General features: G+C 40.2%; 2 protein-coding genes across 6 annotated transcripts; one reads left to right on the top strand and one right to left on the bottom strand.

The window, feature by feature from the left end:
* Positions 1-25891: 25891 nt before the first annotated feature.
* dhcr7 (7-dehydrocholesterol reductase) lies at positions 25892-33018 on the bottom strand. The gene is made up of 8 exons (XM_018697493.2): positions 32899-33018; positions 31998-32106; positions 30884-31106; positions 30618-30708; positions 30167-30380; positions 29820-30024; positions 28923-29054; positions 25892-27775 (listed from the first exon to the last, which is right to left on the bottom strand). Exons 2-8 carry the CDS (start codon positions 32102-32104, stop codon positions 27311-27313), a joined length of 1437 nt encoding a protein of 478 aa, XP_018553009.1. The 5' UTR covers positions 32105-32106; positions 32899-33018; the 3' UTR covers positions 25892-27310.
* Positions 33019-47113: 14095 nt separating this feature from the next.
* mtss1lb (MTSS I-BAR domain containing 2b) lies at positions 47114-118813 on the top strand. 5 transcript variants are annotated; one of them, XM_051076290.1, is made up of 15 exons: positions 47114-47852; positions 66744-66805; positions 67042-67115; positions 93127-93211; positions 94542-94633; positions 94998-95072; positions 100102-100259; positions 100559-100666; positions 100749-100846; positions 102771-102918; positions 103368-103442; positions 105679-105834; positions 106336-106518; positions 107210-107375; positions 108637-118813. In XM_051076290.1, the coding sequence occupies exons 1-15, from the start codon at positions 47766-47768 to the stop codon at positions 109521-109523; spliced, it is 2454 nt and encodes an 817-aa protein (XP_050932247.1). In that variant the 5' UTR covers positions 47114-47765; the 3' UTR covers positions 109524-118813. The 5 variants fall into 5 exon arrangements, with proteins under 5 accessions (XP_050932247.1, XP_050932244.1, XP_018552928.1 ...); XM_051076287.1 differs by having other exon boundaries at positions 102639-102918; XM_018697412.2 differs by having other exon boundaries at positions 102636-102918.
* Positions 118814-119014: the final 201 nt, after the last annotated feature.

Genomic DNA, 119014 nt, shown 5'->3' with positions numbered 1-119014 from the left:
TCCTGTAATTACTGCCTCCTACTCTATCACATACTCATACACACACAAGTTCACAAACACGCACAAATCAGACAATAAATACAAGGCCTTTTACATTTCATTTTATTCTTTCATGTCTCGTATCTCCATTTATGTAAATTACAGGGCTTCATCAGATTGCGTCTGCCTACCCTGCTTGACTGCGGCGATTCTCTTGTGTATCAGAGGATTTCCATATGAGTCGGGTAATTATGTCTAGCTATTCGGCCTACGCACAGGGACACTGCGCCATGGGTGGTAGACCAACCACAGTTCACTGAAAGGTCAATAAGTAAACAGGCGTATTGTCTTTCATACAGTTCTGCTGCCTGTTCTGCTTATGGGTGTGTCTGTTACTGTATCGTGTGTATGTGTATGTGTGTGTGTGTGTGTGTGTGTGTAGCCATGAAATGTTGATATTAATCCACGCTGAGCCACTTTTAAGAGGATTGATCAATTCCCAGGAGTCGACTTAAGAGTGAAAGTTCCCCATCACTGTTAGTGACCTTACAGTTTAATTCAATGGCTATTTCCTCTGAAGAGATCAATGCCATGACTCAGTGGCTTTTTTTTTTTCCTCTCTTATGAGTTGTCTTGAGACCCCTTGGGGGATCCTGAAGTTGGGACTGGAAACCACTGGCCTGCAATAAATATTTCCATTTGCCAACACTGTTTTAGAGAAGAGTTACCTACAGACAAATATGTATTGGTACACTGTCTAAATTTGACAGAAGTAAGAATTATTGATAATAATTGAATTATTATCATTGTAGTGTGTATCTAAAAATGTGTATCTAATAAATACCTAACTCAGTGTGCAACAGTGTTTTCACCTTTATTCAGTTTTATATTAGGAAATCTCTTGGTGTGACTTTTATGTTTGAGACAGAAGCACAAGGCAGTGTTAGCTGCCATGGATAAAAAGATTAGCAGAAAATTTGAGTGAAAACATGTGATGTACATCATGCTGTCATTGTTTGAACAACCACTATGATTAGGAGGTAGAAAGCAAAATATCGTTCCTACACCCCACCCCGAACAACGTTAGCAGTGACGATGATGGCAGAACAAAGACAGACATGTTTTCCAAATCGAGAGAAACTTGGGTCTAAAATCCAGAAAGAGATCAAACGAGCAACAGCAGCTGTGAGGAGCGATTGACAGGTAGTTTCTCAGAGGTGCAATTCATAATCTAGGTGGATTTACTCTTCCTCACATCCCTGGCTGTAAATTTCCTCTTCCTTTTTACTCACCCGTGACAGTGTTCATGAACATCCCTCTCGCAGGGGTTAGATGCATTTGTCTCCTTGGGAAGAATAATGCTATCAATCACAGGATGTCTTGGATTCATGACAACATAGATCCTAGAGGAAGTGCAAAATGTAGCCTATTGAACTCCAGGGATCTGAGGATGTATAAATCACAAGCTTCATTGATTTACTTATTGACTGCTTTCACTTTGATGCTCATCACCTTTAACACTTAAGTAGGATTAATAACCAGCCTCGCTTTACAGTTTTTATTGCTATGTTTTTATTGCTGTCATTGCTAATGGGTATTGTAATTGGCATATTTGGATTGGTCTTTATGTGTATGTGAAGCATGGTCCACGCACCACCATGACCATTTTTCCCCTCCGACATTCACAAAGGCAAAGAGCAAAACCATGATGGCCTTGAGGAGAAAAGGAGGTTTAAAACAGTTGCTTATTATCTGACCAACATGGTTCCAGACCAGTAGCTCTCAAAGCAAAATGAGGAATTGTTTCAGTTCAGTATAACATCCCTGCTAGACAATGTGCTCTGACAGTGAGTGTCATTGCAACACTTTACTGTAATTCAGTGCAAATAACAACAGTTGTGTTTCTGTTTGCAGCCCCCACATCAGTCAGATCTGGATCTGTGTTTCTAACTGAGTCCATGACATGGAAATATTTGGGGTCAACGCATGTTCAGAAATAGATGAGATTAATTTAACTGCACTGCATGAAAATACAAACATGGTGTGACACATATCAGTGTACCAGTGTACACACTGTGTCTCCAATCACCATAATTGAGCTGTTTTTGTTTTTTTTACTGCATGAAAAGGACACACCATCCATTTTACACAAAGATCATTTTATTCATCTTAAGGAGCACCATTCAGCCTCTGAATACAGCTGCATAATGTCTGCTGTGGCTGTGGAGGAGCGTTTTTCAAGTCTGATAAAAATTACCCTGATGATCATCATTCGTCATTAGGGTCATCTTGGATTGGGCTTCAGACTTAGGCCTGCTGTATGAACTGTTAGCATGGAGTTTGAAACATGTAGTTCAAGGGGAACTGCTGGAATATCCCTTTACGTTCACATAATGCTGAGTAGTCTTGTGACTTACCAGATTGTTACCATGATAATGATGCATGTACACAAAGGCCTGTACATGTTTATGTTTTCGTGTGAAGCCTGTAGCTGTATTTTGCATTCTGATACATATTTCTGTCTCACTTGTATCAGTATGCATCAGCTACTGTTCAAAGCACAAAACTCTATGCTGAGTCAAATCCCTAAAAGCTTCCCCTTTTTTATAGCACTGTGTAATAAGGCCTTTTCTATGATGTTTTACCAGCAGTCACTCCAGCTAAATGATTTAGTTGGCAGAGATACCCACAGGCATTCACCATCAGCTATTCTGATGGAGGGGTCACAGGTCATACCAATTCATCATAGCCAGGTGGAGTGGCGTAAAGTGGAGTAAATGATGGAGCTACACACATATGCAAAACACACACCAATCTGCACACACACACAGAGGCAGCTTTTTAATGTCAGGCTTGCTCGCTCACTAAGGAAACTGAATAGGAAATGCTAACTCATAATAACGTGTGACCCATGAGTTCACCCTGAGGTAGATGCTGTTACATCTTATATAATAGCTGAACCTGCTTCTCATGTTATCACAGTTAGTTTTCTTCTTTTCATACTTGTTGCTCATTCAACATAGATTTAATTCCTTCCTTCCTTTCTCCCTTCCTTCCCTTTTCCTTTGTCAAGACACAAGAGAAGTCGCTGTCTTATCTGGTTTACCGCTGTTAAGTGAAGTTCTGGGTGGAGTATTTTTAAGTCCTTTTCCTTTACGCAACCACAGACGTTTAGGTCAGAAGATGGAGAGAAGTGGTGGAAGTGTGGAGGGGTGGAGTGCAGGAGAGGAGGAAGAGATTCAGGTGACATCAGCCCCCTTCCTCTTGCAGCTACGTTTATGACTACGTGCTGCTACTGGAGGAAGTTGTGCTTGCGTAGCTTCTTTGTGTGTGTGTGTGTGTGTCTGTACGTGTATGCCATGGACTTGAAAGAAACTCTAACACTTTATACTTTAGGATTTGTCATATATCCTAGTGGATTTGCATATGGGATATTTTAGGGAGGTTCTTTTGTGAAATGATAAAAATATCAATATCAATATCAAATGATAAAAATATCAATATAATAGTCAAACACATAAATAAAGAAAAGCTGTCCCCTAGAAGCGGTCTTTTAGGTAAAAGGTAAAGGTTTTGAGCATGTACAATATGTAACTACATTTGTTTGTACATGTGAGTGCATGTGTCTTGAGGATGGGCTGTGGTGAGACAGGATGATCTGTAACAATGTTAGTCACCACCCTGCCCATCATTTCTCACACGTTTATGATGTAAAATACTGGGAAATAATCAAACCTTACCACAACATCCAGTAAAGATTTCCTCCCAAAAGCCAAGTTTACAGGGAATATCTGACTCATTATATTGCATCTGGAGGAAACCTGTTTTGCTGAAGTGTTCAGTCTTTGCTGATTTAAACAAACTTGTTTGGAATCAATCAGAAAAGAAAAGATTAGAGCTTTTTGAGGTGTTAGTAAATTGTTTTTTTTTTCTCTTCCCATTGACAAAACTAGTCTAGCTGTTTCCTCTTGCTTCCAGTCCTTTAAGCTAACATCTCCTGGCTGTAGTAAGTGCAGTTCCGAAAACCGTTCCTCTAAAGTGCTGAACATTTCGTCAGAAGTCTCACTGCTGGCAGACATTTCTTGTATAACAGAAAACATGCTCATGATTCAAGATTACAAAACTCCTCCAGATGGAAATCAGTCTATCAACTGAACGAGATCCTCACAACACACGAAATGAATATAAACACGAAATGCATTAAAAAAAATACTTTCAGCAATACTTTTTGCAAATATTGTATGAACCACTGGGACACATGCTAGAAACCATCTGTGTACTTTATCAAACTGCACACTGGAGATAGTGACTTCCAATTTAATTGTTTTGTTTGGATGCACTTGAAGCTCATACTCACACAATTTAAGTGTTTGTATCAAGTTTAGGAATCTGCTAAATGGGTATTTTCAATTAAGCTCATCATTAGTGCACAACCCTGTCTTCTAGAAATTACTATTCTATAGAAATGGTAAATGGACTGCACTTATACAGAGCTTTCCTAGGCTTAAGAACCACTCAAAGAACTTTACACTATATGTCTCAGTCACCCATTTACAACCATATTCATTGGAATAATTTGTATGGGGTTCCATTTTTCCCAAAATATGTTGACGTATTAATATTCATGTCTATGTATATGGTTGTCTTTGCCTCTTTATATGTATGTGTGTATGTTTTTGTTTTTGTATATCTATATGTTTATGTTTATGTTGGTGTGCATACTGTCTATGTTTAGTTCAAATTTAAACTGTACTAGCTATTACTAGCCAGTGGGTGCTAACATTAGTCAGCTAACCTAGCTAACGGTAGCACCTATTAGCACCCAGTGGTTAAAAGCAGGATGTTTCTTGCTATGAAAAAGCGTCAACTTAAATACAAAGATATGCGCTCATAGTATGAAACATTCTATAAATCCTATAGCTTATATCAGAGGTACCCGCTTTTAACAACCTGATGCTAACCGGTGCTGATGTTAGCTAGGTTAGCTGGCTAACATTAGCACCGGTTAAGACTTTGTTTTTCATCACTCTGTTCTATATTTTCACCATTTTTGTATGCTCATAGCAAGAAACATCCTGTAAAGCCCAAAGCTTATATCAGGGGTACCCGTTGCTGATGTTAGCTAGGTTTGCTGGCTAATGTTAGCACCCACTGGCTAGTAAATAGCTAGTACAGTTTAAAGTTGAACACTGACATTTCATATACATAGACATGTACATATATATAGACAAGGACAAAACATAGACATAGACATAGACATAAATCACAAAAACCTATTTTTGGCACAAATAGAACCCCATAATTTGGGATCCAGTGTCTTGCCCTTGCCCTTGTCTAGCTTGACACTTCAACATTCAGACTAAGCCACAGCCACCCCAAAACTACTAACCCAACTAAATATTTTTATCCAGTAAATATGTTTTGTACACACTGCAACTGCAATGGGATTACGTTTTCTATTGATGTAATAAGGATATGTTGTTAATTTACGTGTTTGGCACTGAAACATATCGGCTAAATGTTCACAGATATTTATGGTAGTTGTTCAGTGTTCACAGTAGGATTTGTAGAGAAAATGTCATTTTTCAGAGACAGGTGGAGGCATGTCGTTTTTCCAGTTTTTCTCCTGTGTCATCTCATTTTTACTGCACTATTGCTGCCTCTGTGTTCCTGTCATTTTCGCTTGCTCAGCTAATCCGGATGGTATAGATATATTTAATGCTGTTTTGACGTGTTTGGGGACATGAGGAAAGGCAGAGAGTGAGCAGCTACTTTTATGTTAAGTAGATATCTATGGCCTGTGCCAAAGACTGCAATGAAGAGGCATCCATCAGACAGACAGTTTGTCAGTCAAACACATCAGATTCACAGACCCTGCAGCGATAAACTCATCATACACACTTGCTGGTCGTTGACCTTTAACCCCAGTGGATGGAAACACTAGCAAATAGTTGTAAACAGAGTCACAGACAGATGTTGTTTTTATCTCCAGTATTCAGGAATCAGTAAGAGACATATACTATATTTAATGCTTAAACAAGTTCAAAGCAAGTTCAACATGAGACTGTTTATCTCACCTCCTGAAAATCTCTACAGGTTTCTATCCTGCAGCTGTAGGTCAGGGCAAACATGCATCCAGACACGTGACACAGACCGTTGTACAAAAGACAGACACAAGTCTCGTGTGTTTTCAAAGACTGATAGAAATCTCTCAGAAGACCATAGTGTGTCTTTGAAGAGCAGATAACAAACAGCAGGCTGCTCAAACTCCATTAGTTGAGGACATGGACATGACATTGATGACCTGGAGCCTACTTTTATTAGTCTGTATGTGTATGTGTGTGTGGCCATTGCATGTTAAAATCCATTTTTGGAATAAGGAGCCAGTAACACAAGTCTCTGTCAGTCTGTCTGCTACACCCTGAAGCCTGCTTTGGTTAGCATATAGACTGGAAACAGGGAGGAAAAGCCAGGTAGTTACATGGTAACAAAATCCACTACGGGCAGATAAATATATTTCCCAAAACAATGATTTCTTCCTTTAAATGTTTAATAACTCCTCCTGTTTCATGCATTAATTCACTGTTGTGAGTGCCTCAACAAGACCATAGCAAACTTATATCATGCTTTAGTTGCAAGAGCAAAAAAGTTTCCTCATTATGTTGATAAAAATGTGCCTGGGGCAGAAAAATATTTTTTTCTCTTGATATGTTTGCTGTTGCAAATTAGTTATCTGTAAGTGTAATTTCCAAGAGACACAAACACTGTGTCTCTGTCAATCATTGACAATAATGAATGATTATTTTTAAAATGTTATGAAAGTGCACAATATTAGTAGGCAACAAAAACTGATGAATATAAAAAATGGTCAGTCTGATATTTAGTATCAGTCAGCCTGAAGCTAATACACAGGTGAATACATAGGAATAAATTGCAGCAGCATCCTGTGCTTTTTGTCTCACAGTTGGTAAAGTTGCCTTTTGTTTCTGAGTTTGCCTTTTTCAGACACATCTTTAAAACAGTCCTCATTGAAGATCTTTGTTATACACCCCATACAACTTTTTTTTCCTGCCCCAATTACACTGTGAAACCTCTCTCAGCAGGACTGACCATGACCAAATAAAACCTATATATCCGTCCTCCCACATGACCCCAGCTGTGTTTACTGTCTGCTACTGTGTTTGATTCCCAGGACCTAGAGACAGGAGATCCTGGGAGAAACAACGCATACACATACACACACACACGCAGTCTGAATGAATAGATCGATCAGCACAGTGGTAATGATAATAAAGTCCCTGGAACCGCACAATGGATTATTTTTGCAGCCTGAGGCCAGTACCTTTACTGAAAACAAAAATCAGTTCCAGTTTTAAAATCTGCTTGAGGAAGTGTCTCTGTACAAATAAAAACAGAGTGTTAAGATCCTGGGAGAGATAAATGGTGTTTTATCTTAATCAACATACTTTTCTAAAGCTGCCATCTCCCAAAGTAGTCATGTTTTTCTCCTCAGGATGAATTCCACATACTCCTTTGGCTAAAAAGTATCTTACAGTCCAGTACAATACAGTACAAACATTGCAGGTAAGATTAGATTTGTTATTCATAATCCTCCTCTGAAAGTTAGATCAGTCACAGGATGCTCAGCAGGAATTTAAAACAAAATACAAACACATAAACAGGATGGAAAAAATAATAATTACAGGATGAAATAGGGCATGAGTGGACAATTTGGTGCCACAGAAAACAGAGTGAAATGACTGAACTGCTATAGGACATACATAACTTTCATCCACTAATAAGCCAGGGGAAAATCAGAGGACATAAAGTTATACTATTACTGCATAGTGATGTAAAACAGACAGAGTGGGAAACCAGTAGTGAGTGTAATGGGAGGGAGAAAAAGGCAGTGGTCAGTTTGTCACAATTGAATCCTCTAACTAAATAACGTCCATTACAATGAAGAGATTTTCAGGGTTTTCTGTAAGCACAGGCTGCAGGCCATGTAGCTGGACACTGAAACATTTTCAGCCTGCTACTTTCTACTTTTTAAAGTAACATTTAAACTATAATCTCAAACCGAATGAAGCATTTTTGTCATCGGGGCATCTGATTTTAAATAATTAGAGAAACAACCTGAGCAAAAAGCTGCTCTCACAGCCCCTCTCAACATCCTGTCTGCCCAACAACATCACAAAGAAACACAGATTTGTTAAACTGTTTTATTCAGTGTTATTTTAACAGATTTTAATCACTTGGTCCATCTGTTTTGGAGAGGAGACCATAGTGGATAATGTTAGCAATCACCCAGCTGAGCATTCGTGGAAAACCCTGGCTCTTGCTGCAAAATCAAGCTAATATCGCTACTACTGTATAACATACTGAATGAAATGTGCTCTACTGAGCTTGCTGTCAGGTCAGTGTTTAACAGATTATCTGCTGTGTAAGAGATGGCATTTCAAGGTAATAACAGGGAAAACAATCAAAAACAGCTGACAAGAAGAGAGGCTGAAGAAGACGAATGGTCTTAAACAACAAAGAAATTACTTTAAGAAAGGAGAGAACAAAGAGGCCAGGTTAATTATTAAGATTGTACACAATGGCACACATTAACCATTAACCAGTCACAGAGGTTTAATGAGTGAGGTAAGCGGTGAGGTCACCACCTGTAAGCTTTGGCTGTAATCTGTAGTCGGGTGATTTAAAGGTGAGGGGCTGTTCCCTGAAACCACGTGCGTAATTGCCAGCAAGTTAGTGTGCACAGCTTATATATGAAGCCATGTGTTTGCAAGGAGGCATTACTTTAATGAGGAGCCATTTATCAGAAATATAAAAAGTTCTTCTTTGAAAGTCTAACATTACAACATATAATCATAAGAAAATTGCCCTGCAGAGGTTTTGAAATGAGCATTTGTTGTGAGTGATGCTGTTGGAGTTGGATGTGCGTGTAATGCCTGACATACAGAGTTCTCAGCAGGACAGGAGAAACCGTATCGCTGCCAGAAGTGCATTATAAGGGATGTCTGCACATAGAGACCAAGTGTCACCTTGGACAATTTAAGAGGTATGTTTCCTTACTCAGCTATATGCACACACACACACACACACAATAGGACATAGCAGACGCCACCGGTACATTAGTTTGTCTGTGACCAAGCTGGTCATTATTAGAATAGTTGCTGTTGATGCAGACCTTCATTTAAACTTGGCTAATGGCTCACTGTCGCCTGCACACACCCACATACACACACACTGACACACTGATAATTATACATTCCAGGGGCACATTGTCTCAGTATGGCGGGGTCTTCATGCGTCTGTTTCTTTTCTCTCGTCTCACTTCATCTCTTGTTGAGTTTCCACAAAGTTATTACTTCTATAATCTGGGCTTGACTCGAATGACAGACCCTGATTACATCCATGTCCTCAACCCTCACCCTATCCTTACACTGACCTTTATGTGACCTACAGAATAAATCAGGGTTTCAAGAGATTGCTTTGCTGCTCGCTGATGAACAATGAAAATGAAGTGTTTTTAGTGGTTGTGATGGCCTGTGGAAGTTGTTTATCAAAAGTGACTATTATAGAGATAAAGAATATTGCATAGTAGGGATGTAAACTTCACAATATCGTGATGACAAAAGTGTCTCGATGATAAAAGATAGGTCTTCTGGGCAAAACTAGTTTTGTTACAGCCGTGGTGGAGTAGAGCTGAAGGGAAACGAGAACTACGGAGACCATCACCCTTTGTGTTCCGCTCGCTTCCCTCTCCAGAGTTAGATGAGAAAATTGATACCACTCTTATCTTAGTCTTATAAAACTGGAGCCATGGGGTAGTTCGCTTAGTTTATCACAGAGACTGGAGGCACAGTAAAACAAGCTACAATAGACACTCTATCCAAAGGATTAAAAAAAAAATAAAAATTTCAACGCCCAACACCTCTAAAGCTCACCAATTAACATGTTATATCTTGTTTGTCTGATTACACAAACCAAAAATAATTTGTGGTTTTACCATGCGGTATGCGCTGCAGCTATTTCTTGCCAAACAACAAACCATGGGCAGTGACTTCCTGTCATCACCCTGGGTTGCCACACCACCGGCAGACACCGCACAGTTGATCTGGGCGGACAGGTCAGCTGCTGTTCATGGAGAAATAGTTACAGCAAACAAACTCCCTCTAAAACCACAAATTGTTGTTTTTACATTTCAGTTTGTGTACAGATTAAACAAGTGAGATGTGATGTTTTAATTAGGGGTCTGTGTTTACCCCTGCTTCCAGTCTTTTCCACTAAGCTAGGCCAACCACCTCTTGGCTCTTGCTTATAATCACAGAGCAGAGTGATACTGATTTTCTCATATAACTTGGCAAGAAAACAAATTATTCCTTGTATCCTTAACCAAAACTATTCTACACTAATCCGATTCTAAACTCAAATATTATAGTAGCCCGCTGTGGGAGTAGGAACCAACAAATTGTCCATATTGTGTGTTTTACTGACATCTCCTCTGTAGAATGACACACACACACACACACACACACACACAGCTGCATTTTGTCATCAGGCTACATTAAAGGGTGCCATGTCAGAGTTGCTGATGGACCATCCCTGACAATTGAAAAATTAAACTCATTGCACAGATGACTCCATTTGTCGCAAACATGTACACATACCATACACACTCTCTCTCTCACACACACATATACACACAGTCACTCCTTGTACTCTCATGCGCATACGTAGATACACATCAGCTGCCCGCCCCGCTTCTCTATATTTACGAGGGCTTGTCCTTTTTCCCCGTCCGCTTCCAGATCATAACTCCACCCCTCCGCTGCCCCCACCCTTCACTGCCTGCAGAGCCTCCACAAATGAGATAAGAGCACTAATGTGATTGGGAGGGAGAGAGAGAGAGAGAGACAGGGAGAGGGAGAGAGAGAGAGAGAGAGAGGGAGAGAGAGAGAGAGAGAGAGAGTTTCTAATTTAATAGAAACTCCATCAGGCTAATGGAACTGTGGACTGACTGCCCAGCCTCCTACCCACACACACACACACACACACACACACAGTCACTTACTCTTCACTATATTGTAGCTTGTGAGTGTGGGAACCTATTAGCATTCACCACAATACGTTGGGCCACAGAGTTAAATGAATACGCAGAAAGAGGGGACATGGGAGGTTGAAAGAGGAGGATAAACCAATGAGTGTGATAGATGGACTGGCGGGGAGGAGAAATGAAATGATACTTTTAGATGGAAGTCCAAAGAAAAACAAAAAAGCCCCCCCCCCGCAAAAAAAAAAAAAAAAGAAAAATTGGAGAAAACAAAGTGAGGCAGACAGACGACTGATGTGATGGTCACCCAGTGCAGACAGTTCACCAATTATGGCTGTGCAGGTTTTTGGTACTTGCTGAAGATGGCACAATGTGAATGGGAGAGTCCAGGGGGGGTGGGTGGGTGGGGGTGGAGTCAGTTCGGTGGGGGGGGGGCAGAGATGATGGATGGTTTTTCGCTCACAATATGTCTGGCACAACGGTAATAAATGAGTGTGTACCCCTCTCTAACTATCTCACACACACACACACACACACACACAAACACTGCTGATTCTCATTCACGTACAGGCTCGTTGGCTGATTTATTTCCACTTATGCTCTCAAGTGTGGAAATTTGGACGAGTTACAAAAAGTACAAACAGGACGTGTCCTTGAGCTGTAGGCCTGTAGTTCTTACTCCTCTGTTTCTCTCTCGCTTTTTTCCTTCTACTTCCTCTCAGTTCCAACGCTTCTTTTTTACCACCAGTCAGGATCAGTCTCGTCAAATGACTTCCTCGGTTGTGGAAATACAGCCGCAGTTTGTTCTGTACATACTTCCCTGTCTTTACTGACAAATGGGATGTCATCGCGTTTCCTCTACCTCGATGAAACAAATGATCAGCGTTTCAGTAGCCATCTACATATCATTTATATGAAAGGAAATAAGCATGAGCAGCAAATAATAACCAAATATGTTCTTTTTTGACACCTATGTTACATAAAAATCCAGATTATTAAGTTAGAAAGTTATACCAAGCAGCTTTAGTTGTGTTCACTCTGACTTTCTGAGACAGAAATAATCTTTATGGATTAGTTCCACATTTGCTTTCTTGCCACGAGCTAGATGAGAAAATCAATACCAACATATCTCCTCACTATATATATATATATATATATATATATATATATATATATACACATATACATATACACAAAGCTTCAGCCAATGGCAGGTTAGAATAACATAGAGTAGAGATTGGAATCAGTAAGAATCAGCTGCTCTCCAGAGTTCAAATCAGGTACCAGCACCTGTAAAGCTCACTAATCAACACATTATAACTAATTTGTTTAATCTGTACACAAACCAGGACTGTTAGAATTCAGAAATGAAATGTGACTATGCCCTTTAAATCGACAGATTAAATACTGCGTAAAAGGTCAGGAGGACATTGATACATCTGTGGATGTATGTCATCATTGCTCATCGATGCTCAGACGTTTGACTTGACAACTTGACCTTTACTTAACAACATTTTTGCATTTCACCAAGGGATAGGTCTCTGCCAGTACCAGTCCTTAAAAATAGAAGAAAAAAAACAGCTTAGAGGCAGAGTAAAAGTATTGTCAAGTGAGCAAGTGACAGTGAGTAAGCAACTGTGCTAAAAGCTAGAGTTGGGAACAACAAGTGTAATTACTGAGGAGAGGAAGTATACTATAATTGAGAGTGACAGCAGAGTGACAGGGGCACTGCGTATGAACTATTACAGTCTAGTTTAACTGAGCATCATCTTTTCCACCTACTGACAGACAAGAACATGAGATCAATAACAATAGAAAGAGTGCACATCAAAGACACTAAACTTCAGTCTTTGTCTAATGAAACCAACAAAAATCAAACGACTAAAATGTGGCTTAAACTGATGCACTGTTTTCATCAAAACACAAAATTCAGTGCCAGAATGACCACTGCACATAGATCTGTTGTTATTGAAGTGTTACAAAAGATATAAATACTCCAGCCTGATTCTGACTAAAACTGACCTGACAATATTAAAATAACTGGCCTTATAAAGGAGCTCATTAAAGGTCAAAATTTTGTATCGGTGTTTCAGAATTTGATTGGCCTAATATGGTTCCTTTATTAAAGGTCACATTTTTGATTTACTCATGCAGAACTATGTGTTTAATATTGGCGTCCTTTAAACAGCACAACCTGTGCTTGAACCAACACTGGGACTAAAACAACTACAAAAACAAATTGCTACCCAAAGCAGTACCAGTACAAATTGACCTAATTAGAGAGGAATGGCATAAGGTGCACAGACATAAAAACACAGATTAAGTTGGTACAGTACATCATCTGAGCAGACAACAGACTCAGACATCCTCAATCCTGCTAAGTAATACAATTAAGCTGCAGTGAGCAAACAAGGAAGGAGGACTGTCTCTGTCTACAGCTGCTCCACTGTCTATCTTCTCATCTCTTTTTCTCTTAGTCACTGTTGTTTTTGGTCTGCAGCGGCACACGAGAGAGATGATGAGGAAGCTGTTGCCCTCAGAGGAAGCAGAGGCAGAGCTTTGATTACCAGACTGATTGCTGTTAACATCATTTGTAATGAGATTACTGTATATTGGATCATAAAGGGACCACCTTGTGTATTAAATTGGTTTTGTGTATGAGAGCGGCAACTCTGGCAACAAGATCCATAACTGTCTCGATGCATTATACGTTCTGTCTCTTCTTAACAGCCGACATTTATAAAAGGATTCACACACCTATGTACGCTGACAAACACACCAGTTCCCACTGGCAACTGCTCATAATATGTCACTCTGGGACCAAGTTTTATTGCTCAGGTTTGTGCGTCTGACATGAAGAATAACATTCAGCATCCAAAAAGATTCCACCGTTAAGTCGTGAAACGTACAGATGATTACCTTGGGATGTATCAGCTGGTGAAAAGAGTTACACAGCAGCGAGGAAATAGGCTTAATAAATACTGTTAATTGCATAACAAACCTTTAGATGGCACAGAATTCAGTGATAGTAGAGAAATGATCAAACTCTGGGTGACATCTTCCTTCATATCATGAAAAGGGCTATTTTCTCTGAATGAATCTGCGTATTTGTGATCATTGTGTTACAATGTCAGAGATTTTTCTTTCAAGAAGATTGAGAGAGTTTCTAATAGGAATTATTATCAGAAATATTCAATTACATGCTGGGGTGATGAGCCCAGGTTCGTAACTTTATCTTATCTTTATGCATCTTTTTTTTTTCTTTAAAACACACACTCACCAACGCATGTACACACCAGGACATCCTGCCACCACACACACAGTCTCCACCCACAGCTAACTTCCAGTAACAGCAGGTTCAGTTAATTGTGTGTGTGATGTACTATGACAGTGTGAATGTGTGAATGGGGAGGTGTGCGGATGGGGCTGTATAGGAACTGGGTGTGGAAATGGGACTATGTGTGCCAAGGGACTGGTCCACAGGAAGACACACACACACACACACACACACACACACACACACACACACAGAGGAAGGCCTGCGGACGAGCTGGGAACATAAATGGCAGAAAAGCCTCAGAATGGACTCAGATGGGCACTATGCCAGTTGGCTGCCAGAAGAAAGTGGTGTGTGTATATGTATGTGTGTGTGTGTGTGTGTGTGTGTGTGTGTGTATGCGCATATTTCAGTGTGTATGTGTGTGAGTAGGAGATAAAAACTGAGAGAGGGAGCGAAGTTTAAGAGTGTAAAGACAATGTGTGCGCCGTCTATATTATAATACTGTATATGTTCACTTTCTATTGTCTTAACCTTCACCTGCAACATTTCCTGAATGACACTGTCTGGATGTGGATATTAACTACGAGGCCTCGTTCAGCTATTCATGGCAGCAGCTGTTTTGGCATTAGCCACATAAATCCAGTGACATTCCCTCCGTCTAAAAACAGCTCGCCCACAAAGCCCAGCCACTAGATCACCGTGGCAGCCGCTGATGGGAATCAGCAGCAAGGTCTGTTAAGCCTGGCAGGACGACAGAGGAGACAGGATTGTGTTCATGCACATATATACATACATACCATACATGCTCATAGTATTCCCCACCTTGGAAGATTTCATGTTTCATTGTTTTACACTATTGAATCAAAGTAGATTCAATATGGCTGTTTGACACTAATCAGCAGAAAAATACCCTTTAATATCAAATTACAAACAGATCCCTACAATTCCATCTACATTAATTATGATTGTAGAACACTTATTTGCTTAAGTTTTCAAGTTTATTATAGTATAAATACATCCTATATCTCCAAACAAATCTGCAGTGATTGAAAAGCATGAGTCAGAGGATGGGATACGAGAACATTTCCAAGTTCCCTGGATGTCTAGTTAAATCAATTATTAAGAAATGAAGAAAAAAAAGAGTATGACACAGCTGTAAATCTGCCTAGAGCAGGCTGTGCTCAGACCCTGAGTGAGCATGCACAAAAGACACTAGTAAGCGAGGCCACCAAGAGACCTACAGTAACTCTGAAGGAGAGAGACTGAAGAGACTGAATACAGGGCCAAAGACAGTGCAAAAGTAAGCTACACCTGTCACAGCTTTACAGGAATGCGGCAAAGAGAAAGCCACACTTTCAAATTATTACATGACATTTCAGCTATAGCTTGAAGCAGCCTGTACTTCTATATATATTCTATTATTTCTGAATCCTGGGGTAAGATTTGTGTTCCATGGAGCCTAAGCATAAAGCTGAAGCTACACACAATTCTAGCTTCAAAACAACATGTTCATGTCCTGGAGTGGTCGAGAGAGTGTCCACTTGTAAAGCCAATCAAGAACTGTGGCTGGACTTGGATAAAGGCTGTTCACTCACGCTCACCACACAATCTGACAGAGCTTGAAAGAGGAATGGGAATAAACTGCAGCAAGTGATATAGGCCTTTGTACAGTACATAAACTCAACTCATTAAATCCTCTTTAATTCTGTGTTTGGCAATGGAACGTGAACACTTCCATCTGTTATCATCCTCTACCTGTGCAAACACACAGAGAAATGTCCTCACACATTATATTCATGTGTTTGTACAACCTTTTTAAGACATGCAGACACAGACACACACTGCACATCCTGCACATGCACACAGGAGTACATGCATGCAGCTGTGCAATCTATATATACAGTCTATGCTGTGTACAAACTGGGTCAGACAACACTTTATGAACCACAAAAGAGGTAAAGAGGGAGGGAAATCAATGGGACTTTTCCTGGAGATCAGAAGTAAATAAACACAAACACACACACACACACACACACACACACAGTTTTTCTTCTCAGCATCTGACGGAGGAATACCCCGGCTTTGGAGTGCCACTGGCCAGACAGGAAGAAGGAAGTGGAGAAAGGAAGTACAGAGTGGCTGATGACAATACCTTCTACATCCTACTGCTCCAGCTAGGTCAGACTGGTGAAAATCCACACATCTACACTCATTGTTGGTATAAAAGATTTAGAGACTAATGTTAAAACCCACTGAAATAATACTCAGGGAAATAAACTTGACAGAAAATTGGCAGATTTTAAATGTGGTGGGGAAAAAAACAGCCTTTAATCAACTGATTTAGTTCATCCAGTGTGAGAAAATGATTTATTCACAGCGTGTGTCTTTCCATCAGGTATTAACATGCAGACAGCAGCTTCACACTGTAATTAGACAGAGGTTAAAAAATATATTAAATTCACTTCTTAATGCACCCAAAATGACCTGAATATTTGATCACCTACACAGCCCCTGGAACCTGTCAGAGATGAACTAGGCCACATTAAACACAGAGTCTATTCCACATCTAACTGCAGAAATGGAAACAATCTATCTATCACGCACCAGACATCTTAGACAGCTTAGATAATGATCGGTGTAACAGGGATTAATGTGGATCAGGGATTGGTTAGATGGTGTTTAATGTAAAGTTTTATAAGAATGGAAATGTTATGAGAGGAAATGTTGCACAGCCAGTTCCTGCATGAGAGATAGAGGTATTGATTTCATCATGTGTGTGTGTAACAGTGCGATACTGGAGGCTGCAAATGGTAATTGACTGTAAACGCCTGAAAATTGTTGCTGTGTCAAAGCTTTGGTCCAGAGCAAGGTTTAATTTATGACCTTTCCTGATGTGTTACCGCCAGGACAAAGTTTTTCATCCCATCACTGCCAAGGTGACAAACACGCCAACCAGGCTACATCTGAAAACATGACTGTCCTCAGCTAAAAAAAAAACAACAAAAAACTATATGTTGCTGTTGCAAGCAGCCGATTACGACCCATAGTTATGTTCTAGTTTAAAGCAATGGGTCATGTGAGACTGCATCAGTCTTTTCAGCAAATGCCCCCAAAATAACACATGTAAGTTGAAGTAACTAAGTTCTCTAGTGGTTGTAGTGATTAAGATGAGCAAAGGAGAAAGTCTGTGAAGGGAGGAGGTCAGGGTGGATGGATGGGTTGATAAATACTGGACTTAAACACAGCAGACAGCTGTTTGTCTTCCATTTCCAACCAAAAGTCAAAATGGTTTCTTTTAAACATGACTCTGATCATTCTATAACCTCCACCACATGTTTAACAAAGTATTCATTTTTACCAGAACAATGATCTTTCCCTAGAGCTATCCGTGTTGTTTTTGTGCCTAAACCTAACCAAACCTTATTGCATTGACACATCATAAAAGGCTTAGTTATTTGTTTCTTAACAGTTGATTTGTGGCAAATCTCCTGCCCCCATAATTCTCCTAATTCAGGAGACAATCCTGTGGATCCTATGTTATCAGACAGACCGGAACAAATGACTTACATGAAGGACTGTATTGAGGGACTTGTTACTGTAAACACATCATCAGTTTGGGCCTTTTATCCCTCTGTTAAGTGGATAAATCTGAAAATGTGAGGTTTAATTTCAAGTGTAGGTAAGGAAAATGCAATTATAATGCATGCTTGGTCAGACCCTGTCGGTGCTGTAACCTTCAGTCTTGTTTACTTAGGCCTAATTACTGATAAAATCCTCTGAAGTGACACCAGTAATCTACACACAGCTTGTTCATTTTTACTGTCATTGCTGGTTTGTGCTGCTTTAAATTTATAGCCAACAATAGGAAAAGGACTAGAGTTGCAAAAAAAAAAAAAAAGTTGATTAGACCTCCTTTCTCTCCACAGCATACTGCTCCCCCACTGTTATGGAGGCGGTTTGGACTTCCTGTTGGTAGTGATTTCCTACCAGTGTAAATACCAACACTGCAGTTTCCTCATCATTGCACTATCTTGCTTTGCTCAGTAGGAACACTAGGTTTTTTTTAGTTCTCGCTAAAAAAATATGCATAGAGCAGCTTTAATATCTAGATAAATCATATGTAGACACATTCTGGATAAAAGAGACATTTTAATTCCAGGAGTAAATAAAGTCAGTGTGACTCAAGATAGCAAAGGGAGTAGCTTTTTCTTCTTTGGTTTCAGGATGTCCAGTCTAATGTCTGTCTTTCTGTCAGTACAGCAACTAACAAATCCACTGATAGGCAGACTGTTAACAACCACTGGTGACCAATTACTCACAGGCTGAGAAGGCTAAGCAGCTGAAAAGAACTCCACTCCTTAAACTGCAAGTTATCAGTGAGGTGGAGGGGGAGTAGAGGTGACCTGATCATGAATGAGTGGGTAGGGTCACAGAGTCAAAGGAGGAATCGTGGGTGTGAGACACAGCCAAACCTGTCTCCTAGAAATTACATTTTTGTACAACTGCAACAGCAAACATGTTTTGTGGAAAACCTAATTGTGACTGAATTATGTTTTCTATGAACATACTGAGATATTTATGATATGCTGTTTATTTTACATGTTTGGCAAGTTGCAAATATGTTGATACTGAAAATATCAGCAAAATGTTCACAGAAAATAAAATAAAAAACAAAAAACAAAATATCCAATATCCGATCCAGTATGATATGATTTTGGAAAGACAGGTACTCTAATTTAATACAGAAAAAGTTCTCAGGGATTTTGGACACAACATGTTTACTCAAATTTAACAAAAACCATGATCTTTCCCTAATCTTTACCAAATTGCTTTTGTTGACTAAACCTGCTATTGTGTCATTGTGTTCATTCATTCAAAAAAAGAAGAAGAAGAAAAAGAAAGAGAGGGGAAAAAAGAAAGAAAAAAAAACAGCCATGGATAGCATTTTCTATAAAATGTATTTGCTGCTGTATGTATTATGTAAACATAATTTCAAAGAGACAGCATTGCTAAAGGTTATAGTCAGTGGACCTGGTATGGTGATGACAGGGTGGGGAGATCCAGGTCAAACTAAGGGTGGGGATGAGAGCATGTGTTTAAAGCTGTCCCACTGGATGAAGGTGAGGAAGGGAATGGGAATGAGAGAGCATTAATGGGATGGGGTGACATATAGACAGACAGAGTTCGGGTTCAGGCCAAGAGAGAGCTGCAGGGTGTGGATGGGAATCTCTGTGTGTGGAGAGCCTAGCATGGTTTTACAGTCCCTGCAGACCTGTATTCATCACTGTATAAGTACGTTCCATGGCTGGACTGTTAATAAAATGCAACATGTGTTAGCCCTTTATTTCTGGCTCAGGTTCTGGCAGACTTTCTCTGGCTTGGTATCAACGCTGGAGCTGACACGCAAAGGTCAAAGCTAATAATGTGGCAAGGCAGAACTGGGCTCAGCATTAAGATGACTGGTAGAGTAGATTGAGAACGCTGAGCAGTGCGGTTAACGTGCGAAACAAAGCTAGAAAACACAGTTCGGCTGCCAACATGAGGAAAGATTGAACAGTTAGGAGGCGCATGTGTGACTACAATGCTGACTTCACACCAGGCGGTGTTGTCCAACCTCTGGTTCTACTTCAGATAATAGAAAGGACGAAGGATTGGATTACTGTCATCATGTATAATCTATACAGTGCAGCATTTTAATGGTGTGTGATTGTGGCAAGTGTGATTGAAGGTAATGGAAGAGTGATTGCCTCTAGTGATTTATTAAAGAGAAAGCTATTAGGCTGTGTGAGGCGCTGCTGCCGCTTCAATTATCGTTAGATCCAGTTCAGACCAGTCAGCTAATTGGTAAAGGAAAAGTGCAAGGCTCATTCAGCATCTCTTTGCAGGTTCATGTACAATATACCATAACGTTTGTAGGCTACTTGTACTCATCTTATTTACTCACATTGGATAACAGTTCAAGTGTGAGGTCAGGGACAGCTGTCGTCCTGGATGGGGATTTTGTACGTTGCTCAACTTTATTTTAAGGGAAGTGTGTCTCAAGTTGCCTACACAACTATCTACATAATTTCGACATCTGTCTTCCATAGAAATGGTTTGTTACTTTTGGTTTTATTCCTCACTTAATCTAGTTGATACTTCTCGTTCAAAACTAATAAGCAATTTAAGAGGCTGAAGTACATTAATGTGCTGCTTCTGCAAGAAAGAAGCACACAAACAGCTAAACTGTCAGTTTCTTCTAGCTGATGTGAAGCCTTTCTGAGTTAAGCTGGAATTGTTTTTTTCTGTAAACACTTAAATATCTCTGCAAATCATCACAGATTTTTGAAACCATGGGTTGTAAGCTAATGCTAGCTGCTCCAGTGTTTTTTCTTGGGTTTTTGGACATTTTGCACTCTCTAAATTTGGAGTTAGCTGTCATCCTAAAAGTACTTTCTTTTGTGACATTAGTACAGTAGTATTTCTGTACCTTCTCTATAGTATGAATCATCAGCTGATACAGACATTGACTTTTTGCCTGGGACATGCAGCTTTAGCCTCTGTCTTTTAGCATGAAATCATGCTGCATATTTAAGACCTCATTTATATAGTTCTTACTTAATACTTAATAAGCTAGAAACATTTAAAAGCCAGCCAGCATTTTCTATCAGTTTCTATCATGTTGGCTCATTAGCTAGCTATAGCTAATCAAATCTGCCAGTGGCGGTCGTCAACCAAGAATGAGAAGCTGCTTTTGTCTGCTTTGTTCAAAGGCCCATTGTTTCAAAAATTACAAAGTGGTAAAGTGGTCACCCTTTATGTTTCAGCGGTTGGCTTCAGTTTCTAAATGTGTTAGTGGAAAAATACATCCAATCCAGCTTTCAACAATGAGTGGACCTGGAAGTCTTGAATAATTGGGACCTGTATCAGAATCTGATCCTCAAATTTCTGTCAGTGGCTATCATTGTCACTGGATGCCATGCCAGTTAATAACCCAGATTCTGGAGTAGGGTGAGGCCTGGTGAGGCTGGGAAAATCTGGTCAGAGGGCGTCCTTGATGTTGAAGCTCTGCCCAGTTTGGCAGCTTCATCCCTGGACTCCAGTGCCAGCTAATATCCCTTTCCCTACTCCCTACCCTCTGGACAACTGGCTGTCACCCGGACAGCTCTGCCACACACGCACACACCCTCACACTCCCGTCTCCAAAGCAACCAAACATGTCAAACAAATCCCCTCCTTCTGGAAACTACCCACCTGTTTCTTGTGAATGTACTATAATGCTCAAGAATGCATTTTGTGAGTGTTATGCTTGCATACAACATGTACTGTGTGTATCTGTGATTTCAATGGAAGTACATTAGTCATTCTGTCCTCTGGTTGTGTTTTCGGGAGTAAACTTAAATGTTGCTGATCTCTCAGCATCATTTATAATCCAGTAAACAGTGAACGTGTAACAGCCACAGAAACTCCCCTGCAGCTCTGTCAAGCCCAATTTGGTTCAGCGTTAGCAGTGCAGGATTCAAGCTGTTCTCAAGTGGAGTCTGACTATCGACACTGGGGAAGTAGGAAGTGGGAAGTCAGGCCCTTGACTCCCTCACTCTAAACATGTAAAATATGGGCAATTTGGTGCCTGAGCTCCTGCTGGTTTGGCTGCTGATGTGTGAAGAGCGTGCCTCCATGCCTCGCAAGCCTTGTTAATATGAGATGTAGCATCTACAACCAATCATTTTTACCACATCAGCTATGGATTTGTGGAGCAGCCTGAGAATCCTTTTTAATCCCTCTAATTCTTTCTCTGCTCCTAATCCTTTTTTAATTCAACTCTCTGAGTGACTTACAAGGAGTCAAGCCTAAAATGTAGGCGCAGGATTCTGTCAGCTTATTCTGGCGGACCTCTTTTCTCAGTTTAAGACCTGTCTCAATATGTCTGGGAGAGCACAATAGAAGACTTTTTTAGAGTTTAGGTGGGACGTGTTGTCTGGCTTCAGGGTAAAGACGGACGCTTTTGGTCTAGAGCCACAAAGTTCAAGTTGCTGATGAACTGAGGAGGAACAGATATCTGACCAGGCTCTGATTTCCAAAGATTTTCCAGCAGTCACATCTGTGAGGTTATCTTTACCCGTTTAAGCCGATCAGTTTTTACACACACGCCCTGCCACTTAACATTAAACTAGTTGGGCTCTTTGTGTTTAGTCTGATGGTCAGTCAGGCTGTCTCACCAGTCCATTAGCTAACAGGACAGACTAGGCTAAAGGTCAGAGGCCAGAGGAGGGAAAAACGAAGGAAGATCAGCAGAAGAATAAGAAAAAAACAAACGACATGAGTGACTCCTTTTGTTGTCAGACAGATACAATGAGAGAAACTAAGATGTTGGGCTGCTGAAGTAGGAAGTAGAATAAAAGACTACGAGTCCACAGCCACAGACCTCTGTGAGGCTTTACTTTTAAATAGCTGTGCTTGGAGCTAAAAGATGCTAACATGCTTACAATGACAAAACAACTATACTGATATTTAGTAGGTATAATGTAAACCATATCAACCATCAGAGTTAGATGTATTAGCTTGCTAATGTTTTGTAATCACTGAATACAATGTAAACCTGATGGTGATGGGGATGTCATTCAATCCTGTGATGGAGCTCAGGGAAAAATCAAGGGAAAACCAAAGTCAGCAGGGTCTGGAAACCATGAATGATTGTTCAAAATTCTATTGTAATCAATCAAATAGAGATATTTCAGTGTGGACCTAAATGGTGGCCTGGCTGACTAGCATACAGACACTGCCATCCCGAGGATCAGTGACACTAAAAACCAAAGGAAAACTTGAGTGACTCCTTTTGTTGCTAGGCCAGTGTAGCAGAGGAAATAAAAGAAAGACCCTCGCAATAAATGTAACCATCAAACTCAAGCACAAGAAATCAACATTATGATAGCTAGAATTGCTCCTTTGCCACCAACCACAAGCAGTTTGCTTGCAGTTTGCTGACAAATCATGTATTTTCCTCCCTCTGAGGTGCCCCTTTTCTTCTGGCTTACGACTCTCACCCAAAGTCTCCTACCCCCCCAAACTTCCAATAAAAACTAATTTGGACTCTCGGGAAATCAAGCCAACTTTAGCTGAGGAATGGCACCAACTCCAACTATCCCATTGTGCTTTCTGTATATCTCATTCTACTACTCCCCCTCTCTGTCTTTTCCTCCCGTTCTCTCTGCCACTCACTCAAAGCCCCCACTTTGCTACAGCCATTTTTTTTCTCCCTGACCCGCACCTGCCCCTCTGAATGTGCAGCTGCAAAAAGGGGGCTTCCACAATGTGGTTATTGTGTACACTGGACATTTAAATGGATGGGTGCACGATCCCCACTTGCAAATTCAATAGTCTAGCTTTTAGTGTCATCCCTTTCTTCAGATTTCCATCTCTTTCACAGAGAGCTATTTGTCAACTTGGTTATGAGTGAACCCTACCATCGCTCAATGGAGCCCCTTCGGTCTCGCGCAGCTCTTCCTCACCTTCAGGGATAATTTGAGAACCAGTTAACCTGAAAAAAGAATGAATGGTAATTTGGTTCCATGTAATGCAATGTGATGAATCAGGTGCATATTGCATTAGCTTTGAACAAAGGCAAGAGGAATCAATGAATCTTCCATTATCTTAACTGATTTACATCCATAACTCGGATCGTTACACCGATAGGAGACCTACTGATGGTGGATTTCAGGGAGCAGGCCAATGCTTACACGGCATAATAGGCCTTCAGGTCTGTGGGATTACTATAACACTTGAGAACAAGCTGTCAAATTAATAAAATGGCAATGTCTCCACCTACTATGGTCCAGGTTAAAAATATATTGTGGATGATGATTCAAGGTAGCTTCTAGTATTTCAGACTAATACCTTTGTTAAAGGAATGCTTGAATGTCCTGACAATGGTGTTGTCTCACCACAAAGCCCATTTGGTTGCTGTTTTGTTGCTTTCGATCATATCACTTGATCTTCATTGGGATATGGAGTTTTCCCAAATGTAATGAAATTTTAATTTTATATGTTTTTTCCTTGAGCACTTTAAGGATCTGTCATTCATGTTGGCTTAAAAACTGAGGTTCATCCATCACCTTGAAGACAGCACTTGAGAAAACAATCTCACCACAAGGTCCATTTAGCAGCTGTACTGGGGGTTTTGATCGGACCACAACATCTTCATTAGCAGAAATATATCTTTTTATTTTCTAGGAGTTAACTGTTTTTAACAACCTTCTGAAAGGTTGTGTATATAGTGGTCTATGTTATATATACAGCTCACTGAGAGTTCATGATTGGGAGGAGGACCAGTAGTTGGTTAATGTGATGTTGTGAATAAAATTAAAAGGAGCAGTGTGTACTCCTTGTATTGCAGTTTAGTTGATTTTTGTATCCAGCCCTTATCCCAGAGGCTTTTGTGGATACACAACTATTCTAACTTAATGATGGTCGTGATATATTTAGTCCTTCTCCTTAAAAGAGTGTATGCATTAAGAGAATAATGCAGTAGTTTCAGTCTGAATTGACTGAATGACAAAAACCTTTTTTGGAAAAAGCTTTGAGTGGACAGTAAGGGGAGTTGCAATTCAATGTTTTAAGCCGTTTCTTGTTTAAAGTTGGCTACAGATACATAGCATGTGTGATTCTGTGGAATTTATACTTTTAAATAAACCCACTCTAAATATGGAAATTTCCTTTTTAAATCATCCCAATGTTACAAATACAACCAAATACAGCTCTTTTTCTGACTGACCACTGAGATTAGCTGACATCTGCTGCCCCCCAGTGTTGAACATGAGAAAGGACATCGACAGATACAATGGCATGAGCTGGTGTTACCTTTCAATGCTTTTATATATACACAGACAGGTGGCAAATTGAAGACAAAACATGAAAAATGAGGAGCAGGAAGAGATTGCCCTATCCATGAGACATGAGGGGGTCAGTCACCTATGGTTGATTTTGATGCCAAAACACCAAATATCTTTTAGATGAACTGTGTTCTATCCCTCCGGTAGATATCCAGAAACTTGTAGAATCAATGCCAAGGTACATAGAAGCTGTTCTGGCAGCTCTTGGTGGCCAAACACCCTGCTAAGAAACTTTATATTGGGTTTTCCTTTGATTTGTTGCCCATCTGTTTTATCTTTACAGCTTCATTGACCCTAACATTCAATTCAATTTTATTTAGATAGCACTGAATCACAACAAGTCATCTCAAGGCACGTTTCATATAGAGCAGGTCTAGACCCTACTCTTTAAAATAGGTATTCACAGAGAGAGACCCAACAGATCCCACCGTGAGCAAGCACTAGACGACAGTGGCAAAGAAAAACTTCCTTTTAAGAGGCAGAAACCTCGAACAGAACCGGACTCAGGGCGGGCAGCCATCTGCCTCGACACAAATGTATATGGTCATATGGACAGATTCAGGATCTCTGTCTGGAATCACTTATACATTGAAAATTCAAGCTTCTGACCACTCGGACTTATCATCAAATCTGGAGAATCTCACTAGAATAGAAAATGCAAGAATGATTGAATGGAAATTTCAAAGAGTAAAGAAGCACTGTGGGTTGATATAGTCATAACAAAATGGAACTTTATTTTGTTACTTTATCACTATAATAAAGGCAGTGCTGGTATGAGGAAATAAAACCAAACACAAAAGAAATGTGATGGTTGGACATAGCAAAAACATTTTTACACAGAACTAAGACATGGTCAACAGAACAAACTGTTTCAGCATGGAGCAAACATAATGATCTAACTAACTTTTAATTGGTACATGTCAGAATGCTTTACAGACAGAGAGTGCTGTCTGTCTAAGTGTTGAATCATCATCCTGTCCTTAACAACCCTGAATTATGTGAACATGTTCTCTCAGCCACAATGAGGGAAATTCTCAAATAATATGATGAGCAAATGACTGAGTCCAAGCACTCAGACAACTGTTATACAAAGATTATGTAACTTTTATGAGGCAGGTCTCGTCAGTGGAGCCAACAATCACATTTGGTCCATTAAGTCAGCAGAGTTAGTTAGTTAATAGTGATTAATGAATACATCAGCTTTCATTGATGGTTAATCGTTTAGTCGACAAAACCCAAAACAATGGATAGCCCCTATCATAGGGTACCTGAGGGCGAGGTGACTGCTTATTTCTCTGAGCAACAGTCAAAATATGTAAAATACACAGATGTTGAATTTACAGTGATATGAAGCAGTTATGTTTTTGATTAATGACTATAAAACTGCCAAAGTTGTCACTGATTTTCTTTCTGTTAATCTGACAGATGAATTAATCAAGGAGCTGGTAACACTGGTAACAAGGATTAATAAGTGCTTTATAATGACTAATAAAGAGCCAATATACATGCTAATAAGGAACAAGTTAATGGTGAATAAGTGCACCCGGATATAAAGTGTTACCAAGTTACCACTAAGCTACATTATGAGAATGTTACAGCTTTGTGTAGAGTAGTTACAGACATCAGTCCACTACAGAAGTGGCTCTGTTTCTGGTCCTGATTTTGGCTTGAGCTGGTTTAAGTTGTGTTTGGTCTTACTAGATCAAAAGATATATTGAATATATTGTACTGATTTCAAGAAATGAGTTTAACTATGTTAAACTGTCACAGCATAAAGAAAGCAGCAGGCTGGCGTATCAAACTGTCCTTACCAAGACAGAGAAATATAGAAATAAACTGTACCTGTATATATACATGTACAGCAGTCTATACATGTATGAGAAATACATACAAATTACAGAATGTATGAAACGCTGTATTAACATGTTATCAGTGTTGTGTATTCTTGATATGTATAAAACACACACAGTCACACACACACACACACACACACACACACACACACACACACACACACACCTAATGTTTATCTTACTACCCCCTTTCCAATCACACCGTTTCTCTATGTTATTCTTATCCCCCACCCATACCTCCCTCCCTCGATCTTCACACCCCTCTTCCTTTCTAAAACACTCCAGGAATCAGCCGACACGGCACAGTATCTGTGTAGCGTTTCCAGTCCTTGCCATATTTGCTGCTGCAGCGGTGCTCGTCACGCACACAGCGGTGGACCAGCAGGATGGTCATGTAAACGATGTAGAAGTACGGCAGAATGTGGCCGAAGCCGCAGGCGGCACAGTAGGCCAGAGAACCCATCAGGTCACCGGTGTAGTTGAAGTGCCGGGCCACGCCCCAGAAGCCCGAGGTCAGGAGCTTGCTGCGGTGGTTGCTACCGTCAGCAGAGCGGTATGAGCACTCAATGTAAGTCGGCTTGCGGCCCCAGATGGAGCAGGCGCCCTCTGTGCGGCGGAACAGGTCCTTCTGATGGTTGGTGGAGCGGAAGATGTAATACCCGACGAGGCCGAGCAACAGGACAGCCAGGGCATGGGCATTAGAAAGCTGGACTGGGTGGTACACCAGGTACAGACCCTGGAGAGCCAAAAACACATTTATTTACACTTACTGTTGCTTAAATTAAGAAATTATCTGAATGTCTAGAAGGGATGCAAATTGTAAGCTCTCTTCTTAACCGATCTTTAGAAACGTTAATGATCAATTATCAGTTTCTCATCAACCAAATGAGGTCTCCCACAGCCCTCAGTTGTTAGGGCAGTCCAGCAATCCGTAGTCAATGCTAGAAGCCTTAGCTAGCTGTGCTAGCATCTCCGACTTAAGATCCTTGTACCTCTTCACAATGCAAAAGGTGAAGGTAGCTGGGGATGGGATACGACAAGTCGGTTCAAGCAGATGCATCATTTCACAGAAGCCTTGACCATCAACCAGACTGACAGGCATCATGTCTTTTTCAATTGCTGCACAGAAAGACTGCTATTTTTATTGCCTGTGGTGCGTTACAGCTCCTGCATCCAAACACTGAGGTGAGCGTCTGTGGTTTCTGCTCAGACGATGATCCAGTCATCACACTCAAATGAACAGTGTTTAGGTGGTACAGCACTGCAGCATTGCTCACAGTGTTTGCAAGTGATATTTTCTTCTTTTTGACTGAAATGGTCTCACACAATACTTGTTTGATTTCCAAAGCTGCCAGCACATATACATACCAGTAGCCCCAGAATAGTTACACTGTGCCTTCTAGTTGCAAAGTAGTATATTTTAAGTCAATGGGTCACATTGACTTAAAATATACTACTCTGATAGCTGAATGTTAAAGGAGACTACACGCAGTTTATCTGTCTGTTAGAAAATAAAATGTGTTTGAGCATGTGCTCAAACAATCACTTACTAGATCCTTGATTCATTGTTAGCATCCCTAACGTCTACGCTATGTGGCGCAAACAAAATACTAAAAACTTATATTTCAAATTTACTTTCTACTTCCATTCAGATGCTTCAATTTCAAAGCTAGACTGGACAGAAAAAAATATAACAATGATGTAGACAGACAAGATTTAATGTCACTACGAGTTAGCACTCAAGTTTTTCATAGTGCTATCACTCAAAGAGGTATTTACACATAATGAAGCTGAGGACCTGTAAATATGTGACTGTAACATTGTGGTTTTACACCATAATCATGACTGGATATATGTTAGCAAGCGTGCAGTGTGTTAGTTACCTGCAGTGTGTAGAGGTATGGCAGCCAGACACAGTCTCCCCAGCCCAGATACCATCCAAAGTGGTCATGGCAGATATCAATGGTTTTCAGGTACCATGCCTCATTCCAGAAGAAATCCAACACATAAATGGCCTACAAGAAAACACAAACAGCCCAGTTACCCAGTTATTATAATGACTCACTGAGCAGCGTCGTCTATCTCTATCTAAACCTTTACCTTCAACATTCAGCATTTAGTGGAAAATGTCAAATGTTAACTCATTTGGGAAGGATGCTTGCACATCCAAAAATACCATGACATGATATTATAAACAACTGGCTAGGGATACATATGATTACGGATGAGCACTTGAGAGTGAGAAATTATAGTCCAACAACAACAACAACAACAACAACAACATCCTTTTAAACAAAGCTTTTAAAGTTGAACTAACAGAGAGTAAAATAATAAAATAATGAAGATAACTTAACAAACCAAAGCTACAGCGCTCATCAGAAATGCAACTGAGAGTCTTTTAAATGCAATTCAAAAAGGTTATCACCAGCATCACAATGTTTACAATGAGCTTCATTATTTCTTAACTCAAAATGGTCCCACATCAAATTATTCAAGACACACTAAACAGCCTCATTGATACAAATGCATCGAATAAATTCCACGTGATAGACAAAACTCTTAGTGACCAGTAATCGATCAGCGATTAATTATGCCCATCCCTACATATTATTTAAGGCCAAAGACTCAAAGTCAAAGTGTGAAGGTAAAGATGAGTTTCATATAACTCAGTTTCTAATGTCTGTTGCTATGTTTCCATTTTCCACAGGAAACAGAAATGAGTTAGACACTTTCATATTAAACTGATATATTGGTTTAATTCCATCCTTACTCCTCCTTACCTGCAGCACATTGACCAGAATCATGGAGTTGGTGACTTGGCCATACAGTTCTTGCTGCTTGGCCATGTAGGAGAGATTGATGAGGGTCCAGGCCACGATGCCGGGCCGGCCATTGAAGAACAGCTTGAAGTCAAACCACTTGCCAATGCGCGGGTTGAACTCAATGCCCATCATGTAGTTGTAGAATATGTTCCCTGTGAACTTGCTGTAGAATCACAAGAAAGGGGGGAAGCACAATAAGCTGATGTGCAAACTAGTTCACCTTTAAGATATCATATGCATTGTGGAGATACAGAAAGCTTGATTTGCTGTAGAAATCATCCTGGCCTGTGAGTATCAGTACTCACCAGTCCTCAGAGTTGGTGGGGAAAAAGTAGGCCTTTATGAAAGCAAAGGTAGAAACAGCATAGCCCAGTATGTTGGCGCACCACATCAGAGGAATCCAGTTGTCGAAGATGATGGTGGGAGAAAACCAATGGAAATAGTGGGCATTGACAAACCACAGGGCATGAGTAATCAGCCAACACTGCAGCCCATTGATCTCATACTTGTTAATCAGGCCTAGGGGATGAGGAAACAACAACAGGAGGTTGGATTTTAAAAAGGTACTATCTCCACAGTGTTTTGATAATGAGTGGCAAGCATGAGTTTTAAATAAGAAAGACATGTTTTGTTACAATATTTGATTATTCTCTCCAAAAACACTGAATCAGATCAGTGTGCTAATCTACCTCTTAATTAAACTCTTAATTAAATTTGGTGGACTGATGAGCATGGGTATGTGTGTGTGTTAATTACCAGCAGGAGTTCGTGCTCCATCCTGCACTCCACCAACATAACCAGGAATAAACTTGTGGGTAAAATCAGGAACACACATATACAGGAACACCTAAGGGACGAACAGAACTTGTTTTAACTTGCTTGCATTTGCCACAGTTCTTTCCTGTTTGGCTACAGCTGAAGACAATGGGCTGTTTCTGCAAGGTGCACTCTTTTCACTGCTTTGTCTTGTCTATTTATTCTATCCCACTTCCTGTTCTCTACTCTTCTCTCCTATCTCTTACCTGGAAGGCCACCCAGATGGCATATATCTTGGCAGCTGTCCAGGTGAAGGAGGGAGCCCTGGCCCAGATGGAGAGCAGTGTGGTCTCTCCTTGGTACAGTTCGAACAGAGGCTGGCTGACAGAGCACTGGTACTGATCACATGCCATTACAAAGTAGAAGACAATGAAGGGGGCAAAGCAAAGGAGGCCAATCACGCCAATCAGAGAAAACCAATCCACCTCCCTGAGAATGAATCAGATACAGATACAGTATGAGAACAGTGTACTGTACTTGTCCTGTCAGACAATTTAGTTAAATATTTCAGTTAGAATATATCACACAAAAATCCATCTTTATGTGTTAAGTAGGGCACTGTGTGTTACGCAGTATAAACCTTTGTTACAGCAGACATTTTGATGCCATAGCAGGAAAAGCACCGTTACAAACACCTTTCATTTGAATGATTGAGTGATGTGTAGCAGAATGTGTTTTGTGAGGTCACAGTGACGTTGACCTTTGGCCACCAAAATCTTATCAGCTCACCTTTGAGTCCATGTGAACATTTGTATCAAATTTTAATACATTTTCTCAAGGAGTTACTGAGATATTGTGTTTATGAGAATGGGATGAACATAAGGACAACCTAAAACACATCATTCCTCTGGCCACAGCTTACCTGAACCCACCTGCCCTGTATGACTTATAGGTTACGGGTCAAACCCACATAAGTACAAGGCAGACATTTCGCCTTGTCATGACGAGAAAGTCGACTAGTAACTAATTTAGTTTAATTAGCTCCATCAGGTGTCACTGTAAGCCATGACAGTAAGCCACCAGGTAACATACCAGATCACCTAAATGGAATGTAGTCATTTTGTTATCAGTTTCACCTGTGCTTTTCCTGCTATGACAATCCAAAACGTCTGTTCTGAAAAAAGGTCTACTGATTAACAAGGGAATAATATGGTTTGGTGCAACAAAAAAAGGAGTAATAGTTACATAACTTATTAATATACATTTTTCACAAAATCTTATACAGATGTTAATGGTCCCCCAAAAATGAATCCTATTAAATTTGTGGTGAGACCAGTGATGGTGTAACAGCCCACAGCAGCCTGTGATATAACAACTCACCATGCTCTCCCCCACTGTGCTGGCTGCTCGCTCTGTTCAGATGTTTTCCCATTGGTACTGGCCTGGGTTCGTCTCCTGGTTGCCTCCATGGCCACTGCACCATTCATCTCTGGTGAGGTTATCAGGTTGAGATCAGTTATGCACTGGCATGCTGCACTTTGTACGCTACCACAGTAATTTAAAAACAGCGCAACACACAGCACCGCTCACTACAAGTAAAGTAAAAGCGACAGGTAAGGGCAAAGTTAAAAAGTAAAGCAGATGTTTTCTTCCTGTTTTCTCACAGATTCAGTGTGGTCTCGTTTGAAACAGGTCGAAACATGCAGCTCCACAAACTCAACACTTTTACAAATGAGGTAACTGGAGTAATTAAAGTGCATGTCCTTGGAAGTATAAGATAAACAGGGTCTTGGCTGCATGTCAGCTGCATAAAGCAAGTATGTTTTCTAATTCAAACTCTCTGTCTCTCTCTCTCTCTCACACACACACACACACACACACACATCTGGAGCAAAGGTAATGCCAGGTCAGCTGGAATTATTAGCTCTATATGTACATGGACAACACACCTACAATGCCAGTTGGATGAAAAGATACGAATGCCTCTGTATTGTCCAACATGTCCATGTCCTTTTTGTCAACAGCTTGTCCCACAGACATACGAGATACATGAAGAGAGACGCTCACAAAAGCTCTTTTCGAAATATATGTTCATTTACCTTAATTTTAGCGCTTGTTTCTTGCATGTGCCTTTTTAATTCTGATGCTATACAACCGTGAACTAGCTACCTGGAATAACTGTGACGACCGCTATCCTTTTGTATCCTGGTTAGTGCCGTTAAACGTTAAACACACATTATATCGGATCGTAACGACGTTACAGATGCAGTATTACACTCACCAGAAGATTAGAGTAAAGTCACACAGAGTAGAGGACAGGCTGCTTGTCTCCTCTTCCCTCCCGGGCCTGGCACAGGTTATCATGTAACATCTCGACAAAATTCACCGTGGTGCCACAGACTCCGCCCATAACGCCATTACGTATTAAAATTCAACCAATAGGATCAGAGCGAAGGCGGGCCTTGGTGTTGTCTCTAGCCTCTGATTGGGTAGAACTAACTGGAGCCACCAGCACCTGATAAGTTTGCAGCGGTTGAATGGTTTAGCCAGAATAAACAACGAACTGGCAACATTATGAAATAGAGTCATTATTATCTTCTTTGTGTCTTCAAACAGCGGCCATTGGCAGCTTAGCTATTTATAACAGGTTGTGTTACCTTAATACCAATGATAAGTGCATAAAGGAATGAACAGCCAACTTTTGTTTAAATTATGTTTTTTAAAATGTTGTTTATCCATAAATCAGCAGATAGACCTTTGAAACAAAAACTGAATTCTAATAATTTAAAATGGACATAATTGAAAAGTATTTACCAAACATGTAATTTAATACTTGAACAGAAGTGTTTCTGTCCAGGTTCGTCTCTGGGGGAACAAGAAATATACATTCATGTAAATACATAATTCTATTTTGTTTCAGTCAGTCCAAAACTATACAATGCTAGAAATGTTTTGAGGGAATTTCAGGCTATGCTCAGATTTGGAACATACAATCTCAACAAGTACAGTCACGATCCAGGGCACAGGAGTACTTTTAAGCCAATCAGAAAGCACAAGAAAAGGTCAGTGTAGGCCCAAGCTGTGGCAGTATCCCTCTAACACTGAGGGAGCTCTCGTGGAGGATTAGAACAGTCTCCTGTGTGACCTGAATGAAATGAACGTCACATTTTATTTTCCATAATTGTATAGTTTGTCATAGGTGGACACAGAGGTGGGTACTGCAAGTATCCTTCCTTGACAGTTCATTTAACATTTATTTTTTGTTCTCATTATTTTTATCCACTATGCCTAACTCAGTGCAATAATGATTCATAAATGCTGTGTGGGGGGAAAAGGTCCTTGGATCCACAGTTATATCTGTGGCAACTATCAGTCCTGTGCTTTCAGGTGCATTTACAAAAACTAACCACTAGAGGGTAGTACTCAGCTGTGACAAGAACAAGTACTTGCACAAAATGAAAGCAATGTTGCTGTACAAGTGGTCAAAGGTCATCACATACCTCCACCTGCCCATATGGGAAAGAATTTGCATCTTGTGTTTGTTTACAGCAATCCCTGATCTCTGTTCATTCTAATGGCAAAATCTAGGCATAGAGTTAGTCCTCTCTACTGATATAGATTTTTTTTGAAAGCCCTTCAGAGGAGCAGAACATTTTCTGCCAGCTTCCACCCACAGTAACTATCGAGAGGCTATGTCCCAGTGTGTGATCTTTACTTTTTTCTTCTTCTTTTTTTTTAAAACTGATCTCTCTCCAGCCAGTGTATCTACCATAAAACATTCAAAGTCAGGGAGAACCAGTCAGAGTACATTCTCAAACTGGCCAAAAACAACAAGCAGAAGTAAACCATGAGTAAGAAAATAAAATGAACCATTGCCTACGTTTAAATTTTATTTTATATCTTTGTCTTACACATAACTGAGGGAAATAGATTTTGAGAAAACCTGCTTACTATTAACTCTTGTTAGAACACCTGCACTGACAAGTTTTGGCACTGTGATGCAGTGCTCCTTGATTTTCTCATCAGGATAGAGCATTTTCTAAAACCGCATCCCCCCAAAAAATGTATAGGTGACAGAATCCTGTGTATTTTTACATCCACTTTTGGAATGTGTTGAAATGTGAACAGTTGATTGGGGGTATTTTCTTTGCACTACTGGCTCTAGTATTGGGAATGGGGATAAATTCCTGTCTCATTACTTGTGTGCTTTTTTGTGCCAAGATAGACATTCCATTGAATTATCCCCTTCATGTAATCAACCCCAAACACACTCCTTCTGAAGATATTCACAACACTGGACTGATGATCTAAAAGGTTTATGTCTACAGTATGATAAATTGTTAAAATTAAATAAAAGAAGTTATTCTCCAGATCCACTGGTTGTAGCATCTTCCTCCTTCATTAAATGACCTCTATCTTTCTCTTTTTTTCTCTTCTAAACTTCTATTTCCATGTATTAATCTCTTTCCTATTTCCCTGTGCGATTCACACAGTTTTTGTTTTCTACCAGTTCCCTCTGTCTGTCTCCACAGTCCTTATTTTGTTTCTCTTTTTCTCTTCCTCTCATCTATACCCTTTGATCAGATGCCTTGTTGCTATGCTGTATCCAGACAGTATGATGTATCTGGGCCAAGCAGCAGACAACACTGCTTTACAATGTGTGTGAGACAAAGAGGAGTTTTTGTGCTGTTGCTACCTTATGTTACCTTGTGAGATTTATTTCAAAAAATGCACCCATCTGCTCTCAGGAAGCTAATTTTGAGGAGTTCTGGTATTCTGTTTGACATTTTGGGATTCAAGTAAACCATTCAGTTTGCATTCCCATTCCTTATGAACAACAGTGTCTTGGAAGATGATGAGAACTCACAATTTAAGATGTATTGGTTCCTTGTCACCACTTAAGTTTAAAATGCATTATTAATCATCAAAACAAACAAACTGAATTAAATCAGGAAATGTTTCTGAATATACTGCCATGACCTAAAAAAAGGATGGGATACAATGAGACATCCGCATATATAAGAAATAGATATCATTAATATAATAAATGTGCTTGGAGGTTCAGACACATTAAAATGTGGGGTTTTCATTAGGGTTGCAAAATTCTGGGAATTTTCAAAGTTGGAAACTTTCCATGGGAATTAAAAGAAATATATGTGAATTAATAGAAATAAACTGGAAATTTGCAAAATTGCACATTAGCCTATAACAGGAACTTAAATGTAGTTGAAAAAGAAAAACATCTTGCAGCAGAATATTGGTTAAAACAACCACATTTAATGCAAATTCAGTTGAATTTCTACCCTTCACTGTGCATTCCTCCATCACATGCACAGATCATTTCAAGAGTTCTGCTCACTACAGCAACACTACTGCATCCAGTCAAGTCAGTTTGGATTGTATTACAGAGGATAATGTATTTAAATAAATGAAAAAAAGAATGCGTTTATACAATGAGTTTAAATCAGATAAATAAATATAAGCTAGCAAACACCATGTTTAAATGTTTATTTTATTCAACATTCATGTTTTGTTGTTGTTCAATGAAAGAATCGATTTAAGTTCTACTCACAATTTGTATTAGTTTCCACACGTCTGCTTATGACAAAACAAAATGTTTATATTAATGTTTGTATATGATACAGTTTGTATAAATTACCCCTAATTTCTAATTTCTACTTCAATATTTCTAAAATTACCCAGCTTGATTTCCCATTGAAAGTTTCTGGAAAGTTTCCAGAAGTTTTCCACCCTTTGCAACCCTACTTTTCACACAACCAGCAAGAAAAAATTGCATCTTCTGTGAAGAAGTTCTCACAGTAAGTTTGTGGATGAGGCAGAGTGCAGCTGCAATGAATATATCGAAGTGCTTGTGTATATGTGTGGTGCATAATATTTTTGTCTTAAATGGAGAGAGTCCATTCATTCAAATTAAACTGTGCCCGTACATTGGATGAAACAAGTTGTTTCTGTTGAATACACAAATATACTGTAGGTACTTTCAGGGCAGACGTTTGGACTTGTCATAACAGGAAAAGCACAGGTATAACTAATAACATTAATAATGGCTTGCACTATTTAGATACTCCCAGTAAGCTATACCAGTGAGCCTGTGTGCATGGGCAGTGGTTATTTATGACATTAATTACCAGTGCTTTTCCTGCTATGACAGGTTAAAATGTGTGCACTAAAACAGCCTGTTAAGATGGTCTCTCTGTGGGCTGTAAATGCTGTGTCAGAGGTGAAATTAGTGTTTTAGGTTTAATGAATTAGTACAGTAATGTACTATAGCTGTATATAGGAGTATAATAACAGTAAATCATAATGGCATCTTTTTTTTTTTGGCACAGTATAAAATCTGTCTGGGGCTGGAAAGTCTAAGGTTCATTTTAAACAGCATGGTCTATAGTGATATAGATCATAGTCACATACATCTCTGCATTATTTTGATTTTTTGTTATTATGGAATTGCTACAAATGTATGCAGTTCATGAGTTATTCAACAAACTGAATAGGTTAATGTAAAAGAATATGGCATTATTACCAAGTGCAAGGAGGTCTGTGCATATTTGTGTGATCAATATAAAAAGAGCTGGCAGTGGTGGTGTTTATGTATAGCACATATGTGGGTGGGGGAGCAGGTTGCCTGACAAATCTTACCCTAATCAGCTCCCCTGGGACAGTGCAAGTCTGTCTGTCTGTGTGTGTGTGTGTGTGTGTGTGTGTGTGTGTGTGTGTATGTATGTGTAATTTTCAGAATTTGTGAATATTGTGTATACATGTGCTGCTAGGACTGTGCAGAGTTGGTGTGCGACTATGTGTCAGTGCCCCTTTGTTGGTGTTTGAGTGTCTTATGAATATCAGGCCCTATGCCGTATCAGAGACACACTGCAACATGGCTGTTAAATAATTTACGATAAATGAAAGTGAAAAATTAATGAGAGAGCAGATCCTCTCTTCTGTTTGTCCTCCTCCTTTTCCCCACTCTTCTGTCCTGATGTAAATGTCTTCGTTCCTCCCCTCCCCTGCTTAGTTGGCTTCACCACCAGCTTTGTCATCATCATTAAGATTTAAGAATCTCTAGACTTGAAAGTATTTACATTTCTGTGCCTGCTTCCCCATATTTTGAATACAAGTCACCTCAGCTCCTGAGAACTGGTGTTTGTCACAAGGCTCTGGTTTTAGAAAAGGAGATGTGAAATAGCCTCACCCCTGTAACTAGATTCATCATTATACTGTTTCACTTGAATCACCCTCCACCCTGTATGAGAAAAAAATGTTGTATATATTATGATGTCCTGGAAAATTTACACATACTTGTGCAAAAATGTTGTGCAGAAAAAGAAGGCGGGCGCATGAACCCAATAGATAAATATGTGTTAAATTATGTGGTGACATTTTTCATGCTCATTAGACAAAAAATGTTATATATTAATGGTAATTTTACAATATTACTTGGCATGTTATGAAACTGTGTGTTCTCAGGATATGCACAAGCTGTGGGTAATGTGTGTGAGACCAGGTTGACAGGATGTAATGAAACACAAGCACAGACTATCTCATGGGACCTGTAGAAAGTAGTCCATATGGGCACCATGATGAGTCACCTCACAGTGATTTATTTAGAGACATTCCAGCACTGAGGACCTTTAATTACAGCTCACAATGTTTGACAGATGAAGATGCATTTATAGAGAAGATTAGTGATTTATCCATGTTTTTTGATGTGTTTTGTTTTGAATAATTAAGGTAGTGATTGAAGGCAATTTATCTCAGGCATTTACAGTGTACAGTATTTTGCAAAGGTCAAAAGTCAAAAGAGAACCACATTTAGCCTTTGGCCTTGTCCCAGGGCTGACCTGGATGAAGTGGTGAGTTCATTTCCTGATTTGTGAATTTATAAAAACCCAATGACAAACGAGCCATGTTGCCTTTAATGTCATGGATCTATGCATATGTGGTCCCTGCAAATCAGACCAACACAATAACCAAGCCAACTCACCCCTTGTATTTGCCTGAAGCCTCAACAGAAATAACTACACAGGAAAATATATGGTACATTATGGAGCTAGGGCTGAGTGTAACCACAACACTGCATGGCTGATCATTTCTGCTATCATTGTTGTGAAGCAGCTACAGCCTCTGCAGTGAACATTAACCAAAATGAATTCATAATGTTAACAATAACGTAATGATTAGATGAGGAGATGAAAGAACAGGCTCTTACAGTTTGAACACCTTAACAACAGCACAATAAGGCAGCGCACACACACACACACACAGACTGGGAAAGGAGCATCTCCCCCCAATAACCACCATGAACCGCCATGAATTCAAAATATACTAAACTAAGAGGAATGTGAAACAAAAATGATAAAACTGGCTGTTCCTTTAATATGACAAATGTCAAGATCAAATGAAAAACACCATCTTGTTAGGTATGTGTAGGCCAAGAGAGGGCTTACTCCTGCTTGTACATATACCCCAAAATGTTGCCGGCCCCAAATGAATATTAATACTTATTTCTCTAAAGTTATACTATTACTGTAGTGGTATCTGTTACCTGTCAAAACAGGTGACTGGTATCATCACTTGTCTATCTTGTGCTGTCGTGGCTGGCTCTACATAATCAAGGGACTGCTGACATTTAAATGGCTCAACAAAATTTTCCGACAACTCAGATAAAGGGAGCACACATCAGTGGAAACATTATGTAGAAATGCTTATAACACCCAAGTAAACCCAAAAAGCACTGGAGTTCCTTTTTTTTTTTTGTTGTAGGCTGTGGATACTCAGTGATTGCCAAAACTCTGGCCTCAGTGGGAGCCACATGAAACTCATGTAGCATGCAGCCAAGGTATCTCACTGTTGCCATGGAGAGCTCGTACTTGGCTAAGTTGATATTGAGCTGCACTTTCACCAAGTGCTCAAACAGAGTGTCATGTGTAGCTTTAAAATACCAAATTGTTGAGATACACAAACAGAGCAGCCATTTGAGCATGACACAACTCTGTTATGTTGATTTCTATAAACCTCTACAACAATTGTGTATTTACTGTTATTTTATACTGCTTTGTTCACTTCCCTTACAAGAGATGAGAATTCCACCAGAGTTGTTGGTCTGTTTCTGGTTTAAATCACCCAGGTCAACTCTTTCACACTGACTTACTAATGACACTGGAAGGAATAGCAGATTAATTGCACTGAAACAAACAGACAGATATCAGACAGTTTCTCTGATTTTATGGGGTTCCATTTATGCCAGAAATATGTCTTTGTGCTATGTCTGTCTGTGTTTTTGTCTCTGTCTATGTGGATGTATATGTTTATATCAATGTGCACACAATCTATGTTTAATTCAATTGTACTAGCTATTTACCAGCAGCAGGTGCTAACGTTAGCTTTTTACCATTGGATGCTAACCAGTGCTACCGTTAGGGCAAACATTATCACCTGCTGGCATCAGACTTTTTTTTTTCATTCTGTGCTGTCTAGTAAAGCTGTACTTAGCTAGCCCATAGCTTATATCAGGGGTACTCACGTTCAACCACCAGGTGCTAACCGGTGCTATCATTGGCTAGGTTAGTTGGCTAACGTTAGCACTCGCTGGCTAACAAATAGCTTGTAAAGTTGAATTAAACATAGAGTGTGCACATCAACATAGACATAAACATACACATATACATAGACATAAAATAGACATAGATAAGAACAAAAACATAGACATATACATCAACACATTGAAGTATTTTTGGCACAAATGGAGCTCCGTATGATTTCACTACCTAATTTTGAGTTACAGACACGTGTATGGGTTTTCTTTTATGACAACTAAAAACATTTTTTGAATAATAAAATTTAAAAGATATTAAAAGGCATGCATGTGTTACTGTGAACTCACTGAAAGACATTCTTCACATTTCAACAGCTATAATCAATGTGTTTCCAAATGTCTCAAACAGCTGATAAGAAAATGCAGCTGTGCTATTGAGCTTGACCAAACTGGTGTGTGTGTGTGTGTGTGTGTGTGTGTGTGTGTGTCTGCATCAGAGATGTATGCACAATAATGGTAACATTTCAATTATCCAAATCCTAATCCTACGTCTGAGCTGGCATGTTGCAGATCATGCCTCTGTATGCCAGCATGTGTGTTCTGAGGCTGTTCTGTTTGTGTTTCTGCAAGCATATTATGTATCTGTTTCTATGTGCATCTGTGTGTGTAATTCTGCCTGTTGTGACGTACGTGTGTGTGTATTTAGTCTGTGAGATGCGTCAGTAACTGGGGCAGAACTGATTGTTGCTGATGGCTGTAGGCAAGCGCAGACCTACATTCTGCTCTGCCATACAGAAGAGGAGGAGGAGGTGGAGGAGGAGGAAGGGTGCAGGAGGGTAACAAAAATTGGGCTCTCTCCTGTACACACTCCTCTCCCTCTTTTATCTCTTCTTCTCTATGGCAACCTCCCACTCTTCTTTTTTTAAGCTGTCCAATCTTTGTTTCCCCCTCTCTCCTCTCTACCCTCTCTCCATCTCTATATTTTGTCTGCTTTGACACTTGACAGGCAGAGGGACTTACTCAGCACACAGAGAGGAAGTGACTCCAGAAACGAGGGAGAGAAAATCGTGACTAAATAAATAAAGAAAAAGGGAGAAATGAGATAAAGCTAGTGACACTGATGCAGGGGTAAAGAAAGAAGATACCACACCAGTCTCAGTATAGATACATTGATTTTCAATATTTCAGGATTACAAGGAGAGAAGTGCACCACCAAGTGCATAGAGATACATACACACTGCCTTAAAGTAAACTGCAATACCCACATCATTTTGTGAGGATCAGATTTGCTCGAACAGTTTTTTAGTGGGTTCCATTTATGTCAAATATATGCCTTTGTGGTGATTATGTCTATGTCAGTTTTTGTCTATGTATACATATGTGTGTGTGTGTGTGTGTGTGTGTGTGTGTCTGTTTTTGTCTTTGTTTATATATACATATGTATGCTAAGGTTAGCCAGCTATCCTAGCTAACAAGCAGCACAGAATGAAGAAAATCGAAGTCTGACGCCAGCAGATGCTAATGTTAGACCGCTAACCTTGTTAACAGTGGTACCAGTTAGCACCAGTTAGTGGTAAGCGGGTACCCCTGAAATGAGCTATGGGTTTTATAGGATGTTTCTTACTATGAGCCCACATGACAGTCCTTTTCTATACTGTCCAGTTAAGGCTAATAAAGTTGGCCTTAGTTAGCCATCTTTGCCCAGCCAATGTGAAAATTGATGGCCATCTCATCTTATTTTTGCTATATTCGTGGGTTCATAGCAAGAAATATCCTGTAGCTTGTAGCTTATATCAAGGGTGCTTGCTTTTAACCACCAAGTGCTAACCAGTGCTACCATTAGCTAGGTTAGCTGGCTATATATTTGTCATATAATATTATATGACATAAAGATAGATATAGACAAAAACAAAAAGATAGACATATACATGGACAAAAACATAGACATTGACACACTGACATATTTTTGGCACGAATGGAACACTAGTTTTTATGGCTGTTTTTTTTTTTTTTTAACTATTTTACAGGGACTGTGTAGACTTTTGTAGACAGTTGCTGTGTGTAGGTGAAGACTATGTGTCCTCCAACAATTTCTCCTTTTGGGAGAAATCGTATATGAATCACAAATGTACTTCTTGAGATATTAAGCCTTAAACAGATTCAGCTGCTTTGTCTCACTTGCCAGCAACGAGGCTTAAGTCAACATCTCTCTAACACAATTATCAAACACTTAGTATTTTGACACTTCACTGTGTACCTGTTATTGTGTCTACCATATCACATTATTATTACTGTTATTTTGCTTTTACTATTTGTGAAACCCAAGTATTGGCTATTCAGAAATCAGTCAAGCTCACACACAAAAATAATAGATTTGCGCCCATGGGGGACTAAATGTGGTTTTTACTGAACCAGTCTGACCTTCTGTGCCCATATCTAGCATCTAAAATCTGCTTCCTGTAATTGCTGTATTGCTGACAAATGTTGTAGTATCAAGGGTCACTGCTGTTTTAGTTCCTCTTTGGCTGAAACGAAACAGAAAGTTCTTGTCTGCTCTATTTGAGACAACTCCCGACTGCTGATCAGTCACTTTCTTAAAAAGAACAACTCACCAGGTGACATGGGCGAGTGAGTTCACGTATTGCAGGGCGTTGTTATGTTGAGAACTGCTCACATCTGCTACCAGCTGGCAACATTAGTTGCTCAAGTTCTGCTGCTTCCTCTTGAAAGAAATGCCCTGTCATCTCATTTTATGGTCAGCTGAGATCTAACCCCTGACCCCACCCAGGGACACTGGTCAGAGCAGATTCTGTTTTGCATATGTGTGTGTGTGCATCAGCAGAGTCCACCACAACACAGAGCTGGAGCCTTTTACCCCATAATTCTTTGAGTTATTACATTAATCATATATATATATGTATATATATATATAAATGACTTTTCCAGTGTTCTAACAGTTTGTTTGCATCAATAATGTTAGTAAATCTGACTGATCTAGTAAAAAAAATAATGCTATAATCCCAAGTCCTAGAGCCCTCTCCATAGTCAGACTGGCCATAGGGAATACTGGGACAAATCCCCGGGGGCTGGTTGGTGGATCATAAAAAAAAATCCATAAAGAATCCATAAAGACTGTCAAAAAAAGTCCAGAGCTGAATTTTTGTCCCAGTCTGACCCTGGTTTTCTCCAGCGGGTAAATGTCTGGCTGAGGTTCATAGCTAACAGGGAAAGCACTTTCCTCTTTCTGTTTTGGTTGAACCTTAATTTTTCCTGTAAAAATTAACTTTTCTACTGTCACTTTAATATATTTTTTGAGAAACTTTCAAATGACTTTGACCTTCCAGAATATAAAAAAGATATGCGTTTCTGACAAATCTAAAACAAGAAAATATAAGACAAATGAGTTTGTGTGGGGACTGAGCCCTTTCATGCCACTTGTGACAATAACATTCTAAGTTAAATCTCTTGATTTGTTTTTAATTATGTGAGGCGACTGCAGTCTGTGATTCAAAGTGACAGCGAGAGGTAGGCAGGAGATTTCGCTTTACTGAATGTGACTCAGTCTCTTTTATTAGACATTCATCTCTTGACACAGAAACATGTTCATTTTAAAGACCACTGCTTCCCACACTGATTCCATACAGGCTCAGCTTTGTCATATGTGATTCACTGCAGCATATGAATCATCTTATTATGCTAACTCTTTTTAGGGCAAGTAAAAATATTATTTTAAAACCCACTGACTAATCTTCTGAGCAATTTTACCACAAGCATTTCAAACACAATAAATATTGAGGAGCAATGACAAATGCTTCATTTTCCTCATTTTATTGTTTAAACTTAACTGCTGTGCCATCCCAGCAGGTGCATATTGGGTTCCAGTTAAATGTACATAAAGTACATTTTTGCCAGTTGCTAAAAACACAACCCAAAATGAACATGAACAAACACTTGCAGATGAGCTTGGAAATATCCTTCATGCCTGTTCATCTGGCCTTACCAGGGAGGGAAAAGACTAAAAAGAGGCTCAGTAAAAGGGAGTCTGTTGCATTCATGGAGTGTTCAGCCTCCTCCAGGAAGCAACACGAAGCAAAAGCTGCCTCTGAACATTCATCCAACCTGAGGAGGATGAAGGAGGGGCACAATCAGAGGGAGTGTGTTGTTTGGAAGGAGCATTTAGCCTCCATCAAAGGGAAACCTGAAGGTAAAGCTCCCTCTGAAGCATCTGCAAAGCTGCCCCAAGGAGTGGAAACAGACAAAGCAGACCAAACAAGAACTCTTAAGCTGTCTGAAAACCATACTCAGTAAGTTGGCTCCACATAAGATACTTTATTATCCCCAGTGGGCAAACTTTTTTGGGCTCAGCATCACTGCATCACAGAGCAGTGATCCAGACAGTTTCAGGAGCTGATGACACAGCTCAAAGAGCCTCTGTGCTCCTTTATGCCAGCATGTGCAAACTAGCCTTGCAAAGGTAAGTCTGTGACTGAGCGCAAACATGGTGCTTTCACTTCATTCAGTAATTAATGTTGACCCTGACAAACTGTTACAGACATATGTGATCTGTCAAAGAAGGAGGAGTTTGACCACCTGAAGACCGAGGTGGATGAAGCCAAAGCCTAGCTGCAGGGGTTGCCTTTATTTAAGATCAACAAATTATGTTCGCACACAACTGTATCTCTGACTGTTTGAGAACCGGTCTTTGCTTGAATGTGTGGACACTTACCCATGACAGTTATAATGACATAATAGACAATTTGTGCTAGATTTTCCCATAGAATTTTTAGGTCCAAACCAGGATAACAGGTGAGGAAACTTGATCTGGGGTTTTTATTTGTATGACGGCAAAGAAACAAAACTGTCTGGTCCTCTATTAGCCGTGTTGAGACACCTTTAAATAGAGACCAGTCCCACAGTTAGGAATGCAGTAAAACCTTGTCAAATTGATTTAACCTGGCCGGAATCTGTCACTTCGCCGTACACAGCTGTTAATACACCCACACTGTTTTCATGACTCTTTGAAGTATGTTTACTTTGTACACTGACTTGATCATTTTCAGGAAAGGCCTTGTGGGAGATAATGAGAACCAAAGAAGGATTTTGCTGAGACTGAACACATGCTCCTCAGTTTTCTGCCCTGTGCAAGTGAACCAGAAAATGTAACTGTGAGTTACAGTAGCAGAAAGACAAGACAATGTGTGAGTTTAAGGACAAGTAATGTTTAGATCAAGACAATAATACGCTGTGTGGTATCTATTACATCCTTCCTTATGTCAAGGTCACCATAGAGGACCATTGTAGCCACAGGACTGAACAAACATGTACACACACTGAGTGCACATATGGTATTCACACACACAAACACTAGAGACGCTCACATGGGCGTGTCCTCTCCTGTACCCATATGAGGTCTTTCTCAGGATGCTGAAGATTTGGCATGAATCTAGTATGTGTGTGCGTACATGTCCCTACATGTGTACGTAACACAGTGTGCCATATGCCTGTTTTATTTGAATTTTTTTGTGATATTAGCACAAAAACAAAAAAAGAAATCTGATGTTCAAGTTAGAATTGCATATTTGGGATTTATTTTGAGCTACGATCATGAGTTCTGTGGTTCTTGGAGCTCGGCACAAAGGTTGTTCCAATAAAAACGTAATATTAAGACAACATGTCCTGAAATTATCATGAGCTTATCATGTGACCAATAACATCTTAATGCCTGAAACTGATACAAGAGGAAGATCCTATCCATCACTCTCTGCTGCTGTCTAATTTCCAAGCACTTCTCTATTACATGATCCATCTGTGGTCACAAGAATATCCTGGGCTCTGTGACCTTTGACCTTTCCACCATCATTCTGGTTGGTTACGGTTTCAAGTTACTTGAATACTCTGTAAGTACAGTACATTTTGTACACAGACAGACACCAGATTTATGCAGATACACAACTGTCTATCCCCATTTTTTAAATTCATTTATCTTAGTTTTACATTAAAAAATAAACAAAATATTATCACAATTATAATGTTTAACCCTCTAACATCTGAAAGAGTGAGTTAAGACAACTTTGGTTTGACACGGTAGCTGATGCAAAAGAGAAGCTTACAGTCATGCTGTCAAACAAATAATATTTATATTATAAATATTTTTTATAATATTTTTTTTCATTTCGTTTTTGTAAACTGGAAATTGGAAAATGTAAAGATCTGCATGGAATTAGAGTTAGTCTAGGAAAAAAATAGAAGCAGCCGATTATGTAGCAGTTTACATTAACGGTGAGAACTTATTAATGTGTCACACCAAGATGTACATGTGCAACAAAATAAAACTTAATTACTCTGAATCAAGTTAAATGGAAATGAAGAGAAGTAGGCAATGTCATCCTGTGGTTTAATTTTATGATGTTTTGTGTCCCCCATGATAAAAAAAAAAAAAGATACAGCAATAATAATAATGATAATAAATCATTTTCTGTCAGACAGAGTTTAGTCAGAGTTCAATAAAACCCGTAGTTGAACTCATTTTCCATAAGGGCCAAATAAATGTGTCTCATAAGAAATCAACACGATGACATTTTTTGAGAAGGATCCTAAAAGTATCAAATAACAGTCCTTACAGGTCACTGAAGGGTCGTGAAAGTGATATATATATATATATTATATATATTTATATATATATCATTTTTTATATATATATTATATTTATTATTATTTATATATTATATATATATATATATTAAAAGCGATTAATCAGAACACATTCCTACACACTTGCATACACACTTCTGGTAGTTAAATCTATTTGACATTTACCCCCTGCTGATGTTTGTCTGGTGTTCTACGGTGTGCGTGTACGCGTGTATGTCTCTACGTGCGTGTGGCCATGTGACAGGAGTTGTCCAGCCTCCTGTTTTTTTTTTTTTTTTTTTTCCCCACTCCCCTTGCAGTTGCATGGATCGTATTACTGGCTGCTTTCCCCGCACCGCTGAGCCCACCGCCTCTGCACCAATCACAGCCTGCCGTTACCTACGCGCACATGCATGCACGAACGCACAGATACAGACCCTGACATACACACACACACACACACACATACACTGTGATCCATCGCTCCGGTTCTCCGCAGCTTTCACATGCGTCCCCACCGACTCCGCGTAGCGCCGGCTGCGCCAAGGTGAGCATGTTCGTTCCGATACCTACTGAACGTCTCACCGCCTGACTGACCCAGAGTCGGGGAGAGAGAGAGAGAGAGAGAGAGAGAGAGGGAGAGAAAGAGAGACCATCTTTCCTCTCTCACAACCCATCTTCCCCTCGCTTGGAAGAGACCGCAGCGCAAGCCGTTTGTTTAGGCATCATTCTTTCTTTTTTTTTTTTCACCCGACCTCCCCCCCCTCCCCTTTCATTATCCTGTTGTCGCTGCATCGCCCCCTCACCCCACCCCCCCTTCCCCCGTTACTCCCGGCCTCCCGGTTTGAAGGAGAAACCGGGGAGCCCGCGGTCGTGATTTTGTGGAAATACATTTTTGCAATTTTTTTTTTCCTGCTGGGTGTTGGTAGCGCGCAGTTGGTGCGCGCTTCTGCAAATTCCGGTGAATGGTGGATTTGGCAAACATGGAGACCGTGGAGAAGGAATGCGGGGCCCTCGGGGGTCTATTCCAGGCGATTGTCAACGACATGAAGGTAAATAAAAGCCTTTTCTCCCCTCCTCCCCCTCTACGTTTCACCTGTTCTGTGATAATGGTCAAACACATGTGCCCCCCCCCCTTCCCTCTCCTCCTCCTCCATGCCCAGAATATTGCCTGCGCATGTCACTGCACCTATTATCGGACATGCTTAACGTGATATTCAACTGTGTAAAACGCTCAGCTGCTGTTTTCTCTCAGCTTTATCAACGCGTCCGGTAAAAATCTGCTGTGATGCGCACACGATTTGGCAATTTGAGTGGCGTCTAAGAGCTCAGGGGCACCTACAAAAGCTCCGTGAAAGTGGTTGATGCCCTAATGAGCCAGGGAGCCCATTCATATCGATATGTTTATGGGGCAAACTGGCATCTCCTCTAAAAAATCGTTTCTCATAATGGACCTATAGCTTTGACACATTCCGTTACATACACGTGTCGACCTGGGCGGATAATTGCTTTAGATGCTTCAGCGCTATCACCCCGATCTTAGGTTTTCTGTCGCTGTATGTCCGTAGACTTGACTATTGCATATTCAGCCTCCCTATATTGTTCTCGCCTTTTTTCCCCGTGGTTACTGTGCGTCTCCATGAGAGTGCAGCGTCATTGATTTTCTGTCAGGCTGATCTGCTCAGGAAAACATGAAGGCGTGAGAAGCCGTGCAGCAGTCAGACACCCCAGCCCTCCTTGCATCTATGCCTTTCTGTCTGTCTCTACCCGTCTGTCTGTCTGTTTGCCTGCCTGTATGATAGGTCTGTGAATCTGCAGCTTGATGGCTCCAGCATGACACTAACAGCGGCCACTGCCAGGCTTTATACTGGTTCAGTACCCACCCATTCTAAATGCACTGTAGGCACTCCTGCTGCTGGAAGATGCTCTGGATGAAAGCATCCATCAAAATCATGATACAGTCTCTGTCAGTATGTCTGCCTGTCAGACGCCCATGCAGCTGTGCACGCCTATCTGTCTATCATCCCATGTCTTCCCCTTCTTTGTCTTTCCAGTTTTAAGTGTTGCTGTTTGTGCATCCCTACACCATTAATAAGGATACTGCAACATGAGTGGCAGTAAATCTTTTGCCCATTAGAGATTAGAGATGAAATGTAGATAGATGTTTTGTTTTTCTTCCAGATTTTATTGCCATTTGTGTGACCCCAGTGGTAGAGGTCACATCCTGTGCTACACTCCTACTGTGCAGTAATGAGAGATTATTGTCTTTGTGTTGTAACAGTGAGAGATATGGGAGTAGGAGAAAGGGATTCACAAGGGATACTAATTCAGCACATGATACACAGAAGACTATTCCCAATTTTAAATAGACTGCAGAATATAGAAATATATATAAGAAGTGATCAAAAAGTTCTGAGACGGTGCTTATGACGAGCAAAAACCGTGATATAATTCACATTTGGCTGCCATTCCCTTCAAAGTTGTCTCCCTGTGCAGCGGTATACCATTCCCAGCGCTCCTGCTGTGCTCGGAACGATCCCTAGGAAGCCCTGTAAGTGCATCATCTGCGACGTGCACTGGATCGCCTCCACTGTGTCAAAACAGTGACCCTTCAGCTTGAATTTCATCTTGGGGAAGAGGAAGAAGTCACAGGGAGCCAAATCCGGCTAGCAGGGTGGGTGGAGAGCAACACTTGGTGCTGCGGAATCAACTTTAGTGTAAAAACTGTGCAGGGAGCATCCAGTTGCCATTGTGCCATAGTTCAGGTCATTTGCACCAAATGTCCTCTCTCAGACGTCTCAGAACAGTGCAGTAGAACTCTGAGTTGATAGTCTGATCCTGCTGGAAGAATTCAAGGTGCACCATCCTGTGAATGTCGAAAAGAAACCGCTTCTTCGGTCTTGCATACTTCTTTCATCGTGAAGACTACTTTTCAGTCTCTGGGTCATAGCCGTAGACCCACTTCTCGTCTCCAGTGATGATCTTTGGCATGAAGATTGGGGGGCTGTTGATGGGAGATCCTTGCAGACTTTGAGATAATACTGCTTGTCCTACATGGTGAAATCTCAAATTTGTACCTGCAAGTGGTCACAAAAATGTGTGTAACACTGGTCCAGATGTAATACTGATTCATGAATATTGTTGCTCACACCTCTGTGTGTTTGTAACAGGAAAAGTCTCAGAACATTTCGATCGCACCTCAAAGATTAATTTAATTTCAGTTCAGTATAACACAGGGCGAAATGACTGAAAAAACATATCCAAAGAGGAATTAATATCGGTGGGAGCACTCTGGGGGAAGGACTACAGCATATTTTTAAAGAGAAATGAAAAAGTTGAAGCAACAAATGCAGAAATCTCCTGACTTATAGTGTGGATCAAGCTCTAAAAACACAGAGGAGATTCTTTTGAGAGCTGTATAATGGGATATACCCACCATGCAGATCATAAATCAAGGCAGCTTCAAGGGTTCGGTGCTAATGGGAAATCATTATTCTGCCAAATACAACCATTTCGAGATGAAAACAGACTTGTTAAAATGTTCATCCCTCTGAAAACCATTTGGGTTGGTTGCATAGCAACATCTGCACCTATGACACAGCATCAGTACTGCTCCTTAACAGAGTTCAGGATGTAGGGATAAAGTGAGTGGTACACAGAAGTACTGTGCAATGTCAGAATCAAATCAGCTTGTTTTTCAAAACATGTCTTTGTTGTAGTTCATTTTTCTTCTGGCACAATAAATTACATATTAATTGCTTCTTGTCAGTTGATCCAATAACCTACAGTAACAGTCTGTTCTTCACAGTAGTAGTGGTTTTGATACTGGAGACCTATCTGAATTGTTACCAGACTAGGGATCGGATGATATACGATTTTATTGCCTATCGCGATAAAAAAATACTCACATTAAGTTGATTGTAGTGAAGGGATAATTGTTAAAATCCTCACGAGTGACTTAAAAAAAGTTGTCTAGCCAACATACAGTCCCGTATTGATTTATTTTGAACTGCCACAAGGGGGAGCTGCATCTTACCAGTCATTCCAAAACACTAAGCCTGTCACCATGGCTGAAGGCTCAGTTTGCCAAAACAAAGAACTCCAGGTAAAATTAACTTTAGTGTCAGTTATTTAATGCAGCAAGTGTTGGTTTAGTTATACTAATGTTGACGTTTAGCTAAATATTAGTTACGTCATGATGCTGTTTTGGTCATGACTGAATTAAGCTAATGTTAGCCAGGTAATGCTAGCTATGTAGCTAAACCGCAAATAGCTCCACTATGTTTTGGCCAGGATAATTGTGACATGACATTTTCATATCGTCCCTCCTCCAGACAGTTGCAGAGCAACATGGTGTCACATTGTAGTTTAAAGAAAGCTGTGGTTTCAGCTGACTCTTTGACTTTCTCAGAACTGGCTCTTGGCATTGTCACGGCCAGGCCTCCTCAGAGGAACTCTGTAGATTTTAATAATAATCTTAAGCCAAAATGTCAAGAGCAATATCAGCAAAACCTCAGGAGTGAGTTCACACTTTGTTATAAACATTTGTAGTATTTATCTCTGTCCTACTTCTCCTGTTCTCTCAGTTATTGATGCTGAAACACACACACAGAGTACAGAAAGAAATTGAGTAATCAGTGTTCAAAGAATACCACTTTAAAGACTTCTCCCTGCTTGCGCTTCTCTTACACCGTCTCTGTTTTCATCTATTATTCATTGGGTTTCTAATGGTCCTACTGTTTATGTCATTCAACTCACTCTGAAATATATGGGTCACTACAACCTGGGCCAAAAAACACCATTGCTCCAGTCTGGAATGGATGAATTCCTGAATCCCCAAGGAGGCAATAAATGGATGTCAGTGAGTGGATAAGAATCATTGAGTCATCAGCCCTGAAATTCACTTTGACTCAAAAGGAAACAATGTGGCGTTATTCAGAGTTTATAGTTCACCAAAGAAGAAGCCATTTGTCAGAAGATACAAATGGATTAATAGTTTTTTTTTTTCATTGGTTCTCGGAAACAGGCTGGTTATGACAGCTTGGTCTATTAAGTGGGATGCAAGACTTGGGCAGAATCAGTCACTGCAGAGAAGACGACTTAAATATCCCAATGTATGATTAGTGCAGTACACGCCCTCTATCCAGATTGTCACAGTTAGATGTAGGGCTGAGCGATTTATTGAATTTTAACCAAAATCGCAATTTGAACTGTTGTGATTAGCAAACCACAAAGGCTGTGACTATTTTCCCAACTCCTGACTCTGACCCAGTGGTTAATCACATCTCATCATTATCCTGTGTTTTTTTTTCCATTTAATTGCAGGAAGTGACTTTGGGATTTGCTAAATAGTCATCTGCAGTTTTGAGCTCATACCAACAGTTTACAGACAAAATTTAAATCAATTGACTAAGAAAAGAATTGGCAGATTAACTGAAAATTAAATTGTTAGTTGCGGCCCTAAATGTCTATCAAATCAAATAAAATGGCTGTTTTATTTTATTTATATAGATTATTTACACTTCCTGTCGGTCACTCAGTTTGACACAAATGCAAGTCCACTCAACTCGTGAATGCAAAGAGCATTGTTATGGAACGCCCACGAAAAACAACATTGTACATCTGAAGAGGATTATCATGACAAAGAAGACATTTAAACAGTTATCTGTGTCTTAGTTATTTGTCTGGCATGTCTTAAATGCCATTGTAGATTGGTTTGAGTTCCTTCCTTCCTTCCTTCCTTCCTAAGTTTATTATACACATTCGTCTTTGCTAGTGGACTTGGGACTTGGTGCTTTTAGGTGTCATGTGCGCTCATGAGTTTACAACAAGAGCCAAGCTAAATGTTGCTGCATGCCAACGGCTGCAGATCAGCTCCACTCTGTTTGGAAAGCACTTTTTCTTCCTCTTTGCTCATTGTCTTCCTCTTCCTCATCCTGCTCCTCCTCAGATCCTCACTTCCCCTTTCTCTCCTCAGCAGATCCTCCACCCAAGGCAACCAGTCACTGCCTGTGTGTCTGTTCTTTGTGTGTCATCTGCGGATGGATAATGTATGCAAGCTTGCAGTGGTCTCTTTAGTGTTGTATAGGACACTGTGGCATTAGAGATATAGGTATGGACCTTTTCCATACGCTCATACAGTACATTGTGTTTGTGTGTGTGTGTGTGTGGCATTATGTTGTTGTCTGCCAGTGTGCAGCCCTGGAGGCTATGTCTCGCAACTTTCTAGTGAATTGCACACACACGCCAACGCACACACACACACACACACACACAGGTCACAGAGGGGTAATATGATGAGACACAGAGGTCACGTTCACGGTCAGCTGGCTACAGACCAGTGGATACTGGTAATATTTTGCTGACAGCAGCAGGAGGATGGAATAAAGGAGAATATGATTTCCTGGTTTCTCAAGAAACAGGAGAGAAAACCTTTTTAAAGGCTTTGGTTGTTATTGTTTATATACAATAAAACCAGTCTGATTAAAAAACAATTGTTACAAATCTCATCTCTTATCTAATGTTTAGTAATTACTTCCTAAATGTCCATTTTTCATGCTAATCCTATTCATATTTTCCATTTTGAGATGGAATACACACCAGATAGTCAAAATGTATGAGTGTCAGTGATTCATTTGTTTTGATGACTTGTTCTTTTCATAGTCACTGAGATTGACAAGAAATATCCTTTCTGCTGTAAAATTCCAGAGCATTTGCTTCTCTGATGTGAGAATTTGCTGCATTTCTCGTTGTTTGTATAAGAGACTCAAAAACTTAAAACACATCATGTACATGTATATAGATACACTGTAAAGATATAGAGGTAAAGTTAGTAGCAATTTATGTTAGTTAATTACAGATGTATTGAAGTCAGTGTATGTTGGCCAATATGCAATAAGAAACTGTTGTATAGAAATGTGCAAAGAGTGTTACCATTACATAGTTTATCCAACAAAGACTGACAAATTAAAAATGCCAGGTTCGTTAGGAAACAGGTATATACTTGGGCACAGTACCTCTACTGTAGCCGGACCACAATCTACACAGGCAGTGAGGATTCTTTTAGCTTTCCTCAAGGTTTCTCTGGGGCTGGATTAACTCCAAAACTGATGTGGATGTGGAGAGTGGATGTGCAGCTGTATATGCAGACATGAACAGATAGTGGAAAAAAATTGTAATCTACTATTCAGGTGTGCCTCCTGTGTTTGGGCAGTTTTACCAAATCCTCCTCACAGATCCTCTGAAACCCTGTCAGGATAGCAGTGTTATTGCATCAATGTTACATTAATGATTATTTTCATCAATGATTAATCTCACTATTATTTTCTCAATTGATCAGTAGTTTGGTTGATTAATCAACCAATCATTTCACCTCTACATGGCACTGGGTCTGCTGCAAAACACTTCCACCTTGCTGCCACCATGCCTCATAGGGATGGTAACATCTAGGTGATGAATGGCACCTACTTTTTATAGATTTACAATAGAGCTTGGCATTCAGGTCATAAAGGTCACATTTGCTTTCCTTTGAGAAAATCTTTTCCTTGATCCACCCTGATTCCTTTAAGCAACGTTTGACAAACTCAAGCGTTCACTATCGTAAAGGCTCAGCTGCTGCAGAGCTGCCCCTGGTTGTCACTGGTTGACGTTATTCTAGAGTTTGCATTTAACAAACAGCAAAACAACATGAGACTCAATACGCACTGTATAATACATTGAAAGTCTTTTATTAAAAAAATGTGGAATTTCTATGTTTGTCTACAACTTGGGAAGAAAATCTAATCAGTGGTTGGGTTCAGTGGACACTGTGGTCTGTGGCTGGTCTGCCACCTCATTAAACTAGTAAACTGGGACAACAACTACATCAGCAAACCAGGAGAACTGGAAGTAAACTGGTCAGTCTCCTCACAGAGAGCGCCCATTGTTGTCCATCCTCTTTAAAAGCCTGCGACAGTTATGTCCTATGACTGTGGGCCATGTTGCAGAACTGAAGATGCTCTGTAGAGGCGTATCATTAGTCCAGTCTGTGGTGTGTTTGTGTCTGTGTGGTCCAGAGGACTTCCCACCACAGCGCTGTTGTTAAAAACAGAGGCTGGGATGCGTGTCAGTGGAAAGAGAGAGGAAAAATACAGACAGCTCTCATCTTTGTGAGTGCTGTATGTCTTGATTTCATCTTCCAGAATGAGTGGTGGCAGAAGTTTGGTGATGTAGTCACTTCTTGCAAGGTACTGCTGCTAGCGAGCTAACCAGTAACATGCTAGCTAGCCGATGAAATACTACAACTAGCCAGCCACAATTACATAATAACACAATATAAACCTGGGTGGTGTGTTACAGCTAATATGATAATATTTTAAAACAAAAATTTACCTCTGTGAGAAAACAGCATGAACTGACTTCACCTCGATCATCATCATGAAATGAGTTGACTTCACTCAGACCTTTTGCTACTGTTTTCGCTGCAGTATCAGGCTTTCAGGTTTATATTCCTTGTAACTTGAGAATTTCTTAAGCAAATTCATTTTGAAGGTGAAAGTTGGTGAAGAATCAATCTAGTTTGCAGAGCAGATTTTTAAAGTCACAGAAGAAGTGAGTTAAGTGCAGGTTGCAGCTCAAGGGAAATTACCCTCATTGGCATGCATGTTTTTTTTTTTTTTTGTTTTTTTTTAAATAATTCATATGATTTTGACCTTGAAACTTTTTTTTGTTCCAAAAACAACCATGTGAAAACATTCACTTCAGTTCATGGGTAAAAGGTGCCAACGTGCCAGCAGGATCATGGGACACGTAAAGGAGCATCTCCCTCGTTAGAGCTCGTTAAAATCTCAGAGGTTGTTAGGGCCCCGGGGCTCGTTAGGGCCGGTAGAGATGAATGGGGAGGACTGGTCGTGGGAGGCATGGAGGCTGCTGGGAGCCAGCCAAGACAGCCTCTCTCACTGAACCCTTTGTTAGGCCTGTCAAAGCCTTCTCATCACACTCAGCTGTTCACTGTAAAACACACTGATCATTATGAACAGGCCAAAGACAGAGACAGAGAATAACAATGAATGTGGCAAATCAATATTCATTTCAAAAAGAAGCTACTGAAAGAAAAGAGGGTTCTCTTCATGCTCTATATATCACATCTTCATTTAAGCATGAGTTTGTATTGGATTTGTATGTGGTTACATGTGTAGAAGCTTGCATGATTGTGGCATCAGACTATAAACTATATTAACATTTGTTTCCTTTTTCATGTTAGAAGCTACAGAATTGAGTAGAATGGTACAGATGCAGAGAAGTTCAGAGTAGAAAAATTACAATGCAGCATCTGCCCTCAGCCATAAAGAAACCCCACCCCTGCTCTTCATCACCACTGACAGCCTCTATATCTAACTACATGCTGTAGTGCTGGGGAACCCCACCTTACTTCTTGTCACGTGTTTAAGTAGCTTTATATTAGAACATCTTGCACAGTGGCCAAGGACAACCCAAGCATGAGCAAAATTTTCACATTATGCTGTTATGTGACAGTAAGTTCATATTACACTTATTTTCTCATACAGCTGTTATGGATAACCTGTAAGAAAACAATTACTTACTGTGGTTATATATTCAGGGGGTATGGAGCAACATTAGCATGAACTTAGGTTTCTGGTTTGTGACACAAAAAAGTCAAATAATCAATGACCTTTTCACTCTGTTTGAGTGCTAACGCTAATGCTAATGCTAAAATGCTGCATAGGGGGTTGACAGTTTTCTGTGGGTTTGTCGCTTTGAGCATCTCCTTTCACGCTGCACACAGTCACTTGATCCATTATTAATATTAAAATAAAGTGCTGCCTTAATTTCATAGTCAACAGCAACCCACAACTACTATTAAATTTGGCTCAGATAATATTGTAGTTAACATTTTTTTTAACACACATTCAGTCTAATTAGTTCGGGTTTCATCAGGCTCAGCCATCGAAGACAAGTTCCTGTCCTCCTTACCTCGGCACACATATCCCCCAAAGTGCCGAGGGTCACAGTAACAGTCGCCGTCACTTACACTAAGTGGTCTGACGGATGCACCTCAAGTGTGCATCCACAGCCCTTTCACACGATTAGAGTATTGCAGATAATAATGACACGCAGCCCAGTAAAGGAGAAGAAAGAAACAGCTAAGTGGCATCTTCAGCTATAAGAGCCTGTATGATTGATGTGAGCATACCGCCCGATGATAGATAATGTGAATGGCCCCACCTCGATCTTGCTTTTATCAGAGTGCTGCTTGTCCTGTGTGTAAATTTCTATCTACATTTTGTGGTTCATGTCTGATTAAGTTTATGCATGAAACACTGCTTTGGCCTGAAAGCTTCATGGAGCTGAGAGGGGAACTCCACATCAAAATCTGTTTACTCGTACTGTTTAGCACCTCTCAAACTGAGAAACTGAGTTTTATAATGTCATCTGTGGCTCTGGCGGAGCTTTCTCAAGGTTAATGATGCCACTAGGGTCATCTCAGCTTGGATATGAATAATTTTAACAGAAAGTCTGTTACAAAGAGGAGACATGGAGTTTACCAGAGAAGCAGCATCCAACAATAAGCTGCACTGGGAGGAGCATGATGCAGTGTTTTTGGAGCTGGATACACACCGTTGTTTATTCTTTCCCATTATCATATATTCTGTAGATCGCTACAAAATATATTGCAATACAAAATGGTGATGTAATTTTGGTTGAAACATTTATAGAAATATACAACAATAACAAATTGTCAGTAAATGTTTGATGTGAATAATTCCCATGCTTAGATAACATGCAGGGAAATAAATCACAAATAGCCAATCACATCGCAGGAACAGAGGTACTCGTTGCGCAAGTTATAATTATCTTTACTGACTGATATGAACATTTTTATCATAATAACATCATTACATATCAGTTTGGATGGGTCAGACTCCAGGAACCTTCCCCCCTGTGTAGGTAATTTTTCTTTCTGCTTTGTGTTATATTGTTGTCACATAAACTTCAAATGACTGTATGAATCCTCACAGGAAAATCCAGATAGTTGTATTCATGTCTGAAAGTAATGCTAGTACGTATCTCTCTTTACGCCTCATCTCTCATCTTTCATTCCTCCTGCAATAATATGTGATGTAGCAATTGCTTGTGTGTGCATTCAGGGCGACCACTGACTGGCATATTACATGATATTCAAGAGTATTGTTTTAACCAAAACATGGTACAGACACCCCGTAGAGCAGATGTTTGGCTGATAGGGTGTCTATGACGTCTGGCCTCGCAGTGCAGAGACACAACAACACACAGATGGTTTCCTCTTTCCCTTCATCACTATGTTTAGATTGGAATTAGCTGCTGCACTTCATCAATTATGCAGCAAGGCAGCCTCTGTCTCCTCATCTGCATGCTAATCCCCCTCCGTTTGAAACAAAGTGCCAACCTATGTGCCGGGAGAAGTGATTTACTCAGCATGGTGGAGGAAATCATGACTCCACTTATCTTCATACTGCATAATGCTTTTTAAAGAAGAGAAATACAGGTACACTCAACATTTTTAAAGCTGATAGCAAATAAATTCAAGATACAAAACCACAAAATAGCAAAGGACCATCACAGAAATGATTCATATGAGCTTTTTACTGCCTCATCTGTGGTTAAGGTTTGCTTTGATTTAAAAAAGTACAAGGGTAAGTTTAGGGAAAGATTGTGGTCACAGTCAGAAGAAACTAATGTTGACTGTTGGTAGAGGAGTTTCCCACAGTGTTTTATAGCAGAGGAAGCAAGGACCAGTTAAAATCATAAAAATTTTATACAAATTGATGAAAGTAAACCCTGAAAAACAACAAAACCTTTACCGAAAAAAGCATTACTCCACCTTTATGAGGTAAATTGATCATGAGAGAAGATGCTTTGTGCGACAACAACTTCCTAAGGGAAACCCCACAAAGTAGGATGTTTTGTCTGCCAACCATCCAATAAACCTCCTCCAGTAGAGGTTTTAATAATACTATAATGCAAAATTATTGCAACATACAATGATGTCAGTTACCTGTCACACTGAATCTGATAAATCCTGACGTCTTTCTTTATCAGTAGGGATGTAACCGTATCGTCAGTTTCACAATATCGTGAGAAGAAAAGTGTCTTGATACCATTTTGGACCTGGACGGTAACAGATGATCGGTCTTCAGGGTAAAGCTGTAGATTTGTTACAGCCACGGTGGAGTAGAGCGAAGGGAAATGAGAACTACAGAAACCATCGTCCTGTTCCACTCTCTCTTCAAATAAACAGTAAAGCTCGTTCATAGCAAGGACAGTTTCTCAGCAGAATATCTAAACAAACACATGAATGTATTATGATGAATTTGTAGACAGACGGGCTCAAGGCTGTGTAATGATTGATGACATTTTGCTAACGATCCAGATGATAGCAAGTGACAAAACTGTGAAACTAAGATATCAGTTTTATTTTACATCACAAGGAAATGTTCACAGAGTCATGAAGTCTATTTAATTTTAAAGAGGCAGGAATGATGTCTTTGAATGTAGCAGCAAATTGTCATTGTCCACTAGCCCTCTACATTGTATTAATTATTTAGACAAGACCAAGTTGGAAACGATCAGACTTAGAGTTATCAAAATGTTCTTTAAGGGCCCATCTGGACTAATCCATCTGTGAGCACATGTTGCCGTTTAATCCCTTTCAGTATTTTAAAGGCGCACAGAAAGCTCTACCTGTGTAAGTGAATCACAGAGCAGACAAAAGACCCCACCATTCTCTCTGAGAGAAGTGGAGACATATATTTTGTAGCATTTTCCTCTGTGTGTTATACATCCATCCCCAACCTTGATAAAAATGAGTTTGATCCTCCTTTTGAAAACTCACAGCCAGTCGATTATGCATATGAAGCAGTGTGAAATTAGCCTCTTTTGTTTTGTTCTTGCATTGCTCTTTTAACGTGTGAATTGGCTCGATTATACAACAAAAAATCTGGATAATCCTTACATCCCTCTCTGCCTGCCTCCACCCGTTCTCTCTCTCCCCTCTGTCTCTCTTGCTGGATTTCCTCTGTTTTTCTGTCTTGCTGTGGGGGGAAACAAAGGGAACAAAAGAATGAGAGGAGACAGTAAGCTTCTCATCCACTGTAGTGAGTGGTGGAGTGGAGCTCTCAATACAGTGTTGGGCAGACTGGGTGGACTGGTGCTGCTGTGAGAACTAGGCCAGAGGACTGTTGACTGAGCCCCAGAGTCCAGAGTCAAGACCAGATGAAATGGAGGATTACTGGGAGAAAAAGAATATAAAAAGAGAAGAAAGAAAATAGTCAATATATTGCTGGGTATGACGGATCGTTATTGGAGCACAGAGGAATATAAAAGGGTCCCTGTACACTGTTGGACTTAAAACTTAAAACTTAACTTAAATAGAGGGTAAAGGACAGTTTACCTACTTTTTAGTTTTTTATACACACAGAGTCAACTTGACAGTATAACCATATAATTTCAGAGCTTTCTCATAATCATCATGTTTAGATGTTTTCTAATGTACATTATTGTTTTCCCCGGTTATAGTGCTAGTAGCTAGTTATCCATCTGCAAAGATAATGCATCATTCTTAATCCTGGCTTCTAAATTTTGCTTGGTTGTGTGTTTCCCCAGTTGGCCGACACAGCAGTCAACATCAGACCATATCCATATCCAATGCTCATATGATACTGACACTCTATCCATTCATCTACAGATGTTTACTGTGTCTTGAACACAAATGGACCACCAACCTACCAACCTATATATAAACCTGTACCTGTATATAAAGAATAGCAGAGTAGTAATGTCAATATATATATATATTTTACTCCGGTATTGGTGGGGCTCTAATGTACAGTATAGCACCACTGACAACTTCTGCTGCGTTCCATTTACATTGGAGGTCAGAAATCAGAACTGGGAGTGACGTCGCTTCAGAGTTGACGGACAACTCTGAAGAAGTAAAGACAACTTCAAAACAAATATGCATCTGAAAAACGCCTCAGTTGTTAACATTAGATTTTAATACAAACACTTCAGAACGTTCTTACAACGCTGTTCAAACTTAACAGTTCAAGAAAAAAAAAGAAACATTAAGCCATGAATGTGAACTGTTTCAAGCGTATCCCATTGACATTGCTAGCCATTGTTAGCAATACCAGTTGATAAGAACACTATATGTGGGTATTTTGCTCATTCAAACAGTGTAGCAACATGTCCACGGATAAAAACTGAACAGTACTATGAGTATGACTGACTTAATGTGAAACAAAGAAGACAGAACTGATATAAATAGTCAAATTAGCAGAGTGTTCACTATATTGATGAGAGCAGCAGCCATCTTCAGTTCTTATGCCGGGGTTGGTGGGGTTTCTCTGACTTTCCGAGTTGGAAATCTGACTTCAGAGTGAGTTCCAGTTGAAACCTCCAAACAGGAACTTGGAAATTCTGACTTCCGAGTACAACTGCAATGCACCATTCTTCTGTCAATTACAATATATAGGGGCGCCATTGTAGATGAATGATTCAACTGCAGCTTCAACAAGCCTCCCCTCTTAGAATGCAAGTGAAAACTGTCAATCATGCATAATACTCTTTATTTAAAACTATTAAAGGTGTAGAAGAGCAGGCAAGAGGTATGGAGAAGAGATAAAATCAATAAAGTTTGAAGCAGATCAGACTGTTACTGGAAGAAGAATGGAGGGAGGAGGGGTCTTGAACATTTTCTGGGGTTAGGACTAAAGTGACAGCATCAGTCCAAATGCAGTGTGCTGCCTGCCTCTATGGTTGTTTAAGATTCATGATGCTGCACATTAGAAACATTACAGATCTCAGGTATCAGTCTGTGATTTTCAGATCTAATTTGAACTGCCTGGTACGCTTCTTAAAAGCAATTTGCTCTCAGTTCTTTATCCTGACAAAGGCACTGATGACGGAAAGAGGAAGGAAGGGAGGGTATAAAGGAAGAAGGAAGGGAGAAGTTTCAAGGTATAAACTATAAAAATGAAAATTTCCCTCATTTTATTTCATAAATGGAACACAAGAACATTGTGATTTTATAATTGTGCCTCGAAACAATAGAATCTGATGTGTTTACAGTCTGATATCCACAATAGTCTTTAAAGTGATGTAGAAAAGCAGGAAAGGAAGAAAGCTAGGATACAGTTTTTGTTTGGTTATGTCTAAACTGGGATGAATCTGGTAGTCTGTGTGTGTGTGTATATAAGAGGTAATCATGCATGCCCTGCTAAGTTTTTCTGTGACACAGGAAGTGGTGATGTAATAGTACACAATCCAAGAGCTTTCTCACACACTCACTGTCTCACACGCTGATGTATTTGCCCCTCGGCCACTGATATTTCCAAGTCCTACAATCATGTGAGAGAGCAGTGGTTATGGTCGCAGTCTTTGAGCTCTCTGGTTGAGGCAAAAACACACTCACGGACACAGTTATGGAACATGGAGCTCACAAGGCTGAGGGTGATTTCAAAAGAATTCACACAGCAGACAGCCGCTCTCTTTAGAGGATGTGAGTTTAATTTGTCACCACGTTTAAAACTACAACTTTTTTCCAGCAGTGCCTGTAATAGTTTTTTCTCTTTTATCACCGATATCGGCCCATATTCTCTTCTAATATCATTTGTCCAACTTTGTGGCTGTAATCTCCTCTGTCTATGAAACATGTCCACCATGTAGCTTGTTTAACCAGTGACGTAAGGTGTTTTCAGACACACTCCAAGACAACATTTAGAGGCAGCTTGATTGGATATAAATGCTGTGCTCCATTTACATTGGAGGTCGGGACTGGGAGTGACGTCACCTCTGAATTCATAGCGTTCCAGTTGAGAAGTTGGAAAAACATGGACGCTCACAGGAGAGCTTTATAGTTGTATAAACTTCAAAACAAATCTGCACTCCACCTGAAGAACACCTCTGTTTTTAACATTAGATTTGAATGCAAACACAGAACATTCTTAAAAAGATGTAACTGTAAATGTGAAAAGTTTCAAACGTATACTAGCCATTGTCATTTCAAGTCATTGTTAGCAATGCCAGTTGATAACAATAGTCTGTTTTGCACATACGAACAGTGTAGCAACATGTTCATGGATAAAAACTGAACAGTACCATGAGTATGACTGACTTAATGTGAAACAAGTAAGACAGAACTGATATAAACAGTAAAATTAGCAGAGTGTCCACTGCTATTGATGAGCATAGCAGCCATCTTGAATTCTTATGTCAGGTTGGTGGGATTTCTCTGTCTTTCTGAGTCAGAAGTCTGACATCAGGGGGAGTTCCAGTTGAAACTTCCAACTAGGAAAATCTGACTTCCGAGTACAACTGAAACACACCATCAGTCCATAGAAATACTACGATACGAGTGGGTACAGTTCAATGTGAAGTCTGTGTTTTATTCCTTTTATCTTACATAATAATCCCACTGATTGCACATTCCACTGCTAAAATACTGACATAAAAACAAACTGGAACTGAATTTCACATGATTTTCCTGTGATATTGGTTTTTTTCTCAATGATGTTTGTGTGGCCACCTCCATTATTTACTGTATTATTTACATTTCATAAGTACCTGCATGCCTGCGCATTTCTCTGCTGCGTCAACAGATTCTACCGCCAATTTTCATCTTTTCTGTCATAGATGATAAAATGTTTTTAAGACCTCTGGTTCCTGGACAAAAGCCAAGCCAAAACATGCATAAAGAAAAGAAAAGAAAAGAAAGTCCCTGGAGGAGTTGAAGGAGAGTGACAGGACATAAAAATCATCCAAATGAGGAGGAGATGGAGGACGAACTCAATGAATTCATTGAAATAGCTAAATAAATTACTTTTGTATGAGATCATTTCATTTTCATCACATGTTCATTTCATGTACATTTTTTACTGTTATTTGCTGAATTAAAAGTAATGTTCCTGGGCCAATGGTTACAGTGGTGGGGCCAGGGATCTTCATAACTTATTGTCATCCCCTGATTCAATACTGTACAATTTTAACTTAACTTTAGCAGGTAACTGTTAACATGCTTTGGTCTAAGCAAAATAAAATGTCAGAGGTTGTCATGTTATGTCTTGGCCAAATAGTGTGCCTCATAGTAGAGTACTGACTCAGTGTGTATAGGGGAAGACCTGCATGTTAAGAAATCACAAACCTATATACACACAATTGTCACTTGGTCACTTGCCACCAGGCTCTTTCGCTGGATTGAAATGCCTGAAATATGCTAATGAGGTGGAGGGCTGCTCATGTGTATGCAAAGAGGAGGGCGTGACTTCACGTTATCTCCCATCCACACTACTTAAGCTCTGTGGGGCACTTCAAACAGCGTGCAAAAGGAGGGATCAGTGTGTGTGTGTGTGTGTGTGGAGGATGGTGGAGGGGGTGGCTTTTGGTACCATGGGGAAATAGGACTGTGATTTCAGACCAAATTAAGCCACATCAAACAGGCCAGATCAAAGAGTATACAGCTCTTACTGTCTGTGCCAGTCTGACATCACGACAGGATGCCCCACCCCACCCAACACACACACACACACACATACACACACACACACACACACACACACACACACACTTCCTTTTCTTCCGTCTGTCTTCCTTCACCTTCATTTTTTCACTATTTCCTGTGTTAACTTAAGTTTCTTTTTTCGTATCAGCAGATTTTTTCCATCTCTCTGTTCCTGTAAGGATATCTGGACCTCATACTGGAATACCCAACCCAAACCCTGCACACACACACACACACACACTTCCACACACACACAATTTGCAAGCATTTAACAGGGTTATAGGTTAACCTGGATCAAGTATAATGTAATATGTGCTGAGGCTGGGGGTGTGTGATAGAGCAGTCATCCACTCTGAAGGAGGCGTGGGAGGATGGGGGAGCAGCATCCATTAGAGACACAGCTTTAGCTTTGAATTGTGTTAGCAATCCTGGCTGCTCCAGTCAAACCCTTTGATGCTGCCTGATGCCAGTAGCTGTCAAGTGTTCTGTATATGTATGTGTGTGTGTGTGTGTGTTTGGGTAGATGGATTAGATGGGTGCATAGGGAGGAAAGGAGGGGTGGCTGCCGTTTTTGGTGGAGAAACTGGAAGAGACGGGAGTAGAGGTGGTGTGTATGTATGTGTGCTCTTGTGGAAAAACAGAGCAAGAGAACAAAGTGATCTAAGTTGAATTAGATTTTATTGTTGTACCAAAAACATAAACCAAAATGTAGCTATGGTATCATAAGTAAAACAATCAGTTATTTAGAATAGTATCTTCATATTGTGATATTTTCATGTATATTATAATATTGTTTGATAATTAATAATGCCATAACTTGCAGATTTCTTATGTTTATAAATAAAATGTGCAGCAGGGGGCAGTAGTTTATATGTTGCAGATGTTATTAACGGTCCAAAACCCAAAGATAATCAATTTGCTATGAAATTAAACAGAGAAACGCAGCAAAGCTTCATATTTGAGAATTTACTTTGAGAGTTTACTCAAAGGTTTAATCAATTTCCACAATAGTTGCAAGTTTATCTTATGTTGATCAACTAGGCTAATTGATACATTTACTGTATTAGCTCTACAATTTTTTGGGCAGTTCCATCTATGAATATATCACAGTTTAGAAGCTGATCATATGTTTTGCATGTAAAATCTTAATCGGCAAAGAAACTAGTTACTAAGATTGTTATATCAGTATAGTGGTGAAATACAATATTTGCCACTGAAATGTAGCCAAGTCTACATTTCAGTGTCTGTATAATGAAAGAAGTCTTGAAGTTTATGTACTTAATTATGCCAGTACTGTGAAAGTGAAAAAAGGTCATTGCCCATTCTGTGTGTGTGTGTGTGTGTGTGTGTGTGTGTGTGTGCTGAAAAACATACGGTGTGTCCTCTACGCAGTCCTGGCTCTAGAATAGGGATATAAATGCACTGGATCGGCACAACCCATTCAGCCAATCACAGCGGAGATAGGAGGGTATAAAAGGGGCAGTGGGAGCGAGAAAGATGGCAGTACTGGTGCATGCTAACGCTACATAGCAGAGATGGGGCAACAGCAGATACATGGCTCCAGAGGAAACGGACGGAGGAATATAAATTTAAAAAGAAAGGGTATGACACAGAGAGTACAACAGTATTGTTTTGTTCTGTTTGCTCTTGGTGCAATGTTTGTTAGACTAGGAGGAGAGATGTGAGTATTGTTGTCTGCAGCTACTGTGCTAGCTCTGAGAAAATGTCTGCTCTGCATGCTAGCTTCACCACAACTAATGTAACAACACAACCTGAGTGCTCTGTCCTTCGCTCTGTATTTTATTATATTTGTCCTTACAGTGTTTACAAGGGCTTTTATAGAAACGAACACCTGAAAACAAACGTTTGTGAGTGCAGTGAGATTGATGTATAATTTGAAATGCTATGCCAGGTGAAGTTACCTTCCTTATTAGCCTTGTTAACCAGTAAATCTTGCTAGTTTTTACTCAAAGTAAAACTCAGACTTAATAGAGGTGCCTCGAGGAAGCAAGAGAGATAAACATATACACATAGTGATAGAAAGAGAGAAGGAGGCAGGTAAAATGGTTTAGAGAGACTAAAATTTTGAAGAATAAATCAAAGTGATTTGACCTTGAAAGCCTGTGAATAGCTGACTGACAGATGTTAAAGTTGTATAACATGCATCTGCTTGGACCAACTACCTCAGACCTTCGACTAAATGAAATCCAAAAACCATTTCATTTTAGTTGGCAGAAACAAACATACAGAGGTTTCCTCATTTTCCCCCCACCTTTATTCAGATTTGAAGCTTTCTCCTGGCACTCACTGTAAAGAGTGGAGTGAGGTTTGGGGATGCCAGATATGTTGTTTATTGTTAAATGATATCTGTGGATATTTACACATCTTGTTGTCTGTGTGTTGCCAGTGCTCCTATCCTGTGTGGGAGGACTTCAGCGCCAAGGCCACCAAGCTACATTCCCAGCTCCGGTAAGTTTCATTGAGAACAAATTAAAGGGAGACGCGATTAACACTGATATCAGCTGGAAGTAGCAACGTACTAATAGATCATATCTAGCACTTTCAGATTCATCAACCAAATCAGCAAGGCTATTGCTACATTACCAGTTTAAAACCTAACCACTGATTATGCAGATTAGACTGAAGCAGGTGCTCATTAAATAAACCATTTCATATAAAGTAATTAGCATATTCTGTTAATCTAGAACTACTGTTCTGGCTGCTGTGGCCTTCCTGGATGCCTTTCAGAAGGTGGCAGACATGGCTACCAACACCAGAGGTAAGATAACAGCTGTGTGTGTAGGTGTGCATGGGTGTGTGTGTTAAAGAAAGAACTAGTTCACAGCTCAGAAAACTCTAAGCTGTACTATACGCATTGGTATGTGTCCCTTGGCCAACATTGTGTTGTGTTTTGCTCTTCTGAAGAGTCTTCCCTGTGAGAGTGCCATTAGGAATCTTATTAAGTCACTGAGATATTATCAACCAGCCGTCTAAATTCTCCTTTGACTGATTAAAGTGTTTCCAGCAGTGTAAAGGTACATTTTGTCCCAAACTTCAAAGCACCGTACTGTGTAGACAAAAAATGATGGAAGTGGTCGATAAAAGCTATTTCTGTAACAGGATATACAGTATTTTGTTAGATTTGCCAGTGTAATAGGAAGGCTGGTTTCACATTATAGTGTTTTGTTTAATCACGTTTGTTTTGGGAGACTGATACCAGTGATTTTGATTGGAAGCTCGTTTATACCAGTCTGTCAGATGTCAACATATGAGGCAGTATAACAACTTTGTGTAAAGAGTTGTTTCTAAATGGGGAACCCATCTTTTACAAAGCCAAATGAGGTTGTTTTGATATTTTAAATGCAAAGCTCAACATGGTGTTTTTCTTGACCAAAAGAACTCACTGAACTTTATTGAATTACGGTCAATGGATTTTTATTTATTTATTTATTTTCTTCTGGCTCGACACACTTGACACACTTGATCTGCTGTGTGTAGGCTTACAGTTTGGCGCTAGTTTTGATAGAGCGTGGGCCGAGAGCTGGGAAGGTCAGACAAACACTCACCGCCCACTGAAGGCTATCTGAATACTATGGTACAACAGGAGGGAAGAGAGGGAAACTAGGAAGATGACTGAGGTTATAATACAGGGAATTTCTTCTCCTGTTGCAACTTATTAGGTGCAGCTGCCAGACAGTGTATTTGATGGCGATGTGTGTGGCCCCAGGTGGGCTCCTATAGACTAGGATAGAGGAAGAGGCTTGTGTTGCTTTTACAGGCCAGACAGGAAATCACCAAGCTCTGTCAGCTCATTACACATGCTGCTACCATTACCACACACACAGAGAGGCAAAAATATAACAAATGATGTTGGCACGAAGATGCAGTGTGTGCATCAGAGACTCTTGTACTTTCTATACTGATGAGTCATTCCTGTTGGAGTCCATTTGTCACATAGCTCTACAATTGCTGCTCTTTCGCAGTGTGTGATGTTCTCTAATAGATTTGTTAAATGGATGGAGGCAGGAGACGACACCAATAATGATGCTCTCTGTCTTCTTTCCATTCGCTGTATCAATGTGCCACTTGTGACAGTGTGTGTATGTGTGCGAGTAAAGCCCAAAGGGTACTGATGATCCTGTGCTCTGCTCTTGTACCGACGTTTCCATTTAGGAGCCTGTGTTGTGGAGCTGTGTTTCCATACTGCTGTCCAAATTTTATGTGAACTGAAACAATGCAAAATGAATGTTTTCATCAGCTGGTGGAAAGGAAAAAATGAATATTAGACCCTAATATAATCACTAATCACTAATATAAATGATACTGAGTCAGGTTGAATATGTTAAGTCTGTGTATTGTTACATATCTCACAAACTCATTTCCACTCATAAAAGAAAGAAAGTTTCCCCTCAAGTTTTTTTTAGCTATGATAGTTTGGTGGCTCCACGACACTGATCCAGGACCGAAATATTTGATGTTCCCCTTGGGATACATTTTTAAAAAATAACTTTTATGATCTTCAGGTCCAGTTTTTACGACTTTTCAAATAGTCAGTCACATGTTAGGTGATGGAGCTGCTGTGTCCCAGTGAGCCACCAGCAGCTGTAGACTCTACTACTGCTTCTGTTAGTCTTTTGGTGTATTTTGTGCTCAGTATTTCTCTTTTTTCCTTTAAACTGATTCCCTGGGGGACAGATGAGGATCTGGGCCAGAGGATGAAATAATATTCTAAATACAAGTTAGGAAATATGAACACCAGCAACTTTCAGTGAAGTGTTCCTCCTGATATCAAGACAAATGAAAAGAATAGGGGAAATTAAATCCTGGACTCAGTGATAATATCTTCTGGTATAGTAAATTATTAACTTTTTTCTGTAGGATTTTGTAAAATTATGTTCACTAAAGTGGTAGCACACACACTGAACAAAGCTGTTTACTGCATCACACACTATGAAGAGTGACCAATGGGAAATAGCCCTGCAAAAGTGGGACTAGTGGTTTTGTCCTGCTTGGATCTTGGCCAGGCCTTGTTTTCTCCAGGGCCCCAGATATATTCAGTTTTCTTTTCAGACTGATAAAGTTAAAAAAGGCAGCATAGAGGGTGAGAGAAACAGTTTCTCTTGTGTTTGTGATGGTGCGTGTGGTGTGTGTGTGTGTGTGTGTGTGTGAGAGAGAGAGAGAGAGAGAGAGAGTGAGATTTAACAAGTGGGTGAAATCCAGCAGGAGGAAATGTGCAAGTGTTTGTGAATTCCCTGGTGAGGGGTGAATTTGAGTGCACTTTCAAATGTGCTCTCCACTCCCCTCTCATAGCCCAAACATTCACTTTCCCCAGGGTGAACTGGCGGGGTGTGTGTGTGTGTGTGTGTTTTAGAGCGAGAGAGAGATAGAATACCACAGTGAAACGAAAGCACATAAACAAACACACAACACCCCAGCTTCCCTGATCAGGTCAGTGGGGGTCGTGTGTGTGTGTGTATGTGTGTTTCCCATGTTTAATTACCTGTCAGTTTGGCAATTTCTCCTCTTCATCCTTCCTTCAATATTAGTCAGGAAATACACACAGACACACACAGCGTGCCCATATACCAAAAAATGGAAAACTGCGTGAAGGAAGGCAGGTCAAAGTTTGGCTGCTGTTACATCAGTAGTTTTAATCAGCTGTGGTTTATTGGCCTTACTGGCCTGTCTGATGGGGAGTTAGACCACAGCCTCTGTTTTGTCTCTCTGTTCAGATGATCTGATTATTTATGTGAATTGGAAACAGGCCTGTTCATATTGAAAATAGGGAGATTTTAAGTTTTGGTTTCATTTGTTTGACCATTGGAGAGCACGGCAGTCAGACTGAGATCTTGCAGTTTTGGTGGCTCTTATTAATTTGCTTAGCAACCCCAGAGCTTTGTTTGATGGACAACATGACCCATCTGTGATGGAGCCAAAGTACAGGAACCACAGACTACTGCACACTGGTCTAAAATGTCTTAAAACACGTCCTAGGTCAAGCTTGCATAGGTAAAGATATTGTAAAACTCTTATTTTCAAGGAAATCTTTATAAACTTGTTAATTGGCACCACACTTGTCATCTGTTGTGCACTCTTGGGTTCATTATATCTGCCACTTTCTGTCACCACCCTCCTCCTACTTAGTCATGCCCACATTGCAATGACAGTATATCTGTGACAGTGGGGACCAGTGATGACAGTACTAACTACAGCATGTGATGTGAAAGTAATTTCACTGTAATGTTTTGGGTTGCATTATGCCTCTGTTTGAACAGTCAGCAGGAAATGTAGCAAGCTGCTACCCTGGAAAATGTTATATGTAAACAAAAGTAATCAGTGGATTTCAGCTGTATAGATGAGGTTAAAGTCGATCAATGATTTTCAGCACCACAGACACCTGTGTGTAACAAGGAAACATAAAATAATGATCTGTATTGGTAGGCAGGGTCCCACATTATGAATTTGGTATGTTACTGGTGGGTTTCAGATTGACTTCTGAAGAGGTTTTGCTGTTTAATGCTCAAGAAGAAAAGTATTTCCCGTACTTGTTTTTACACATCAAGTCCTGTGTCTCTATTCCTATGATGATGATGATGATGCGTGTCTTCATCGCACTCGTTCCCCCTCTCTTCCACACCCTCTCTCTCTCTGCAGTAGCGGCAGTAAAACCTGGTTCAGTCCCAGGACTCTCACTATGCGCACACTAGGCACGGCAATAAAGGGCCACTGTGCTTGCATGCGTGTGTGTGTGTGTGTGTGTGTGTGTGTGTGTGTTGATGAGGATGATGATCTGATGGTACAGAATGTCTAGTGGCTTTATTGCCAGGCTGCCTGCCTGCATCTGAATACAAGGTTTCATTATGAATATCATAAATCCTGTTAACACACACACACACACACACACACATGCACTCGTGAATAGAGACACAGCTGACTCCTCCCTTCATTGTCTTCGACCTGTAAAGTGATCAAATGGCAGCTGATAACAAAAGAAAGAGGTTCTGTGTGAGAGTATGTGAAATTCAAATAAACATAGAATAAAATAGGCTTTATTGTCACTGTACAGTTAAGTACAACGAAATTGTACAAATAAACATTTGAATTCTCATTTGAATGCTCAGGGCTGTTCATTTTGTCCTTGGTATTTACATTAGAAGCTCATCAGGAAGCAGTTCTTCAATGGCCAGTATGAATAGGACAAATGATTACTGCACGAAATGTTTGTTTAATGTTTGCATGGACACATGGCTGTTGTTTTCATACTGACTGTAACTATCCTTTAAAAGAAATGTAGATGCCAAATACTCTGTCCATGGTAAATCCAAGGAAGGTAAAGCACTCGTAAAGATCAAAATAAAGGTCACACACTCTTCAGTCAAGGAAAATATATATATTTTAATATCGCTTCTTTAAAAAAGAGTTCCTCTGGATCACACACAGTCACATTACTCCCATCGCTTTAAAGTCCTCTGTGTCCAACAGGCACACTGTTCTGACGCTCATGGTGATGATTGAAAATGATTGTAACTGTGCATAAAAAGAACAGGAGTAAGTGTTTTCATACTGAACAAGAACAGGGCAGAAACGGGGGTAAGGTTTATCTCAACTGCAGATGGTGAAAAGGAGAGAAAGGAAGCTGGAAAACTCATTTCCAACATGTTTATCTTCTTCAGTGAAGCCAAAGGAAGGGAGCTGGGGGGCAGGAAGCAATGAAGTTTATGGGAAATGTGGTCTTGATTTTTGAGAAACACTACCACTAATAATACTGCTGGTGTGACATATAGGCTGCCAGTGATCCTGACCGTGGTCTCATGAGTTTACAGCAGTTTTACCAAGGTAGGAATTTTAATTTGAGAACAGTTTATTGGTGTTTAAAACTGCTGCACGCAGCACATTTAAAACTTGACAAAAAGAAGAAGAACACATTGATTTGCTGTAAATAGAGAACCTCAGATATGAGGCACAGTGGTGTTGTGTGTAGAAATGATGGTTAATGTGTTAAATGGTTGTGGAATGATACAGACCAACAGTTGAGGATTGTTCCAGACCTCTGATAACTGTATGAAAAGACAGAGCGGTCCGTGCCTGAGAGAACATAGAGTGCAGCAAGCAATAAAGACGGAGAATGGACAGAGGACTGTTGTGGGAATTGTGAGGAGGTCAACAGCGGGCCTGTGCTGTCGCTGTGGATACGAGCGTCAGCTAAGACACTAGCTCCCGACCTTTTTCTTTAACGTACCCCCACAACCCTGTCAGATCAGTTCAAGAACGCTCCCTGAATCATTTTAAACTGGATGTTGTTAAACACTATTAAATGTATTGTTACAATTAGGGCTGAACAATTGATCAAATTATAACAAAAATTGCCATTTGAACTAATGTGAAAGACTGTGATTATTTTTACAATAGAGAGTGAGTGGATGAATTGTTACACTTTTTTTTAGCTGCCTCACAGTTCACACACAGAGCGCTGCAGGAGCAACAGAACGACTGTAAACTTTACAACCAGATCTGGTCTTAAAATGAGTTAGATACTTGATGAAAACAGCGTGATGCAGACAGTGTGACTCGCTCCGACACACTCCGCTCCAGTGTCAGGTGAGTTCTACCTGACACGGCTTAAGTGGAAGTGGTTTTACATGTACATAGTGAATCCTGGACTGAAGCTTGACTTTCAAAAATTATATTGCAAACCAAATCACAATGGCAATATCTGTCAGAAAAATCACAATTAGATATTTTTCCAAAATCGTTCAGCCCTAGTTACAACACTGTTTTATACAATATATCTGTCTTTGTTTAGGTTTGTTTGCATTCTGTTGCTACTTGTGAGATACGCTATATGTTTCAGCTATTTATCTCAAGTGATGTGTTACAAGATTCCTGTGTGTGTGTGTGTGTGTGTGTGAGAGAGAGAGAGAGAGATCATTCAGGATAATAAAAAAGTTTTCGACACTCCCTCATTAAGTAACTGGCTGCCTGGCAGGCCACTCCATACTGGTTGTGTTGATGACTCCCGTGGTGGGAGGAAGCAAGGTAACACTCAGATGTGAGGCCACTTAAGTTAATACAGCCACACACACACACACACACACACACACATTACATACAAGCACACACACGTGCAACTCAGCAAGAGTGGTTTCCCTTATTCAGCTCGCAGCATGGCACCCCCCTGCAAAGACCACCTGCTATTTAATAGCACTGCTCACACAAACACAGACACTCCCCCCCCCCCCCACACACACACACACACACACACAGATGTACCCCTACACATACAACTGAGACATGCATGCATATTAGCTCACAGGCATGTGTGTGTAAACATGTAGGCACTGTATAGAGCATGCCAAGCAATTGTGACCACACACACGCACATTCATCCATGCGTGGTCCAGCTTGTTCAGTTGACATGCAGTGGGAACTGCCTTGAGAAGCATGCGCAATGTGTATACTCCAAAAAAACTGTTAACTGCATTTTAATCAATTGATATTTGTAAGTTTATACTTAATGTCTGTGGTACATGCATGTCCTCCCCTTTTCTCTCTCTGACTCTGACATGAATCTGTCGTTCCTTCAGCCAATCACAGACAAGTGGGATCACATTTATGAGCATGGTTGCCAGGCAACAAGGAGGGAGAGAGAGAGAGAGAGAGAGAGAGAGAGAGAGAGAGAGAGAGAGAGACAGAAAGAGAGAGGGTGTGTGAGAAAGAGAAGGGAAGTAGCGGCAGAGAAAAAATAGCCATGTTGTTGCCAAGAGGAGAAGAGAAATCTGAGCAAGATGGCTTAATTGCATTTCACAGATAGCATGCCATTCATGGTCAACTGGAGATACATTTGATCTGATACAGTTGATCATGCAACCAGAGTGGTTGACCTGGGGTTTTCTACCATACATAACTGGGTTAACATGAGGATTAATCAGCTACTGACCTTGCCTTAACCCTACTGTGGTAGCTGAATACATATGTATGACCTATAATCAAAAGTACATTTTCTTTCTTACATTAATTTGTCTTTTTCCAGTGACTGTTGGGACATTCAGACAATCACATGGGTTGTAAACAAGCCAACAGTTAAGCTGGATTATTTAAATTTTGATATTTAACAGAGCTTTTTCAGTCAGAGGTCGAGCTGCTGCACAGACACACAGTCACTGTGTCAGTTGCTAGTTAGCGTACAGCTAATGTTCAGTTGCTAAACTGGCTGTTCAGGGAAAATAAACACTGCAGTGGAAAATTAACTTTGCTTTCTGTCTAAATGCACCTTTATGGATTACAGTTAGAAATTTAGTAATTATATTACAGTTGCAAATTCTAGTAATGCTTTTTTTATTTTTACATTTCCTCTTTTGAGGAATGCTGCATTCAGTCACAGGGGCTAAGTTAGTTGATCAGTAAATACCTAAGTTAGGCGGGTTGCTTCTTTTACCACAACATCTTGTTCTCTGTTCTGCAACTGTTATGTATAAAAGATATAATGTGTGTATGAAGGCTTTAGAGATGCATGCACAACACAGTCTATCAGTAGGTAAACTGTGATTACAGCAGATAAGTTGGATAATCATTTTGTTGCTTGACTTCATGTCCTTTTCCAAATAGTTTTGGCTAACAAGGTTTGTTTAAAACCTGACTTGATATATAAAATGTTGCATGCTACTTTGGCAGTTCTTGTCCTCAAATTTAAGAAGAGTCAAATCATTATAGAATTCTTTCTTTCTTTCTTTCTCTTTCTTTCTTTCTTTCTTTCTTTCTTTCTTTCTTTCTTTCTTTCTTTCTCTTTCCCTTTCCCTTTCCCAGCCTCGCCTTTCCCTGTGTAAGTAGGCCATGGCTGAGAGGCCTGTTGTTGCGGAGAGCTACAAAAACAACATTATTGTCTTTAATTAAGCCTCAACCACAGTGTGCATCTATTTCCCTCCCTCCAGGCCTCAATTCCCTTTCTCATTCTCTCTTCCTCCTCCATGGGTCTTTTCTCTCACTCATCCAACTCTTCAGTGCTTCCTCTACTCTCATCACTCAAGCCCAAACTCTGTACTCCTCGTCCCTCCTCTCTCTTTCCACTCGGCTCCCTCTTACTTCCCAACATGTTTCTCCCATCAAATCCCTGCCTCCCTTCATTCTTCCTTTGCCCTCCTTCTCCCCTCCATCCCTCTCTCTGTCTCTGGCAGCTCTCTAAGGACATTTCCTGATGTCACAGTGCAGTATTGTCCCAGAGGTCAACAACACAAGACATGCTCTGTCACACATACACACACGCATGGGCACACACATATACGCATGCAGTGCACTCACTCAGTAGGCATGGGAAGCTGAGCTCAGTGAGTCTTGCTGCTCCAAGGCCAAGTCCTGTTTAATGAGACAAGAGGCTAAAGTGAGGAGTGGTATGCGTGTGTGAGAGTGTGGTGTGTGTGTATGTGTGCCAATGAGTTGTTTACTGCAGCATCAAGATCACAAAACTTCAGCTTTAGTGTTTCTAGTGAGTTTTCTTGGGTTTTAGTAAGATGTAGGGTTGCATAAGGGTGGAAAATTTCCAGTAAAATTTCTGGAAAGTTTCCATAAACTTTCCATGGGAAGTTAAGCCTAGGAAATTTGGAAATATTCCAAGTTGGAAACTTTCTATGGGAATTAATGGGAATATACAGGAACATATGTGAATTAACAGGAAATTTGGGGTAATTTATAGAAACTGTATCATATACAAACATAAATATAACGATTTTGTTTTGTCATAAGCACACATGCATGAAATGTAAAATTGTAAATAAATAAATACATAAATAAATAAATAAAAAACTAACACAAAGGAATCCACAGATAAACAGTTAACTAAACAATTGGAATAGTCTTTAAAATATTTTACAATTGATGGGTCATAGCTGAATAGAAATAGACCAGCTGAACACTCCTGAATCAGCTGCTAAAACAAACTATAAACTACAGTCTTCCATGAGAACAGAAAACTGGCAGAAGGCAGAAGAAACAGCGTCACAGTTGAGCTAGCACCATGATAGCTAGCCTCTTAAATTGTCAATGAGATAATTTTAGTGAGTTTACACTTGGCATATCTGATTTTTACAGGCCAGCTAGCTAAAGATATATAGCTACATATTTTAAGTTCCCTGTTAAAGGCTAACCTGCAGTTTTACAAAAAACAAAAAAAACAAAAACAACAGTTTATTCCTGTTAATTCCCATATATTTCTACTAATTCCCATCTATTTCTGTTAATTCCAACAGAAAGTTTCCAACTGTGAAAATTACCGGAATTTTCCAGATGTACTGATTCTTACTGAATTAGTTAAAATATTGAAGCAACACTTAAGCACTTGGGGAGAACTGGGTATGTTGGTGTGTGTGTGCATGTGTGTGCTTGGAGTTAGTGAGAGTTAGGTGTTAATCCACAGCATTAACAGCCATCAGCCAGGCGTGATAACTGGTATGGCTGCTGCTGGCTCAGCTGTACACACAAACACACACACCCTTGTGCTGCTATCCTTCTGAGGACCCTCCACTGACGCTACATCTGACTAAACTGTTCTGTAAACCCTGTCTACATGTCTACTCTCGGTGTGTTACTTGATGATGATGGAATACATTTCAGGAAGTTCAGTTTTAGCAGCAGATTGATACATTTGCAGGTTTATCACTTGCTATAACAGTCAATTTATCAGGAAGCATTTTCAACTTTTTGTTGTGTTGTTGTGTCAAGCTGGGTAAGCATGACTTTAAAAAGTCATCCAGAATTAATGAAGGAGTGAAGTTTCTACTCTTAAGTCATTATAGATTGTTTAGTCTAAAAAAAAAACCCCAAATAAATAAAAGCATCACAGGAGAAGCTGGAACCAACAAATGTTTATGCATACTTGATACATGTTCTGTTTGTTGTGATACACAGTGACTCTGTTACTTCTCAGAGCCCCAAAGCCATGAATGTAACATCTTTACCCATATTTAGCCCTTCCTGCTTTTGTAAGTATTTGTTATGTGTGCACCAGATAGCGCAGCTTTCGTTCGTCCTTCATGATGCATACAGTGTATTTGCGTACAGGTAGGTGTGTATGCTTCATCCTCATCCACTCTCTCTCTCTTTTTTCCTCTACCCTTCATCCCTGTGTCTATGCTCTGTGGCTCTTCTACTGGGTGCCTTGCCATGGCAACAGTGGCACACACAGGTGCCAGTATATTATGGTTTTTTGGGGGGTGGGGGGTTCTCAGCCTAACCCTTTATTCCTTCACACTTTTTTTGGTTGGTTTTGGAAAGTCATTCTTTACCTTTGGATCAGTAAGTATCAAAAGTTCAACTCAACATCAACTTGTGAGATCTCAGTGCTCCTAAGCGAACCTATTTATGTGGGATACTGGATGGAAGCATTGTTAGTGAGAGACCCAGTGAGAGAGAGAGAGAGAGAGAGAGAGAGAGAGACATTAGTAGTAACAACAGAGCAGTGTTTCTCACAGCTACCTGACCTCCTGCCATCCAGTCTCCTCAAAACTTAAGTTCAGAGACATGCTGTCACCTACTGACACAGGGAAAGAGAGGGCTTATTAAAGGTTTTCTTCTCTGTCTCTGTTGTGTGTTACATTATCTATCTGTAAAATCCCATTGTTACCCATCATTCTCTTATTCTGCTAATTTTCCTGCAGTCCAGTTACCTCTAATGCTGTATCTGTGGGGGGTCAGGAGTGCGTAGAGAAGCTGAGGAGCTTACGTGATGCCCAGACTACATTACCCATAATGCATATATTTAGACCACTGCAGTGTATGACTCAGCACAGCCAAGCCTAACATGGTCTGACAGCACGGCTCCGACTAGTTATGTTGCTACATTATAAGTACAGCTCTTTTATCCTCATGTTATTTGCTGTGACAGCAGCATCACAACAACTATAACTGCTAGAAAACCATATCATGTATTAGTCTGACATTAAAAAGAAATTACAGTTAGAATAAGGGTTAATATCCATTTGCAAGTTAGTGTGTGTATGTGTGTGTGTGTGTGTGTGTGTGTGTGTGTGTTGTGTGTGTGTGTTTGTGTGTATAATGACACACCCAGATGCACAGACCACCTCTCTTGCCCTTAAGCTGCTCATATGATGCATCTATGCAGATGTCATGCTGCATGTTACAGCAGATGCAATCTGTAGAGACACATAGGTACTGTTGTCCATGTTAACACGTGAATCCTATTAAGACCCTGTGAGAATGTGTGTTCATGTTGTACAGAAGCATATGTGAGGCTGTGTTTCAGTCAGCAAGCAAGGGGGATATGCATGTTGCAGTGTGTAATCGGTGACATGAAGTGTGGATGAGCAGGGAATTCCAAACACCTTCCCATGCAGGACACGATCATGTATGTTAGTCGTGTTTTCAAGCCTCTGTAAGTGCTCTGCATGCAAATCAATGTGTAAGGAAGCTTTGACGAGCTGTCGCCCCAAGGACTTTGTGTAATTTGTGCGTGAGACAGTTTCTTTCCTAGTTGCTCATGTTAAGTTCACTTGACTGTTAAACCTTCATTTCCTCATTGCTGTCATACAAAAACAGAGTCTATAAAACAATACTGCTTTAGTAAAAGCCCCTGTTTTTGCTAGGGTCAGCCTACAGCTAAAATAGCCTTATACAAGACACTGATTGATTACCTGACCTCTTCAGTGCCTGACCATCTTCCTGTGGAGGAGGATTTCTTGCTTTGCTCTGTAAACACTTCCTGACAGGAGCACATGATTCCAGGTCAAAATCTTAAACTTAAAAAGTCATAAATGCTGCACTTGTTTGCATCATTGGGAGAAAAATGTTGTATATTTTGGGCTGCTGGCTCTAGCTACATAGTTACCATACAGATGAATGTGGTTTCAATATTAAGTCTGTATTCCATATTTAAAAAAAATGTCAAACTGTTCCTTTAATATGATTTTCTGAAAAATGTTTGCTGCATAAAAGGAGTACAACTACAAAAAAAAAAAGAAAAAAGAGTGATCTTCTTTCACGACCATTTTTGGAAATTTTCTGTGGTAAAACTGTCAAGAGAACAAGCCAGATTATCTCACCCTACTGAGTTTTCTGTTATTTTAAGGGGAAAAAACAACTCTAGACTAGATTGCATGACTCATGCGGCAGATATTTCAACACAGTATGGATAAGAATATTTGACATTTGCTTCAAGTGTGTGTAGAATTATTCCAGTGTTAACTCTCTGGTCTTTGCACATTAATGTTAATGATTGCTTAAATTTTGCAAGTGCAAAGTGACGAAATTGCCCAGCAGCCACAGTCTTGTTCAGCTGACAATCTCAACACATGATACTGGAGAATACACACACCAACAGAGTGACAAAAATATACAACAGAGATAAGCTTTCACTTGAACCTAATACAGAGTGGCTTTTTAAGCATTTGCCAGAGCAGTGAGAGCTCTTTAAGATCATGTGTCATGTAGCCTCAAGAGGTTAGGAAGTGCAGACAGCTCAGAAAATCAGCCACTCAACAGCCGGTACTGGGAGAGGCATTGCCACCATTAAGCAACCGCTTTGTTTAAACAGGAGTGTTCACTGTTCATAATTCCTACCAGATCATGGACAAGATTTTAACATCTGGCTACAGAGTTTCAGATGTTGCCCTGATATTGAGTGTGCTCAAACTGAGATTCAAACTTCAACATTTCTGAGAGGAAAGAAATTTATATCAATATTAGGATGCTAAGGTTCAAAAATGTATTTTAATTATAATTGATGTTCCTTTTCATTGATTGCAGCTTTTTGAGCCATACATCCATTCTATAGAGACCTGACAAAATGTACTATAAAAGGTAACAACTAAAAAGTTAGATAATATGGTTACACAATTAATTAAAATTGAGTGTAACCTCCAATCAGTTGGTAAAAAATGCAGTAAGCTTTTACATTTTTTTTCCATTGCTGATAATATTCATTTTACTCTTTTGCACACTTCATTTCTTAAATTTTCCAATTTCTTTCCTTTGGCATTTAGCAACCAATTGGCCTGATTTCTCCACACAATATTTCCCATTTTCTTCATCACATTTCAGATTATCTTAATGCTTGTATAGATATTGAGATGGTTGTGTGTGTTTATGTCCTGGACTATGACTGGTGCAAGGTGTGAGCAACTTACACCTAGCTTAAATGAAAACACAAAATTAGCTAGCTAACTATTATTTTTGAGTTATAGTTATATTTTTGACTTGGCTGATAAACTTTCACTACATTTTGTCAGTTTCAGCTAAAGTTGTGGTAGAAAAACAGTCTTCCAGTCTTTTGTTCACACAGTAGCCTATGATTTATGCTCATGGTTAGAGGCAACAACAGGTACGATCAGGTCAGTCATATCTAACAGCCTTTTGCTTTACAAAACACATTTCTCCTCTCACTGGTAAACAGAGACGGGGAGGCAGATTCAAGGGAAAGCCTTTTACTGTAAGTCCCTCTGACCTTTTTCTTGCATGTTCTTCTCTTTTTACATTTTCTACACTTTTCTATAATGACATTACAAGCTGGCCTGGCTGGTCTGACTTTATGTGTCGGTATTTTTAGCAACAGAAACTGTCCTTTGCAAACAACCCTCCGTTTTTGAGTAAATATGTTCTGTCTGGAGGCCTGTAGTTCAGCCCTGCCTTGGTCTCTGGGGACGGAGTGTGTATCTGTGTTTCAGTTTTAGTGTGTGTCTGTATTTCAGTCTGTATATTTGTGTGTGTGTGTTTGAGTGTGTTAGTGAATATGTGTGTGAGAAAGATTTAAAGCCTCTGTAATCAAAGCCAGAGAATGTGCATGCTTTCCCAGGCCCAGCTGACTCCACTCTAAACCATTACACCAGCACACTCACTGTTCTACAGTATCCTGCATTTTAATGGGTCCAAGGCGCTGGGCTCGGGGGTATGTGTGTAAGGAAGTTGTCCGGCAGTGGACTTCCTCTGTGATGCTAAAGAAGGCTCTTTCATGTCAAGGTTGTTTGCCAACTGGACTCTGCAATCCTGGAGCGGTGTTTTTTCTTGCAGGTAGCGTGTTTTCATGTTAGATTTTTTGATCATGGGACCTAACTTGGGATGCCGCCATCTAGGTGTGTTGGAAACATTTTCATCACATAGGCTATTTCGTCAGCTCTTAAAGTGTCTTTGCATTAAACATCTACTGTGAATTTTTTATCTGTGGCTGACATTGAGGTGACTGTTGGTACACGTGATGTTAAAAAATATAATGTGCAGAGCATCACACAGCACATGAATATAGGCCACAGTATGCTTCATGTTAAAAAGAGAATTACTGTGGAACCAGAGTAAACAGAAAAATCCTGTAATACTGATTTACTGCCTCTGCACTTTAAAGTCAATGCTTTGAACTGTCAAGTTGTTTGGATGGTTATTCCCATATAATAGGAAAGCAACACAACTCTCCCTTAGATAGGAATCTGTGTGTGTTACAGATAGACAGAGAGGAAGGGAGGGAGCAAGACCAAGACAGAAAACTAAGACAGGAGCTGGCACAGTTTAACATGCTCTCATCCCTAGAATAACAAAACACATACATGCATAAAGCCAAGAGTCTGCAGTTACTTTTGAGCTGAAGCTTCTGGCTCTGATTTTTGATCTTTGTCCAACACATAGGCACTTTGGCTTCCAATCCTACCATCTCTGTGATCGAGGTGACTTTTATCTTTATGTACAGTAGGTTGCTTCCTCAGTTTGTCATCAAGAGTGGATGACATGAAGAAAAACCTTTCGTAGTGTGTGTATTTTATGGCAAAATCAGTTACATACAACTATACACTGAGAAGATTAGTTGAGACCAGGTCAGTAACCACCTCTCTGACATAATGAAAACAAAAATTTAACATTGTAACATGACGGCACAGGGCAAAGTTACAACTTACAGCAGGGCTATCGCATTGGATTGCATTACACCATTTTGTTCCTGTTATTTTGTCCAATCTCTGTGGAGCTATTTCTCATTTTCAAGCAGCAGTCTTGTTTCACTGTCTAGAATAGGCTTCTAGGAAACAAGATCTTCTCCTTAAATGACCGTCTACTGTAGAGTGTTTGTTCCTACCCTTGGTATGACCCATAGGAGTGTACCAGCAGCAGGTGTACTCGACCGTCGTCATCATAGTAAGGGTTAAAGCTTTCTTTCTAATGATGTGTTTGCTAACAGTTTTGTGACCATCCGGGTCAATCAGTTATGATTATAGCTCAGGCTTTCCCTGCTAGAATGCAGTGAATGTTTGGCGATCTTATCCTGTTACTATCAGTAAGACGTGAACTATATCAAGTGTGAACGGCCAGTATCAGGTGACGCCATGAGCTGTTTTGGGAAAGATAACATAAAAATGAATCATGTACTACCAGGACTTCATCAATCAAGTGGATCTGTTTTAAAACAGTGAGCCAGTATCAAGTACAGTACCAGATACTTTTTCATTTTTTCAATTAAAATCAAAGACAACATGAAATATACAGCATTAAAATCTTAAGAAGTACCTAATTACACATTACAGGAAGAAAAAGCTTGAACTGCTAATTACAGTAAAGGGTAATTTGAGTACTCTGTGGCATTAATAGTACCTAATCAAGGCTGAATAAGCTATAATCACTCAACAGTTTACTGTGGTTCAGTTAAAGCTGCTGTACACAGATCGGCTAGACATTTTGGCTCAGCTCTTAAAAAACAAATGAGCAGAGAGTATCTGAAAACTTTTGGTCACTTTCAGGTATCCCATTATGCTGTGATATACTCAAACACATATTTTACACAATGAAAACATTTCAATATTTGAGTTAAGTTGCATTTCACAGATGAACTTAATTTAGTTTTGGAACCACCAAGCATGTAAGTGGATTTGTTTAAAAAAAAAAAAGAGTTGGATATATTTAAGTGGGACACTCTGAGTTCTGGTCTGTTCAGTGGGTTGCATGCTGTATTTGTTATGTGAGAAATGCTAATGCCCCACTCACATGCTCTTGTTCTTCTTCTCCATGGCTAAAATCAGCTTAATATGTGAAATCAGTAAGATGTTATAAATCTTATACATTTTTTGTTAATATTGTATACTCTGTGTACTGAATTATTTCATCCCATGAATAAAAATAAAACTGGACAGATGAAGAGCTTTTTGTTCTTTTAGTTGTGGCCACACCACTCTAAAGATTTATTAATGCTGGGCACTGTGTGAGGGGACTGGGGACTGAACTGACTGGCCGTGGAAATCAACCAGACTGGACCAGAACATTGATTGTTCGGGTTCATCACAGCAGACACTCGTCTGGGTCACACTCTCCAGCGTGATGGGTCGCCGAGGACAGTGGCTGATAAGCAGCAGCCCTAGCGTTAATCAGCAGTAGGGCTCACTGCCAAGAACTTGTATGAAAAATACAATAGATAGGCAAACAAATGTTCTTCTTCTTTCATTTTTATATTTTTTTTACACAAAATGTTTGACCTGAGTGTAAATGACTCAGTACAACTTTGGTCTGAGTGGTATGTTTACAGCTCTGATAGTAAGTAGTAAGGGAATAAATTTTTTATGTTTTTTACTTATATTTCTATTGAGTCAGTTACTAATCAATTAATCAATTTGGAGTGCCCAATTTCTGCATGGTAATGAAGAATGAGGAAGAAACTCGAGCACCTGGAGTAACCACACACCAAAAAGGGGAATTTGGAGATAAAACAGATTCATCCATTGTACATAAAATAGATTTACACCTACATAAACTACAGAGTATAATAAAAATAAAAATCTGTCATTTTTGACTGTTCACCAAAAATGTAGCATGCCAACATTTGACGGGTTTCTGTGGACCGCCACGCAAAATGTAACATCAGCATGCTAACACCAAATGTGAATCAGCATTATACTTAAGAATTAAGCACCTGACTTATCCGCAGATTCAGTGCTGCGCACAAATCTTTTGCTTTTAGTGTCTTCATGTCTTGCTGACTGTGCTGTTAGTGTCACTACAAGTCAATATTTTACTGTCATGAAAAAAATGGACATTTCCTGTCTATGTAGGCTAAATTAATCCATTAAATGTTAAATTAAACATTAAATGTCATGACTATTTGACAAACAGCAAATCATGTTGGCTGACATGGAGAAAGGTTTGAGTTCATGTGCAAGAAATCAAAAATTTAAATAAAATTTGTCCCTCTGGAGAAATTAGACAGGAAAAGATAATCGAGGGGCAAACTATAACACTTGTTTTCAACATAGAATAACTGAGAATATTAAGCAATGTGAATGAAACACAATTTTTTTTAAATGTTGACAGTTGTAGAGAAATAGTCCGTGTACTGTAACTTTTGTTTGAGACCTTCAGAGTATGTGTCAGTTCAGCTGTCATTGCCGTCCTTGTCCTCCTGTCCCCATGGCAACAGCAGTTGAGTTGGAGAGAAGTGCTTTGACAGGAAGTGACCTCGTCATGACCTTCTGACTGATGTCATGGGTCCAGTGAGAGGGTCAGAGGTCAAAGATGGCATGTTGTGGGGTGTGTGTGTGTCAGTTTGTGTCGACTAGAAGGATTTCTGACTGACAGGATAACTTGTAGCTTCTGTCCTGTCGAAGCTTGAAATATTTAAGCAGGGTGTAGATCTTCTAAATGCTGCCTTTAAAACATGCGTTAGGTTCCAGAGGTTTTATAAATATTCTTGAAACAACTGCAAACACTTCCAGTGTCCTTTGTTATCTTACAGACTAGTTTGCATACTCCTGCACTCAATACTTGTGAAAACCTTTACTCCTCCTGCCTCTGATCTTAGCAGAAGCCAGACAGATTAACACACTCACCATGAGCTCATTTAAAATTGATGGCACTGGCTGTAAAAACACACAAGTCAACAGTTACAATTCTTGTGAAGCTATAATACGTTACAACAGGGCTCAGGTTAGTTGTGTGAACTGGACTAAAGATGTTCCTTCTCTGAGACACATTCAAAGCTGCTTATATCACACTATATTAAATCAGGTTATCAACTCATTACCAAATATCAACACCCACAATATTACTTGTTCACCACATTGTAAAACTACATTATTGATTAGTAACCTTAATGAGCTTTACACTGTTACCACTAATTTTCTCTCCTCCTCAATCAAAATCCTTCCAAACCACGGCCTCTTGTGGCTTATTGCTTAAGTATAATGTATCATGTTGTAATGCATTCCTTCAGCATGCGGTATTGGAGGTTTGCTGCACAGGATTTACCCTGGAATACACTTCAGTGTGTGTACTGTAGATGTTGTTGTACCAGAGACTGATGACTTGTTTTGGTCAGGGTGACTGGCTGCCTGGTTGTCTGGGAAGCTCAATCTCTGATCTGGTTTTATAGTGAGGGGAGAATCTAGGCCTCATGAATAATTCTGCTTTTTCTTCCACTGCTACTACTGCAGTCTCTGCCTCTGCCTGTCTTCTCCTCTTTAATCTGTCTCCTCATCACCACCTTCTCTGCCCCTTTTTGTCTCTCCCTGCCTTTCTTTCTTTTTGGCCTACAGCTCTCTCCCTCTATCCTCATATTGTTGCTGTGTCACCACAGAGATGCCGGTGTCAGGGGAACAGATGGGCGGTTGCTGCAGACGTCTGTAACCTTGGAAACAGCAGTCTCACCTGCTCTGGCATTAACCCTCCCTCCTTGTTATGCCACCCCGAGACACAAAAACCACTGCCATCCTCTACATCCTCTTCCTCTTTCTAATATTGTCTTCCTCCTTCCTTTCTTCTTTCTCTCTTCATCATATGTGTGTGATATACAGATGGGTGACAAATTAAAGGAAAACCTGAAAGATTAGAGGAGAAACAGGATGACAGGACACAAAGGGGTCACTGAATAGTATGATGAGTATAAAAATAATGTGAATCGGATGCTATGGCCTTGCTAAACATTCAGACAGCGCTCTCCACCACCATCATCAAAACACCAAATGAGGAAATATCTTTTGGAGGAATAGTATCATGACCTCCCTTCCTGAGAGACTCTGCTTTTTGGTTTTGTTTGGTAATTATTAGTTATTAGTTCACATGTTTTCTCTGACTTTTGTTCCTGTTGCAGTTATCTTCCTGGTGTGTTTTCAGTCATCTTATTTTGGTAGTCTATTTCCTTGTGTCGTGCTTATTTCCTGTTTTATTTTGGTAATTATTTCTTGGCGTGTCATTTGTGCTTTTACTTCCCTCTCGTGTGTTTTCTGACTCACCTGTGTCTCATTTGTTCATTAGTCCCTGTGTATATATAGTCTTGTCTGTGCCCTCTTTAGTTGTCAGAGTATTATGTTATGTTTTTTTTTTTTTTTTTACTACTGTTCTACCTGTGTCCCCAGCGGTTTCCCAGCATTTTTTCTGTGGACTTTAATTTGTTGGATTTCCTGCTGCTCCTTTGAACAGTGAGTTCTTAGTTCTTCTTTTGATCTTTTTGGTTTCAATACATTGATGGACTGCAAACCTTAGAATCTCCATCTTGGGTCCATTACCTGTTTCCTGAGCTCCAATTGAGACAAATGGTGTCCCATCCCTCCAGTAGAGTTCAGAGACTTGTACAATCAGTGTAGATTCAAGCTGTTCTGGTGGCTCACTGAATATCAGTTAAAATCTGCTAACACATGTACCTACATAACTGACAACAGCACTTAACTGGAATTAAATATACATAAAAACAGACCTCTCCTCCGCTTCTGATAACTTTGTGTTACATGAGATGTTTAAGAGGTTCAAGCAAAACTATAGGTGTTTCCCACCAAATACAACCTTTCTCTCTGGTCTCCTAGTTCTGCTAAGTTACACAGTATACGTACAACATCTGTGCATAAAAGAAGATATGACTTGTGGTGTGTTCCCTGAAGTTGGCTCTCCAACTCGGAAAGTCAGAGAAACCCCACCAGCCCCAACATAAGAATTCAAGATGGCTGCTGCGCTCATCAATAGTAGTTAGTTAGTGTTGTTAGCAACTGGTATTGCTAACAATGGCTAGCAATGGTAATGGCTAGTGCGGAATACGTTTGAATTGGTTCATGTTCATGGCTTAATGTTTCTTTTCTTTCAATTTGAACAGTGAGGTGGAGTGCATATTTGGTTTGAAGTTGTCTCTACTCCACAAGAGCAACTATAAAGGCTCTGTGAGCGTCCATGTTTTTCCGACTTCTCAACTGGAACGCGATTAACTCGGAGGTGACATCACTCCCAGTTCCAACTTATGACCTCTGATGTAAATGGAACAATAATTGTTGACATGCCAGTCAAATACATAAGATTATATGTTTCATATGTATATGTTTATAAATGCGTAAACATTTATGTTGCATTTTCCATGTTTAAACTGCGCCATCGCCTTTTTGTTTTCAAACGTAAACCGATAACACTGAAGATTGCATCAAAACAGAATGCATTCCTGGATTTGCAAGTCACACCGGCTTCAACAGCAGATATGTTTTGTATGAAATGTAAATACTGGATGGATTACAGTCAGATGCAATGTATTTTTTATTTTATTTTTATTTTTTTTGAGTGAATGAAGTACTACAGCAGCAGAGTCATTACGAGGTGGTTGGCGTGAATGATGGGACATACAATGGGCACAACTGTCACAACAAGAGACTGGGTTTCACATCTAGACTCCTGTCTGTGGTTAGGTTTAGGCAACAAAGCACTCTGGTTAAGGTTAGGGGAAAAAATGTGCTTTTGGTTAAAAGTGAATAAACATGTTGTGTCTGAAGTTTAACTAGACCACAATTTTCCCCAAACCCAAACCTCAAGTATTTGTGTCCATGTAAGTGTGAGCTCTCCTAATACATCTAACCTAGAAAATATGAGTTTCAAAATATAAACAACATTTTTGACTATTGACTTTTTTCCTATCGCTTAATGTGACAAAGGACAACTTGACATGCCGCACACAACCAAACAGACATGTATGAACGTATTAATGTATAAAAAATGCAAACGCATGCTGGGTGCATTTAGCCAAGTCGAGTAGGTGTCTGGTCATCACTAGCACTCAGTGAGTTGCAGGTTTGGTTGCATTGCACAGCAAATGAAGAGAAAGGGGCTGACGAATCCCTCTGCAAGATTGTAGATAATAGTTGCCATGGAGATGCACTGGTGGGAAGGCCAAAGATGCCCCAGGCAAAGAAACGGAGAGAGCGAGATGCTCTCATCAGAGCAGACTGTTTGAAGAGTCTCAACGATATTTTCAGGGAAAGTAAGTGTACGACAGCATATAACTGTAACTGTGCTCATGAAGTACCTGTAAACACGATATCAGCAGTGTGAAGTGTGGTTGGTGGTGTCTCTCGGTGCTGAATGGACTGAGTATTTAACGAAATCCCCAAAAACATTTCAGTTTGTTGATCTTCAGTTGGACTGCTGCTGGCTTCTGTATAGAATAGGCTTTTATTGTCACTGTACGGTTAAGTTCAATGAAATTGTCTCTCAGGATAACAGTGTACATTAAAAAACTGTGGCAAGTTTGTGGCAACTTAGTTATGTAATTACTTTCAACATGGTGTGTGTGTGTGGTTGTGTGTTGGTTTGTCTGTTCCTGTTCCCACTCTGTGCTGTAAGCCCTCTTCCAGTTTTCACAGTGAGGTTACTGTGCGTATTTGAGTGAGTGACTATATACTGTGTGTGTGGTATTCCCTCTCTGTCCTTCAGTCTGTCTCTCTCTTCCTCTCTGTCTGGCACTGCAGTTCAGACTTTCATTTCCGTAGCAGCAGACAATTTGACCTTAGCAACAAACATTCAGATTCTCACCTTAGCAACAGGCCAAGATCTGCGCTGTCATGGAAACCGCAACAAACCTGTCAGTTCAGTCAGTTGCTAGGTGACGAGGAGGAATAGTTACTTTGCCATTCGCTGGGCAGACTGACACTTTTGCCTGGTCTGAGACTAAACATCAAATGAATATATGTTATATCGGATAGATATGTTATATTGCTACAGAACATGGCTTTTAGGATTAATTTTACACATTACACTGCATATACACAGGTCTTCACATATCACCAGGTGTGTCATGTTTGGTACTTCACCATTTGCATCAGTGGCACTTTTGACCAAAGTGAATCTTAAACTAATGTGACAAAAAGTACTGTATTTGCTGCATAATAGAATTGGTGCACAGTGTTTTAGGGTTTCACATTTTCATTGTTGAAATGATACAGATTGTAATACATCGGTGAAGCTACAAGGCTTGTATTTGATACCTAGACGGGTGGGTCTCTCTCACAAACACACACATATTTTTGCAGGGATCTCTGCAACCAGGAAGCACATCAAAAGCAGGAAAGGGAGAGTGGGTGAGAGGGAAGGAAGGAAAAGGAGTAAAGTCATATTTCTCAGGAGGGACTCCCTCCTTCTTTCTGCACAACTGATAGACAGAGAGGGGCGTGGAGGTATGGACTTATATATATTTAAATCCCATCGGAAGCAGACTGAATAGAGAGGCTGCTTTAAAAGTAAAGATTTATGACTGTGGCTGCTTTTGTCTTTGTCTTAAGAGAATAGCCTTGTTGTGTTAAATAATATATTGTGTATTGTTTTGGTAAACCTGCATTAACTTTTGGGCAGTGGAAAGAAGTCACAACATTGGCATGATCTCAAGTTCATATAGTGACCATGGTTAGCAAACAGTTGCCCTTTTACTCATCCAGCAGACATGGGACAACATTAGCATTCATTTGGAGTCATGTTTGTGACCACTTTTTCTCACCCCTTCACTCCTATAAGCTTCCCAGTGCTGTGGGAAATCTCTGTCCCTATAGCTCCTAAATGCTCCACTATGTCCACAGCTAATCACTGACTTTGGCTGCTGTTGGTGCTGAGCAGGTAGTGTAAAGTGGATTTATCAGCTCTTTCTCATTTAAAAAAAGCTGCCTGCTACATTGAGTCATGTCAGTAAACCAAAAAAAGTAAAGTTGTCAGGCCTAAAATCCAAACAATGAGCTGAAAGACACAGATATATATATGTGTGTGTGTGTGTGTGTGTGTGTGTGTGTATATATATATATATATATATATACACACACACACACACATCATCAAATACTTTTTAGTGTTCATGTCTAATCATTACTATGACGACAATGACCTACAGTATTTGCACAACTAACCCTCATTCGCACAACAGAATTGCATTGAGATTAAAAATGCAGTTCTATTTGTTTTGGCAATTAAAAAAACAGCAAAAACAAGTTACACAAAGTATGGTTCAAGCCATTGCTGGGCCTCTTCTTGTTCAAATAATGCCCTAAAATATATTGATTTGCATTAAAAGCAAATTAACACTGACTTAAATGCTCACACAGTTGCTGTATTCCAGATGTGAGTAGTGTGTGTTTGGTGCCACCCCTAATCTTGTTGATCTCCTACGGAGTCTGAAATGCCTGGTAATAACACACAAACAGGAAGAGGACCATCATAAATGTGGAGATCAAACACACACACACACAAACACTTGGCTGTAACTCCAGTCCCATGGTTCTCTCTCCAGCAGTGAGCTCATTAAAATGTGCAAGGCGACCCCTCTCGTCTTCATGTGCTCTGATCTCTCCTCCATCTCCTCTTCTCTCATTTCTTCCCCAATCTACCATTTCCTTCGATACAAAATATCACACACTCTTTATCAGTTAACTCGAGTTTACGTCACTCTCTCCTCACATCAGTTTCAAGATCCACTTATTGATTTGTGATTTGATCACACTGTTCACACAGTTGAAAATACTAATTCAGTTGCACAACTGATCAGCATGCATAGTGTATACTTGAACTGTGTGTGTGTGTGTGTGTGCGTGCATGTGTGAATGTGTGTGTCTGGGGGAGGGTGGCTCTACTTTAATGAATGGTTGCCGGGTAGAACAGGAGGCGTGAGGGAGGAATTTGTTAATTATGAATGGAACACTTCTACAGAGATGTGAACAACACATAGTGTAAGTATCCATGTGTGGTGTGACAGTTGTGAGTGTATGGGTATGTGGTAGTATATTTGAATATGTACCTTGTGCTGGTTTGAATATGCTGGTGAGGAAATTAAATGAATGGCACTAATTATCACTGAGGTGCTCATGAGCAAGGCATTCCAGGTTGATCAGACCAGGTCAGCACAAGGCCCTTAATTTTTTAAATTGGAACCAGAAGAAATACCACACTGAAGTTGAGCTTCATGACATCTAGAACATGTAGGAATCAAAACAATCTAAATAATACACTGTATATGAACTGTCACCCTAAATTACCTGGTAATTAAAATGTGATCCATGTTTGTACCTGGTTTAACAAGAAATAAAAACAAAGTTTAGTTAGTCATGGGGTTGCAAAGGGTCAGAAAAGTTTCGGTAAATTTCTGGAAAACTTTCTAAGAAAGCCAGCTGCTTGTATGAAAACTGGCAGAAGGCAGAAGAAACAGCATCACAGTTGAGCTAGCACCATGATTGCTAGTCTGTTAAATTGTCAACGAAATGGTGTTAGCTAGTTAGCATTGCTGATTTACCGGCTAGCTAGCTACTGTATAAACATATTTTGATGTATTTTTTGCCTGTTATACTTTAATACCACAGATCAAATATATTTACCCCAGTAACATCATCCAAACTGACTTGAGTGGAGTTTTGCACATTTCCAGATTATTACCGGTAATTCCCATATATTCCCATTAATTCCCTGGAATTTTGCAACCTTTTGGACATGTACCAATATTGTGCAAAGTGAAATTTTTCAATTGTTTGCACTGAAAAATGTTGTTATTGAACTTAACCCAGGATTTTCAGAGTTTGTATTATATACTAGCATTTACTATTCATGCAACAATTAGACAGTTCTGTACATTCTTACTATGCTCATGTAAGGCAGTAAATTCAGTGGGACACAATTTTTAGAAACTGAGTTGCTGAGTTGTGTTTATTCCTTTCCTCAACAATGTGGTCACGATACATGTACTGTGCAGTGTAGCTGAAAGTTACAAAACATTAATTCTGAAATTGTGACACAGTTGAGGATGAAAATATTAATCTGGTGCATAACACTTTGGAATAACGCCCTTGCATTTTACTGTGTAAGCCTTTGTAAGCCCTTATGATAAACACTGTCTCTTGAGGAAATCCCATTTGGCTCCTGTTTAATCTGAATTTTCCAGTGTGTACATTTCAGTGGCAGCAGTGATTATGGTATTCTCTAGGCACCATATTCTATATAAGCCTTATCTCTGCTGGAAAGTCTTTAAGCACATAGCATGAGAATGAAGCTACAGTATAATTTTTTGTTGGCTTTCCACCTGTACAGCAGCAGCAGCAGCAACAGCAGCAGCTCTGAGCACCTTGTTTGGAAGTAAGCTCTGTCTGCCATCACTTAAAGTGACTTAAACTCTGGGGTCAGCTTTTTCCACATGGATCTACTCTGCCTTAAAATAGACTGGTGTTTACAGTTGCAGGTTAGCCGCTCACGAAAACTTGGTTCCCGAACGGTTGGCTCTCCCACAAGCACACTCACAAGATACTACTTTATTTGGACGAAGCCAAAGTGTGTGTAGTATCCACAAGAGGCAGATCCGTGCCTTGTATAAATATTGGCTGAATGTAAAAGGATACAAAAGCGCTGTGGTTGTTTGAAGGATACAATGCTTTTACCAGCATTTACTTTACACAGCACAGTAACAGCTGTAATCTAAATATTGATCCCAGCTTTGTGTGGTTTCTGTGGAACAAAAAGGTCCTTTTGTGGTAAATGAGACACTTTGCTAGCCATCTGTATATGCGTGTTGTATGACTGTGTGTGTTTCATCATATGAATCTGGCTGTTTGTGTTTCCAGGGGCAACCAGAGATATTGGTTCAGCACTGACCAGGATGTGCATGAGGCATCGCAGCATTGAGGCCAAACTTCGCCAGTTCACCAAGTAAGATGCATGTCCTTCTTTGCCCTCTTCTCCCCTTCATTCCCTTCCTTATCGTAGTTTGTGTCCTTCTTGACTAGGGATGGGACAATATATGATTTTTCCCCCAATGCGATAAAAAACACTCACAATGAGTTGATTGTAGTGAATTATAACAATGATAATAGTAAATGGGGAAAATTGTTAATATCCTAACGAATTACTTAAACAAAGTTGTCTAACCAACATACAGTCCTGTCTTGATTTATTTTGAACTGTCACGAGGGGGAGATGCATCTCTCCACTCTTTCTAAAATGTTAAGCCTGTCACTATGACTGAAGGCTCGGTTTGCCCACTGTGTCCCCCATAAAACAAAGTTAAATTGGATGCGTGGGAATGCTATGGATTCCAAAACAAAGAACTCCAGGTAAAATGAACTAACATTACTGTCAGTTTGACTGAAAAACCATCTTCTCATTTGACGTATCCTGTTGTAAGACAAAGTATAAAGTTACTATTTTTTATTATTTTCCTTTACTTTAGCAGGGGGACCTCTTGATTTCTAATTACCTAAAGATTGTTTGATCATCCCATGCCTACTCTTGACCACCAAGAAGTGGTCAAGAGTAGGCATGAGTAGATCTCATGTTTGTTTTCATCTAAAGCTGACCTTGGTTTTAAGGTTATGATGGGACATATGTTTGGTGAGGTTTCCTTGTCAGCTGTGTGGATTGTATTAGGAACATTGCTCTATCTGAAGATATTTAAATGACTGTAAATGAATACAACCATTAGCATGCAACACAGACCACTCTGGAAACCTCACCAAGAGTCTGTTTTCAACCATTGTTTGCCTTTCCCTTCATTCTCCTCGCTCTCTAATGAATTTTCCACTGCAAAAGCTATTACATTGATGGTGATGATAATGATGTCCATGATCTATGGCCATCGTAATGGCAGGGGTCCCTTTGAAGACGGAGTCAATCTCAAAGCTAATGTGTCTGTTCCAGTAATCCTACATTTACTGTACAGTTATGTGTGAGCATTGGAACATATGCGTGTATGTGTGTGTGTGTGTGTGTGGGGGGGGGGGGGGGTGTGTGTGTTCCAAATACTAAAATTATGAAGTGGAACAACACGTGGAGGGAATTTATATAATGATCTCGTTCCAGAAATATACTGCAGCTTCTCATTTTCAGTGCGATATGGTGGTTGGAATATGGGGGTCTCTACTGTTTGCACTGTGTCAGTCTCTTGTCAAGACACCACACCATAGAAATATTTGCCATAAGGCTGATTCTCTATGAAATATTAATCTATGTATTTTCTCTTAAATTTCTGTCTCTTCTACAGTGCTTTGATGGAGAGTCTGATCACTCCTCTCCAGGACAAGATTGAGGACTGGAAGAAGACAGCCAACCAGCTTGATAAGGATCATGCAAAAGGTACACACATATCACAGGTCTCCTACACATTTGGTTTTAATACAACTACAACTACAACAGTAAATATATTTTGCATATACATAATAGACTTCCTCATGCCTTCATATGAAATACCTATTGAACTGATGGATTGGATTCATAGTCACAAACCACAGATGATCTTGAAATGTTGATCTGACTCTTATCACTAAGGATCAGTGTTTTCCTCCAAGCAATGGTTCAGCCTGTATCAGTAAACTCTTGATTGCACAGCCTCTGGAAGCATTTCTATTTAAATCAGTATTGGAGATGCAAGATAATATGAGTTCACACAGAGGGCTTTACATTCCTGTCACTAAAGCATCTCTGTTCATCCTGTTTCAAGAGTACAAGAGGTCACGCCACGAGATCAAGAAGAAGTCATCTGACACCATGAAACTACAGAAGAAAGCTCGTAAAGGTAACAGTCAGCAGCCTGCCAGTCGAGCTCAGGCTCCTCTCACATGTGACAGAATAGACAAAATTAGGTTTTACAAGGTCAATCAGACCCCATCAGTTCCTGTAGGGTCCGACATGTTTCTGTATTGTGCATGTCCTGTAACTATGGATACATTTGGACACTCAATTTTACCACAGTTACCTTTATGATCTCATCACTGTTGCTAATAGTGCCAGTGAATGGTGGCCAACATTAGATCAAATGTTCATTTATAGGTTTTATCTGATTGGGGTCCAAGATAAAGGCATTACGAAACAGACTCAGAATGCAGTGATTACAATAAATGCCAACACACATAAAGAAACTTGAGTCATTCGCTGTCAAGGACTGTAGACTTCACAGTTTACGGTCTAGGTCAAATGAATTGTATGTTTATATTTCCATCTAGTGGTACTCAGTAGTATTACAGGTCTTTTCTCATTCGTCCTGAAACACTTCACTTAGTGATGTAGCAACCAATAAATAGTGCTTTCTTTCTGGAACAGCTTCCATTCAGTTGCCAGGCAGATGAATACACAAGATGTCTGTAAAGTAAATTTCATTTTGTGTACTTGTTTTATGTAAAACATTAGTAATACATGAAATGAAATAATTAACCTATACAACAGTATTAACAGTAAAATGACATTCAATAATACAACATTTGGTAAAACTGACAGTGAAACAGTGCAGTCTCCTTTGCTGTTATGTTTGCAAGTGTCTGGCTAGCCCTGTGACTGCTGACGCTTGGTGGTATTATTATTTCTGGATTTAGTTTTTGGTTGCAGAAGTGTTATTTTGCTCTAACCTGTGGCACTGTGGCTGTCTTGTGATGGCTTCCTTGTACTAACCTTAACAATGAGTTCTGCTATCTCTGCTCTCTCTCTCCCCTTTCTCTCTCTCTGTCCTTCATCTCTCTTTCTCTCTCTGTTATTTTGCTTCCTTTTTGCTGTCTCCCCCTCTCACTGCTACCCTCTCTCTCTGTCTCTCCCTCCCTGTGGTATTTGTCCCACTGTAATAGAGATCCAGGGTAAGTATCAGCCTGTCGCTCGCTACAGCTCTTCTGCATCACCTCCTTTCTTACTCACACTCCTGCAGATTACCACATACGCATGTCTGTAGTGGAGGCTAACACCCATCTGAACTCAGTTTATTCAGATTATCACTTGGTGGTTACTAAATTGGTTACTAAATTTGTGATACAGTTGTTCCTAATGGTCATGGAAAACTTTCTGTGTGTATTAGAGAATCCACCAGGGGGGCCACAATAATAAGCCGTGGATCCCCATATTTTCCCAATATCATGAAGTACTACTACTACTAATGCTACATACTGCATTGCAGCTTTTAATTTGTGAAAACACATACCCACAATATACAACAAAATAACAACAGCCTTAAATTTGAGATTTTATCTCAGAGCCCTTACCCAAGACAGGGCCTCAAGATCAGGTAACCATGCAGGTGTTGTCTTGAGTTCATTGCTGTTATAGTTTTACCCTGAAAAACATACTGTATCCTGAGTCTTCAGAGACCCCAGGATCATATTACCCCCCATCTGATTCTTTTATATATTCAGCTGAGCCCTTGAGTCGCTTCTAATCCACAAAATATTTGTTTAATAATATCCGTGTCAAAACTGATTTTGTCTAAAAAAGAAAAGGAGTTTCAGTATGTTAGTCAGTCAGAAAATAAAGATGTGCCTGAAGCACCTGATATTGAGGATTCATTTTTTTTTTTTTTTGCCATGTGATCAGTCAGATGTTTCAGAAGTATGATTATGAGAGTAGAAGCTCAGAAGACAGGAGCTTTGCAGCTGCTGCAGAACTGTGGGCGACTATGTTCAGTGTGCACGGCTGTGTTGCAGTGACAGTGACTGTGATTTGTGATAACTGACTAATTTGTATTTAAGTGCAAGCCAATGAACATTTACAGTAGCCTATGTGTAGCACAGTACATAAAAGGAATATAAACTATAAAATGTTGTAAAATATGTCAAAAGTTATCCATATGTTTTTGAAAAAAAATTTAAAACTGAATTAATTAATATTACAACATATACAGTATTAAGTTTGAGTTACAAAGAAAAAGGAAGACTGGGGTATGCCTGAATTTTTAACTTAATTTGACATTTTAGGGTTGAAGTCAGTTCAGTTGTCACATGTTTAACTTGTAGCTTTCAGGCCTCCTAAATGTCTAGGGCCTAAGGATAGTTACACTTTGCCTAGTGGGTAAACCAGCCCTGCTTATAATAGACGGCATTTTACCATCAAACAGATAACAACATAACAGCTTAATGCACCAGATATTCTGAGAACATTTTGTGATGCTTTTTGGTGTCATGATTACTGACAGGAGGTTGTGTAATAGGTGTCAAAATTATATATTTTTTTCTCCTTGAAAAAATGAATGAAACCAGCTACCATGACTTTTAAAAACACCAGTTCCTAAAGAAGCTTCACTTAACGTTTTGTCTCTTGGCGACAGATCAGAGTTCAGCTTCTATAGTTTTTTAGTTTGAGAAGTTTGGTTTCACTCCGACAAAGCATGATGTAATTTCTTCTTCCCTGACTCCTGCATGACTTCTGTAGCAGTTCCTATTAGTTTTGTAGTCACACCGCAGGCTTTTATTCTTCTTTCATCCTACCCCGGTTCTCTTGTTCTCTCTTTTATTCTGCGGTACTGCAGAGATCTCTGCTGTCTTTTCTGCATGCTGTAACAGTACAAAGAGTTATTTCATGTCTTGCTTTCCATTCATCACATTTTGTGTTTTTTTTTCAGTTAACAGTAGATAGGATTAAGATTTTCTACACCATATGTATGCACCTATGTCTTACTTTTTGTTATCAACTGGTTGCTGTGCAATTACAGCAAGTAGCAAAGTTTTAAGACAGAACAGATTATTTGTATTTTGGCTCTGTGCTGTCATTAGGTTTGGACTTGGACTGACAATGTGAGAGAGGAAAATTGCACACTCTCACACAATGGGTGGAATGGTAGAATGGGTGTCTGAACTTTGCAGCATAATGTTGGTAGCGTAAACTAAGAAAAATTTAAATTAAAATGAATCAATTCTACCCAACCCAAGTCCTCCAGCTCATGCAACCATATTGTTTGCTTGTTCCTACACTTAAATACGACTAAGAAGACGGTTTCCTAAAGTAGTGCTCCTACAGACGGTAGGACGTAGCTCATTATGGCAGCATGCCAGCTGTAGGTGACTGGAGCTTAATCATCATGGTAACAATAATAAACATGTGGTTAATATTAACAGTCTCTGTTTGGTTAGGTTTAGACATAAAAGTACCTGGTTATGTTTAGGAAAAGATTGTGGTTTTGGCTAAAATAGCTTAGCAAAGAAACAGCAATAACTGTGAGGTGCTAAACCAAACTGGAACCAAACCCAGGTCTCTCTCATACAGGAGACCTGGGTTTGGTTCCAGTGTAAACCTGACCAATAACAAACAGAAGACATGCAAAGTTAGCAACTAGCTAGTCAACACAGTGGGACATTTAGCAGCTGAGGAGCTGGGTATTTCCCTTAGGAGTTGATGGAAACCAAAAATAGAGCTAAAAGGAGTCAGGTAGACATGACTCTTTGCTGTTTATCATAATCATATCAAAATGAAAACAATTACGTGCCACTGTTTTTCACACTTTGTTTCTGCTGCCCCCAAGTGGCCAAAAAATATCAGTGTAGCTGTAGAGCCTATGCTACTGTAAAGTTACATTTCATCTGCTAAACATGATCTGTTCAGTTTCTGAGGACAAAGGAGAGAAACAGCCAATATTACATTTTACAGCATATTATTAATACATAAGGATTGTTAGTAGATATAGATTGTCAAGATATTGGCTTAAAGGGTACAGCAGTGGCAAATGCTCAACCATCCTGCCACACTTTTCATGTCCTTCCATATATAGTGTGCAGGATATTGTGTCAACAGAGTGATGGCCACATGTCTAATATAATGATATTTAAAGTTATATAATGTGATGCACTTACATTATGAATTCCACCGAAAATAATAAATACAGAGCCAAAACATCAAACAAGATGTTGCTGTATATTTAATCTCATTCAGTTTGAGTTTCATAATGTATGCTAGTGGTTTGTAGAGTAGCGCATTATGGGAAACATAACACACAACCTTTCATTCAGGACACGTGATCAAAAAGTTCAGCGACTGCGCCTTAACATGTAAAAACCACAACTGATTTAAGTTCACCTTCAAAGTAGTACTGTTTAGCAACTACACCACTTCCAACCCTTCTGCCTCCCTTGGTACACTCTCTGTTCTCTAAGTGTGTCAAGCACCATCTGCAACTTGCGCTCAATCTCCTCCACTGTGTCCAAAAAGGCATCTTTTTAATGCACTGTGAGTGGGCGGATTGTCATGATGGAGAACCCAACTCCCAGATAGAAGTCGGCATTGACAGTCTAACCCTGGGGATGAATTCATGATGTACAACCCAAGTGAATGTCAAAGAAAACCTGACCTGACGCACCTTCTTTGGTCTTGGATACAGGGAAGACTGTTGTTTGGTCTCTGGGTCATAGCCGTAGACCCGCCTCTCATCACTGGTGATGATCCTCGACATGAAGGTTGGGTCATCTCGAGTCTGTTGATAGAGATCCTTGCATTGTTGGATAACAGTGCTGCCTCCGCTCCATGCTGAAATGGCAAATGCGCACCTGCAAATGGTCACAAACGCGCGTAAAACAGGCCTCGACGTTCACTGCATGACGTAACGTGCAATACTGACTAAGAAACCAACTGCTCCGTTTGCTCACAGCAGGAACAGTCTCTGAACTTTTTGATCGCACCTCATATATTATCTGCTCCTCCATCTTTCCTTCCTACTTCCCTTTCATCATCATCCTCTGAAGAAATCCCCACTTCTGTCCCTCATACCTTTCTATCATCATTCTTTCCCTGACCTGCCTGTCTCACTCTCTCCTCTCTCATTTTTTTTTTCTCTCACCACCACGATACCCTCCCCATCCTAGGGCGAGGGGACCTGCAGCCTCAGCTGGACAGTGCCATGCAGGATGTCACCGACATGTGCCTGTTGATGGAGGAGACGGAGAAGCAGGCTGTGCGCCGTGCCCTGGTGGAGGAGAGGGGTCGCTTCTGTACCTTCATCGGCTTCCTTCAGCCAGTTGTGGTGAGGGGATTGAAGAGGAGGGGCGGTATGGTGGAAGGAAGGGAGGAGGGGTAGAGAGGGGGTGAAGCAGTTTCTGACCTGCTACATGGTGTAATCATTTGCAGAGCTGCTCTACTGATAAAGATGTATGTCTTACACAAAGTGACTCAAGGCTTGTGTGATGCCAACATACAAACAGTGACAGTATGGTAGGAAGTCATCCTGTAGTTGTCACAGTAAACAAGGAGAAACATATTGTTGATGTATAAAAAAATTTAAAGCTCTATGAGTGAAGCACTGTTTCAATCTTGTTCTTTTAGAATGGAGAGATCGCCATGCTGGGAGAGATCACTCATCTCCAGGCCATCATTGATGACCTCACTGTGCTGACAACCGATCCTCACAAACTGCCCCCTGCCAGTGAACAGGTGAAGCATACACACACACACACACCCACAACATGCAGAACACGTGTAAAGAGATACACAATAAACTTTTGTCGACTCTCAGGTGATTAAGGATCTGAAGGGGTCAGATTACAGCTGGTCCTATCAGACCCCTCCTTCATCTCCAAGCAGCTCTGGCTCACGCAAGAGCAGCATGTGCAGGTACTGACACACAAACACACACATGTACACACAGACATAACCAACACATTGTGCCTGTGCTACAATGTTCTTTGCAGTGGTTTATAAACTGAATATCAGAAAGAGGAGCCCTCCCTGGTGTTTATGTTGCACTGTGACTGTCAGTCCTTCTGTCTGTGTCAGTTCATCATTACTGTTTGTCCAGTCACCTTAAGTTGAGTGGAATCTCCAAATAAATGAACCACAGCCTTCAGACAGAGAAACAGCTGGATTTTGGCATCAATATAAATATATACATTAGATACAAACAAGATATGACCAGAAGAGTAATTTTACTCACAGTCTTTGCTTTCTTTAACTGTAAACAAAAATAGTAACAAAAACAGTGTCTCTGAATAGTAAAATGAATACTACAAGCAGGGTTTTCCACAAGTGCATGAATGTAGCAGAAGTTATTTTTTTGCATTGTTAAACGACTCATACAAGTCATTGCACCTTGTGTTTGTAGGTTAAGATTCCTTCTTTGTTCATGAGGTTTTAACCGCTCCAAAACAAATGGACCTGATAATTAAAATTGGAAAAAACACTGAATAAAATAGTGTTACGTTAAAAATCTGTTTTTCTGGCGCTCTTCAGTAGATACAGGACGTCAGTAAGGGGTTGACAGCTGTTAGCTGAGCTGCTGCTAATGTTAGCGTAGCTTGTTTCTACATTTGTTTTTATTGTGGGATTCTTTCAGTGTTCATCATTCAGAAGGTTTTTACTTGGAGCCAAATTATCCACAGAGGTCTCCTCCAAAACAAAAAGAACAAGTAATTAAAATCCATTAAAATAACACTGAATGAGTGTTTATGTTACAAATCAGTGTTTATCTGTGTCGCTGTCAGGTGGGCTGGACGTCAGGAAGGGCTGCTTTTTGCGCAGCTTGATTATTTAAGAACCAGACGTCCAGTGACAAATATCCTTCATAAACGTTATTTCAAAAAATGACAGCGATGTGGCTTGTAACAGTAAGAAAGTAGCAGGCTGAAAATGCTCCAGTGGTCCGGCCATCTGGCCTGCAGCCTGCACTTACAGAAAACCCTGATTAAAGTAAAAATGGATTTCTGTGGTTCTTTGTCTGTTAAAAACAAACACTTGGTGTATGTGTGTGTCAGTGTCTGTCAGTATATGCATGTAGTTTCAGTTGCCCTCAAGGAGAGGCTCTAAAGCATGCAAGATCACAGTCTTCTGCCTGCAGTGTGTAGTGTGTGTTTGAGTGTGTGCCCTGGATCTTCATAAGCTTACACACTCTCTGTCTACCCCCACCCCCTTTTTTCTCCACCCCCCCTTTTCCCTCACCACAACCACATTCTCTGTACTTGTCTCTTTTTACTCTTCTGTTTTTTGTATCTTGTTTGTGTGCCCTCGTGATTTGCCCTCTTTCTCTCCTGCTGGGCGTTTGGTTACCTGCTTTCATTTTGGGGTCTCTGCTTTTAAATGTGACTGTTGCGTCACTAACCTGAAAAACCACCAACTTCCTGTGAACTGTTCCTGAACTTCAATCCATCACTTAAACCAATCACAAAATCCTCCAACGCATCCTCCAACCATCAATAACCAACCCCTCAAATTTTGTTTCAACTTCCTCCTTTGACAATCAAATCTGTCACTTTGACACATTCCTGTAATCATGCTCTCTCTCCCTGAATACTGTCCTTACTCTACATTGGCAACCATTACCTTCATCGTACCCTCACACTCCTCACCCCTTCAACAATCCACCCTCCCCTTGCTCCTCTGCACCCCTCCACCCCTCCCACCCCTGCAGCAGCGTCAACAGCACCCACAGTAGTGCCTCCCGTTCATCAGGAGGAGGCGGGAGTGGTGGTATTGGTGGTGGTGGTGGAGGTTCCCAACCCCACTCACCCACCTCCTCCTCCTCCTCCTCCTATCGGTACCGCAGCAGCCTGCCACACCAGCCTCCACCACCAGGGGGCATCGCGGCACACCGCCTCAGCAGTGTCTCCTCCCATGACTCGGGCTTTGTGTCCCAGGATGCTAACATCTACTCCAAGCCCCCCTCACCCATGCCCTCGGACATCACTAGCCAGGTACAGCTGCCTTACATGCACACTGAAGTATACACACATACTTATACACAAAAATCCTGTAGGGGTGTAAATCATCACAATCAGATATTATATTGATTCAATGGACAACGACTCAGTGTTTCAGTATCACAAAGTCTGCTACGGTATGATTTTGATTTGGTTCAGGAGTGAGCGATCGATGTGAGACAATATCATCTGCTGATTTAACACAGTCACTTCCGTTCATATCAAATCACAAACCGCAACTAAAATATAATTTAACATTTTTGTCCTGAGCTCAAAAATGCATTTAAATGAAAAACAATCTTCTCTTTGCATAAAAATTGATAAATCCTATTCACTATTAAGTGCACGCATGCAATTGTCTCATAAACATATGGATTGTTGGAACATTATGGCCAAATCATCAAACAAAATTTAGTATTTGTCTCTCCATATTTCTGCTGTAGAAGTCATCCAGCTCAGCATCGTCAGAGGCGTCAGAAACGTGCCAGTCAGTCAGTGAATGCAGCTCCCCTACCACTGTAAGTACTCTTATTCATACTGTACAATAAGGAGTCATCAAGAGCGTAACACAAGTTAGAAGCAAATAGTGTGTGGCACAAAAAGGACAGGTACATTTTCTGATCGATCGCAACTAGAACATTTTGTGTGTTTTCTTTCATAAATGTATGAAATAAAATCAATAAAATAAAAATAAAAACATGTATTGCAGGAATCAGACTCAGAGGGCTTTACATGTTGCAGGCACATTATTCAGTCGTAATCACTGTTTTGGTTGCCCAGCTCACCAACTCAGATCAGATTAACAGCAAACTATACATGGAACGCTTATATTCTGTGCTGTTTACTCCACTTTAATTAGAGGAGGTGCAGCCTTATAAATCTCTCTGAAATCACAGATTCCTTTTATTTATGTCTAAGAGCTTGTCTCTTTCATTTTCATTATACTGTCTGACCAGTATGCACATCTGTTTGCAGAAAAAATATAATTTCAATGACGCTCATGAGGCAAAGTAAATATTCACGTCACATTTTAAGCAGCATCTGTCATCCACAGCAGCTTGCATATACGACTACCTTCTCTTTCTGTTGATTAACACGCTTTACAGCCATCTGACGGCAGTAAGCACATGATCCATCTCTAATCTGAGTGACACTCATTGTCAAGACAGATTGTGTGCTCCTACATTTTCTGATTACCTTGATGAAATCTGTTGCAAAACAATCATGCAGACCTGCTGGTTATAGCTCTGTATTTTTATTGAAGTTATCAGAAAGTAGTTGATGTTGTCTCAGAACATAATGGACACACATTCAGTTCCATAAAAAAAATCACAAGACAATTAAAACTTTACATTTCTAAAGCTTCTGTCAATTCACTGTGTGTACATGAAACAACACAGAGCAACCACGGGCAACAAATGTAGAGCTGCAGTAACTGAAGCAACATGACTTCCTAACAAGGCACTGCCAGCAGTAAGTGAAGGCAACTTTAGTATCCATTTAAGTGAAAGAAAACAGTTATTTATTGGGCTGCCAGGGTTTTCCACAAGTAATACAAAATATTTTTTGCACTGTTAAACGACTCATACAAGTCATTGTGTGTCGTGTTTGCAGGTTAAGATTCAATCTGTGTTTATCATTCATCGAAGTTTTTACTGGGAACCAAATTATTTTTGGGGGGTTTCAACTGCTCTAAAACAAACAGACCCAATAATTGAAACTGGAAAAAAAAAACTGAATAAAGTAGCGTCACAATAAAACTATGTGTTTTTCTGGCGCCCTTCAGCAGACGCAGGATGTCAGCAAGGAACTGATGGCTGTTAGCCGAGCTGCTGCTAACGTTAGCGTATCTTGTTCCTACATGTTGAGCTTGTTTTTATTGTGGGATTCCTTCAGTCTTCATCGTTCAGAAGATTTTTACTTGCGGCCAAATTATCCACAGAGGTCTCCTCTCCAAAATACTCTCAAAAATACTAAAAGTTCACCTGTCACTTCATCGACACACACTGTGCACTGTCCTTTACCTACGCTTTGCTCCCTGCACTTTTGTTTTTGAAGAGAATTGCATCCAAAGGGTGCTGGTCCACCTCCAGCAGTTAAAAGTAAAAATACTCGTAGCTTGTCCATTTGTTTTTGGATGTATAATTCATTTGTCATGTCATTTATGCTCCTTGTGGCTAATGGAGAAATAAACACTCACTATGACTGCAGCTCTCACAGTCTCAGGGAGGAGTATAGAGCCCATTGCTAGGTTATCAGAAACTGTTGCCATTGGCCAGATTCTTTGTTACAATGATGCAGAATTACCACACTGATGTAGGAACTGTCTGATCAAATCCATCTGAATTTTAAATGCTTGCCTGGGGCTGCTTTAACACATCCCTTGACCTTTCTAATATAAAATCTAGGCTTCACTGATGTAGTTCTTAGACTAATTACACTTAGTTTGCTTATAGAGTCATACTGATGCATGGTCAGCAGTGACTAATTGTGTTTCAGAAGCATTTTCTGTTGTCAAACCTCCTGCTGATCTGTTCCTGCTCTTCTGTTTCACACTGATGACTTGGTGTATTGTATGTGTGTGTATAGATGCTTTTATTCTCATGTGTTTGGCCCAGTGGTCTGCCACCACAGCTGCATCTCTCTCTCTCTCTCTCTCTCTCTCTCTCTCTCTCTCTCTCTCTTTTCCTCTCTTGGTCCACGTCTGTGTCTTTTTCTTCCTCTGACGACATGACTATGTCTCTTGTCCCGCAGTTTGGCTCATCCTTCGCTACCTTCCGCCCCGCTCTCTCTCACTCTGGCTCCACCCGGCCTCTCTCTGTCATTCTTCCTGTTCCTGCGTCCCCACCCTATAACCGCCCCTCCGGGTCCAGCTCCTCCTCTCCCACATCAAAGGTTCCTATCTGGAAGGTTTGTTCTCCATCCGCTTCCATGTCTTCAGTTGCACTTTTTCCTCTGTTTATGTTTAATAAGTTAAAGCATACAGTTTATTTCCTTTGTGTTTTCATCACCCTGATTAACTCATAACCACATTACTTTGCTTCATTTGCTTCCTTAAAGTATTCATACCCATCTGCTGTGTGTGCATGCATTTTTTTTTAATTTAATTTAATTTAATTTTTTTGGCCTCACTCACTGGTTTTGCAATCTATCGAGATTGACAAAAACAAAGCAGGGTGTGGAGCGCCAACTAACCAATCAAACTCATCAACTTAAACACATTCAAATGCTCGAAAGGCCCCTGCCCACGTACACCCACACACACACTCCTCCAAGCACCCAGATGCATTCTACCCAGAGTCCCTCTCTCTGCACTCAGATGAAGGGCTTCAAACTGCTGGATAGTGGACAAGTCTCTAATGCTAATCCTACCTGCTGCTTCCTATTTATTAATTCCACACACCTCTTCAGGATTGGTCCAAAGCAGGTCAGTATGAGCAGCCGGTGGCCGCAGCACCAGTTCAGAGGAGAAAGGAACCTCTCGATAGGCTGAGGGAGAGTGAGGCATCGCCGGGCTCCCAGAGTTACGCTGGGCCATCACACCCTGACGACGGGCAGAGACCCAGGATGACCCCGGCTACTATTGCTGCCAAGGTAATGCTGGATGATTCTGATATGCAGGTTGAAGGTGTAAGAGAAGTACAGTAAAATAAATGAAATAGGTTAGGCTAGGTATGTGGAGGGATGTTTGCTGTTGCAATATTGTGAGTGTGTGCACAGCAATGCGTAAGGTCATGTAAAGCTTATGGAAATTGCTACACTGGGAGTACGTCAAATGGATATTAACAGATAAAAAAAATCCTAAGAATGGGCTGGTTCATTATAACAAGACACCAACATGTGAAAGCTTTTTTCATTTGAAGGAGATCCTACAGACATGCGCATATGCACTGACCAGTATGGAGGAAATGTGTTTTATCACTGGAGCTGTGATAGAGACCAGATTTTAGTTTTTGGAGCAGTGGAGATCATATTCATATATCAGAAAAATAAATTAAGTTTCTGAAACAGCCTCTGCCAAAAATAAGGACGTGTTAATTCATAGGCAGTCAATTTCATTCAGTTATATTATTACTGTGGCTGGTACATGACTTTGATTTTTTGAGTGTGTGTGCATTCTGGGGCTGTGATTTATAAGCATATTCACTGCTGGTAATGTGAGTTTCTGGAACATATCCCACATATGATGAACAGGACAGAAATAATTCTCCCAAGTCTGAATTTAGTTATTATTCAACTGGCTGATTAAACACCCTTCCTGTGTGACCTTTCTGTATCTCTTCAGCATGGAGAGGAGGTTTCACCAGCAGCCAGTGACCTGGCCATGGTGCTGACCAGAGGACTGAGTATGGAGCAGCAGAAAAGCAGCAGAGACTCCCTGCAGTACTCCAGTGGATACAGCACAGAGACCACAACCCCATCCTGCTCCGAGGACACAATCCCTTCACAAGGTGAAACTTTAATCTGCTGTACTCTGCTGCAGCTTTTAATCTTGTTCAGTGCCCACACAGATTTCTCTTGGCCACAGTCATTGTCTCATTTTTTTTTGGTAAAATTTCCAAAAAGCCAACCTGCCATTGGACGATATTATGATTTTTTTACTGACTCTGAGAATTCATCATTTTCACTAGAGTCCCTGCCTTTAGAGTGTAGTGTAATTAAGGTAACAAAATTCTTGGAAAGTTGGAAACTTTCCCTGGGAATTAACAGGAATTAATGGGAATACACTGGAAGTCTACAAAATTGTAGGTTGGCTTATGAACGGGGAACTTAAATGTAGTTGGAAAAAAAAAAAACATCTTGCAGCAGAATCTTGGTTAAAACAACCAGATGTAATGCAATTTCAGGTAAATTTCTACACAGATAATTTCTAGAATCCTGCTCACTACAGCCACATTACTGCATCTGAGCCCACAGACTATATCCAGTCAAGTCAGTTTGGATGATATTACAGAGGTTAATATATTTGATCTATGCTGTTAAAGTTCAACAAGCAAAAAATAAATCAAAATGTGTTTAGTAGCCGCTAGCCAGTAAATTAGATATTCTGAATATAAGCTAGCTAACACCATGTTTATATGTGTATTTTATTCAGTATTCATGTTTTGTTGTTGTTCAATGAAAGAAAAGATTACAGTTCTACTCAAATACATCAAAGTCAAAAATTTCCATTAGTTTGCAGCATGTCCATTCATGACAAAACAAAATGTTTATATTAATGTTTGTTTATGATACAGTTTGTATAAATTAGCCCAAATTTCTAATTTCTAACTCAATTTTAATTTGTAATTCAATAGTTCCAAAATTCCCCATCTTAACTTCCCATGGAAAGTTTCCAGAAATATATCAGAAATTTTACGCCCCTTTACAACCCCACGTGTAACTAAAATCAAACAATCATCCAAGCAGCAGGCACAGTATATAACAAGTGTAATCTGACAGTGTCCTTGACAGCAGCTAGGAAATAAAAATAGAAAGATGACACTAAATGATATTAAATATGTTCCTGCATAAATAAGCTGGCTGTCATTCACTGACTTTTTTTTTAGCCAAATATTGGTGCCGACCCAAATTATGTGGCTATCTCTGAGTTAAATCAACATTGTGATCACAGGATGTTGTTTTTCCTTTTTTCTTTTATGATTCTCATCTCAGTCAAAAAAATCATCATCATCATCATCATCTCTCTTCTGTCTTTCCCCTGTGCATTAGGTTCAGATTATGACTGCTACTCAGTGAACGGTGATGCTGAAGGTCCAGATGGACAGACAGAGTTCGACAAGTCCTCCACCATTCCTCGCCACTCCAACATCGCCCAGAACTACCGGCGCATGATCCAGACCAAGAGGCCAGCCAGTACAGCCGGCCTGCCCAGCGGTGTTCTTGGTCCCGGTGTTCATGGGATACCAGGACAGCCTGGTGTAGCTGGTGGAGGTGGAGTGGGGACTCCAGGCACTGCCACCATCCGGCGTACTCCATCTACCAAACCGGGCGTGAGGCGCACACTGTCCAATGCAGGTCCGATCCCCATCCGACCACCCATTGTGCCTGTCAAGACACCTACTGTCCCCGGGGACTCACATTCACCTGGGGCAGGTGGTGGAGGGTATGCAGGTGGAGGACATGCAGGTGGCGTGCCTGTGCGAGTTGGCAGTGAGGAGTGCGTGTTCTTCACCGGAGTCGAGGATTCACAAGGTGCGCTTGATTATGTAAAGGCCTCACCCAAGCGCCTCAGCCTGCCTAACACAGCCTGGGGATCGGGGGCGGCATTAGAGGTCTACGCCCAGCAGCATGGGGGCCTCGCGATGGGAACGGGGTCAGGGGCCGGCTCAGAGGAGGATCAGATGATCGCGGCCAATCGGCACAGCCTAGTTGAGAAAATCGGTGAGTTGGTAGCCAGCGCACACGCCCTCGGAGAGGGGCAGTTTCCTTTCCCCGCCCTCCCCGATGACCCGGCCCTGCCACCAACTGGCCCCACCGACACTCAGACAGGGACAGAGGAGGCAGAGGGGTCCGGTGATATGTTGACCACTATCAGGAGAGGAGTCCGCCTTCGCAAGACCGTCTCCAATGACCGCTCGGCACCACGCATTTTGTGATTGGAGGAGAAGCAGGATGATAGGGAGTCAGGTGTTGGTGTGGTGCAACCCAACCGCCTAGTACGTTCACAAAAACTTAACCATGTAGGGAAAGCTATAATATAAAAGAAGATGAATGACAACAAAAACATACACAAAAAATAAGTTTAAAGACACCATTAGAGTAAATGATATATAATATTATGATAATAATAACATTAATGATGTTAATCCATGCTGACAATTAAAAGTTAAATACTGATTATTGACAGGCTCCTAGCAGGCCACTATAACTAGTGTGTGTTGGACGCATGTTTGTCTTCTCTACACCCTCACCCAGGGACGGAAAGACTTGCAGGAAAAACAGATAAGATTTAAAAAAATAAAATAAAAAAAAGAGGCAAAGAAAGAGCGAAAGACTGGGTTCTGTTCTGTTTGCCAACTTACACTTTTCCCCATCCTCTTCTCCAACTAACCCAACCATCTAATCCCAGATGAAAGACTGATGACTGAAGGAGGGGCAAGAGAGAGAGGGGGGTCAGAGTGCCATGTGACCAGCTGGACTTGAACCGTGGCTGTCTCAGCAACAACACACTGTACTTATTAGCCCACTGAACTGAAGCTTTGGTGTTAGCACGGGGAGCTAACAAACCAGAGAGCTCCTCTGGTTTATCCTAATGTAAGAGTCTTTAAAAAAAAAAAAATACTGTTGGCATTGAACCGTGCTAGTGCCCCCTTCCCCTCTCTCTCTCTCTGTGTAGTGTGTGTGTGCATTCATGTGTATGCATGTGTGCAAGTGTGAAATATGAGTGCACATTTGTTGTGTGTGTGTGTGTGTGTGTGTGTGTGTGTGTGTGTGTGTGTGTGTGCGTGCGTGTGTGCGAGCGAGGGGGGTGGGTAGAGCTCTGCTGCAGGACAGCTGGTTACCCATTGAGGGCAGGGCTTTTCTCCTGTGTGTTGTGCGTGTATTTTCTTGTTTATATCGTGACGTCATTTACCTTGTTACCACTGTACGAGAAGTAATCCAGGCGTATAGATATATTCATATATATTTTCTAGAACCAGAGAGAAAATGTTAAATCAGAAATGGAGCAATAAATGTGTTTTATTTTCTTGTTTGGAAAAATAGGATTGATGGAGTATTGTGGATTCTCCTTTGTCACATTCAGGCAATCATCAGGAATGCTAAATTACACATCGACTGTGAATTCATGCCTAGCCAGTTTTGGCATTTCTCTCTCTCTGTCCCTGTCTCTTTCTGGGGGAGGAAACTAATTACATTTTTTTTTTTAAAAAAAAAGGAAAACTGTAAGCACTTTGATAGGAGGTAGAGTATGTACAATAGCCACTAGGTGTTGCTGTAGTCATACTGTCTGATAGGGAGAGTGAAAGTGAGAGAGAGGGGGTTGCCAATAAGGAAGAAGAAGACAGGGAGGGACAAAGAGGAAGTGATAAAGACTTGTGGAACTGGAGTGATTGGTCATATGAGAGATGGGATAAGAAAGTAGAGCAAAAATATTTATCTAAAAATGGATTTGATGTCAGGGCCCTGCTGTGCATTATGAATATTGCTGAAGGTTTTTATGATGTGGTTGTACTGGTATCTAAAGAATTGAACACACAATGCAAAAAATACACAGATTGGTCAGTGTAGAAACAAACCTATAATAAGCCATGCAAATATTTTTGGTTTTGTTTGTCCAGGTTTAAGATATTTGCTCTAAAATTTCTACCTCTACACCATAACAATAAAGGTGAACACAACTGCCTTTGTGCTGCTCATAGCTCTGAAAAATTACACTAAAAAATTTAAACAGCTACTTGTCTACCCAGAGACAATCAGCCCATAACTTTGGAACATCTACAGTCTTTTTCTTTTCAGAGTCTTTAGATGCTTCAGTGTAAAAATAGTCCCTGAGAAACATCACAACCAGTTGACAGCACATTCTATGGATGGCCTCGGGTAACAAGGGCACTGTCTCAGAAAAGACAAAATAGTGATGAATTTTTAAAATGCCATTTTCAGTCCTGTGAGCACAACAAGTGAAATTCAGTTCACCTCTGTTGTATTGTTGTGGAGGCAGAAATCTCAAAACCTGGATTAATGAATTGTCAACATGCCTAGATATTATTGATTATGATTATTAATTGTAATTGGGGACTTGAGCATTTTTACATTTAGATTATGTTAATTGGATATACACATGAGTAGCATGAATGTATTCTGGAGTACTCCAAATATGGTCTTACCTATAAATTCTGTATATTTTTGCATTGTGGCAGAGTGAAGTCAAGCTTTGAACATAGCTGAACAACAGTCTTTTGACCCAAATTCACTTTAGTTAAAACCTTTCCTATGTACAAAATGAACTACAGTAATCTAAGGATAAAACATAGTGCAGAGTACTGTAGCTGCAGTACTGTTGCCAGAAGGTTAGAAATGATGAAACGCATGAAGAGAGCCCATAGAGTTGGTTGCTACCAGTTTTGGACAGTAACAAATTACCCATGTTATAGTGATTCCAGTAAGGGATTACAAATTTGAAATTGAGTAATTACATTATATCTACTAATCAACAGTTTGGGAGTTGCATTGTTTACTGTCTCACTGAGAATTTAATGGGTTGACATCAGAGTCCTCTGTGTGGGTAAGAGGACAGACTGCAGCTAGAAGCGTTAGCTTGGCGCATGGGCTGGAGGTGTGGGGAAGCAGTTAGCCTCTGAAAAAAAGAGAGGAGAATCACATGCGCCTTCCTGTAATTCCAAAGTTGTCACAGTATTCATAAGTTGAGTTTTCTTTCTCTTGCATTTGCCTAAGCCATTAGATGAGGATGGGACTGATATGGAGTGCTAAGTAATCAGTCACTGGGGCTAAGCTAACGCTAAGTGTTGATGGTCTTGTTTTCTAGTTCCACTTATGCTGAATACAGGGGGATGTGACGTGAGGCTGTGGAGGCTTTGAAGCTGGAGCCGGGCTGAGTACTGAACGTAAAGTAATGAGTAATGTAACTACTATTGCTGTTATGTGATGTGTAATGAGTAATTAATTCAATTTGTTGCCCAGTACTGGTCACTAAAGCGCGGCATTAGCTGAAATGTAATCATTTATACCAGCATTTATTCAGTCACAGAAAATGAATGTAGTTCCAGTAATCAAGTTCTTTTACTGATCGTTGTATGAGCACAACATTGTTGTTTAAACTAAACAATTCACCAGACTACCCCAGTACGGTTCAGCTCAGTTCAGTGCAAATATCCCAGTTCAGCTCAGGACACGGCTGTAAGAAAGGTTTATTTATGGACAGTAAGAAAAGGTGAATCAAAGCCTGGTTGATGCATTAACTGATGACAAAGAAGCAGAATGGTTTGAATTAGACTTTTGAAGCTAACGGAGAGAGGAAAAGATGTGTGGAATGAGCATTTCACTGCCTGTTCATACAGTGTGTACTGTATGTGCTGTACTTGTAAAAGAGAATCAGGCGCACAGATTTGGTAAAGGTTTGTTAGAAAATATTACAAGGACTATTCAGTTTTAGTATTTTTTTCATTCTGCAGTACTGTTTGAATATTTAGTCTTACTTTTAATTCATGTAAAAAAAAAAAAAAAAGAAGAAGAAAAAACTCCAGTTGTAACACAAACTACTAAGCTGTGTGACACATGGATGCAGGATGTGTGGGGCTGAGAGTGAGTGTGTCTTTGTTTGGCTGTTTGAACTGTAGGCTAGTGAACTCTTCATCACCATGTCAGTATGCGCTTCTAGCAGTGACCTGAACATAGCCGGTGACATCAGCGCTCTTACATGCTCTTTTTGTCGACTTATTTATTTTTCTGCTGAGTAGAGCACTGTTTAAAGCATATTTGTGGCTGTTTAAGAAGAAAATTAGGATGTTTTTAATTTAAAGAGACAGAGAGGAGAATGTTTGCGATGTTTAAACATTGTCAGCCCCTGTGAGCACTTTTTTTTCTAACTTTGGAACAGTGCTTCAGCAAGGGGATGTTTTATTTTTAATTTTGGTCTTGGGGTGGGGGGACACTATTGTATGTGTGTTGTCACATGTGGATGCTGTGTGTTGTATCAGGTGAATCTGACTGGGTGAGAGGGTGGAAGGGGAGAGCAGCGGGCTTGGACTTCTCCCCCCCCACACCCAAACAAACAAACAATGTTTTGGGTGGTTGGGTGAGAAAATGTTTATCTGTGTATAAGACCACCTGTCAAGGTCACACTGTACATGAATATACGTACATATGCTGAATGTACTACGAGCTTGAAGGGTGACATCGAACTGTACGTGTGTGACTTGCTTGAACTGTGTCAGAATTTTGTTCTTGTGCAACTGAATGAAGTTTCCTGTCTAAACAAACAGGAAGGCAATACAGGGGTACCGTGCATGTACGTACATTCACAATGATGTTCCAGTGTGGGTATGTTAAAGGAAAATACCACTGTTTTGTCCTCGTCATCAAGCTATTCCATATTGCGTAGCACTAATGGTATGATTTGGAGTTTTAGAACTGTTTACTATACATCCAAGGACACTGCTAGAGCCGATTCCACTAGTCTGAATGTGTATGTGCTGTATGTTTATTAATTCTAACGCAAACTGAAACAACTGAACTCACTGCCAGTTATCTATAGTAAGTTATATTGCTTGAATAAAGGGTTTAGAGTGCCCTGCAGAACAGACAAGCTGCTTAATTCCAAATGATGGATAATAACTCAGGACAAGACAAGGATTCAAAAACTGTAGGGTTTATCACATTGACTGTGAGGTGGAGATCTAACTGCACACACCCTGTCATGCAACACGATGACTGGCTATAGGATGAGTGTGAGATGAGAGTAAGATACAACACTGCTATTTTCCTTTAAACTGCCCAATTAACAGCACAAAAGTTATCTAAACTAAACAATAATGTCTTCTTTTTTTTTTTTTAATGCTGAATTAACTCTGTACTGAACTAACTGTCTGAACAAGCTGAAATAACTACTCTGCTACAGATGTGTCAATATGTGTATGTGAGTAGAAGTAGGCCTACCGGCACATGAGCAGAGCAGGAGCAGGAATGAAAACAGAACATTCTGTAGGAACATACATCAACACAATTACATGCGTGCAGGCATGCGTGCGTACACACAAACACACACGACAAACAATCCCTTCTTCAACTGAGAAAACGACACAGTACTAACTACAGCATGTCTAAACGGAACAAGCACTGTAAAAAGTAACATTTTAACATTAATTTCGTAATTCAGTAGAGATAAAGACGTTGGAAATATCACATTTGAAATTTCAGTGACATTACTACATTTTAATTTCTTTAGCTATTAACTGTCATGTTGCCTAGTAAGGCCAGTGTGTGAGCTAGACAACATCTGTATTAATACAAACATGGAACATGATACATTCCTTTCACGTTACACGTGGTTGCATACAGTATGCAGACTTGATTAGAGGTTGAAATGACGACTTCAGAAAATACTATCTTACTATACACACAACTAGTCCCACAGACTATAGTGCTGTTGAGTATTGAATGTGTGCATATGATTTATATCAGGTCACAAAGAAATTGTTTGACATTTTGGAAAACATTATTTGCTTTCTTGCTGATACTACCTGAAGTTATGGCCAGTAGATGGTTAGCTTAGCTAAGTATAAAAACTGGAAGCACAAGGAAACCCAAACCATTGTCCAAAGTTAAATGTTCAAGCAGTGTCTCACAAATTAGTAGGGATGTAACAATATCAAAATCTGATCAAATGATACGATAATATACCTTGGAAACAAGTCGGCGATACGACATTTACTGCGATATTTTTAAAAAGACAATGAAGACTTGGGGAAAAAATCAGTTTATTAAACAACGAACAAGGCATTCATTTTAATTTTAAAAACAGTCAGCTGGATAATAAAGTGAAAAAAACAGTTGTTTATCTGTCACCTTTTCCCCTCTCTCATTTTGTGACACGGGGAAACTGAAATGCTTCCACACATCAGATCTAAAAGATGCTGGAGCATCCACAGTTTTAAAGGCTTCATCTCCAACACCAACGTCTGCCAACTTTGCTGTAGATTTGAAGAGGGAGTGAGCAGAGCGCAAAGGATGATGGTCTCTGTAGTTCTCATTTCCCTTCGCTCTACTCCACTGTGGCTGTAACCAAACTACAGTTTTTTCCAGAAGACCTATCGTTTGTTACTGACACTTATTCACACGATATTATGAAACTAACGATACCGTTACATCCCTACCAATTAGCACTCTTGTTTGTTTAATCCACACAAATGTGGAGTTGATAATGAATTTCTTGGCCAGGCGCAGTGACCTCCTGCTGGTTGTGTGGTATCGTCACAGTGGCAAAAAAAAAAAAATCCAAAATGTTGAACGGTTTCTTTAACGTTTAATGACAACTTTGTGATTGTTTTTTAAGACGGTGGGACCACAGTAGGACTGAGACGTAAACACTCAACAGCAACATTGTCTGAAAGCTCTGGAGGTGTATGAAAACTGTCAATTAACTAAGTACAGACTTTGCATTTCAATGCTCATGCTTTTGACCAACTAGTGTGGCGCACGGAGGAAGCAAAAGAAAACTGAATTTACAGATGCCTCTGATCCCAGACATGTTTACACCTGTGTATCCCTCTCTTCATTTTACTCCTCATTATCTTCCTCTTTCTTTTCTTACAACACCCCTCAACCTCCATCCCCTGATCAGATCACCCAGGGATGCCATCTAGCTGACAAGTTAGAAAACAACGCTTGTCGTGATGAGAGTCCCAGTGGCTGCACTCTGTCTCTCTGTGCCTCACAGCCCATCAAAGCTAATGAAAAATAATTCTGATGAAGTCTTTATTTTCACCACAGTCAGTGAATATGAGCTCACCCCTGTTCCTCTCTCTATCGGTCTCTGCCTGTCTCCCTTCCTTCCACTCTCTCCATGTGTGTGTCTCTATATTGTCTGTTGGTATGCATGTGTGCAGCACTTCAAATGTGGGTGTGTGTGTGTGTGGTAATGGCTAACGGGTGGTATCATTATGGGTCCAGAGTGTGCTGTTCAAAGAGGAGTAGGAAGCATTAGCTGGGGCAAACTTCTCCCCTCTGTACCAGTAACATGAGATGGTTTCAAGGCAAGCAGCTGGACGTCTGACGCTTCATCTCAGTGCTAGATTACATTTTAATTCATTTTGATTAAGCATTTTGAGACATCTTTTTGGCTTAATCTCACAGACGGCTTATATTACTTTGATGGTGTCTTGGTGAGCGTCTGTCAAAGAAATCTACAAGATGCAAGAGTGAGCAGTAAGTCAACATGCAGCGGGCCATTTTAATCACAATGCCATCACTAAAAATCCACTGATAAACAGTGAAGCCATTTTGGTGGAGTCTGCTTTAAAGATGCACTATTTTTACTGAATTCTGGCAGTGCTCCTGTGTTAATAAATCCACTTCATGCATTTGTGTAATAAACAGGTTTGCTGTAAGCACATGTAGCTGGACATTGAAACATTTTCAGCCTGCTACTTTGTCATTGTTTCAAGTCAAGTCACCGCCTCTTTTAAATAATGTTTAAACTATGACCTCAAAACAGATGGATTTTTGTTATCGAATGCCTAGTCTTTAAGTAATCAGAGAAACAAGCTGAGCAAAAAACGCTCTCACAGCCCTTCTTGACTTCTGTCCGCCCAACCGTGTCACAGAGAAACACTGATTTGTAACGATAAACTGTTTTAGTGTTTTCTTTAATACATTTTAATGACTTTGTCCGTCTGTTTTGGAGAGAAGACCTCTGTGGAAAATCTCGACCCCCAGTAAAAAACCTTCTGAATGATGAACACTGAAGGAATCCCCCAGTAAACAAGCTGAGCATGTAGAAACGAGCTATGCTAATGTTAGCAGCAGCTCAGCTAACAGCCGTCAGCCCCTTACTGACGTCCAGTGTCCGCTGAAGAACTCCAGAAAAACACTGATTTTTAAGAGCTTTTAATCTAAATAACATTTGGACTTAACTCACTGTCATTTTGTTGTCGTCAGATGCAACAAAATGGAATTTAAAGTTACGTAAAACAGAAGCTTAAACTGCCTGTTAATGGTCGATGACTGTGAACCATTCTGCCAACACACCCAGTAATCTTGTGGACCATCTGAGTTTCCGTGGTTACTCAGATTTATAGGAAACTGGCAGACTTCCACTGTGAGCATTTGCTCGCAGCATGAACACGCCATTAGAAATCTATGTGGAAATCTTGTGGACAACAGCCTCATTTGTGTTGTGTAATGCTTCTCCTCACAACTTCAGCCCCCTAATGTATACACTGGAAGTTTACCGTATGTACTAAGATGAAATTTAAATAATGAAGTAATTGAAATAATAATGTGCTTGCCATTGGAGGACAGGTTGTGTTGTATTTATGACCAGAGGAAGTATTGTGAATTTGCTGTATGTACAACCCACTCCTTTAGCCATCTGCCCAGGTTATACTGAATGTCTACTATATGTGTATATGCGTTAGTGTGTAAGTGTGTGTGTGTGTGTTGCACAAGGACACGTGGTTAAGACCCCCACTGTTCCTCCCTCCCACCTCCCACACACAATCTGTCAATCCTTCCTGCTGTCTAATACTGAAGAAACCCACCACACACACACACACACACACACACACACACACACTCATCAGAAGCAAACATGACTAAGGTAGATTCTCAGAAGCTACATCAGGGTCTGCTGAAGTTCTCCAGGGGGGACCATGATGAAACACATTTCAACTTCCTGTCACACAGCCATGCAGAACAGAGTGGCCTCCTGGTGCCGCTGCCACTGTAACTAAACTGAATGTCTAACTGTCAATACTCCAGTTCTTGGTAGTGTCTCTCGCTCGCTCGCTCTCTTTCTTCTCTTCCTCTGCAGCCTCCATTTGAACTCTTCAATGAAATCTCTCTATAACTCGCCATTGAGACGTTGATATTTCTATGGGGCTATTTTGTTCAAAGGATATAACCTTGTGAGAGAGTCAACACCTGCTTTATCTCTCTGTACAAACCCATCTTTTCCTCCCCTCGAGTAGCCCCTGCAGGCACTGTGGTCTTGTCTGTCCCTCTTTTTTCTGTCACCTCTTTTGCTCTTCTTCTTTAATTTATTGTGAATTTATTTCTAAGGTTGTTTCGCCTCTGTCGCTGATGATAAGGTTTTTCTTTTCTGTCTTCCTTTTTGTAAAATTGACCCTTTTTTGTTAACTTTAGTCACTGCTAATGTAACAAAACGCACTGTGATGATTCCAGTATTAATAAAAGTTGTACTTAAACTGTGCGCTGCTGTGTGTAGGGGTGTATTATTCAAGAGAGAAACTATATCAAAGTCCTGAGCCAGCCCACCCACACAGTTCAGTAGCCACTGTATACTGAGAGAGGAGAATTACCACAGGTCAGTGACTTGATAATTAACAACTGCGCACTTTAAGTCCAAAGGGTCAGTGTTATAAAACTGATGGCAAAGAGATTCCATAAGATG

This window comes from Lates calcarifer, linkage group LG2 (genome assembly GCF_001640805.2).
Source record: "Lates calcarifer isolate ASB-BC8 linkage group LG2, TLL_Latcal_v3, whole genome shotgun sequence".
NCBI classification, from domain to species: Eukaryota; Metazoa; Chordata; class Actinopteri; family Centropomidae; genus Lates; species Lates calcarifer.
The sequence above is the reverse complement of the archived record's forward strand: the minus strand, read 5'-3'. Positions and strand labels throughout refer to the sequence as shown.

Excerpts from the sequence above, each read along its gene's own strand:
- dhcr7 (XM_018697493.2), bottom strand. The coding sequence starts at position 32,104 with ATGAATGGTGCAGTGGCCATGGAGGCAACCAGGAGACGAACCCAGGCC. Across the intron at positions 30,709-30,883 it reads CCATCTGGGTGGCCTTCCAG|GTGTTCCTGTATATGTGTGT; the intron begins GTAAGAGATAGG and ends TTCGTCCCTTAG. Across the intron at positions 29,055-29,819 it reads TTCTGGTCAATGTGCTGCAG|GCCATTTATGTGTTGGATTT; the intron begins GTAAGGAGGAGT and ends GTTTTCTTGTAG.
- mtss1lb (XM_018697412.2), top strand. The coding sequence starts at position 47,766 with ATGGTGGATTTGGCAAACATGGAGACCGTGGAGAAGGAATGCGGGGCC. Across the intron at positions 47,853-66,743 it reads CGATTGTCAACGACATGAAG|TGCTCCTATCCTGTGTGGGA; the intron begins GTAAATAAAAGC and ends GTGTGTTGCCAG. Across the intron at positions 67,116-93,126 it reads CATGGCTACCAACACCAGAG|GGGCAACCAGAGATATTGGT; the intron begins GTAAGATAACAG and ends TTGTGTTTCCAG.